Source organism: Eulemur rufifrons, chromosome 17 (assembly GCF_041146395.1).
Source record: "Eulemur rufifrons isolate Redbay chromosome 17, OSU_ERuf_1, whole genome shotgun sequence".
In the NCBI taxonomy this organism is placed as follows: domain Eukaryota; kingdom Metazoa; phylum Chordata; class Mammalia; order Primates; family Lemuridae; genus Eulemur; species Eulemur rufifrons.
In genome coordinates this window covers 55,542,482-55,686,660 of record NC_090999.1, presented here as the reverse complement: position 1 = coordinate 55,686,660, position 144,179 = coordinate 55,542,482, and the positions used below count along the sequence as shown (strand labels likewise).

Below are 144,179 nucleotides of genomic sequence, written 5' to 3'. Positions count from 1 at the left end.
TAATCCATTGTTTTATGTGCAGTAACACTATTCATTTACACTTGTAACCAATATGTTTTCCTCCAGCCATGCCAGCTAAGAGGTACCATTGCTATTCTTTGTTTGTTTGTTTGTTTGTTTTTAGAGATGAGGGTGTTGCTATGTTGCCCAGGCTGGTGTCAAACTCCTAGGCTCAAGTGATCCTCCTGCCTCAACCTCCCAAGTAGCTGGGACTACGGGTGCATGCCACTGTGCCTAGCCCCACTTCTATTCTTGAATACAGTCAGTCAATTATTTTCTCATTCTTGGGAACACCTGGTTTTGCTCCAAGAGGAGAAGGGAACCTTGAATGCTACTCATGAGCTTCTGTGTTTCCATGCATACTGATGCAGGTTGGCTTCTCCAAGAAGCTGACTTTGAGGCTGAGGTGAGTGTGCAGAATGTTTATTAGGGAGCGCCTGTGGAAGAGAGGTAGGATTAGCAGAGGAAGAAGTCAATCTGTGATGTAGGATTTATAAACAACCTGTATTTGTCTATTTGGGCTGTGATAGCAAAATCTTAGGCTGGGTAATTTGTAAACAACAGACATTTATTGCTTAAAATTCTGGAGGCTGGGAAATCTGAGCTCAAGGTGCCAGCAGATTCAGTGTTTGTTTAGTGAGGGCTCTCTGCTTCATTGATGGCACCTTCTTGTTGTGTGCTCACGTGAAAAAGGCCAAACAAGCTGTCTTGGGCATCTTTTATAAAGGGGGAACTAATCCCATTTATGCGGGTGGGTGGAGCCCTTGTGATCTAATCACCTCCCCAAACCCCCAAACCCCTTAATGCTATTACACTGGAAATTAAGTTTCAACATATAAACCTGGAGGAGACCAAAGCTTTCAAATTATAGCACAGCCTCCACTGATCGCTGGGGGAGTTCTGGAGCTCCAGTGGCTGAAATGTGCTGAAATGGCTGAGGCTCTATGTAGCCCTCAGTTATTGGATGTGGCTGTCCCAGGAAGGGTGTATCCTTGGCAAGTTGGCACCACCTGCAGCACAGTCACTCCCTCTTGAGGATGACAGCTAAAGACCATGTTCTGAACACTCCCAGCAAGCCTCCCTTGAAGGGCCATTTTTGCCAGTCATATGTCTTCTGGTCTTGGGGAAACTGCTCTGTTGCTTTGGACACCTGTCTAGGTACACAGTGCTGTACTTGGTGTCCAAAGAATGCAAGCACCACCGCCTTGCCAACTCCGCTTCCTTCAGAATTCTCTAGTCAAGGACAGTACTGCCCTCCGTGCAGTTCTTTCCATGTTTGTAGACACCAAGGGTGATTACCATGAAGTACAGTTTATCCTGGAGTAACAACCACGAACAGCTCAGTTCCTTTCACCTTTTGCCCCGTCACCATTCTAGAGAAAAGAGGCGTTTCCCTCACTTATCCATACACTTGACTTCTTCAGCATTTGTTCCCAGTAAAACAGCAAGTTCTCTGTTTGAGGGCTATTGCTACCTACAGTAATTTGGTCTCATTTAGTTCTAGCATATTCATACATCATTTTATCATTTTGGGGTTCTCATTGACACTAATAAAATGTCCTTTTGCAACAGGTTTTTATATAGGTTTTTAAATGATCGGAGCTAAATGGACAATGATATGGAGGGAGAATCTTGTGTTCACATGGTGTGTTCACTCGGTAGGGTCGGTTATTTTAGGCAGAGAATTCTCCTTTCTGTCCCTCCCCTATCCCCACCATCCCCGCAACAGGACTGCTTACCAGAAGTATATTGGGCAGGTTTAATTCTATTAGTAACCCTATTAAAATAAAAGTATACTTTATAAAGCAATCCCAGGTAATCCAAATTTAATGCTAATTTAATATGTATTAATAATCTCCTGGCAAAACTGGTACTTTAGTAAAATTGTTTCCCTAGGAAAAGATTTAATGCTACTTATTACTTAATTTATGATTCTATTTATTTTCAGCTTCTATTTATCTGGAGGGTGTTTTCCTCTACTTTCTTTGATGACTTCTCCATCAGCAGTGGCTGAGAAGTGGATGTAATGAGGATAATCTGTACCGAGGGGCATCTTTGGGCTCTGAGAGCAGGTATTTAAGGATATTAGACACAGGGGTTCTCAGAATCTGTGACTTTAAAGACTAGGAAAATTTCCAAAAATATATCAGAACACCAAAATAGAGTCACTAACTTTTAATTTTTCCAATAAGAATATTAAAAGAAAAACTTTTACCTACTTATATTACCATTTCTTAAAATAAAGGACATTTTAACATTAACACAAAAGAGAAATAATTTTAAAAGGCCAGTTCTTCAAGGTAAATATCTTTTGTTACAGGAAAACCCACTGCATGTCCTTGTGTTTCGCACTTCACAAAGACCAGGTTTCTTTGTTTTCCTCCACTAATCCCCCTTGGCGGACAAGAACTACTGTTTTTGTTCACCACTACTTTGGTAGGCCCTAATGCAGTACTTCGAATGTAGTAGCTGGGAGTGAATAGTTTTTGAACAATCCCTACAGACACTGTCATAGATTATCACTGCCAGATCCTTGTGGGAACCAGTAATCAAGATTATATAGATAATCCCTGGTAGGGATTCCACGTCCTCTGTTTCAATTACATTATTTTATCTCCCCCTGTCCTGTGTTGCCAGAATTAAAAGTGGAGTTTTCTTGAACAGTTATAAATATGGATAGAGAAGATGTGTAGTCTTTCTGGGCCCTTTCTATAAGGATGGACCACAGATATCGCCAGCCTGTCACTGGTATGACATCATTGGTTATAACTCACTAACCAAAAGGATTAAAGTCATCATCTCTTTTGCAGGAGAAATCGCAGGGGGCTGTGAAGAACACTTCCCCATGTGTGACACCTAGTGGCTCCATATCTGCGTGACAACCTCTTAGTCGAAAGAATGAAAATCCAGCCGTCATGACAGCTCTGTCTGGGTTTCACCAACTCCTGAAAAAACACTGGAGCACACCTAATCCCTTAGAGGAGTTCAGCGATGTCACAGTTTAAGATGCAGGTGCAGATTAAAATATAAGGTGTTCTTCTGTTCGCAGAGTATTCATTTGGATACAGGAAAGCACAAAAGCCAAAGTGCACCAAAACTCAAAAATAATAGGGAAGAATTGAAAACCTAGCTCTCATCACTAGGCTATTGCTTCCTTCACAAAAGGGAAAAAAAATGAAGGATTCAGACACCCTTCAGGAGTATGTTGCACAGTAGTGGGAAACCACATGCCGAGTAGATCTTCAGACTTGATAGCTGGTGTCTATATGGAGGCTATATCCTTAGGAAAACACTTGGAAGTCAATTCAGTCTTTAACTATTTCTGTGATGTGTTGACTTAACTAGTGGGTATTCTCTTTATGCTTTTGCTGAGACATTTTGACTTTGCATCTATTATCTCATTGAATTTAATCTTCATAACTCTAGAAGGTAGATCTTAATTCCCCCACTTTGGTAAGTGAGAGTGCAAAGGCCCAGGGAGAATAAATATAACCTGCTCTAGTATTTACTGCTAGAAAATAGCATCACTGACATCTGATTCCATGTCTCTTTGTCCTCAGGACTTTATTTTTCTTTCCTTTCACATTTATTCGTATACTAGTGTTGATTAAATAACTAAGATTCTTTGTTTTTCTAGCAGTATATTCCACTTTCCTTGCCCTTCTCCTCTGTAGCAAATATCCTGGATTCGTTGCCTCAGAGGAGAGATGTGACAAAATAGAAAATTGAAAAAATAGCTAAACATTGGGGGTTTTGTGATCTAAAAGTCTAAGAAAGTTAGAGGATTCAGGGCATGGATAAAGAGTATAGGAAGAATGCCAAGAAATGGGGTTGAGGGAAATTGGATCTAATTATGTTTTCATGACATAGAGGTAGCCTAAAGGTGAGAGAAAAGACACAGGTGGGTCTTAGGAAGAGAGGCCCTGCGGCAGGGCTGTCGCGACACAGAAATACTCACTGAGAAAATGTTTATAACACCTCAAGTAGGAGTATAAGAATGTAAACTGCCTGTCTGAGAATGATGTGCCTTGTGATAGGCTACAAGCAGCTAGAACCATCCGATCTGTAAAAGTTGTGGGGAGAGAAATAAGGGATGTCTCTAGACAACAGGGTTGGACAAATGTGAACACTTTGTCCACTTAGACACCACCTTGAACCTAAACTGAGTTTAAGTGCCTCCACACCTGGAAGAACTGAAGCATAAATAAACATCATGTTGAATTACAGAAAAATAAAATTATACTTAATAGCCACCTTGTATTAGTTTCCTACGACTGCCAAAACAACCACAAATCGGGTGGCTTGAAATAGCAGGTATTTATTCTCAAGGACCGGAGGCTAGAGGTGGAGGTGGCAGCAGGGCCATGCTCTCTCCGAAGGCTCTGGGGGAGAATCCTTTCTTGCCCCTAACTAGCTTCTCGGGGCTGCCACCAATCCTTAGTGTCCCTTGGCTTACAGCTGCATCACTCCAATCTCTGCCCCTGCCTTCACATGAACTTCTGTGAATCTTTGTATCCTCTCCTCTTCTCACAAAGATTACAGTCATTGGATTTAGGGTCCACTCTAATCCAGTATGACCTTATCTTGATTTGAATACATCTGAAAAGACCCTATTTCCAAATGAAGTCATATTCACTGGTGCCAGGAGTAAAGGCTTAGGCATGTCTTTTTCAGAAACACAATTCAACCCACTACACAACTGAGTCTGCGATCTGGGATTCATACCTGCTGCACACATGAGTTTGGGGAGGAAGAGGGGACACCACACAAGGTTAAGAGCATTGTTGTCAGAATAACTGGTTCCAGTCAAATTCTAAGGGACAGTTAGACCTTGAGCAAGGCAATTAGCCTCTAAGTGCCTGGGTTCTCTCATCTCTATGGTGACTGGAATGCTGTCTATGACCCTTTCTAGCACTGACATTTAATGGTTCTATTGGTCGTGAGCGGAGGAGTAGATGAATCCTCACCCCACCTCCTAAACACAGTGTGATTTAACAGATATGACAAGATTTTGCAGGTCTAAAAACACTCTACTCTGTCACCTTATGATCCTTCTTTCCTTCCTGGCCTGCTCTCTCACCATTAGGATTAAAAAGGCACTAAATGACAAATTGACAAATATATTGTTTCCTGAATACCACTGCAAGAATAATCTGGATTCTGGATAATAAGCAATTATATTGACAAGAGGATTCAGCTATGGAAATAATGAAACTACAGGGAGATCTGCTTTGTGGGAAGTCAAATTGCATGGTTGCCAAGGGAAACTAGGACATGATTCAGAGGAGAAAATGCTAAAGAGGTAACATGGGGCTTAGGGTCTGCATGGTTTCTTTGTTATAATTGCAAATACATCCTAGGAAGAAAGCAATGACAGAGACAAGCCAAAAGCCCAGGAACAAAGGCCAGAGGCAAACAGTGAGCTGCTGAAGTGGGTTGGACCCCAGCCTGCACCAGGAGGCAACAGAGATCTCTCACCACAATAAGGACAATTTCAAGGACACCTACAGCTGAAACTGCAGACGGTTTTCAGAAGCAGAGTTCTGGCTGAAATCTCAGCTGCTTTTCAATGTCTAAAAGCTCTGTTAGTCAGGGTTATCCAGAGTAACAGAACCAACAGAATATATTCAGTGAGAGACAGAGAGAGGGAGAAATTTATAAGAAATTGGCTCATGGAGGCCGGGCGCGGTGGCTCACGCCTGTAATCCTAGCACTCTGGGAGGCCGAGGTGGGCGGATCGTTTGAGCTCAGGAGTTCGAGACCAGCCTGAGCAAGAGCGAGACCCCACCTCTACTAAAAATAGAAAGAAATTATATGGACAGCTAAAAATATATATAGAAAAAATTAGCCGGGCATGGTGGCGCCTGCCTGTAGTCCCAGCTACTCGGGAGGCTGAGACAGGAGGATCGCTTGAGCTCAGGAGTTTGAGGTTGCTGTGAGCTAGGCTGACGCCACGGCACTCACTCTAGCCTGGGCAACAGAGTGAGACTCTGTCTCAAAAAAAAAAAAAAAAAAAGAAATTGGCTCATGGAATTATGGAGGCTGAGAATTCCCACAATCTGCCATCTGTAAACTGGAGGCATTCCAGTCCAGAGGTCTGAGAACCAAGAGCATTGATGGTGTAAGTCCTAGTCCAAGGACTTACAGCCCAATCAATCAGGCAAAGAGAAAGAGCTCAACTTCTCTCTGCCTTTTTGTTCTATTGAGGTCCTCAACGGATTGGATGATATCCACCCACACTGGGGAAGACCAGCTGCTTTATTCAATTCCCCAATTCAGGTAGATGCTAATCTCTTCCAGAAACACCCTCACAAACACATGCAAAAATGGTGTTTAACCAGATATCTGGTACTATGGTTTGAATGTTTTGTCCCTTCCAAAACTCATGTGTTGGAAACGTAATCTCCAATGCAACAGCATTGGGAGGTAGGGCCGAATGGGAAGTGCTTATGTCACAAGGAATCTGCCCTCTTGAATGGATTAATGCCACTATAAAAAGGGCTTGCAGGAGTGGGCTCTCTCTTGCCCTTCTGCTCTTCTGCCATGTAAGGAACAGCGTTCTTTCCCTCCAGAGGATTCAGCATTCAAGGTGCCATCTTGGAAGTGGAGATCAGGCCCTTGCCAGACACCAAATACTGCTGGTACACTGATTTTGGACTTCTCAGTCTCCAGAACTGTGAAAAATAAATTTCTGTTCTTTATAAATTTCCCAGGGGAAGGGGGCAATGGCGGGAGGAAAAAAGAAAAGATTACAAATGTATTTATTACCACTGAACTATACACTTAAAAACGGTAAAGATGGTAAATTTTCTCAATAAAGAAAAATTTAAAAACACAAATTACTCAGTCTCGGGTATTCTGGTATAGCAGCACAAAATGGACTAAGACATCTGGACATCCCATAGCCCAGTCAAGTTGACACACAAAATTAAGCATCACACTCTGCAAGACATAAGCACCCACTGGAGAAAAATGATCAGGATCCCAGAGCAGTGGTTAGAAGCTTTGCAATCTCGAGACAGACAAACTGCCTGGATGACAAATTCACTAGCTATATGTCCTCAGGAAAGTTGTTATCTTCTCTAAGCCTCAGGTAAAATGAAGCTGATTTTTTTTAACTTCCTATCTGCAGGAATAGTTGTAAGAATTAAATGAGATGATGCAGGTGAAATGCTTCATGGAGAGCCTGGTGCAAGGGAAGTCCCTGTTGCTATTTAATATGTTATAGATGCAGAGCCACAGTGCTCACCGTTTCATAAATGAGGAAAATGAAGATAGAGAAGGTAAGTGACTTACCCAAGGTCATCCAGTGTCAGTGGGTACTATCCTGTGTCTAGGAGCAAACTTACAATAAAAAAAGAGTATTTATTTATTTAGACCATTTCTCTAGAAACTCATTAGCTAAAACACACTGGTTTTTTTTAAATAAGTATTTTAAAATTTTAAGACATTTAATAGACTAGATAGCATGATAAATCGAAACTCTCAGTTTTTCATGAGTAAAAACAAGCCTGAAATTTCACCCTGCATACCATAAATAGATAGCCCATCTAGCTAGTAGAGTTTCAGAAATTGCAAATGCAGTTTTACAAGATGCTAGCTATTTTCTACAAGACAAGCCTTACAGAATCTACCTTTAGCATATCTCTCTAGCTCTCAAATTTCTAAATCTCCTAGAAATCATTTAAAAATTAACCCTAAATAGGCAAAGCAACAGTGAAGTCATCAGCCAGCAAACAAGTGGATGCTCGTAAAGTTGAAAGTCTGATGAAAAGCTGAGCTACTGAAATCTGGTGTGTTTAAATGAGAGGAAAGAATCAAGGGTTATTTCTTAGTGTCTGGTGAGAGTTGTGGAGGGAAGAATGATGCCCTTTGCTGAGATGAAGAACTTGGGAAGGGGGTGGGGGAAGATAGCGTAGAGCACAAAAATAGTTCAGTTTTAGACATGTTAAGTTTGGAAATCCTTGTAAGTCATCCAAGTGGAGATCTCAAGTAGGCCATTAGATAGATCTAAGTTGTGAAGCTCAGAAGTGGGCCCTGGGCTGGAAACATAAATAGGAAAGTTTTCAGCATATTGTGGCAGTGGTAGTCATGATAGGAAGAGAGAAGTTTAGGTCATGAATTCAAATAAGGTCACCTACGGAGAGGTTGTAGGCTAAGGAGAAAAGACCACATAAGAGCCTTTAGGAGGCCAGCATTAAAGGTTAGATAAAGGAAAGCTAAGTCAAGAAAGAAGACAGAGAAAGAATGGCCACTGAGGGATAAGGAAAATGAAGGGTGTATGATATGAAAGCCAAATACAGAAAGTGGTCAGTTCTGTCAAATGCACAGTGTAGGATAAGGACTGAAAGAATCTACTGGATTAGCACCATGGAAGTCATTGGTGACTCTATCAAGAGCAGTTTAAATGGAGTAATAGGATGGAAATTATATTACAGTAAGCTTAATAGTAAAAGGGAGTTGGTTCTGGCCATGACAGAGTATCTCATCCTGGATTGATGAGAACTGGGTAAAATAGAAAAAACAAGTGCATGACACCGGAGAGCAAGGAATACAGGTGCTGTCATCCTAAAGAGGAGGAAAGCATAGATGGTGAGCTCCACATTTCCCTAGCTTTTTCCCTAAGGTACTTTTGCACATTCAAGCATGTAGAAATAGGGCCCAAGCAGACAGTCTTGCAGGGATGAGGGGACGGACACTGGAGTTCAGAGTTCAGACTTATAAGGCAGATTTCTAGAGACTGAGTCAAACGTAGAAAAGAAGCCCAAGGACAACGCTTAAGCTGCACATGAGTCGAGTGAGACTCTGCAAAGCTCAGAGCAACTGGAAAGCTAAAAGGTTGATCGCAGATTTCAGCAGCTTACTCTATTGAGAAAACAGAGGTTAGAGTTTAAGCTCTGCCAAAGTAGAGAGATATCAGGGAACATCATAAAATTTCAGTGGAGACCTCAGACGGAGTATGCCCTAGAAGTGGGAGAAGCCCACAAGGACTTAAAGGCTGCACATAGGGTCAAATAAGGTGATATGACAAATTGTATAGTCTATCCCTAACGAAGCCTAAAATCATACCTCAACAAGATCTGTCTACCAGAAGAAAAACTAACTCCTTTGAACAAAATCAATCAGAACCTCTTCTTTTTTTACTCACAATATCCACACTTACAAGACATGCCAATACCTATGATACATTAGGTTTACTAAAACCCAAGAGAGAGAGAGAGGCGGGGAGAGAGAGAGATGTGATTTAGATATTAGACAAAAATTTGGTAGAATAGTAGAAAAGATTGAGAATTAAGATGACAATTGGAATATAATAAAAATCAAATGGACACTTTAGAATGGAAAAATACAGCATTTGATATTAATAGGTCATCGGGTAGATTTTACAGCAGACTAACATAGTATAAGATAGGATTGGTAAACTGGAAGACAGGTGAATAAGAATATATAAAAAGGAAGTATAAAGAGAGGCAAAAATAGAAGAAACAGAGCAGAAAGTAAGAGACATACAAGGTGTAGTCAAAGGGAATAAATCTGTTTAATTAGAGTTCTGGAAGGACAGGAGGGAGAGAATAAGACAGAAGAAATATTTAGGGAAAAAAATGGCCTATTCCACAAACTTTTCACCTTTATTTCCAAAGTCATTATTGTATCCAGCAGTGATGATGTTTGCCTCAAGTCTGATGTCTGGTAAACATTATCTTCTATTGTTGAGTGCCTGCTGTGTGCAGTGGGTACATGGAAGAGCTGAGTTGAAGGACAGGTCTGTCTGATGCCAGAGTTTAATGACTGCTCTTCCTCCTGTACCATGCCGCATCTCCTTACCTACTGGCCCCGGCTCCAGTGCTGTATTCTCTCTGTTCTCTCATCGGAGTCAGCAAACTATGGCCTGGGCCCAAATCTGGCTACCACCTGCTTTTGTAAACAAGTTTTACTGGGACCCAGCCATGCATGTTTGTTTACATGTTACCTATTGCTGCTTTCACACTACCGTGGCAAAGTTGTGTGTTTGCCACAGACACCATAAGGCCAGCAAAGCCAAAATTATTTACTATCATCCCTCTCATAGGAAAAAGGTCTTTTGACCCTTGTTCTAATGCATTACACAAAGGAATTTGACTATGGGAATTATGAAGCCAACATTGCCATTCACTTCTTAATCCACTAGTTAAGTACTATTAACTTATCACCCCTTAATATAAAGGTACGCTCTGGTTGCTGGTGCTTGGAATCAGAGGTAGTGCAGCTTCAGCCATAATGACCAATGTCCGTAATTAGTTTTAGACCTGTAGAACAGAAGAGGTCCCCAGAATAGAAAGAAGCCTTAAGAACAGGGGGATGATTAGTGTAATGCCATGGCTACCCATGTCACTCAGAGTAAAACCCAAAGGTCTAGCTCATCACCGTTGCTCCTCCCACGGCTGCCCTTGCTCGTTCTGCTCTGCACACACCGGCGGGCGGGCATTCCTGCTGCCGTCTACTGCTTTCAAGGATGCTCCCGCCTTACAGCCTTGCACTGGCCGCCCTCTCAGCCTGGAACACTAGTTCTTCAGGGATCATTTTCGCTAACATAAGCACCTCATTTCCCTTCAAGTTTTTGATGAAATCTTACTTTTTCCTTGAGACTTACCATATATCACTGATACTGCATGCATCTTGCCTGTCCCCACCGCCTCCCTATACTTTTTCCAAAGTTGTTATCTCTTTCTTTATAATATACTTGTTTATTATGTGTATTTTTATTGTGTGTCTCCCCCTCCCCACTGGGTCATAAGCTTCATGAGGGCAGAAATTAGGAGATTTTTGGTTTTGGCCACTAATATTTCCAGAATACCTAGAAAAGTAACTGATAAGAATTCCCACTTATTGTGTATTTATATATTTGTTGAATGAATGAGTAAACAGCCACATTTTACCCCAATGTCCCAGAAATATTTTAGGGCAATTTAGGCTTGTCATTTTGGGGTTGGTTCATATAAACTTGACTGGGAAAGTCATTTTTTCTTTCCTCCCTTGTCACAATCCTCCTTTTCTTTCCTATTCAATGAATAACAACGGCCTTCCAGAGATTTCTGGTAAATGAGAATTTCACAAGTCAAGTCTTCTAAGTGACTCAACCAAAATACTTCAACAAAGCTTTTAATCTAAGTTAGCACCAGTAAGCTAAACACTGATGTCAGGCCGTTAGGGTTAGCCTAGTGATGTGGAACAGTAGCTTCCAATATTCAATTTATACTTGAACTCAAATACTGCTAAAAAAATTTACTAGTTGCTATTCCCAATTTGCATTATAACTGGTTACTCAGTCTAAATTAGTTTTTTCTCTCCCTTCCAGGGTATCACTCTGTTCTTCATACCTTATTTCTAAAAGTATAATAAAAATACATTAAGAGTGTCCATATATAATTTCATGGCTGCAGGCTGAATGCAGAAATTGGCATCACATATTAGAATAGTTACCAACAGAAAAGTCTTTTTCAAAGTTCTTTATGTGTTTCTCTTTCATGACACAAAGGATCAAATAACAAAGAATTTTCTATGTTATAATAAAATTATCCATTTTCAGCATTTTATCTGATGGAGAAAATTATTTTGTTCTAAATGAAAATAGAAATTACAAGTGCTAGTATATGAATACGTATCTAATTATCCTCTTCTCAGTTTGTAGAAAGGCAATACTAGAATATTTAAGTTGACATATTCTGCCTAGAAATCATTGTAATAGAAGCCTGATTTTCTATAGAAAATATTTCTTATTGTTGTGAACCATATTCCAAATGTCCAAGTATAGATCTATTGAATAAATTTTTACATCAATTCAATTTTAGTGTTTAAATATATTCCGAGGGGGAAGAGGAGAGATTATTTCTTACAACAAAAACTTTGTGTTGACTTTTAGAACAATTAAATTCTTGCAGATTTTACTTAGTGTGTTCCCTTTTCTAGCATTCAGATTAGAAACAACCTATCTGGTAAAGTGAAAAATAAGCAAGAATTGTTCAAAACACCGTGTAGAGTCAGGTCACATCTTGGACTCTGGGTCTCCCAGAAACATCTACTCTCGGATCTGCCCTGGTTGTACCATTTTCTTAAACCAAACAGATCTGAAATAACAAAGATGAGCCCTAAGGAAAAAACAAAGAAATTCTATATAGACTCTTCTAAATTTGTATTTGTATATCTTCAGTATCATGCACGGCAGCCCAAAATGGTAGGTTATTGACTTAGGTAATTAGTACCTCAAATACAAATGAAGAAAAGACACAGTAGTCTGCATGAATTGAAATATCCCATTTGTAAGAAGTCCTTACAAAGTATAAACAATCATTTCTAGTCATAAAAATCAGTCTAGAGGACTTGTACAGTTCCCACCAAGATAGAATAATAGGGATGAGATTTATCCTTTCATCTTAAGCAACAATTTTAAAAACAAGACAAAATATATAAAACAATGGTTTTCAGATATGGAACAACAGACAACATTGGATAGTGATCCCTGAGAAAAAAGAAAGGAATGAGGCAATGAAAAAGATGCATTTCCATTTGTATAGCTGAAAAGTGGAAATAACTCACAATCTGCAAACAAATACCTTCAACTGGTTCTTCTTTCATTTTTCAGAATACGTAAAAATATCCATTTGTTCAACAAACATGTATGGAGACTCTCATATGTTACAGCTATAGGCACTCAGGGGCAGTAGGGGAAACATAAGAAAACAAGTAAAAAATAAAATAATTTATACAATTTCGGCTGATACAGAGTATAATATAAAAAATAAAACCATAAATAATTTATAGTAAATTATTTACATAGTAATATAGTAAATGACTGAGGACAAGGTATGTGCCTGTTTAGAGGTGATGATCACTAAAGTCATTTCTAAGAGGACATTTGAGCAGAATACTGAAAAATGACAAGTAGAGAGCTAGAGAAAGAACATTTCAGATTACAGCCATAGAAAACATTACGTATAAAGGTCAAGAGGTGGGAATGAGATTTGGATAGAAAAACACAGTGAGTGAAGGAAACCTGGTAGAAAATGAGTTCAGAATGGCAGGGAAGGGACAGGTCATGGAGGGCCTCGAAGGCCATGGGAAAAGCTCAGTATTTATTCTAAGTACATTTGTCTTGAACAGATGAGTGACATTATTAAATTTATTAAAAAAAAAATTCATCCTAACTATTGTACGCAAAATGGATGTATTGGGTTAAGAGTGAATATACAGAGAGCAAATAGAAGGCAATTTAGGAGTAGGATGAGAAATGATGGTGGCCTGGACCTGGGTGGAGGCTCTAGATGTGGTGAGAAGCAATTGGATTCAGGATACATATTCCTGATACAGGATGCATATTCAGGATCCTGATTCAGGATACATATTCAAGTTTGTATTAAAATATATACTACTGCTATACTCTGAACGTTTGTGCAACCATGACCCCCATGTGATGGTTTCAGGAGACGAGACCTTTGGAGATGATTAGGTCATGAGGCGGAGCTCCCATGAATGGGATTAGTGCCCTTACAGAAGAGACCCTTTCCACCACGTGGTAACACAGAGAAGGCACTGTCTACGAACCAGAATAAAGGTCCTCATCAGACACCAAATCTACTGGCACCTGGATCTTGGCCATCCCAGCCTCCAGAACTGTGAAAAATAAATTTATGTTGTTTATAAGCCACCCAGTTAGGGTATTTTATTATAGCAACCCAAGCAGACTAAGACACTACATTGCAGAAACTGTCCCAAGTACTTAACTTGCAACGACTAATTTGATAAAACAACAATCGTATGAGGGAGGGATTGTGATTATTTCCATTTTTCCTCTTCCAAAGATGAGGAAAATAAGGCACAGAGTAGTTAAGTAGCTTGTCAGATACAACAAGCTATTAAGAGGCAAAGCCCAGATTTGACTCTGTGAGTCTGGCTCTAGAGCTCAAAGCTCTTAACCATTACACGATGCTGTAGACCCTACAGGAACCGCCAATCTCACACCTTAGTTGCATTGGCTTTCTTTTGGTTTCTCAAATGCCATATTCTTTTCTTTTCTTTTCTTTTTTTTTTTTTTTTGAGACAGAGTCTCTCTCTGTTGCCCGGGCTAGAGTGAGTGCCGTGGCGTCAGCCTAGCTCACAGCAACCTCAAACTCCTGAGCTCAAGGGATCCTCCTGCCTCAGCCTCCCAAGTAGCTGGGACTACAGGCATGCACCACCATGCCCGGCTAATTTTTTCTATATATATTTTTAGCTGTCCATATAATTTCTTTCTATTTTTAGTAGAGACAGAGTCTCGCTCTTGCTCAGGCTGGTCTCGAACTCCTGAGCTCAAACGATCCGCCCACCTCGGCCTCCCAGAGTGCTAGGATTACAGGCATGAGCCACCGCGCCCGGCCTCAAATGCCATATTCTTTATTCTCTCAGGGCTTTCATATATTGTTTTATTTCCCTGAAATGTGTCCCTCAGCCCAGACTTTACATTTTGCTTCACTGATTCCTTCTTGACGTTCACACCTCACTTTGGCTTAAATGTCATCTCCTCAGGGTGGCCTTCCCACCCCATCTAAAGTAAATACCCTCCCCCTACTGTTACTCTTTCTCACAGCACACTGTTTCTGTCTTTATAACCTTTCACCACAATTTATAATATTACATGTATTGTGTTACTACTCATTGAATGTCCTCTGATAATAGGGACAATGTTTGTTTCATTACTGCATCCTTCAGCACTGAGCACGGGGGCTGGCACATAGCAGTCAGTCAGTAAGTATTTACTGAATGAAAGGAATAGAAAATAGACACCTAGCTTTTGGAACAAACAGGCAATGAGAGGTAGGGAGAAAGAGAATAGTCAGTTCTGTAAAAACAGGTTACCCATCACCAAAACGTTCAGAAGAATTGTGTGTAGAAAGACAGTCATGTGTTCATTCAGCAATTACTCCTGGGTGCCTGTGAAAGGCTAGGTGCTCTTGTGTTCACGGAAGATGGATGATGCAGTAGAGAACAAACCAGGAAACGTCACCTACCCTCATGGGGGCTACAGTCTAATGGCAGTAGGTAGGTAATAAACAAAATCAATAAGCAAATGATATGCTAAAAGTTGAAAAATAAATCAAAGAAGGAAGCCAAGAAGTGTTGAACAAGGAGGTTGGATTTTAAATAGATGTTCAAGGAAGCCCTCACTGAGAAAGTGGCATTTGAGTAAAGATCTGAAGGAGGTGAGCGAATAAGCCAAGCAGATATCTGGAAGATGAGTGATCCAGGCAGACCAAAAAGCAAATGCAAAGCTCTGAGGTGGGACTGGGCCTGGTGTGCTGACAGCAAGGAGACAGGTGGGGCCAGAGCAGAGTGGGTGTGGGGAGAGCAGCAGTGGAAGGAATCAGAGAGGTCCTAAGGAGCCTGGTGGCATAGAGACCTCACACCAATGGGATTCATTGTGGCTTTTACTCTGAGAGAGATGGGCACCCACTAGAGGCTAGTCAATAGTGAGTGACATGCTCTGACTCAGGTGTTTTTTTTTTTGTTTTTTTTTTTTGGTAGCTTTAGTGTTGTTTTTTTTTTTAATTTCAAAATATTAAGGGAGTACAGATGTTTTTGGTTACATGGATCACTTTTGTAATGCTTGAGTCATGGCTACAGGTGTGCCTATCACCCAGATATGTTCATTTGTACACATTAGGTAAGTTTTTGCCCCTCTCTTCCTCCCCTCTCCCCCCTGCTTGATTTTCACTGCGTCTTACTGCCCTCTATGCACATGCTCATGGGTTAGCTCCAATTTAACACTGAGTACATGTGGTGTTTTTTCCATTCTTGAGATATTTCACATAGGAGAATGGTCTCCAGTTCCATCCAAATTGTTGCACAAGGCTGACTTAGGTTTTAATACTTAGGTTTCTATCTAGCTGCTCTGATAAGATTAAACTGAAGTGGGGCAAGGATGGATGCATGAGTCCAGGAAGTAGGCTACTGCTTAATCCAGGCATAAGATAAATTGTGGCTTGGACCAGGATGGCGGCAGTGGAGGTGCTGAGACAGGGAAGACAAGGGATGGAGGGAGCAGGAGGAAAGATTAGGAGTTTGTAGTTGGATGTGTTACGTTGAGATGCCTGTTAACATTCAAGTGGAGCTGTAGGGTAGGCAACTGGCTGTATTTGGAGTTCAATAGAGAGGTCTAGGCTGAATCATAAACACATTTAAGGCATTTACAGCCACAAGACTGGATAATATCAACAAGGAAGAAAGTATAAATAGAAAATATGTGGCAGAACCAGCAAGGGAGATGACTAAGGAGTAGAAGAAAACCCAGGAGAATGTGATTCCTGGAAGCCAAGTGGAGAAAATGTTTACAGGAGGAGTTTAAATGAATGATCAACTGGGTGGAATACGATCGGGTTAAAGTGCAGTCAATGTGTCCTCCTTGGCCAGGAGACCTTTGGAAAACCTTGTCTTTATCAGTTTATCTTTTTTCTTTTTTAAGACTGGACTAAGAAGATAATTTATATTTTTTCAATAGTCAATAAGAAGGACCTGGGGTCAGGAAAATCTGTATTTTCTCTCTATACCACATATAAATCCTTGCACCTACAGAAAGTTTATTTTCATTGCAAAGAAAACTAGCCTTAGAGACTGTTGCTCTTGCAGAAAACTAAGTAGTGGATATTACAGTTCTAAAGCTCCCACAAGGATTTTTAATGGGCAAGGGTTTTAATTTTGCTTCCAATGCCTGAAGTTGCAGATAAGGTGACAGAGGAAGTTAGAACTGCTATTTTCATAGCAGTGTGGCATATTTGTACCGGAGAATGTGTACTACAGAATTCTGGATTTTTTCTACAAATCACAGAGATATGTTTATCAATAGCTACTATTTCAACCATACTTTTAGAAATCTGCACATTTTTTCTGGTCTTGTACAAGACCCAGCATCGTAAGTGATGCTACTGCAGGATCCCAAGCTTCAGATGGCCAATTTCAGAACCAAAAACCAGGAAGGAAATATATATATATATAATCTTTACATTAGATATTTATATACTTATGTAACATATAATGTATTATATTATAATGTAATATTTACATATCATTTATATTGTATATATTTATATAGTGTGTATTTATAAAATATTGGTGACAGGCATCCCATTGTTCTAATGAGAATTTTTTCCATTTAGAAACAATTTAATGATCAAATTTTATATAATAATAACATTCTATTTAGAACTAAAATCTGATTTCACATTCTTTTCAAAGAGTCACCATTTCCACTGTGGTTTGTGTTGGCAACCTCAGAATATTAATTCAGTAAAGAAGATTAAATATTAATACAAATGTGGGATACATCATTTTCTTCCTTTCTTAGATTTAGAACTTCCATTCTGCTTTTCATCCTGAGTACATGAAGCAAATGTACCTGGACCAAATAAAATTAGGCATGTTAGCTTCTCATATTTAATACCAAATTACAATAATTTTTGCAGGCTAGCTTGAAATGAGCTTTTTTGAATCCATGTTAATTATCTGTGGTTTCAATTTTAATATTAACCACCAACTCCTAGAGCTGACTTCAATCAGCTCCATTTGTGTTTTAAATAATTAGTGTTTAATAATGTATTATGCATTACAGATATTCATAGAGAACCCAAGTTTCAATTACCTGTCACTTCACATTACAGGCTCCCAGTAATTAGCTTCTGCCACATAATCCATAACGGAACAGACCCAAGTTAATAGAAAGTAGGAGAAAAACTATATAGCCAGTTTGGCATGAGTTAGATTTCAAAATTTGTGTACCTTTTAATATATTTCTCTACAGGAATTAAATAATTGTCTAGTTAACCTTTCTGTGTCTCCCTAGTTTGTAATAAGAGAGATAATGGAGATAGTATCTACCTCACAGGGATTATTCATTTATCTGTCAAGATAAAGGCATATAGTTTGGGTGTCAGGATTTTATCAGTGATCTGCTTTAAAATACCTTTAATACAGTCAAGAATTATCTCTAAAAGCAGGGACAACTACTATATAGCATTATATTTAGAATAAAATATGAAGCCTTCATGTGATCTATAAGGTCTTATATCAATGGTTCTCAAACCTGACTGCACCTTAGAATCACCATCTGTGAGAGACAGGGATGGAGGGGGTAAAGGGGAATGGGGAGGGGTGGAGGTACTGAGTATCGGTATGCTGGATAAGTTTGCTAGGTGTGGCCAGGTTTGAGAATCAGTGCCCTGCATGGTCATGCCCAGATCTACATCAGCTGCGACTATACTAGAAATTATCAAACCCAACCCTAGACCTACTGAATCAGAAATTCTGGGAGCCAGGTACGATCATCTGGGTTTTAATAAGCATCCCGGGAGATGTCGCTGCTCACTACAGTGGGAGAAACAGTGCTCCAAGGCTTTGCTAGCATCGCCTGGGAGCTTGCTACACATGTGGTGCCTCAGGACTCCACCCCAGACCTCCTGAATCAGAATCTGTGTTTGAACAAGATCCCCAGGTGATTAGCAAAAGTACATTAGTGTTTGAGAAGCATTTCTCTAAGACAGTGGTTCTCGACTTAGGCTGCAAATTGGAAGCACTTAGGGAGCTGTAAATAATCGAGATGCCTGGTGAGCTGAGCAGGTGGCTCCTGGATCTCCCCATTTCAATACAGAGAGCTCTACTTTCATCAGTTACATAGTGTGCTCAGAACAAACTTTCACGCCAGCTCCCACAGTGGCCTCTGGTTCTTCCTACTGATGCCCTGGCATGTTCCCTAAGCCCTCGCTGTGCCAGCGCCACTCAATTTCCTGTGACCCTCGCCTTCCAACCGTGGATCACATTTTGAGCCTTTCATTCTAAAGCATAGGGCTTGGTTTCAGTCTCTGATAAAACAGTTCCTTCAACTTCTGCCCTAAGTGGTAGATGCACATGGGATATATCGCTGTTCTCTCACCTCTTCACCAAGTGGGGAAAAAAAGGAAAAAGGGAAATCCTTTTCCTTTAGCTTTCAGCTAAACCAAAAAGCCCCGTAGAAATGTATTCATAAAAAAATGACTCCTAAGAATCATCTCTTCACAGGTTCTCACATGGCACCAAATCCTTACCACCATCTGAAGTCCAGTTAGGAGCCAGCTACACTATGTAAGAAAACCGAGTCTGAGAGGGGCTGAGTGTCAAGAATCACCTTAGCTAGTAGATGGAGGCGCGGGGGCCTGATCCTACACTTTCTGGTTGCAGGCGGATCTGCTTGCTGTCACACCTGCCCTGTCTTCGTTGCCGGTGGTCTGACAGTCGTGCCTCTGCACAATGCTCTCTCCACAAGGGCAACTCAGAATCTTTCACGGGTGTTCAGGACATGGACAGGGGCTTTCCTGTCTACGTTGAGCATAACTACACAGTTCCTGACTCCCACACGAGAAACTGAGAGGCACAAGAACAGAAAGTTCAACTAAAATGTTGTTTGGTACCATGTCAGTACACTGTAAGTCTACTTATAAGATGGCAGAAGACATAACTTTGAAAGACATATTTGAGGCAGTATTTTTAAGAAGAGGACCTTTGTTTGGCACAGAATTATTACAAACCACTTGCTGCTTGAATTCAAATCTTTCTTCCTACCCCCATTTATTTACAAACTGAACTCACAGGCTATTTCTAGTTTCCAGCAAAGCTTGCTTTACTTTGAAGTCTCTTAAATCCTTAGACAGATGATAAATTTTCAGTGTGTCAGGATAGGTATTAGATGTTGTCAGATCATTTCTGGACAGTTGAAAACTTTCATGTTTCAGAAGCAATTGCTAAAAATCAAGAGTGTCTTGTATTGCATCAGTATAGTAAAGTCCAAAATAAATCTCAGAAATAAAATAGAATAATTCCTGAACTGTATGTAGTTCATGCTTAAAAAACATTTGTTGAATGAGTGAAAACCTGAATGCAAAAAGGAATGACTTTAAGCTCTTATATTTATAGCCTGATTATAAACAGATTTCTAAGGGTTATGAAAGCTTAGAGCACATTGCCATACTTTTTTCTGCTACATTTTCTTTGAAAGCAAAAATTGAATTGTTTTATTTAATCTCTATCACTTCAAAAATTTACATATCAGCTTGAGCAACATAGTGAGACCCTGTCTCTGCAAAAAATAAAAAAAAATTAACCAGAAGTGGCAGTGCGTGCCTGCAGTCCTAGCTATTCAGGAGGCTGAGGTTGGAGGATGGCTTGAGCCCAGGAGTTCAAGGCTGCAGTGAGCTATGATGGTGCCACTGCATTTCAGCCTGAGTGACAGAGCAAGATCCTATCTCTAAGAAAAAAATTCACATATGCACATATTTACATAAGTATATTCACATACTGTATTTGCAAATTTACACAATCATTTCTTGATCTCCAGGATCACATTAAATGGCTGCATGGAGAGTTGTCCACATCTTGCTAAAAACCAACTTCCAATTCTGTTCTAATGGCAAATATTTACTTTGGCAAAATAGGCAACAGTCAAAGTCACAACATAGTGACATCCAGCATGAAATAATTCTAATATTCACTCTGACTCTGCAGGCTTAAATAGACATAAATTATACCTGTAATTTTCTAAACATTTACATGAGATTCTAGAAATCCCAATAACTTCTATAAATCTCATTTGCTAAAACCATTCAATCACTATTTAGGTGGCAGACAACTGTGGATGGCATATTTCTGGAGCAGAGTGGTGAGAACAAATGGCCTAACATTTTCCTTTTTTTTTCTCCTCAGCTTCTGATGCTGCTGGTTAATAGAATAGCTCAACAAATAATGTAACAGGTCCTGGATGGCACCTGTCTTAAGGAGGCAGGGATTTCTGACTTAGTTCCAGTATAACGTTATTAACATCATCCCATTGACCTCAGTTTCCACAGGCTCCTCCTCTACCTTAGGAGTAATAATCAAATGTGTTAATGAGCTCCAGAGTCAGACTTTCTAGGTGTACATCCTAGATTTACCTCCTATGCACTAAGTGGCTTTGGGCAGTCAGCAGAATCGCTCTGTGCCTCTGTTTCCTCGTCAGTCAATAAGAATGACAATGAAATTGATGTGAATAGCAAGTGAGGTGATTTAGTCTTTCATTTCACAAATATTTATTGAGTGCCTGCCGCATGCCAGGCACTCTTGCAGGTGTTAGGAACATGGTGATGAACAAGACAGAGGAGGCCCTGTGCTCACAGAGCTTATGTTCTCATGAAAAGAAACAGATGGCAATATGCTTAGGGGAGTGACTGGCACCTAATAAATAGTACCTTCCACACATAGTTATTGAGCACTTTGGAGCCATGTGGGTTAAAAATAGTGATCTGAAGCAAATATTCTCTTGAACATTTACTTCTGTACTTGTTCTTTTCTGTATTTTCCAACAAGTTTACAATGAACAGGTATTGGGTAATAAATTAACAATAACAACAACAAAAGAGCAATGGCATAATTTAACACATATCTAAAGTGCATTCACGGTGTCTAATGGAGAGAGTTATGATTTAGGTAATGATTTAATAAATATTAGTTGCCATGCTGTTTTCAGCCTAGATGCGTATTTTCCAGCTTTAGCACAGTGGCCCATTCTTTCTCAGTTATTTCAGCATCTCTCGTCTTTTGAATCTCCTCCTTTATGGATAAACAAGACTATTATTTTTGTGTTCTCAAATCTTCATTTAATTAAAAATAATGCCAAATTTCTTTCATCCTTATACAATCAGAAAGTCCCAAGCCCCTTACTGCCATTTGCCCTATGAGAGAGAGCTTCCAATATTTCTTGGTTTTCCATGTAAACCATCTTGGGTTTTGGCATGAATGCTTTGTAGCATTTCTATTTTCCTCAATTCTGTGTGCTAAATGTTATAGTTAATATTATTCTTTTCTTTTCCCTTTCATAATCAGAGCATTATTATATCCCAATGCCTGCTTTTTAATGACATGTTTTGGCTCAAGCTAGATTAGTATGGCCTCTAAATTCCCTGCAAAGTCTTCTTTCTTTTTTAAATCTTTTTCCAAAATGATGATATTGTTGTATTACTCTCAATTCTTCTGGAATTACTTTGCTAATTTTCTTCTATTTATTTTGCTGGGTTATTTTTTTTTCTTTGCTTATTATGTTCATTTTAAAATCCCAAAATTACTCTTTTTGAACTACATATCATTATACAAAAATGAAAGCATCTGTTAACTTCACATTTTAAGGAGAAGAAGCTCAAAGTCAAAAGTCAAAGTATTGCCACGTAGTGAGCAATGAAGACACTACTTATGTAATACAGATGTTCCCAAATTTAGTTTTAAGAAGTTACATTTCCCATTAGTACTAAAACTACATCCCCAAGACCACATGATAATTGCCAAAAATTTTATCAAACTCCTTTTACTGAATATTCCTGGCATATTTCCTTAAAGAACATAGCCATGTTCCATAAATCCACCTTGCATGTCACTCTGCCTGACGGCCTTCCCAGGGGTAGGACTCCATTTTTCCTTGTCTTAGTAACACTGCTGTTGATCTCTCTACCTCCCTACTCCAGCCAAATGACGGCACGGCCCATCTCTTAATTCTGAAAAGCATAGTTAATGCTTAAAACTATCCTGAAGACTTGAGGAAACATAAAAAATTTTTAACACAGCTAAAAGAAACTCTTAAACTTGTGCACTTCATTGGACTACTTTCAGAATTTATAAGCCCCTGCACAGAACTCTAGCACAGGTTTCTCTTGATTTCAGCACATCTGCCATCATATTGCTGGAATCAGCTTCCATCTTCAACACAGACAGCCTCTGCCAAGAATTTTTCACTCCCTGGAATCAAGATGCCAGAGAAAATAAACAGAATAGGTGTTAAAGTAAAAGTTTAATCTAAAAGATACAACATTTTGAATGAGAAGAAAACAACATCTACTATGTAATGCAGCAGGTCAGTTCTTCCTTTTACCGATTCATTAGAAAGCATAAGCTTGATCTTAAAACTTGTGTAACTTTAAGCACCTTCCCCTGCAACCCCCCAAATGGTTTCTATAAAAACAAGAGAAAAAATCTCTTCTCCAAAAGATAAAGGCATACCTCTATCAAGAGAAACAAAATCTGTCAGCTGGTTTAAAATAGCAATCTCCTTGCCCCTCTTGTTCTACTCTCCCCATAGATAGCCACAAAGTTTCAAAAATATTAGGGTTTAGTCTCAGAGAAACTTGTTATGCACATAAATAACTTGACTTCTACTCTTTTCTTTGCTCCTAATTACAAAACAAGTATTGAAAACTGAACTTGATTGTGATCTCAAGCTGAGGAGTATCACATTTTACTTTGGAAATTAAAGCCAGAGAACACAGCCTTAGGATGAACCAGTCTGCAGTGTGGCCATGTTTATGTGTAGCTGAGGCAGAAAAATGGCTGGCAGTTGCAACAATCACATGTTCAATGTTTAATGGTTATAAAAAAGAGACTAAATATATAACCTCATACACACATACAATAAGACGCTATGGAAGAAACCCAAGGGAACCAGAGTGGAGGCTTCCAGACTACAATGTAGCATGCCTATCTTATGATTGATATGAACGGGGTTACTTCCATAATTTCCCTGAAGAAATGCCATGAAGAACACATTGTCAGCCAGGAATCCAACAGGAAACCAATGACACAATCATATTGGATAAGTCAAAGAAAGTTTAGTAAAGGGACTGTTTACAAAGGTGAGCAGTATTAGGAAATCACAGTTCATAATGCAGTATCCCTGGGGCAGTAACAGTGGAAAGCTTTTGCTAGCCCAGTCCTGAAAGGTCAAGGTGAGAGAGAAGCAGTGGAACCAGGAGGCCAAGAGGGCTATGTGGAGAATGCTACCTGGGAGAGCCAGTGACTTTATCATAGGCTACCAGCCGCCCATCCATTGCAACCCCGCAGGATTGGGAGAAGACAAGAGGACACACACACACACAATAATGTCACTGTCGTCTCTTGCTCTGATTTCCTACAATGTTCTCCAGGGCTGAACCTGATAGGAGCAGTGTATACTGTCAGTCTCTCGGAGCACAGAGCAAGGGAAGGGTGGAAAGTGTATCTGGAAGAGCAAATTTATGTCCCACTGAGTCAAATAGGGTTTCTGGTCTTTCATCTCTGCCTTCTGCACAACTGCTACAGGCAGAGTCTGACTTTTAATCAGAGACTGAACAGGAAACCAAACTGATCTAATTAAAAGAAAACACTAAAACTTAAATGTGACGATTGTTCTAGTTAAGATTTCTCAATCAATACCTGGAATAGAATAGTTTGAGTTTTTATTTTCCAAAGCATTTTGCAGAATATTAGATCACACAGGTAAGTAAGGTCTATGCATATGAAATCAGATTCTATTTTGTAGACATTAGGCTCTGAAGAATTTTATGCTGGGAAATGCCAAGCTCTGATTTGCACATTTTAAAGAATACTCCGCAATAGTCTGAAAGATAATTTGGAAAGTGGTACATCTAGAGATAGTAAGGCCGTGTGAGATATTGAGGACATTTGGGATAGAGAGAAGAGAATGGATGTGAGAAACTTTTGGAGGTAAAATTAATAGAATTTGGTGATTAATTAAATATAGGCATTAAATTAGGAGCTGGAACAACTCTTAGGTTATTAGTTTAAAAAAAATGTAGACAGTTGGTGAGAGGGGTGGATCTGAAGGGGTTCAATCTGAAGGTTAGAGTTTGATGTGCCTATGGAATCCAACCATCTGGATATGGACTAACCATAATGTAGGGAGTAGCTAAAGCCATGGTTATGAATGAAACCAGGCAGAGATGGAGAGCAGAACAAGAAGATGGTCAAGAATGAAGGCTTTAACAATAATGTTTTGAGAAATCAGATTTCTTTCTACTTTAATGCCATTGATAACCTTTTCCATCAGTCTGTAAGCTTGCTAGGGACAGGGACTTGGCTAGGCTTGTATATAACAATACCCCCTATTTCTAGCATAGTGCCATAATATGATACCTGCTCAATATGTATTATTGAATGAATAGAATTTAATCTGGCTAATGAACATGGGAGACAGTGATCTGATCTAGGAACTGAAGTAATTCAGAGATCAATTCACCCCAAAGGATTCTTCCTCCTAGACCTCTTTTATGTTTCACCACCGAATTTATGGTTTCTTTTCCTGGCTGGCTCTTGCTGGGAAGTTACAATGTATCTTCTTTGCTTTTATTTCTTGGGTTTTAAATGCGGGAATTAAATGCATCTTAATTTCTGCATTTAAAACTTTGTTTTAGATCTTTAAGAAATGAGTATTTTAATCATGCCGCTTTATTCAGTTTTCACTGTAGAGAAAACCTTTCTGATTTTTTTCTTGTAAAACAAGAGGCCCATTCAAAGGTTGGAAAGTAACCACCACCATACTGATGGAACACATGCTCACAAAATACAGACAGATGATGTACTAAAAATTGGAAAGTACTTTAAGGACTCTGTATCTTAAAGCAGTGTTCTTCAAACCAGGGCTGCCTACCCCAGGAGTGCCCCCAGACTCTCTAAGGGGTACATGGGCATGCAAAGGGAAGCAATTTCCAGAACTTTAACTTCCATCTGGACATTTTCCTAAAACTCATCTCCCTAAGAAGGTGTCTATGATGGAGGCTGCTGATTCTACTTTTGCATCTCCTTTATCCCTTTATACCAGTTCTCATAAACTTTAGAATGCATCAGAATCATCTGGAGTGCTTGCAAAAGCCCAGATTGCTGTCCCCACTCCCACAATCTCTCATTCAGCAGGGTTGTGTCTGAGAATTTGAATTTCTTACAAGTTCTTAGGTCCTATCATGCTGTTGTCCCAGGGAACAGATTTTGAGAACCAAAACTTTAGAAAATTGCCCTTTTTTGACTGCATTATTTAAAAAAAAACCATCACATGAAACACACCTTTTATCCATCCTGAGTCTTAGGATATAGCACTGTGGAATGCAAAAACTCTGAACAAACAAATGACAATTCAAAATGAATGATTCTGATGACATTGTGACAAATTCTTTTTCAAATCAAGTGTTTATTAAAAAAATTAAGGAAGATTTCATTGAAATGTCAGCTGAGAGGCAACTGGAAATAACTTTTGGTAGACCGCTGTGATTTTTGGCATATAACTCAGAAAGAGCTTAAAAAGTTAGGCAACATTGCATGATAAAACTGTAATTTCCATCTACTTATTTATGTAAGCAAATTTTCTCAGTGTTTAAATTTATAAAAACAAAATAGGACTAGGATGTGCTAAACCATGCCACATTCTAGTTTTAAGTAATATTTCCCCACTGGAAACGTGAATTGGAAAAAACAGCCTGAATCATCTCATTGAGATATATTTATAATAAAATTTCACAATTTGCATAATTATCTTTCAGAGTTTTTAAAAGCTTTATATTGTTTTGATCAATTGTATATCAATAAATTATAATGATAACTCAATCCAGGAAATTTTTAACTTTTATACCATTATGTTCACAAGAAAAAATTAATTTTCACATTTTAAGTACAAATTTCAATGCATTGAAATTTCAGTGTCTGAAGGCTTAATTAATAGAAGACTTTCAAGTATATAAATTTATATTACTTTAATAAAATTCCGTGGTGGGAATTGAAATGAAAAAGAGTCCAAAGAAAAGAAAAATATAAAATTTCTGATTCTTAAAAATGACTTTTTTCCAAGTATTTTTTAAAACGATAATGGTAGGTATCAAACCCCTATGATATTTAGATTCCACTGAATATATTTGTAAGAGTGATGTTATATGTTTATTTTAGAATGACACTATTTAAAATATGTCCAAAATAATATCCTCTATAATTGTCTAACTTTGTGACGAAAAAGTTTCTTGTTGACACCTTAAAGTGTGAAAGGTACATAGTTTTAAAATTTTATTTTAGAGTAAATACTATCAAAAATCATTTAAGACTTACTGCTTAAGGCAATAAACTCTTAATCTTCAGCAGGGACCATTTGATGAGCTCAGACTAAACTGAATTAAATTCTAATTAAAACCCAGACTTTGCTTATTCTGTAAACACCTCAACAAAACCATTCTTGTTCTATTTTGGCATTTGCTCTTTCTTGTCCAGCTGGGATCTAAACATACAAAATGAGTAATAATGGGAAATGATTATATTAATACAATCTTGAATGACTCATGCAAAGACCTCTATAAACTTTCTGTTTAGATTTGTTTTAGAAAAGGATCCTTTGGGTGAATTCTGATTTGTTTAGCAAATGCGAATTACAGCACAATAAAAAGAAAGATGAACAAAGTGCTAACACATCACTGCAGGCCTTTTTCTTCAAAAACCATTCCACTGCCCTTCTAACATTAGGGAACACAAAAATAAACACATTAAAAATGTAGTAGTCATCACTGAGTCTTTAGCCACTTGATAATAACATCTTTTGCCTTCATCTAGAATATATTTTCTCTCATAGGATTTTTTCTTGGAGAATAGTCATGCACAAAATCAACTCTGAACTTTTTAATAACCTATTTCATATTTTTCTATTTATTTCCAAACTCTGTAAGTTTATTGTATATGATATGATTCTTAGGCAAATAGCTCATGGTTGACCCAGTTTACTATCACAATAAAATGATGCATCCCTCCCTCTACAATCTCTCTTACCTCTTTTGCATTGTAGCTACCCTGGAAGACTATCTCTTCTTAAATAGCCCCCAATGGCAGGGGCACATTCTTCTCCCTGATATGCCATTTAACCTTCAAAAATGGATAGAGAACCACCTCTGGTGACTTTGAATGGTGCAAGTCTCCTTAAACTTCTCACTCTGTCCCAGTATTCTGTATGCCTCACCGATTCCATTATTTGTACCTAGATCAATCAATAAATGTTTATAAATCTAATAAGGGAATATATGCACAATTAATCCAAATTCTTATATATTTCCTTGGATCATTTCTATTTAAAGTCCTATGTAAAAGGTAGACAGAGTACACACTAAAAGGACAAGCTCAGAAAGGAAAAGAATCTCTTCTTTCCTACATCTATTAATGTCCCACTCCCTGCATATTTTTGACATTCCAAGAAAGAACTTCAAAACAATTTTCAACTCACTTTTGACTTTTATGATATATTCTATGCAGTTGTAAGCATATAATGGATTTATTCTTCCAGATTATCAATAAAGATATTAAATAGAATGAGCTCTAAGTTAATTCTCATGGGACGCAGACAGTGTAAAAACATTTTGTGGGCAGAGACCTATGTAGCTCATTCACTGCTGAATCTTCAGGGCCTATTACAGTGCCTGGAACATAGTAGATATTTAATACATAGTGAATGAATGAAAAATAAAGGAATGGGTGGATATCTGAATGGATGAGAACCTTATGCTTTTGACATTTTCTGGTAATTATTTAGATCTGACCATCTAGCCAGTTAATTAACCTCCTAAATGTATAATAATCAGGAACATGATATTTTGTATTTTTCCTTGAGAATATCATGCAGGCCATAGCGATTACCTGCTTCTACACTACCTATGTGACTTTGGACAAATAACTTGAGCTCTCTATGCCTGATTCCTCGTCAGTCATGTAACTCATTAGGTACCTCTTTCATCTGCTTTTCGTGAGATAAGCATGCAAAACCGTTGGCCTGGTTCATAAGACGCATTCTGTAATGTGAGCTATCACTTTTCCTATTGCAGCTTTCTTTCATATCTGAGCTTAATGTACACTATTTAGATTAAATCATTACTATATCAATATTTGCAGGTAGGTGTATAATCATTTCTTTGCTAGCCCCAAAGTCACTTCATCCAAGCCAGCAGCTTGCTCTCCATAATGGAACCAGAAGGTAAAAATGTTGATGCACATCAGGGTTTAAAGTTGTAAATAACCAGACCAGTCACAGTATAGTAAAAGAAGGATTTTAGGTTTCTTTGGTGAAACAAAAGCAGATATAAAAAGTTACAAAGATTTTAGATTTTCATTCACAAAAAAAAAGTCATTCACATTTTACACTATACACGTTATAATATAAATACAGGAAAGTATTATGTGCATTGTAATGAGAAAAGAAAAATAAAAACCTAATAGGTCAACACAGTGTTACTCTGTGCTCTAGAACACCTAAAGGTGGATTACATTTAATGCAACAACCAAGGGAACTTGCTTAAAGACGCTGTGAAGATTATAGCTACAGTTGCTCCTTCTAAGCTAAAGGAGGTTTCATGAAAAAGAATCAATGTTGGGGCAACCCCTGTCTGTTCTTTCCTATTTTTCTATTTGCACTTTATTTGTCATCTAGTCTTCTCAAAGTTGATCTAACTGAAATTTGGGAAAGAGTTTTTCTTTCCATTACAGGTTTTTCTTTAAACATTAAATTAAGTGGATAATGATTCAAAGTCATCTTCAGCAGTCACTTTATTCAAATAAAGGGGAGAAAATGGAGTGGGAAGAGATGGGGAGAAATGCCAACACATACATTCCACCTAACAGGAAGAAATGCCCACACTATTTCTATATATATGCTCCTTGCTTAGAATGGGCAAACGCCATTAGCTGAAAGCTATACACTTTTCCACTCTTTTCATAATAAACACTTGATGCATTCTATCCATCACATTATTTAATCAGGGACAAAGTACCTATATTAAATGGTTCCAAACTGTGTGAGGAAAGTATAAAGGCTAACACTGAAAAATAACTACCATACTATGTCAATTTTCAGGTCTTGGGGAAAATAACATCCAATAAATTAAATCAGTATGGCTTACTTCATTTATTTATGTATGCTTCACAGCTGCAGCATTCATACATGAACATTCAAAACTTTATAAAAGATTAAAATGGTTATATATACAAAATTTCTTTTTTTTTTTTTTGCATGTGTGTTGTTTTAACAATCCCCCACCCTCCAGAACCCTAGGTCTGTATCCATTTGAAATGCGTTGATCTGTAACCTTAGGAGTTAGTGTTATGAAAGCCATTAAAAAGTAGACCTGGTTGAGTTAATAATTAGCACTTTGACCCCTAAAAAATGCTCCTGGTCATAGAAAAGTCCTCCATTCAGGCCTTTCTTGTAAGTGAAGAAAAAGAAATGCAGCAAAGAAGAGTTCCACATTGGAGTCCTAGTTCCATCGGGATCCCATTAGGCAGGCTTCGGCATCACGTGGAAGCAAACTGCACCTATGGCTGAGACCGGTGCAATGACCTACAAGATTTTGTGTTTGCTAGCTGTCCAGGAAAAGCCATCCTCAGTCTTGCTGGCAGTCAAAGGGCAAGTGGAACCATTTCCAGCCTAAACAAACTACAGAAAAGCAGCCAAACCAATGATTAAAGACCTCTGAGGCTCCATAATCATTATTAAATATGCCCGAACTCATTGTGACTTTTTATTTTATATACAGGATTAAAATCAACATTAAATCATCTTATTTACATGGCCATGGGTGCTGAAATTGAGCGTTTTAAATAGTACAGTAGGCTGGTATACATTATGAAATGGTCTGCACCAGTGGCAAATAGAAAACTAAAAAAATTAGATAGGCTGGAAATGGTTGCTTTCTGCCCTCATTTTCTTTCATTTTTCTTGCTTTCTTTTTGAATGCCAATACTTTCATTTAAAATGTTTTGGGAGCACAGCAACCCAAAATGACTGGACGGTGATCCAAAACTCCAAACCAATTGATAATACTTCTCGAGGTGGTAGGAAAGGCACAGGGAGTTAGGACTTTGGCTGAAATGATGAACACACACGTTCGCCATTTTAGGGATCAGCGCCTCGACTCCTGCCATCTCCGGATCCAACGATGTTCATGTTTTGATGTATTTGATGAATTGTCCTTTTCTGATGAGGAATTTTTAAAGTATTTCTTAGAATAAGTCCTTTGGTATGCAGATGCTACATGAAAGGAAAGAAAGAAGGAAAGAAAGAAAGAAAACACAACAATATTACTTGCTCCATACCCTAAACTACTGATACCACAGCCGTAAAATGAGGGTGTCTAGTAGTTGTTATGGCATGGTTGTCCATTCTTTCTAAAGGACCACTTACGGTTCATGCAGGTAATTTTAGGCATAGCCCATCTTCCATTTCCTAGGCACCGGATAGTTGGAAGGTGGCGTTGAATGAAACCATCTTTGCAGTGATATCTAATCAAGGAGTTGATTTCATAACGAGGTTTCATCTTTCCAAAGGTCTTGGCATTTTCTACAACAGGGGGCTGGCCACAAGCAACTAAAGAAAAGCACATTGGGTTATTTTCAAATAATCTAAGTATTTCAACCAGTATGAATCTCTTATTTTTCTCTTTCTCTCTTAATAATACTAACCACGCACCTTCATTAAAAACAATCACTTAGAATTAAAAAGTTGAAATCTTTCAAGCAAAAATTAAATGTTGAACCTCTTGGGCCTCATTTGAATCTCAGATTATGTCATCTTGAATTTTGTTTTATTAAAAGTCCATGGGGCTAAATAGTTATATATTCACCTATCCATCTGGAAGGGCCATTTTTCTAAAAAAAATTCCAAATTAAAAAGCATCTATCTCATGCCAGCAAATGGCCTGTTGGTAGTGCCTTCATCACCATCCCTAAGTTTTTATCACCCACCTTCACTTGGGACAATAATAGATTTGTAACAAATCACTATTGCCTCCCTGAAAAAATTTACAATCTATACTAGCGTCATAATTTTGAAATATGGACATATATTCCTAAATATAAATAAAATATCTTCTGGTTCCATTTATGTTTATATGCTATTTTCTGTCTTCTGTATTGAGATGGGGGAAAGAGGGTATAATATTCATGCCTCGGTTCTCTAATTACCATAAAAAATATAAATTTAAAGTCTTGAGAAGGGTAAATGAGGGTAAACCTTGGAATTCTTAACCATCATTTTAAATTTACAATGAAAAATTCTAAATATCAATAAACTTAGCAATGGTAGAAATAATAAAAAAGAAGTAAAAGTAAAAGAAACCTCTTGATTTGAAATTCGAGAAGTGAAAATTGATTCAATTGAATTTGAGTAACTTATAGTTTTAGTAAATATTAATATACTTATTTTAAATTAGATACCTTTACAAATCAATTTTATTAAATTATTTTTTTCTATATATCACTAATAAAAATTTAACTTAAATATAATTTTCCCTAAATGGAATTTCCTATCCATAGTTTTCTTTAAGAATTCTGACACCATAAGCTCACAAAAACGTCATATTCTCTCATGAAATAATGTAAATCTTCAGTGAGAGAATGATTACCAGAAACCTTGGTACTAAGATATTTGAATGTCAACATCCTAATATTAAAAGTTTACAACTGTTAAATTTATTTACATATTCACAAGGCTGTTTACAACTATATTTTTGTGCAATAACAAATTTGGGTTTAACTTAAATATTTCATTCCTCTAATTTACTTCTGCATCACCCCAAATTGGATACCTGTATACTTCTCTTATTGTAATATGGAATGCCTACATTAGGGTCCAGATACTAGCAAGTATCAAAAAGAATGAGACCAACTTTTTAACAGAAGGTTAAAAATGATTAATTAGATAATTTATTATACTTGATTTTGTGCTATGCTGACCAATTAGAAGTTGTTTTTATAATTGTGAAGAGAGCATTATACAAATTTCTTCTAAAATTATTCATATATGAAGACTTATTAAAAAGCTGAAATAATTCAGTGAATGTGATATTAGCAAGGTTAGGAAAATAGAGCAGAAAGAGATTCACACATATATGCTCGATATTTGACAGAAGCAACATGGCAGAGCAGGGGGAAAATGTTGTCTTTTCACTTGGATGATTGGATATTCATACCAAAAATGTATTTGGTTCTATACCTCAGAGAATACATCAAAAATAAATTCTAGATGGTTGAAATATATAAATGCAAAGGGCAAAACTATAAAACCTTTAGAAAACAATATAGAATATCTTTATGACTTTAGGGTAGGTAAAAATTTCTTAAGACACAAAAAGGTTTAGACTATGAAGGAAAATTCAATACAATTAAGAATTCTGTTCATCAAAACCTGGGAGCAGATATTTGCACTTTATAAAATTATTAAGGTATTAGTAACCAGAATGTAAAAAGAACTCTTACAAATCAATATGTAAAAGATAAACAACTAATTTTCAAAAATAACCAAAAGATATGAACAGAAACTTTACAAAAGAAGAACAGTACAAATGACCTATAAGTACATGAAAAGATATTCAGGGAGAAGTATCAAAAATGCAAATTAAATCACAAAAGATAACATTTTATACCCACCAGATTGGCAAAAATTTCAAAGTCCGATAATATCAAATGTTGGAGAAGATGTGGAGTAACAGGATCTATCACAAATTGCTGGTGGGAGTGCAAATTGGTACAACCACTTTGGAAAATAATTTGGCATTTTTTTTAGTAAATTTGATGGTACATATATTCTATGACTCAGCAACTTTACTCGTGGAAAATACACCTTAGAGAAACTCAACAAAAGTCCACCAAGAACAAGTTCAATAATGTTCATAGAAACATTGTTTGTAATAGCAAAAACACTGAATATAACTCAAATGTCCACTGACAGGAAAATTGATAAATAAAATGTATGATCATAAATGGAATGCTGTATACAATAACAAAAACAAAGAACATGCAGCTACATGCATCAACATGAAGACATCTCACAAACACAATGCTGAACAAAAAAAAGCAAGATGCAGAATATATACAGTATGATTCCACTTACATAAAGTTCAAAAATGTACAAAACTAAACAATCTGTTATTTAGGAATACAAGCATATGTAATAATATTAAAGAGAAAAGCAAGGGAATAAGTCATTATATCTGGTGGAGTTGGGAAGTAAATGGATGGGATTGGGAGGAACCCACAGGATACTCCGAAGATGTATAAATAGTATATCCATGTATGCTTTTTAAAAAAAATAACACTTTTGTTTATAATACTCTACAAGTACTTAATTGTTAATTAAAAGTAGAACTATTTAGATCTGTTGGTTTTAAATATCTGAAAGGAGAAAAGAATATCTTTTACAAAAGTCTATAAACATTTATAAAATTCTCCAGAGAACTGATTAGCAAAGAACTGATTGCTCACAAATAAAAATCAGCCAATAGGGAGATAAAATATAAAAATAGATTTTTTTCTTCTTCTTTAATGAGGTAGAGCCAACGTTTTGTAAAACTTGTTTCCCGCTGGGAAATGTAAACAATAATGCTGTTTTTGTGAATCTTTTTTTGCTGAAAGGGCAGTGGTTCTCAACCTGAGACAATTTTCTTCTTCCCCCAACCTCCCACCACCTTCCTGGAAACATTTGGCAATGTCTAGGGACATTTTTGCTTGTCACAATGCAGCAGGGATGTGAAGTGGGAATGGTGTCACTGGCATTCAGTACATAGAGGGCAGGCATGATGTCAAACATGCTACAATGCACAGGACAGCCTCCCACAATAAAGAATTATCCAACCCAAAATGTCAACAGTGCTGCTGTTGAGAAACTCTGCTACAAGAAAAAATAACATAGGGAATATACAAATGTTTAGATCACAAAATGAAAAGCATGAATCCAGGGATCATTTGGAGGTCTAAGAAAGCAAACATGACATTTGGATAAAGACAAACAGCTTATTAAAGACTTTTTACACTGGTAAAAGAAAAATAGCAAATACTTGATTTGCTATTTTTATGAGTCCCATCACAGAAGTGCTGAAGTAAGGCACACAGTCAGGAAAGCTGCTCATGTAGAAAGGATATTGAGAATAAATTCTACCTTGGATGAGAAAATAGCAGAGTGATGTAGTCATTTGCTAACAGCTGAGTTTCGTGTGAGACTATGGCTTTGTGTATCTTAGTATTCTCTTTCTTCTAAGAAAATTTCTCATTATTGGTATTTAAGTCTTCCTAAAATATTTATAGAGTATATACTTTTAGTTTGTTATTTTTTTATTCAAACACAAATAACTCCAATAGGTTATATTTAACACTTGTACTTTGTACTTTTACTTGAGGTAGGTAAAAGTCTGAGTCTAGGGACTGAAAATTCATGCTTTAACACCATTATCAATTGCAAACAGGTTAAAAAAGTTTTACAGAATTTCTATATCTTTAGAGAATAAGTCTATATACAGCATGTATCAGAAATTCAAACATATTGGCCAATGATAAACACAACATATTTTTAAAAATTAGCTTTTTATATGTTTTCTGCTGAATATTAACTAAACAATTCACATTACAAATGTTTTTATTTTATCATATTTTGTAGATATTCAACTACAGATGTAGAGATGGCATTTATGTTCTATGGGTTTTAAGCATAAAATAAGCTTCTAAAGGAATGATTAAAAACCTCCAATGCCTACAGAGACCTGGCAGTTAACAAAAACCAGTGCTGATCATAATCCCAAAAGACACAATCTTGAATACCATAATCTCAAATGTTGAAATTCCAAAAGATCAAAATCCCTAATGTCTAAAACCCTAAAATCTTCATCTCAAAAGACTAAAATCTCAGATGTTGAAATCCTGGAAATGAAATTCTAGGGAAGGGATTAGTGAGTTTTCGGTTGCATAGGATAGTCACGTCATGTTAGTTGTATCATGTTAGGTGGAATTATTACCTATCTCAGTTTTTGAGTGACATTGTCAAAAGACTTCTGTTGTCAGTCACAGTATTTCAGTTGACCGGTTATAAAGCTGGGTGCACACAATTACCAACCATAGTGATATGCATTTATACATTTCACTTTTTGACCTATTTCTTTATGAATACAGTTTGCCTACTCCTAACTGTTATAACCATGCAACTCTCATTAGTATCCTTGAATGTTTATGCTTACAAAAATATGAATGTTACTGTTGCCTATTTTGTTGTGTAAATGGCCTATGAAGCGTTCTGTCATGTTTTTATATGTTTTTCTAATAAATTCCCTTTTTAAAAGATAAATAAATCTCTTTTGAAGAATTTTTAAAAATTATTTTTTTCCAGAATTACATCTTGAGGATTTTGATCTTTTGGGATCTCAACATTCGTGATTACGCATTCAAATAGTGTCTTTCGGGATTATGGTCCAAACTCACAAAAACAGGGCAAGGAATGAATGAGGATGGCACACAGTGGGGATGGCAGGGGAAGGCAGTGGCTCTCCACTGACAAACTTGAACATGGGCTAAATGGAACCAGCTCTTCTTATTTTCTTTTTTTAAATCCAGACTATTTTTTTATATATCCCAATTTTTAACTGTGGACAACTAATTTTTTTAAAAATGTTCTCCTCATCAAAATAAAAAAAGTCTATAGGCTCTTGGTCTGGCAGTTGTTTTTCTTAAAGATATTACCAGTCAGTATTCCTACATTAATGCCACATTGTTATCTTAAGCACCTGAAATGTAAGGTGAGAATATTACTGAAAATAAACTTTTCAATTGCATCGAAAGAGTGAAATATTCCAGAGTCACAAGAGATGGCATATTTGACATATTTAGTTTGTATCTCAAAGAATGAAGCTTATTCCTCCTGAATTCTCTTGATAATTGAAATGCAAGTTAAGTATAAAATATTAATGGGATAATCATTACCTGTTCCTTTCTTGCAGGTATAGGTGAGATGGTAATTGCAGGGAACATCATTCCACTGGCCATTCTCATGCCAGATGATTACAACACAATCTTCTCCAGCAGAAAAGAAGCTGTCTGGCTGGTTGGGCCTCCAGTTCTCATATTGCTGTAAAAATGGAGGGAGAAGGTAACTACTCGCTAGTCAAGGAGTAACATAAGAGCAACGGTGGCATTATATCACAATATAATTGGAATGGACTCAACAATTTCTATTGGATCACATAGCTGAAATTATTTTGGTGGTCAAGAAAAAAACTTAAACTGTGAGTGGAAAATATATGTGTCTCTAAGTCTTTATTCAATAAATGTCTATTGTTTGGCAATGAGATATCACTGAGAAATTTTGGTCTAGTTATTCTAGATTTCTCAATGTATAATCAACTCTCAGTTTAAGAAATTTCATCATGTTATTGCTAACAATTTAATATAAAATTAATGGAAGTGCAACTAGAAAAAAATTCGTAATCTCATCACTATAATCTATCACTATGATCTATTACCTAGCCCTTATACACACATATAATTTTATATAGTTGTGATTATAGTGCAACAGAATTTTCAGCTTTTCTTATCTTTACCACTATAAAGTACTTTTCTTTGTCTTATTTAATGGTATTGTTTTTAATCCAAATTTACTTATTTGGTTAAAAAATTGAGATATATTTTTTTATTTATCTGGTAAACCTATGTCATCATTTTATACACAATCTTTCAGAACTATTTTGTTTTAGACGTGACTCTTATATGCCCATACAGTTGAATTTTGCTTTATGATCTAATATGAAAGTTGTTTTCTTTTAATGGGAACACTTATCACATTTATGCATATTGATATAAAAGATATGCTTTCAAAATATATCTACTATAAATATATGGGATTTGGGGGGTAATGTGTTTTAAGATAATTGAAAAGCATTTTATGAATTGGATGTTTTTCTGCCGGTTATCTCTTTCTATATATTCCCCACTCCAAGCAATGATATATAACTGGAAACATCTTTTGCCTTCCATCATAGCAGTACGTGTCATTTATTTAGCATCTATAATGGATGAATCCTTCCTCTGGATACATGATATACATCATCTCGTACAACAAGCCAGCATGAGTGGGAATAATTTGGACTTTACAGATGTTAAGCACCCAGGACTCTCTGGTTTAAGTTCATTTCTTTGTTACTTCCAATATTGCCTCCATGGCAACCAATAATTATAAGAAAACACATCCCCTGTGCCTCGGCAAGAGTAACAAACTTTAATGAGATGAAAATAATATTGGACTATAAGTAAGAAACCAGTTTCCTAGTTTGGGTCCTCCTAACTAGAGTGTGATATAAGTTTTTTCAGTGTCTTTCTGGCTCAACTTGAGTATCACTCCCCCACTAGACTTTGCTACTCTCATACTCCATCACATCGAGCACTGACAAGACTAGTGACAGAAAATGTCCTAAAAATGGTGGAAATGCAGATTAAGATTCATGGGACAATGGCTAATATGATTATCTTTTCTGGGCCTACAGATCTAATAGTCTTTCCTTGAATTAAACTTAAAGTCTACGGTTTAAAACAATGAGTTAAGAGATTTATTTGGTAAAGATAAAGTCAGAGAAGAAAGAATTCTATATAATAGTTAAGGCAATTGTTTTCATTTCAGAACATGCAAAAAAATGGTCCTACTATGTGCTTACTTCCAACAGTGCAATGGCTATTTTTATGTCTTTTAAAATATATACTATTTCTGACCCATTTTGTTAATTACCAAATTACTAGACTTAGCTATTTGCCGTGTTCTCAATACCAAATGTTTATTTTTATGTTTTTAATCTTTAATACTTGGTACAATAAAAGCTTCTGAGAGGTAACCCATTTATTTATGAAATGGAATTTTGTATACCAATAAACTCTAGCTTAAAAACCAAAAAAAAAAAAAAAAGTGTAATTAATACACTAGAGAATGTTTGTAAGGTCTTCTCAGAAAAAAAAGTGGTTTTAAAAACTTTTAAATTCATAAAAACCCAGATCTTTGATAATCTGTGAAAAGACCCAAAGTTTGAAAACTTTCTACTTTCCCTTCAGTCTCTTTGCTTTAAAGTCCACATCAATCAAGCCAAAATTAAGATAGGTGACAAGAGATCCCTGCAATGCAAAGTCTTTGAAGAGTGGTGAAACTGCAAAGAACCAAGGGAAGCTTAAGGAAGTTTTTTTGCCAAAATACAAAATGAAGGATGTTTTTATTTCTCTGGCAAAAACTTAATCCAGAAATGAAACAGATTTAAATCTAACTCTAGTAGCCTGAATGGCAGGACTGAGTTGCCCCCAGATGGTCCTGGAAAGGGTGCTCAGGGGACCATATTCACTAGAGCGTTCTGTCTGATAGGTCTCCCTGCAGCCAGAAACTAACTAACACTTGCTCTGAACTGGCTTTCTAATTATTTCACTATCTTCCCTTTTTTTGTTTACTTCCCTTCCCTTATCATCCCTCACCCTCCACCCAACAAGCCTTTTTTATTTTATTTGCTCCTCTCCTTTAACAGATAAAGTAAAGCAGGAATATTAAAGTCATGTTCTGCCCATTGTTTTTAACAGATGAATTAAAGTAGGATAAAAATAAAAACCGAATAGGAATTCATTAAAACTAACTAAAACCTACATTTAATAGTCAAATATTCCAGAGTTCCTCAAATATTAAATTTCAATTTTGGAGCTCCATACTTTCTAATTTACTTTCTAACTAGCCCCTTAGAGGAAACCAAAAATGTTTTCAAAGGTGGAAAAATTTCCAGCATCCCAATTGTATGTGTAAACTGTGCAACACTCTTTCATTCTTTGTCCCTACTCATGCTGTCCATCTCCCTTCCTTGATTGACTTTTCTTTATAACACTTAGTACATTCTAACATCCTATATGATTTACTTATGTATTGTATTTTTTCTCCCTAGTAGAATGTAAGCTCATAGAGGACAGGATTTTGGAGTTGTTTTGTTCATTACTGTATCCTCAGTGCCAGGAACCATGTCTGGCACATACTGATGTCATTTAATAAATAATTTGATATTTAGAAATAACATAGTGTGTTTCATTCTTCCCAACCCACACCTATCCCTAATGAAAAATGTTGCTTGCTGCTAGCAAATATGTCAGACAAGCAATTATAGAGCCAGTGGAAGTAAATAACCTTTCTGGAAAATGGTTGGCAACGCATATCAAGAGGCTCAAAAACTTCCTACCCATGGACCTCAATAATCCACTTCTAAAACTCTATCCTAAAAAATAATCAGAGATGTGAACATTTTATGTAAAATACTACTTACACTAGCAGTAAATAGAAACAATCTGTAGAATGAACATATGTTCAATAAATTATGATAAAGCCAGACAAATGAAATCAAACATTCTGTCTTTGAAGAATATATAAGGAAATGGGAAATAGTAAAAGAAGTGTTAAATTAAAATATACAATGATCCAAATTTTACACATACTCTTAGATACAGCTATGTGTATGGGTATGTGAGCGTTTGTATAAAAGACCAAAAGCAATTGTAGTATATCTTACCGCGTTTATATCTGAGTGATGAGACTGAGCTATAATATTTTATTTACATATTCTCACATATTTTCCAAGTTCTCTAGAGTGAATGTACATTATTTTCCTAATCACTAAAAATGAACATTATAAAATGATCTATGCATTTATCAGGAAGGACTCACAGATTTCTTAGCTAACCTTTTGTTAAACTAACCTTAACAAAACATCATTTCAAGTTACCAAAGTCACTTGACTGCCATGTATTTTGGAACTGACATTTCCTCCTGACCTGAACAATAACCATCTCATTTTCACACTGAAATGAGATTTGGATCCCATGCCACTAAAGTAGTTCTCAGCGCTTAAACTGCCCAGACTAGGACCTCTGGTAAAAGATTTAATTGTCTTTGGTGAGAATTACATTTGGCTTGTGGCAATGATTTAAAACGTGTGCTCTTGTTGCTTGGCAGAGGTGTGGCTTAATGGTGCAGGACCAAAGTTTAGCTCTGTGGTTTTTACAAGAATGTCTGATACCCACAGGCATGTCACACTATGACCTCATATCTGATAGCTCCATTGTGCAGATTTATCTTGGCTAGGACGCTTTCTTTCGCTCCATGTTATTGCCAAACTGACTTAGCAAAGAAAACTCCAGAGTTTTCTGAACAACTTTCTTTGTTTCCTCCTGAAATCTTTACAGCCTTATTTAATCTTATAGGGAGAAGGAGTATAAAAAATAAATCTTTGACTTTAGGTTCAGTAATGTCCTTTTTTTCCCACTAACGTTAAATGCTAAGAAGAAATCTCTCCTCAGGGAATCAATTCTGTGTTATAAGAATATAATAGATCCTCTTTCACAATGCAGTGTCTCAAACATACAGAAATATAAATTCTTGGACTGAACAAAGAAAAGCTCACCACTTCCCATGTGGATTTTTTTTTCTCCTCACTTGAAATTATAAGCAAACATCCTGGGTGATCTATCTTGGATGAACCCTCTTCTAGGGCTGGATGGGCAAACTAAGAATTATTCCAAAAAGCCCTCAAGGCTTAGGGAATTCATTTTAACCCCTTAGACACAAATAAATGCTGGTCATGCCTCTGCATGTTTGTGCGTCAGAGATTCAAATTCCCCGTTCCAAACCAAGAACTCTTATTGCCTCCCCAGGGACAAGAATTAAATCACTACAACACTTGAAAGAGAACCCAAAAAATCACTTTGCATTTTCACTCTCTCCTGATGGCAGAAAAAATGATGACATAAAACTCAAATAGTTGATGGAGAGGAATCCAGATGTAAAATTTTCTTGCATTTCATTAAGAGATAATCATTTTATACCTAGTAGGAAACTGCTTAATGCTGTATATTGTATGATAAAAATTATTTTTAGAGTGCCAATTCAATGACTAGCTCTTGTATCTATAAAAACGTTCCAAAAAAGACAACCGTTTCAGTTAAATTGGATTCAGTCACTTTTCAGTTATTGTTTTCTCTTTCTTTTTCCCCCAATTGAGTTTAAGCAAATCAGCTGCCAACATAATAAAATGATTCAAAAAAAAAAAAAAAAAAAAACCCCTGGATAAAACCCAACAGCTAGTAAATACAGTTCTCTTGCATGAAAATTGTCTCCACAATCCAGAGAACTCAATGTGAACCAATCCTAACATTGTGGGGGGAAAAGAGCAGACTAAAGTTATTCCTCAAAGTCTTTCAAACTATAAATACTTAGATTATTTTGTTCCAAATAATCTCTACTTTTGTGTCAAAAATTTATTTCTGTCTCACATTAACACAAAAGAGAAGGAAGCGCGCATGACTTCCTTGCCTGCCAACATCCTTTACTCTCAGAAAGCGACCTCAATTCCACAAATCTGAGAGTGATTTGACTAATTTTTCTCGCTCAGACTGGCTGGAGAGCTATCTATTTCTCTCCTTCCCAGCTCTTCGCAAGTCTCCAACTTCATTCAATCAACATAACCAGGGGGAAAAAAATTTCGTAAAAAACCCACAAAACTCTCTATGTTCACCTCCCAAGGAAAACTCTCTGCTGGGTTCTTCTACTATGTAGAAAAGGAAGATACAAAATAGATCGGTCCTAATATTTGCCTCAGTTGCTAGGATTTTACTAACCACGTGACTACATGCGTTAGCTTTACATTGCATTTGAAAAATCATCTCCATTCACATTTAGCTTTCAGGTTCACAATATCATACAATTCATACTAGAATTTCTAAACTAGTCAAGGCTGCAGAAACTTAATTCACAGAGAATACTATTCCTGCTTAGATTTGGGTGGAGTTCTGGGATTGTGAGGTTTTGAAACACAAAATACAATATGACCACTAGGTGGTGATATATCTCCATCCTTATATTACGAAAACTACATCACTTAACAAAACGGAACTTTGAATACTACCCCCAAATTATGATTATTTACTTCATGTGGCAAAAAAGATTAAAGGATTGTCTGTGACATGTCCTCCCAATTTTTTGAGGGAAAATATGAAGACCGGCCTCAGCTAAACAGTATTTTCCAATCTGATTGCATTTAATTTTGCATAGGCAAATGTAGCTATAATTTAAATTTTCTGTCTGACTAAAATGTTCATCTACAATAGTTTATTATTTTCCACTTTCCTTTTAAAATTATCAGATGATTTACATCAATGGTAAAATTGTATCAGAAACAAAGGCAAATCCGTAACATCCACCTAAATTCCTTAGAACAGGTCAGATCATAGATAAATACCTATGCACACAAATGAAATGCCTGCAGTGTGAATCACAGTTAGTTTGTTTTTAGGCAAAAACCTATCTAGTTTAGCTATGAAAACATGACCCTGCTCTAAAGCTGACTTCTTTGTGTGCAAACTCCTTTCATCACCTGGGGCCCATATTGCTACCTCCTAGAGCTACAAAATTAAATCCAAATGCGGTTGATGCCAAGGGCAAACAGATAATCACCAAAGTATAAAAGCAAATTCCAGATAGAAAACACTTTCTCTGGGTGCCTGTTTGAAACATGCAAGAAGAAACCATCTTTCACTAAATAACAAACTCAGAATAACCCCACTGTGGGTTAGCCCCAGCCTTTCAGAACACAGGTCAAACGGTTATCTGAAAAGAGGCTATGAGGACTACTTATTACAGAAATCAAAACATTTGGTAACTTTAAAATGACTTTTTTATCCCTAGATGGCTGTATTATACAATAGGCATTTGTTTGCAGTTTGCGGTGGGGGGTACATTTGGCTTTGTTTTACTTAACTTGTTCAGGGCAAATGACTTCCCTGCAAGGTAGAGATACACCCTTTTCTGATTCTTGTACTCGCCTAAGATTACTCTGGTCTGGGTCCTTATTTATTTATGTTTTAAGGTATGTTATGGTTTTGCTGTTGTCTTTTAGTTGAACAGGGTAATTCACTGACCGACAACTGAAAAGAAAAGAGCAGCTTTGTTTTAAAGGAGAAAGAGACGTTTGTTTTGGTGTGACTACCCTATGCTGGCAGCCTGGAGTTGGATCCTACCAACATGAATATGCTGAAGGGAAGAAAAACTAACTTGGGGTCTCCTGATAGTTGTTAAAGTGGCAATATGCCCATTATTTTCCGAGCTGGCAAACCTCTGTGCAGGAGAGACAATCTGGCCGGTTCTTGAGAACAGCACTAATCTTGTGTAATAGCGTGAGCTCACTGCCCTACAAAGCAGTAATTATCAACAGCATTTTCAGAAGGATGTGAGTTACTCCCACAGAGACCACTGTGAGACACGGGGCCTCAAGCAGAGCGCCACAAAGCAACTTGCGTTTAATCCATACAATGAATGGTGCCAGTGGGCTCCTTCACCCTAAGCTTGTTTGCACAGGTCTTTAGTCATGAGGTGCTAACGATCCAAATGCAAGCAGAAATTGCCAAAACCCATTCAATTTTTTTTGTTTGTTTGGTGGGGGGCACTTTTCCACTGTTATGCATTGCCTTAAACTAATTAGTATCTGCATGTGATTTTCAAGTTTCACAGAACAACGTTGGAAAAGCATTTGTGAGAAGGAACACTGCATCAATCAGTTTTCTTCTTCTTCTTCTTTTTTTTTTTTTAGGATAATCTTGTCACTTAGGAAATGATTTTTCAGAGGTGGGTAAATATTGTTCTTCCAGCTGTTCCACCCTTCACTAGCTATCTGAACTCAAATAAAGGCAAGGCAGAGAGGAGGGCTTTATGTTCTAGAACTACTCTATGGTTCATAATATTTTGCAGGTCAAATCAGAAGAACCAGTTTCAATTCCAACTCAAATTAAACTGCAACACAAGTAAAAATTTTCAATATGAACTCAGTGGTCTTTTGCAGAAAGGAATCTGAGAATTCTTCCATTCATGAGTAATGCGTTAAAGGGTTAGGAAAGAGCATATGTTTTCCTTGGCTTTTAGGTTAATATAATAAAACCTGTGAAGTTTAGCATAATTAAATTAATGTTGCTATGCAGTGTGACTTGTTCACAGAGAACTGGCATTTGACTTAGAGCTAATGTTACACCACAGCTGACACGTATCCATCAGCAAATATTTTACAGAAATTCTAAGATTTTCAGGTAGAAAAAGGCAAACTTAAGTTTTTAATATGGGGAGTTTTTGTTTTGCATTGTTATCTGCAATCCTTTCAAATGAGCAGAAACCTACAAAAAAAAAGCTTAGAAAGCAATGAATTAGTTAATACTCTTGAGTCTCTTGTCAATGTCCAAGACATCTGGGAGAGGAAGGAGGATAGGAACCTTTGTGTTTATAAAATGGTAATAACAATACATTCCTGCAGAAAAAGAATAATGGTTTATGGCCTGCAATTTGCTGCTCCTTTTCTCTGTCCCTTTTAAGTGTCTCTTCCTGGATTAAGGGCTATTTCTTTATAGTTTCTACCTTTTTCAAAGCTGGTTTTTCTCACAATACTTTGCTTGACAGACTCATGTGTTTATTTATGAAAAAAAGGGGCGTCTCTCTGGATTTAAAGGCAAATCCACACCCATCTGGCCATTCTCTAGCATCAACTCTAATCAACTGGCAAAGGAGACTGAGTGGGTGTCGGAAGTTCTAGGTGTGCCAAGTTGCCAATGCTGGACTGTGCTTATCAAAATGAAAAAAAGAAAAGCAAAATGTAGTTATCTTCCAGATAATATTTTAAGTAGCATTTTTTAAGTAAAAAGGTTCATTTACAAGTAATTTTACTAATTATACTATCAATTTTTTTGCAGCCTCTATCATAACTATGAAGGGGCAAGATGAGCAATTAGAGCTAGAAAATAAGACATTTATGGATCTGTGATTTAGTAACTTGTCCTAGAACCTCCTGACTAGATCAGGCAAATGCAAAAGAAGAAGTCTGCTTTCTCCCAACAGTAAACAGCAGAGTGAAAAGGAGAAAGCTGTGGCTACTTCCCAGGAAGTAGAGACACCAGCAGCCTTGTGGGGAGTCAACATGAATACTGACAAAGTAGAGAGGATAGAAGTAAATAATATGAAGGAGATGTAGAAAATGTGTTCTTTTATGTTTAGGCATAAAGTCAGGGCTTTTTTGCAGAAGAGATCAAACCTTCCAAAAGCTCCTATTTAAAAAGGGGAACTGGATCGTCAGTTCTATTCAGTCCTCAACCTCTAGACGTCGCCATCTAAGGTGCTATTTCCTTTGAAGAAACTGTGTCTGGTCCACTGAAGACTCCAGTGCCCAGTGCTAAGGACTCAGCTTTGATGGTGCTGGGGGTAACTGAAGGTAGGAGAGAAAGGAGCAACACAGACCCTAGAGAATCCCCTCATGAGAATCTTATTTCAGGGGGTCAAAGAGATGGAAGGAGCAAGGTGGGAACAGATTTAAAACTCCGAAACCCAGCCAGGCGCAGTGGCTCACGCCTGTAATCCTAACACTCTGGGAGGCCGAGGCGGGAGGATCTCTTGAGGTCAGGAGTTAGAGACCAGCCTGAACAAGAGTGAGACACCCCCGCCCTCCCACCCCGTCTCTACTAAAAATAGAAAGAAATTATCTGGACAACCAAAAATATATATAGAAAAAATTAGCTGGGCATGGTGGCGCATGCCTGTAGTCCCAGCTACTTGGGAGGCTGAGGCAGAAGGATCACTTGAGCCCAGGAGTTTGGGGTTGCTGTGAGCTAGGCTGACGCCATGGCACTCTAGCCTGGGCAACAAAGTGAGAATCTGTCTCAAAAAAAAAAAAAAAAAAAGCTCTGAAACCCACAGTTTGATTTTAACCACTTGTTGGGGAGGTGGATTATACAAAGAAAGTAGTATGATTAAGGCCCCTAGGAGTTTCTGATATTTCCTTAATTGTGCTGTCCCAGGGACATAACAATAGTCTTTAGTTGAAAGGAAAGTTGTGAATATTATTTTGCCAGAAAGTATATAGATAGAGAAATACAAATGATTCCATGATGTTCCCTGGCGTCTGGCTTCCTCTGTGCTTGCATGAACAGCCTCAGGTAGTGGGTGAGTAAATGAAGCTCTACCCAGCCTCAGGCAACCAAGTCATCTTTGGCCAAGCGATCTATGAAAAACGCAATGAGCTGGAACATTCAGGAGTGATACTTCCTTTTGCTTGTTTCACTACATTTTAGATATAAATAATAAGGTTTTTAAAAGTCATTTTGCTTCAGAAAGTATATTGGCTGAATATGTACCTATCTTGAAAAAAAAATCCTCCTTCAAAGTTCTGAGTAATTGTTGGTTTCCTAAAGCTTCATGGAAAACCTGCCCTGGTATAACTCACACATGCAGGCGTGGCAGTTTGCTTTCCATTTTCTATTTTTAATTTCCAAAGTCTATTACAAAGGTGTTCCTAGAACAACCATGGACAAAATTATCATCATTTCCAGTAGAAACACTTGTTTTCCTTTGGGTTAATACCTTTTGTAAGATGCATTACATTCAACTACATACTTCTATTTTTGAGGAACTTTTTTTCACGATATCTAAAAACCCACCTATTATGTTTTGATGGTTTTCATAATGGTACAACTTTAAATATAGTCCTTAATTTAGAAAAACAAGAAATGTAACAAAGAGATAAGCCACTTTAGGATTCAAAAGATAGAATTGGCTGAGCAATGTACACATATTGATTATCACTTGTTAGTTAAAAAAACATTAAATATCTATTTTATGTCATCTACTCTGCTAGGTGCTGAAACAATAGGGATGAAAGTTAATCCCTGTCTCAGAAGGCTCAGTGTCAGGACGTCAACCCCACAGGGGTCTGTGCTGGGATAGTAAGAGGACAAAAGAGCTGTGGCAGCACACCTAAGAGGAGTCACACACAGCAAGGAAGGCTTCCTGGAGGAAGGAGACTTACTTGAATGTTTATGAAATGAAATTAGGACAAGAGGTTGTCACCTCATGCTAAGCACTAAGGCAAGTATAAGCAAAGCCCCTGGGAGTGAGGTGTCATGGCTATTCCGGGAACTGTATTTGGAGATGTTATATAGCTCAGGAAGTGGCAGGTTGAGTTGGTGGGCTTTTTAACTCACCATGCCAATAATGAGAATTTTATACTGAAGGCAATGGGCAGACACTGAAGAATTTTAAGAAGGGAGTAACCAGAGTTCATAGCCAGGGGAGGAAAAGGTCATTAGCACTGGAAAACAGATCTGAGGGAAAACACTTCTGACTAGTCATTCATTGAACAATTGGTTAAAGAAAGAACTTAAAAGTCAGCTAATAGTATAGAAGCTAGATAAGAAAAGTTTGTTTAAGTTCGCCAGCTTTAATGTGTATTTAACTTGGATGGTTTAACTTAGTGTCTTTGAAGACATTACTTGGGTGACAAGTGAAGCAATTCATTACTGAAGTTATTTGCCAGGGTTTCTAATAGAGCACTAGGTGCATTTTGCTGTTAGAGAACAATAGTCTAGTTAAAGAATAACTGGTTAGAAGAAAGCAAATGACAAAGTGAAAACCGAAATATGTTAAGAGAAAATAAGTTTAATATAAACCACAAGGGTAAGGCTAGAACCAATTTTATTCATGAATGTAATTTTGTGAAATTTACTGGGCCAATACCCCAAATAAAGAATGAAAAAAGTTTTTTAAATATAACAGAAACAAGAATTTGGAATTTTATCAATGCTAGCAACATCCTGTTATAGAGGCCAATAATGTGGAATGAATCAATCAGAATTAAAAGAATAACGGCAATTTAGATGACTTGGCCAAACATCATTCATTCAGTATAAGTATATAATTGAATTACTCTAGGTATAAAGCATAATCATATTAAATATAATTATACTGTAAGTTTATTGGATGCTAAGTTTAATCGTTTCAATAAAAGAAATCATTGAAATTGAGACCTAATATAAACTTATTTGTTTTTACTGGATTTAAAGATTGAATATCAAAAGACAGTATAAGGTAAATATCAAAGGATTTTTTTTGTTTTGTTTTAATACTGCTCTACCTCCCAAGATGGATAAGCTCTAATAAACCTTTCAAACAAAACATGTGGGGAGAGAGCATGCAGAAGAGGAGAGAAATCACTCTAAAACATAAACAAAGTCCTTAAAATTGCACACAGTCAAGTTAACACCATTTCCAAGTATAAGCAGATACTGCTCTCCCGGATGAAGACTTTACTATTAGGGATATTTTCAAAAGCAAAAACCTTGGAGTAAACAGTGAAACAAAGGAGAGCTATTTGATTCAAAGGCCTGCACACATATGGAACCCGTTAAGGGGATGGTGGCTGCAGAAACAACTACAAACGAGTTTAAGAGACACCTAGGCTGTCTCGGAAAGGAAGGGGATGGAGGGAAGGGTGGTTACACCAGCAGGAAAGTGGGCCAGAGATCAGTCGAATGGGAGGGAAACAGGCTGTAGGGCAGATGGTCTGTTCTGTTCCAAAATGTTCAAAGTTAAGGGACACTCCTTCGCACACTTTTATTTGACACAAAGAGTGAATTAACAAGAAACCAAAGGTCCGTCAGAGTTTTTTTCCCCGGATGTATTTGTGTCATTTCTTTGAGAGATTTTGCTTATTGACACATTTCATTTGCTGCCTTCTTCAAACTGAGGCCCTCAGATAGGTTTCACTCCATAATTCTTAGGTTTCAATGAAAAGTGTGAATTAAGAGTAAAGTTCTTGTTTAAGTTGCACGGTTATCTATGTTAGGTTATGTTATCTTCCTCTGAAAATTTCACAGGAAAATTTCAGAGGAAGATCAATATTTCTCTTTTGACCAAGTGCAATGCTCACTAATTTGCCAATTTAGGACCAGTCTAGACTATGGAAATGGTAATTAAGTTATTTTTTCACAGTATTTATCTGTCTATATTAAAAATTAATTGACACATGCAAAAACAATGGTTGAGTTGCCTTGCTTTGGCATAGATGAATAATTACATCTGATGAGTCAAGTTCACCTGTATGGCACCTGGCAGGGAAGATAAATTTCCAGAGATATTTTACAGACCCCACATAGCTGCCAGATATAAGCCAATGTTAAGTATTCTTTAACCAGGCTCACAGGACTAAGGGATAAGGCTTTATCCTAGACATCATGAGAACTAAAAAGCCTGGAAAAGAACCACCTCTTTGAAGAGGTGGACAGCTAATGGAGAGACCAGAATAAACATCCATTAACACATACACATGCTAGGAATAAAAACATACACATTAATTCTATATACCAAGGACAGATTGGAACTTGGCTCAGTCAGGAAGGTGTGTAGGAAAAACAGATTTTTCACATGTTGCACCTGGCCAAATGCAGCTATTCTAGGCTCGGGGCTGGAACATACAAGAACACAGCCAGAGGTACACTTTGAGATAAATCGTGGCCTGGCTGTACAAGGCATAGTACCAGCCAGAATTGGCCACCTGAGTCCTGGGCATTATAGCTTCTGTACTACAGATGGGAGCTCATAAAGACCTGCACTTTTCACAGGGTTATGTAGAAGGGAAATCTGTGGGAGGTAGACTTAATAGTGGGTATTCTAGAAACCCAATTTATTACACAACAATGAAATATGCACTCAACAAGCGAAAACTCACTGAATGCCTATACTACATAACATACATTAACAAAATTGTAAAAATGGTTTTAACTATCTGTAATATATAGAAAGAATCCTTTTCATTATATGTTTACTTACAAATTAAACTAATAGAAACAAAATTGTCTATCTTCAATTAATATTAATATATAAAGACTCACGCCGCACCTACCACTATTAATCTAATTGACCACTATTATCCCCCTTAGGTACAGCAAAATAAAACACAGATGCAACAACTGCAGACTCACATCCAGATAAGATAATTAGAAGAAAATAACACAATCGATTCTGAGGTTGTGTTTCCTATATCTTAGTGAAAACAATCTACTTTCCCTATTTTTTGTGGATCTTGCCAAAGAACCTACTTATGAACTCGAATAATGAATATTGCTGATTAAATATAAATAGTGATGACAGACAGAGAGAAACCCAGGCTTTATTTTGGGTTGCTCAAAGCAAAAATATAAGGGATACTTTTTTTAAAAGTCAAGGAGGTATCAGCCAGAAGAGACAGGCTTTGGAGACAGGCCTGAGTTTAAACACTGGCTCCACCACTTTGTGACTCTGAGCAAATAGCTCAACTGACTGACCTTCCCTTTCTTTACCAGAAACATAATAACTCTCTTAAAAGTTCTTATAGGGAATAAACATATGCAAGTGCTTAATACAGTGATTGACACAGAGAGGAACTGAGTGGTGTGTCCATAGGAGCACAGAGAAGCTTCCCTGGACAGAGTAGAATTTCCAAAAGCAGGGATTACACTTTGGCCTCGATTCTAGAATGACCCTTATATTTTGCCCAACTCATTAAATCCAGACGAGTGGCAGGTAATGAATGAAATTTAAGTTACCCAAGTAATTCACACACGAAAAGAGCTTTAAAATTATTTTCAATTTTTACTCTTTGATCTAATTTAGGATTTAATTTACACTCACCGTCTAGCCCTGTGGGTCCTAACTTTGTCTGCATTTCAGAATCACCTTGGAACGCTTAGAAAATACAGGTGCTGGAGATTTAGCTGTAATGAACCTGGGCTGAGGCCTGGGCGCCATTTTTTCAATTATGTTCTCCAGGTGATTCTAACGCACAGCCGGCACTGAGTACCACTAGAATAGCCAATTACACTTGACCTATTTTTAAAGAATTAGATTCATTTGTGTTTACTAGCAGTGACTCCAAACAGCTTTACCCATTCTGATAAAGAATCTATTGCAGCTTACTCAAAATTGTGGCCAGCACTTCCAAGTCACTTCTTTAAGTAGAAAAATAATCAAATGTATAATTAGCTGGCAGAGAGTCACAAGATCATAAATCAACAATCTCCTTTAAGATAAAAAAAGGAGCACTTTTGCTTGGATAAAAATGAGCCATGCCTTATAGCAGATTTCCAGTGTAATCATGTAAGAGGGAACGGTATTTTTAAAAAATTTTTTTCTCCTGACTTTTATTCCTTTTTGTTCTGAAGCTATAAACAGCAAATATAACCATCTGAAAGACAGACCTGAGGCAATTCTGCTGATTGTCTGGTTTTCTCATTCAGTGGAAATGTGGTGTACTCCTCTTTTAAAGAGAGCCACAGCTATTGAAGAGAGTGCTGGATGTTGGATCAGTTAGCTTGGAATTCTTTTTTAACTTTTCCTTGTTCCACTGAGTGACCCTGAGCAAGTCACTTGTCTCCAGCCCCGTGCACCCTCTGTAACATGCAATCAGCACACAGCACCAGGTTCCTGGAATTGACAACATGTTCAGAGGCCTCTTACCAGCGTGCTGCCGTCAGTCCAACGGAAGTCATGCTCAAACATCTTGTCATTGAGGCCTATCCACTGATAATCATGACCCACGCCTAAAGATGGGAAAAAAACACACATATTTGTACTACTTTTCCCATATATGGATGAAAATATATCAAAGAAAATTATTTTCAGAGTGAATCATGCATCCTCTTTTCTGGCTGGATTTTTTTTTTTTTTAGATGCTCAAAAAATCTCTCCTAATTTATCTTTTGTTATTCTGCCCAATGTGCTTGAAACTAAAAAGCTAATTTGCAGACATTGTGAAACATTAAAATATCAGACATAGACAACAATTTCCCTAGCAGTTTCCTATAATTAAATACTTTTTCATCCTTATGAGAGAGATTTTCCATTCTCCATTTACTTTTTTGTTAAGAGATGACATTGGCAAAAATTCAGTGACCCAATAAAATGTGCCAGATCTTCCCCGTGCTACCCTCATTTTGGAAGCCACATGTTTCTTCTCAAAACATTTTAAAAAGTGAACACCTAGTCCAGACAGACAGTTCTGCAAAATTATCTTCAAACATTTTTTATTTTACTATGAGATGAGTCACTGGCAAGGATATCATGCAATAAAGTTAAATGAACCTCAACCCAGATTATAAATTAACAATCAAACTTCTAAAAGATAGTACATATTTAATAGGACATCAAATGATGCTTCAGGAGCAACACATTTCTACATATTACTACATAAATACTAGTTCCTCTCCTTTTTGCTGTAGTTTAAGGAATTATTAAACAGCTCTGGTATTAAGTTTCATTAGCTTTCAGTCTCCACCTAGTCATGTTCTCAGTATTTAGCTCACTTTCTATGGTCTAAAATAATTAGAAACTTAAATGAGAACCGATATGCCCAGAGGGTAAGATTAGGATGCTATTCATTCAATTTTAATTTCCAGGATAAAAATAACTGAAAGCAACTTTCTCTTTAACTTTAGACAACACATGCAAATATCAAAATTTTACCATAGCTATGGTAAAAATTATATTGAATCATAAGAAATGGCTGTTTTTGAAAGCCAAAAACGCTCAAATAGCAATTTCTTACGATTCAAGCACGCTGTTTCACCAATTACTGCTGGCAGACTAAGCAATGCTTTCCTATATTATAGCTGAATGTTTTGCAAAGTGGGGGATTCACATCGGTAAGATAATTTTAAGTAGATCATAGATGAGGGATTTAATAAATTGAATCAGCACTGAGAAAGTGATGAAAATGAGTGACGTTTCAGGAAACCCATGTCTATGTGGTACATACGGTTCACAAACATTTGTTCTTCATGAGACAGGATGCTTGTGAGATGGGCGCCCTGCAGACGACATTCCCGTTCAGCTGCATCCCATGTGCGTCGATGGGCGAAGTATTTGTAGCACTGCCCTTGGAATTTGTGCCAGCCGTAGTCACACGTCTCAGTGTCTGGGAAGAAACAAGTCAGGAGCTTATTACAGTCACCTACGTCATTCAAACTTGGCTTCCCAGTCCGAGTGCTAATAGGATACCCAAGCCAATATCTATGCAATGTCCCTGAAGTAACTGATTCATAAAACTTGGTCACAATGACAAAGAAATGATTTTCAAGCCAGCCCAACTGATTCGTGTGAAATGGGTGGCTGTACATCTTGGGACTGAAAAAGGCAGTATCTAACAGCAACTTCCTTGATTAAAGCCAGAGAAAACTGGAAGAGGGGCCTGCCAAAATTTCTTAAGCTGCAGTGTCTGTTGACTTACTTGTGAAGCAACTGGGGCTAATTCCTTACCAACACAGCTTTCCTGAGAGAATCATTCAAGTGATAAGATAAGAATTCGGCCAACAGGATTATGAATGCTCTATTTGCATAACAACTTTGAAGGTTCTAGAGGTAGTCCTTTCCCACTTCCCAAAGGGAGATCTGGGAGGTCACCAGCTCTTGTCAAGTAAGATTTACAAAGAAAAAAAAAAAAACCCTTCATGAATAGATACCTTCTGGGATATAGCTAGAACTGTATGCCTGCTTCCCAAAAAGAGAGGGAAAATAGGTAACTCCCAGTGCAAATGAAATAACCTAAGTTATTTAACTTACCACCCCTCCATTCTATCCAGCCATATATGTATATGTTTATGTACACGTGTGTGCGTGTTTCTCTTTTTCTCTTTTGCCATAAGCACACCATAACTGGTATTCCAGTGGGTTGAAAACATTGTTCAAATATATCTGAATTTTAGATTGGAAGTAAGCTTCAGATCCCCTTCCTAGATTGCCAGTTTTGGTGTATTTTCAAAAGAAAGCAGCCTTGCTCATAGCACTGTATGGTGCTCATTGGCAATCCTCCGTCAGACTCACTCATCCATAGGTGGGGTTACACCGTATGTTAAATAATGATCAGTAAAAATAATTCTATCACAAGATATATCTCACAAATATATTGAAGTAGTTACATGAAAAAACTATCAAAACTTCAAAGTCTATAGAATTTCAGGCACCAAGAAAATCTTCCAGATTACCTAATAAGTACCCCTCTTTCCTAATTTTACTGATTGATGAAAAAAACACAACCCTATTAGATTAAAAAAAGAATGCATGTTTTATAGGTTAGATTTGGTGGCCAAATTAAAACTCAAATCGTCTCCTTTCACTCCTTTTACTTCTTTTCCTGTAATTGTGGGAAAGTACACATTCTGAGAGATTTAATTTTTTCCTGGCTGCAGTGATTTAGACCATAATCATGCAACAGATGCAGTTTATCTCTGAGAGCAGTCTTTATTTCAGTTTAGTCTATCAGGCCTGTTGTTTAGTTTCAGCCAGCTGACTAATTGTTACGAATGATGTGCACTGGAAGTTTCAAGTTTTATTAAAGCATTCGAGACCACCAAATCTCACAGGAAAGGACTCAAGACACAGCTAGACAGTTTGGTACAAAAGTAGCACTTTAGTGCCCCCCAAATGAAGCAAATTTTGGCTACTTGAATATAGGATTTTTCCTTTTGGGAAGCTCACCTGGAAAAATTTAGAAATCGGGTTGGAAGGGTGGGGAGGACACAGATCTTCATATATGAGGGGGTTAGTTTATAGGGGAGGAGAATTGGAAAAATTTTTAGAACACTCTTATTGCCAAAGTCAATAATGTAATATTGTGATAGCATAGCTTTCTTTAACTTTGGAAATTATCATTTAAGACACACAGCATAAACTTCTAGAGGTTCCCAACTTCTTGAATAATAAATCAGAAAAAAATTTTTCTATATACTGTTTCTTAACTGCTTTTAACCCAAATGGTTTTCGTTTTAGTCTTTAGTCTTTAAAATAGGTTATTATTAAGTATTTAAACAAGAAAACCCAGATAATCATAAAATTTAGATGCATGACCACATCATTGCTACAATGCCTTTCTCAGTTAGCAGGTGCATATACTCATATTAGAGCACAGGTCTAAAAATAGGGGCAGTTAAAACCAAGCTGGAAGAATTTATTTATCTGTACTATCTAAATCATAGCTTTCCAATGATTATAAATATATGTGCAAATACCATGTAAAGTGGCTTTTTATGTTTAAAAAAGCCAAATATCCACATATAACACTTAATTTTTATTATTCATGAATTCAACAAATATGTAATGAAGAATCACATGTCAAACAGCATCTTCCAGGATGCGATTCTGATAGAAGATATCAGAAATAGTCTATTTTTCCAAACCTTCCTAAATATAATGTGAAACTCATTTCATTTATTAAAAGGCAACTCTTTTGGACGACATTTTCTTAAAAATCATTCAACATATGGAAAGATATCTTATGCTTTAAAACTACTGTAGTGAGTAGGTTCCAATACAAAAAGTCCTGGATTTGCAGTGTGCACAATTCCTGTTCATGACCATAGAAGATGAAACTACCACTCTTAAACAATTTCACTAAAATCCTATTCTCTTTATGCTGTACAGGTAATGTAAACACCTCTGATATGAAACTGGTATGTCTTAAGAAATTGTCCACCCTTCCACACTTTTCACTGGCAATGTGTAGCATTGATTTGGGGGCAGTTTGTACATACAGAACTGTCTCTCTCCTGTTTCAATAGCCCTTTCTAGATTTTATATCTGTTAACATTCCCTGAAATGTTCCCCCTATTTCAGAGTTACTGAGATTTGGGAAGTTGCTAGTGCAGAGAACAGAAAAGGTCAGCTGAAGAAACAATGATACAACCATCACCTAACTTTGGATAGAAAACTGGTTAGACAACAATGCTACTGTTAATGAAGAAAACATTTGTTCTTAAGCAACCTGAAAAGAAGAGAAAAAAGTCTTTTAGTATCCTAGCAATAAATCACAGGAACACAGCTGCATTGGGTAAACAGACCGGGATAGATGTTTCTCAGCAAATAATGTGGATGAAAGTTAAACTTGCTTGAAAATAAAATAGAATGTACCTAAAAGTTAGGTGGTACCAGAAATGAAAGAAACAAGTTAAAAATTTTGCTTTTCAATATGCTGCTTTTTAAAAGAGAAGAAAAAGTAATTGGTCCCAAAGTCCCTTCTAAAAATATGTTTTCAATCAATCCTCCAGATATACATATAAATAAAATATTTATCTTTGAGGGTTACTTTAGAAGCATGAAGACATTGAGATAAACTTGGGCTTTAGAGTTAAGCCACTTAGGTTCACTTTTCCCACTCTCTGATGCAGCTGTGTTACCTCGAATACATCACTCTTCATCTCTGAGCCTTAATTTCTAGCCTATTTAATGCACAGGAATACTGTGCCAACCAAATGAAATAATGTACCTGGACACATTTGTTAAACTATAAAGTATTAAACAAATAGTATTTTTTAGTCTCTTTTTAATCTCTGCCAAGAGTTATGCTAAGTCACCAAGATCAGGAACTTTGTTTCGTTCACAGCTCTATCTCCAGTGCCCAGAAAAGTGTCTGGAAGAAAGTAGGTGCTCAATAAGTACATGTTGAACAAATGATTTTTTTGAATCACCTCTTGTACTTGGAACTAAGGGAAGGCAGAAACATTTTAAGATATTGGCATGTTTCAAGTGTCTCATCCTTTTGTTTTCTTCAACAAATGACGTCTTTCTTACTATATTACTTTAAGAAGAGGATCTTGCTTGGTCTATTTTCATATTTAAAATCTAAAACAGACTCACCCTATGCAATTAAAAGGAAAAAGAAAAATACAACACCTAAAAATGTAGCCATCACCCATCCACTTGCAATGGCAATTCAATACATGCCCCTTCTAACTTTCTTTTCATGGTAGTGACGTTCAGATTAACTCCACAAAGCAGAATGTGGGGTCCAGACCAATGTATCTGAGTGTCTAATGCATTTTCATTTTGTCTGGTGGGATAGAAGTTTGGCACTGAGCACTTTTATCAAAGCCAAACCACTGTATGACTTTAAGTAGAGGAAATCGACATTCCGAAGCTGAGTGTGCTGAGCATGCAATCTGTTTCTGATTGATGGACTAAGAAATGTTACCATTAACCACCTAAAATACACTCTCAGGTTGGCCATAAAATGCAAATTACAGGGATCATGAGATTCAAGCCATCATGAACATAGGCTTTTCTTTCATTCAGAAAAAGTAGATACTTCTTTAGTAGGAAAATTTTCTGGTGAGTAGATTCATAACATCTTTTACATAGTATGTGCCACACCACGGCTAATGTATTCTAACAACTATATCAACTCATTCTCCAGATATGATTGACTGTGAAAAAAAGCCCATTGAGTCTCAAGTGCTTAGGATGAGAAAGTAAAGACAACTAACATTGAATTCAATACCCCTTGGTACACAAGCCACACTGAGGTCAATTCCTAGTTTGTCCCTAGGAAGAATACATACAACAATATTCCTTTTGTTGACTAGATGTCTTTAAATTCAGCTCAGTGTGCCAGTCTGCAATTCCAATCTATTAGCAACATAACCACAGTTAAGTCAATACTATTTTTCAAATGTTTTGAGCTATCCATGAATAAGGAAACCTAATATAGTTAGGTAACCTGTGAATTTCCTGTATAGGAAAGAACATGTGGGAAGTCCAAAATTGCTAAAAACATCAGTAATATCCATCATACAAACGTTGCAATAGCTCTTACCTTGTTCACAAAGTGCACCAACATAGCTTGGAAGGCAGAGGCATCTGAACGTGTTAAAACCATCAATGCATGTGGCTCCATTCCGACAGGGATTAGAGTGACATTCATCAAAATCTGAAACAAAATTGTAAAAGCCCACAAAAATACTTTCAAAAATAGATCAAAAAATTCTATTTAGTGTGAGGTTACCAGATATGATATGGGATGGCCAGTTAAATTTGAATTTTAGATTTTAAAATGTCTAATTTTTTAACATAAGTATGTCCCATGCTATATTTAGGGCAAACTTATACTAAAATCTTGTTTATCTGAAATTCAAATATAACTAGCTGTCCTGTATTTTTATTTGCTAAAGCTGGTAACTCTAAGAAAAATTCAAAGATATTCAGAGTAGGGTCATTGTCGCCATTGCTACTAGATAAATCACATGAGCCTTAAAACTGATGAAGAATCCCCCAAGCCTCCCACCTCCAATCCTGGCTCATGCTCTGATTACCCGTATGTGAAATACTCAAAATACCTAACTGGCCTCACTGTTGCTGGGCCTTTTCATCTCCAATATATCCTTCACTCTGCTGTCACCTTTTTTAGACACAATCATGACAATTTTACTCTTTTGCTTCCAAACATTCCATGGATCCCAATACCCAAGGCAGTGGTCTTCAAAGTGTGGTCCCTGGACCAGCAGCATCAGCATTGCCTAAGAATGTTAAAAATCCACACTTCCAGTCCCACCCTAGGCCTACTGAATGAGATACTTGGGGGTGGGGACAACAATCTGTGTTTTACCAAGCCCTCTAGACAATTCTGATGCATGCTACAATCTCAGAAGCACTTTACGAGAGTATGAAGTGAATTTATTCAGTACCTTGACTTCAGGACCTCCCCATACTGTCAGGACCTTTTAGACCCAACCTGCTTTCTGGAATTCTCTCCCAATAAGTCTCCCTTCTCCAAACTCATAAGTAGGCGTACTTGGATACTTGCAGTCACTCAACCACATTCTGTACTTTGTGGTTTCTGTGCTTTTGTTTGTTGTGTCCATGTCTCCCTCCAGCACCTCTCAAATCCTCCTCAACTTTAAGATACACATCAAACGTATCTTTCTACACAGACCTCCATGGTCTCCTCTGATGAAATTAATGACTTTATTCCCACAGCATCTTGCAATTGCACTAAAAATTTAATGTTTATATTAAATGAAAAGAATATTTTAAAAAATGAATATACAAAGCTAGTTAAATTTCCAAGAGTCATATAACGTATGCTTACCTAAAGAAATGGTCTTAGCAATGGTACAATACAAAAATAGTACCAAACATTTTTATGGTGCTTGCTAAGTGCCGGACACTATTCTAAGAGCTTCACATATATTAACCCATTAAATCATTTTAATTGATTTTAATATAAAATAGAATGGGGGCCCAATAGATGCTTTTATACATATAAATTTGATATTTAAGATGTAATTATTCCCTAAATGTTATCGATTGCTATCTTTATACTCCCAATAATTAGCATACAAGTAGAGCTTGCTAACTCTGTTGATTTTTTTTAAAGACAAGTATTCTTTTAATTTGAATGTTGGGATTTTATCCCAATATTTCTGTGTAATTTAAAGTGTTATTGGTGGGCTCTCTTTGCTTAATCACTGTAAGCAAACCTTCAGGGTACCTCTAAAGGGAACACCTGAACAATATATTCCATCATTCTTTTCTCAGAGGTGAAGTCTATATTTAGCCAAATCAAAACTAGGGCTTTTTTTTTTTCTTTATAGTAAAGGATGCCTACATGAGAATATAGGAGTAAAAGGAACTGATTTAGTAAAGAATCAATTATATTCTTTGGAACCAAAAGAGAGGAGGGGCACAGCAATCACACAACTCCTTGAGATGGAGGCAGGTTGGGTTGGCTGCTGAGAGAGTCAGAGAAGGATCTTTCTCATTCCACATCAGAGAAAGTTAGCTGCAAGCGTTAAGAACTAAACTCTCTAATTTTTATCTTTTTCCTAATTTTTAAATATACTTTTCTAAAATATTTTGTGTACTTAAATTGATTATTATTGATATGCAAATTCTGGGGGTAGATTAACACCTTTTGTTAATATTTATGCATCTTTACATTTGTAAAGTCTATTTATAAAAACCACAAAAAGACAAAGCTGACCTCAGTAAGCCTCACTGAGTCTTGGATATATTAACAAAATTCAGTGAACATCTGTCCCCATTTTTCAGACCCTAATGAATTACTCTCAGATTTTAATTTCATTTAACATATAATTTATCTACGCATGGGTTTCTCTGAAATCTCTGATTGATTCAACAACATAATTTCTCCCCCAATATATCTTCTATAAACAAAGTGCATTCTTTCAGTCAAGAGCATCTTACCAAGTTCACAGCGGTCTCCACTGTATCCTGGGACACAGGTACATACATACGAAGTTTCAGTAGGGTAACAGGTGCCTCCATGAAGGCACGGGTTCGTTTTGCAACGATCAAGTCCTACCAGTTCAGGGAAAGTAAGAAAGTAATTAGCCTCTAAGGTTTCAGTGTATTTTAGCATAAAATGCCACGTATTACTATCACAATATAAGCTTTACCATAGCAATTTACTACATATAAAAATTAATATTAACTTTACTCTCTGGAGTGTTTCTTGGCATTATAACTAATTGTTACAAATTGCATCTATTCATTTCTGGGATTCAATTAAGATTATTCTTTAATGACATTTTTTGTACTGTATCTGGCAACTATTATATTCTACTGCAGATTTAGTTGGCATGATAATGGCAATTGATTTTAGTCAAAAATGATTACACATATGTGCACAGTGAATGGAAAATGTATTCTTTTAAACGGGGTTAGTTCATGTGAAATGGCTGGATACACAGAACATGCATTCTTTTTAGCAGGTTGGCTTGTTATCATCATTGGAATTATTATTGCCTTTTACCACTTAATGCTCAGAAACTGTTTTTCTTCGAAAGTGTGCACTGAAGTCTCTTCTGCTACATTAATATGCTTTTTCCAAAAACACGTTCCAAATGTACTCCTTTAAACTATACTTGAAGAAAAGCAACACATGGATTAAACTCTACTGTATAAAAACAAACCCCAATACAAAAACCTCACCTAAAATGAAGCCCCAAGTTTTTATTACAATTTTCTTCTTAAAACACAAATAAAAGCAACATTCCTAGGAGATAAATGTAAAGGCCAAAGACAAATTTATGAGGACAAACAGTTTAAAATATATTTTCTAAATGCAAGTACTTTTATACCATTTGAAACATATATTTTATATGGCAGTATTGCTTGGATGACTATTTTCATTCATAGTTTATATTTATTCTTTGCATATTATTTCAGAATTGCTTAAGTTTCAAAATGTTCAAGGATCCAAATAAGAGTTGAAATTTTTACAAAATAATTGAAATAGAATAGATTACATGTGGGATACAACCATATTATTAAGATCTTGAACTCTGAAACCCTGAAATAATTGCAGATGACAGTAAGATGTCTAACATTAACTTAAGGAATATCAGGACAAACAAGGTGCTGCTCTAGATGATAAATGAGCCTTTCTCACAAGGGAAAATCAAACTCAAACTTTCTGAGTGTTAAGTAAATTCTGGACAACTAGAAAACTTGATAGATACACGTCCTCATGTTTGAGGTTCGTATTAAAGTGAGGTTAATTCTGATGCAAACACCAACTTCTCCAAAAACTACCCCAATTTATCTAGGACACTTTCTCCTGCAGTTCCAGAAATATTTGACGTCTCCCTAGCAATGTTAGCTTTCTGAATTTGAAAGTACACTGCCCAATGACAAGGCTGCAGTCAACAACCAACATATCTACATGTTGCCCTCTGTGCAGAATCAAAATGAGACTTATATGAAAGTGCTTTGCAAGACTATGATGCGCCACACAAAGGTGAAGTACTGTTATCGTTCCCACCAGACACTAGACACCATGCTGAGACCTTGAGACAAGGACTTAGTGAGTGGATCTTTCTGTGAACTTGAAGTCATTCCAATTAGGGGAAAAGTTTTGTTTTTATGAATTTTATTCTTCTCTAAAAAGTTAGTACTAAGCTCTGAAAGTTGAATCTGCAACACATAGACCAGGTAATCCCATATGAGCTGCTGTTTACTGAATTAAGCTAAAGTGACAATTTGTTTTGTAATGAAGACGCAAACTCCAATTCGTGGTAAATATTGTGGACTGGACAACTGGTACACATTTCTCACTCATTTGTCAAACTTAATTTTCTCTATATGTACATAGTTATTACCAATTATTTCTGTATCATATTTTCAAAAGCCGAAAGTATATTTCAACTGAATTACAAAACAATAAACATTGGCCAGATTACTAGGTTATTGTTTACAGATTAAATATAGAGTGACAACAAAAAAATCCAATGTCAACCACCTTTGATCAATTTTATTCACAAAATATTTCAAGCCGTTTATAAAACGTTGCACTTTCTGACTATTTTACTCTTTCTGAAGCACATCAAAACAAAGCATTCGTGGCACAAGAGATAGTATTGATATGATCAGAAGAATAGTTTTAACAATAGCCATGATATAAAACATACTAATTAAAATAAAACATTTTTAATCAAGACGGCCGTTAGAGGACTGATTTTTTTCCGCATCTAGCAGCTAGGTGGTAATGTCTTTCACTGATATTGTTATATAAATAATAACATCACAAGAAAACACGATTAAAGCCAACTTCTCAACATTCTCAGGCTAGACTAAGAGTAAAATAAATTCTGTTTTATCAGAATGTGAGCTGATCTGGGTTCAAATCCCACTTTTGCCAGGATGTGGCTATGCAACCTTGGGCCAGTTATTGAACCTCTCTGAATCTCCATGTCTTACCCTTTCATATAGGGCCAATAATATATGCTTTTTTTTAGCCTTTTTGTGAAGATCAGATGAGATGGTCTACATGAAGCAGTATCAAATTCATGCTTTCTGTACATTCAATAAATAAATAAATAACTTCTCTCAACAAGTAGTATGCAAATATAATAAGTGAATACCCACTATGGCTAGGCACTGTATTAGAAGCATTATGTAGACTGTCTTAAGCAAGGAAATTACATAAAAGTATGAATGGATAATTGATATTGTATAAACTGTGAAATATTTACTAGAGCTATTTATTATTCTTAAATGTTAAAGGCCTGACAGATTTTGATATTGCCACAATAGCACCCATCAATGGGAGAGTTTTTAAAAAATAGGACATTTTTTTTCCTGTTTTTAAAATAAAGACATATAACTATGAGACTTATGACAAAGCAATACTCTAGTTGTAAGTAAAAATAAATCAAATTTGTATACCAGTAACAATTGCAATTTTTCTGTGTTCCAATTGTATGTTATTACCCAGAAAAATATAAAGTATTTTTGTATATACCCTAAAGCTCAGAAGTAATCTATACCTACTTTCATTTCATTTCATGATGGACTCAATGCTGTGGCCTGGCCTGCTGGTATGTGACCAATATAAAAATCTCCATTGATTTAACATCACAATAAAAATTATATACATATATATGTTAGGACCAAAGGACTGTTTCCAGATTTGGAAACAGATTTATCAATGTGGTGGACTTACCTGGTAAATAGATTGCTGTGCCTTCCACTGACTCTTCATTAATGCCAATCAGGAAATCAGTTTCATTAGAAGTTTCCAGATGGGAAAATGGTGGTGTTGCAAGCTCAGTATTTAATTCCACGGTGCTTACTGTTGCCTGATTATTGGAATCAAGAATTCTCGCTGATACTTGCTGATCTGCTGATGCTGCTGTGGAATCTTCCACTCTGATAAAAGCTGTTTGTGTTTCAGGGTAGATTTCCAGAAAAGAAGAAGGAATGGCGGGCTCTTCAGAAGTCTCTGGGCTGGGCTGAGGCACCACACCTGCCTCAACCCCATAAGGAGCAGAAGCAGAAGTAGCATGTGGCCACTGTGTAGCACCTTCTACGTTAATTTCATTGGCAGCTGTAATAACAGTTCCAGCCTCAGGTGTTGGTATTTTAACACTGGGAACCACCATGATTGTTTCTCCAGAAAGTTGACCATTGGTTTTGTTTTGGAAATCTTGTAGAATCTCAGTTCCTTCCTCAGCAATTAATTCTGTGGGAGAAGCTTCTGTTTCTTTTAATAATTTAGGTTTACTTTCATCTTCTGAAAGTGCTAATTTTGTGTCAGGAGATAAGGATGGAGGCTCAGTTATGTGAAAGTATTCTTCACTTGATGGTTTGAAAGTTGCTTCAATATTTGCATGAATTTCCTTAAAAGAATACTCTGGGGACATCTGAGATGAGCCAGCATCTATATGTGGCAGAGTACTTGGCTGGGGTACCTCTGTGTGTTCAGAGGCTCCACTGCCTATGTAGGTAGTGAGTGGAGATGATGATGTCTGAGAAGACAACTTTGCAAATGCTGACACTGCTGAGGTTGTATCAGTGTAATATGGGGAACTGGATCCTTCCATCACATTAGGTGCTTCTGTTAGACTCTGAGTCACAAGGTGGATAGTACTGATACTTACATAGGGAGTATGATCTATCAATGTCTCCTCAGCTCCTGAAGAGAATTCTGGCTGAAAAGAAGGACCTGCATATTTCTTTTCTTCATACTCCTCCTTCGTCCTCTCCAAATGGCCTAATGTTGATATTATTTCACTTTGGTCTGCAATAGCTTGACCATCAGACAAAGTGCTTGATTCAAAGATGTCATCCAAGGCTTTTGCTTCAATTTTTGGTTCTTCAATCTCTGGATTCTCTGTGGCAGACTTACTAGGAATGGGCAGGGATGTTGCTGTGGGAAGTAAAATATCTATTTCTGCTTCCTTGTCAGGAACAGGGATCCCAGTTGTGAAGTTAAAGCCCGTGTGATCTAATTGGCTTCTATCTTCAGAAGTCATTGATTCATTATGTGTTGCCTGAGTGTAGCTGGCCAGAAGAGGATCACCAGAACCCTCAAATGTTTCCTCAGTTAAAGAAAGGTTAACAGATGCCCCATACTTCTCTTGAACTTGAGTGCTTTCATCATTACCGCCATGTGATCCTGATGATATCTCTGGATCTATGTCTGTGTGCATCCCAAGGATGTCTTCATATACAGGTTTAGTGTGATCAATATCTATGATGGTATTTTTATCTGATGTCAACACAGGTAGAGTTTCAAGGACAGTTCTCTCTGTAATTGTCAATATTAAATCCTTGTCCTCTTTGTCCAGATCTATAATAATATTTTCGGTGGGTTTTCTTCTGCTGGGTTTTAAGGTAGAATCCTCAAGTCCCCTGAAATGGTCTTGAACACTACCTGTGGTAGCATCTGTGGACTTCTCATATGACATTGTATTTGACAGTGTGCTAGTTGGATCAGGGGAGCTTTCATTCTGCTCTGAATGAAGACGCAGAACCACTGGAACTGTTGGGAATTCATCAGCAGTAACAGCTTTAGCACTTGGCACCTCAGGATGTTTTTCCAGGGATCTGTCAGAAACAAATGTGGTGCTTCCTTGTCTGGTTGCCTGAGTAGTTCCAGAAGTGTGAACTGAATCAACAATAGCCAATTCTCCAGATCCTTCTCCAGAATGTTCATAAAATAAGTCAGTTGGCTTTGGAGCTGAGGTAACAAATTCTTTGGCCATGTCAAGACCATAAGTTCTACCCAGAAAAATAGTGGAAGAGGTTGCTGTTTCTTTAATTTCTGCTGTGGAAGAATTCTTGTTAGAGTCTCGTTCAGTTATAGTTTGTGGTCTACTAGTCCGGTTTTCTTCTGCCCACCCGAGAGTCTGATTTTGAGGATGTCTGGTGTCTATAGAGAAAGGGAGAGGTGTCACAGTGGGTCTTTCTGCTCCAATGTCACTTGAAATCTCTATTAAGGTTGTGCTGGATACTGCCTCACTACTTTCAGAGCTGTTATCTGTTTTGAAAATGAGTGGTTTAACTTCGTTTGCCACATTTTCCATTCTCTCATAATCTCCAGTTTTATCACTTAAACTGCTTGTTTCTAAATTTTCCCCTTGAGAAGTCTGGGGATATAATGTGTTAATGATTTGTTCCATTTCAGTAAAATTCACTGACACTGTAGGTAGAGTAGGCAAAACGTCTTCTCCTGATCCCAGTCCAGAGAATAAGAGGTCAGTATAGGACTCTTTAATTGTTGGTCTCGTAACTTTTGGAAAGAGTTTTATACTTTCTTCCTCTTTGATTGATGAATCAGTGACTATACTTTCAGCTGATAGAGACTCAGTCACTAAGGCAGTAGCTAAGAAAAAACGTGGTGTTCCCGTAGCTTCGGGGAGAGAAGTATATGATTCCAAGCCTTTTGCATCTGGATCTGGAGTAGACATGTTAACTAAGGAAATGCCTTCCTCCTTCATTTCCTTATCAGTACTGTAAGTTTCCTTTGTTGTTAGTATAGAATAATCTGTGGTTTGGCGTTCAGTTTCAGTAAACGTTTCTGAATCAAAAATTGTTTGCTCTGGTGCAAGAGAGCTTTGGGGGGATTCAAAAGACTTTTCTTCTTGAATCGTTCCCTCTGATGCTGTTTCACTTTCAATTTCTTGTCTTACAGTGTTGACTTCTTGCCTTGACCATAATTTGAGTGGCTCCATAGTTTGAGGAAAGTTCATTGAAATTGTGTCATTGACCTTTACTTCCCCCTTTTCTATTGGAAAGACAGTACTTTCAGCTTCTACTGTTGGCAAAATGGTGGATCTTTTATCAGCTTCACTGATAGCATCCACTTCTCCCAATCCTTGGTCAATAAATGGGGAATCTCTACCAGAAAACTCCACAGCATTGGGGAGCACTGGGCCAACAGAGCTGCCTACTGTGACCAGTTGCTCTCCTGAGCCCTCAGCTGAGGCTATGAACTCTTCCCAAGGGAAGGCTGAAGTGCTTATCAAGGTGCTACTGGGTCCCTCCGAGTCAGAGGTGCCACTGACATGAACTGAAGTAGGTATCACAGATGGTGAAATCTGGGCATCCTTAAATACTGCATCCCCGGAGCCTTCCATTATCACTATTTCTTCTTTTGTGATGGGATAAGACACTGTTGAATATTCTCTAAAGTCACCGCTGAAATCTTCCCCCAGAGGAAAACCTGTAGAAAAGCCCCTTATTTCTGCCCCATGATTTGGTTTTCCTGATACCTCTGAAACCAATTTTTCCTTGGATGTTTGACTTATAATTTCATCAACTTCTCTGTCTATTACAGTACTCAAAACTAGTCGTGTTGGCTCAGAGGAGAATGTTTTTTCCACATGGGGAGACAAAGTGCCAGCTGTTTCCTTTTTGGTTGGAATTTCAGACTCTGTATTTAATGAAAATGAAGACAGAGTGGTGGTTTCTGGGACAGCAGCAGCTTCTCCAGAGCCCTGCTCCATAAAGAGAGAGACAGGGCTAGCTGGGAGAGTGGTCAGCCCCTCCTGCACCCCAGGTTGGCTGCTACTGCTGTGCTCCGTGGTCTGTGCCCCCAAATCTTCTAAAACATTTCCTTCTGTAAAGACAGGGGTAGAACTTGTCATTTCTCTTTCAGACTGCGTGGGTGTTGTCAAGGACATAAAAGTCTTCCCGGTAGCTGAATCACTAGATGTAGCTACATCAAAACTTTCTAATTCAGAGGATAAAATGAATTGATCTGATCCCTGTGTAGGTGAATGTACCTCAACTGCAGAAGCTGTACCTGTAGGTCCTTCTTCCTCCTCTTTTCTTTCCTTTCCCTCAAAAGATGTACTGAAAACCCACTTGGAAGTGTCTGATTCACTTACGAGATTGGTAGGCACCACTTCTGCAGAAGGTTGTTCAGAAACTGAATAAATGGTAGTCGCAGGAATCTCAAAAGGGTTTTCTGTGATAATGACCTTGCTGGTATCTAAAGTAATGACTGTATCTGTAGTATTTCTCTGTGATAAATCTGTTACCATGGTGAACATTTTATCTTTATATTCTTCTACTTCTCCAGAGCCTTCTGGAACTGGAACTGAAGAACTTCCTGAGACCTCTACGATTTGTCTAGGGGTTATTTCTATCCAGCTTTCATGGGTAGATAATGGGTCATTAGGCTGTGGCTTTCCTAGTAGGGTAACTGATCCTTCCTCTGAAACGTGTGCTGACATAGAACTTGGAACTATAGTGGAAGTATCCATGATAGAAGTACTTTTTTCTGCCACTTCACCAAATGTTACATCTGTGGCCCCTGAAAATACTATTTTCTGAGATTCTTGGTCAATGGTATCCTCTCCTGAAGACTCTTCAGGAAACAAAGGGACAGCTTCAGTATGCTCATGCACCTGATTGCCAAGTTCAGGACCTCTTTCTGTGACTAATTCTACCCCCTCTGTTGCTTCTGCCTCATGGAATGGGGCTGTGGGGGAAACATCAGGCTCACCACCTGAAAAACGTTCTGATGTTTCAGGGTAAGTCTCAGGCTTCCACGTAATTTCAAGAGATTCAGTTGTTTCTTTAGAATCACTAGGTTGCACAGCAGTAGATAATTCTGTTTTGACAATTATAAATTGATTGGTGTCACTTTCAGAGCTGTCTGAGAAATTTTGAGAAGGTGCAACACTTTCAAACTGGCCACGCCTAGCTTCTGCAGCTTCTGGGTCCTTGGGCACAGTGGTAATGAGATGCTTCCCATTGATGTACTGCACGGAGGGGGTGGTCGTGACGTCAGTAGCATTTGCACACTCTTCATCATCTTCTTCATCTTCTTCACTGTGGTATATATTTATTTCAATAATATCAGGTAAGCCAGGTAAAATTTCATCAATTAGATCGTGCACTGGGTCTGTTTCTTCACTACAAGGTTCATCTTCTTTAGATTCTGAATCTATTGGATGACCAATTACACTCAAATCACTCATTCGACCTGAAAAAAACAGAGTTTTCACAATACTTAAATGGAAGATTTAACAGTGTATGACAGAAGAAATCGATAGCAAGGCTGGTCACACTCACACACACAAAGAAGGATGCAAATCTTTTCACAGTAAGTGCAATCACCCTTCTACACATAGTTCTCAGTCTTCAAGTTTGTGGCTTTTACATTAACAATAAGAAAAACAAATCTGATTTAAGATTATAGAAACAGGTTATGAAAACTCTTCAACATGTTTAAGAAAACCACAAGGCCTTTAAAGTGAAGCAAAGAATCACATAGACATTGTAATCTTCAAACGCAGAAATTCATCTTTGTGTGAACTGCAAAAAAATAAAAAATTAGGACCATTTCATATAGAACCGATTTAAAAATGAAAACTCAACACCATTTCATATAGAATCAATTACGTCTTCTATATGTTCTATATGAATGCTTTTTTCTGTATGTTCTATATGAATATAGAAAAAGTAATTGATTACTGTCCTTTATGTGAGGGAATAGACATCTTCTATTCAAAAAGAAAATGAGAAGAGATTCCTTCTGCTGTCTTTATAATCTGTCCTAGAGAAGACTGGTTTATAGAAAAGTAAAAGAGAGGTTTATTTACAGCCTTTCACAACACAATGACAACCTCTACCTACTGTACGTCCCATACACAAGAGCAGGAAGCCCTGAATGGGAGAGTTCTGGTGGGGACAGCTCACCGAAAGGACCAGGGAGAGGCTTCCACACCTTTGTACCTTTATCCTTCCTGAGATGTAGCCTGGATTAGGTCAATTTTAGTTCCTGTTATTAAGATTTTCTCCAAAGGAAGTGCAAAAGTCACATACAAATATTCTTTCTAGCACATTTCAAATAGTATATATCATCACAACATTCCCTAGGTTGTAAATTGCCATACGGCACCAAACACTAAGCCCAGTTGACTTTTCTGCTAACAGAAACACATCAGCAAAACTTTGTCTCAGGCGGTAGGAAAGAGGAAGTTGTGAGGCTTCACCTCCATCTTGGTGGCATTCAATTGTCCCAGGAAAGGGTCGTGCCACTACGGCTGCTCTGCTTCCAGTGACAGGCAATGCCAAAAGGTGCCTGTGGATGCGCTGACCCATACAGAAGGCAAAGGATTACATAACGCCTCACCATCTTGCCCAAAGACATAATATTGCAGAATTAATTTTCAGACTAGCCACAATTCATGCCACACATTCATAGGCGGACCCTGAGAAGTGTATAGGAGAAACAATTATGACGGAGCCAACCCTGCCCCACAAGCTCCCCCATCATCTATAGGGGGAGAAATCAGCTTTCTCCTAGATTGTTCATGTTGCAAGAAGCCACTCCCTTCCTCATATGGAGATATCAACATCTAGCATTTACTGTTGAATCAGAAAAGAAAAAATCCCATTGAGGAAGAATCAGTATCATTTGTATTCTAGTTTATTATGCGTCAACATAAATATAGAAGTATATAAACTATCAATACAAAGTCTACAGAAGTTCCTTAATTGTTTTTAGATTTAAAAAACCAGACCACAAGATTTTATGTAATCAGAAGACATATACTATACATTTATATCATTGGTTCTAACAAAAACAAGAAAGAAAACTCTTCTTTGTATCCCACCATATCCTCACTAAATTATCTCACTAAAATACTTTTGTGTAGGGCTGAGTTATTCTTACCTTATGTCCTTCCTACTGAATCCTTACACATTACAGTTCACTTCTTATATCTCCATTCCATTCAACCCTATACATTCAGCTTTTCAACTATATAAGCTAAGGTATATGAGTATTCAAATGAATGAGAAAATATTTCTATTATACAGAGAAGTGAGATCAATACTATATAACTTTATGTAACTCTAGTGTATCATATAAACATAAAATAATTACACATTATTTCTGGCACAGCTTTGACAGCTATTACCAATTGCCAAGTTCAAGGAAATGATTAAATGCCTTGCCTTTTAAAAAATATAATTAAAAAAAAATTTTGTTCAATATTAGGTCACTAAAGTTGTTACTCTGACCTTATAGTGCCCATGATGTATGTTTTAAAAGGGGACACAATAAAATCTTCAGATAATAACATCCTCTTAATATACAGTTTTCACTGAAGGTAGGTTTTGTGCTATGAAAAAAGAATGTGAAAAGAATATTTAAAGCTATATCAGAGAATACATCAAATGCCTTTATACAAATGAATCTCTTGAAATATCATATCAATAATATTACCTAACCACCAATTCAAGTAGCCTCTCAGTGCTAATACTATTTGAGTAATTCAAAATTAGTTAAATTAATCCAGACTCAAATTACTCTGTACAACTTCATGAAATTTAACTGGAGTTTCAAAAATGTACCCATCTTAAACTGCTCATACTATCATTTTATATGCAATCCTTTTATTTAATTAGCCTTAAATAAAACTAGAATTCAATATTAAGAAATATTACAAACAAGTTCACTAAATTCCTATATTTAGTGAATAGTATCTTTCATTAAAATATATAAAAATATTTAAATAAGAAACATGTGTCAGTATCAAGCATATAAAGAATCCCTACCAGATTTTGTAACTTTTTATAAATAATAGAGTAAAACCTAGCCATTCAGCCAGAATTCTCCAGATAAACAAAAGGGTAAATAAGAAAATAAATGCTCAGTATTGTATATTTATGAACTCCTGGCCAAGAATAGGGTAAAAACACCCATTGTTATTATATATTTGTCTGGGCTTCTAGATAAATTCCTTACTTTCAAAAAATAAGACTGATATAAATATATTCCATGATCTTCTTAATGAGTAATTACACACAGAGGTTCTGTCAAGTATAATGTTGGTAGCTCTAAAAAAGTGGGGTAGAGAAAAGCAGAGAGAGAAGAGGCTAATGTATGTCGATGCCTCACATGTCAACACGGCAAGAAACTCATAGGTAGTCATGAATACACATTGAAATATTTTTTCTGGGGAAAAAAAAACAGAAGAACTCTAATTGTAAATTAGCAATTAATATAATTTAGTTAACAATCAACTCATATTAAGTCTACTTAATTCTATTTAATTAAAGACCATAAGACCGTATCATTCACTTAATAGTCTCTGATTTTAGCTCCAATGAACCAAGTATAATATTCTTTTAGTCTGTATTCCACTTGGATGACAAACTCTAACACTTCCTATTGCTCATAAATCTTTAAGGACTTCCTTAGCATTTTAGATCATCATATCAGAATATTTCACCAAAATAGGCAACTGTTAGATGCAGTATATTCCATTTTCTAACCTAAATAAATATTAAGAAATTTCAATCACAACAACAAAAAACATAGCAGAGACAGAAACTTTGCATATATTTCCCAAACACAGCACTGCTTCATACTGGCTTGTGCACACAAAATTAAATTTACTTCCACAACCATGCAAGCCACCCTAACTATACTAACTCTCCAGGAGCCAAATGATTAGGCAAAATTTACTGAGTACCTATTATGTATCATATCCTAGGGCAGATACTCACAAACCAACTTTATAGAGACCTAAGTATACCTTCCAGTCTCTCCCTGCACCTCTCCCTCTCTCTCTGAAACAAATGCTCTTGCTAATGAATTAGAAAACTGGCTTTGCTAAACTCTTTTCTCCCTATTTTAAAGGAAGTGTACGTATTTCAAATGTACCAAGCATAGAATTTAGACTAGGAGTCCTTCCTCCACCCAGCTCCCAAGTATCTGATCTAGCCTGCCTTCAAAATGGTAGAAAACAAAGACATATTAAGCAGTTTCACCCTATGTTTCTCATTGTATCACGAAGCTGGCAATGACCAAATAACTACCAGCACATCATAATAAATTGATAGAGAAGAAAATTTATATATATGTAAATAAGATAACATACTCATTTGAGAAGTATTATAAAAATTTTCTTTTTTTAAAACAAATTTTATTGTGTATATTTGAGGTTCACAACATGATGTTATAGAACCATATAGATGGTAAAATGGTTACTATAGTGAAGCAAATTAACATATTATGTCTTTTTTGTTATAAGAGCAGCTGAAATGTACTTATTTAACAAAAATCCCTAATATAATGCCATTTTATTAACTATAGTCCTCATGTTATACATAAGATCTCTCAAAAAAATTTCTACTAAGTGGGAATTCTCAAATAAAACAAAGATGCAAAACGAGAGTTGAAATCATTTTGTTTTCTTTTTATGAAAGAAATAGTCTCACAATTAAGCAACTAACATTACTGTTTAAATAAGTTGTGTCACCTTCCAAATGGTTTCATTGGATTTCTTAATATGGGTTTGAAGGAGGGAGAAATGCTAATTACCTAGGGCTTTGAAGTTAAATTTTTCTGCCAACAGATTCTCTGCATATCAATCTACATTTTATTCTGTTAGTATAGCTTGCTTGTTCCCATACTTTTAACATTTTATGGGTGGAGAACAGATGGGGGTATGAAACTTATCTACTATGTATAGATAGGTAAATTCTTTCCTGCCAGGTCACCCTAATTCCTGTCACTAACCCCTTACATCTCACCAAATTTTACTTGCTCCTTTTTGTTTATTCACCCTCTGAAATTACCTCTTAATCTTCCTTTCCTGTCTCCACCCCCACCCACCACATACGTTATTAGAGAATTACAACAGCTATAATTATTGCAACAAAAAAGTTCCTTTGTAACGTGGGGGGACACCTGTGCAATTGTGAAAGAAAGTATCTCATTCCGAAATGATGATCTGCTGTAGTGGGAACAGAACAACCAAATAGACTCACTGACATTCCAAGATCTTAGATGAACAAGTCCTTATAAAAGACTTCTCTATTCTAGAATTTTACGCTAAGGGTAATATAACTTTTATTTGGATTTCAAGAGTCAAACCACAGAACTATACCGAGTGTATGTATAATCTTTTCTATGTTTATATGAATGTATTTTAACAGCTTGACGTGAATATACCAGTACCCTGGTTAATAGGTTTTTTTAATGGCATTTCACACAAAGCTGTATTGCTAGCTGACCTCAAATTATTCACCAAGTATTTTTAAGTACTTCGTGGCAAAGTTTTGTAGACACAGCACAAGTCTTCCAGTCATACTGTTACCAGACACAAAACATAGTTGCTAAGATGCATAGGCAGCTGCTTAAAGTTCATGTTCTCTTTAGGGAATTTTACAATTTAAGCTTAAGAGCTTTTAATTAAATGTAAGTGTATACCAATCTATTCAGCAGAGATATATTAGGATCACACTTCTTTATTAAAATAGATTTTATTTTAATGTGTGACAAAAAGGATTTTGTTTCCTTATTTTAAAAACACAATAGACAGCCATACTGAAGTACTTGAGAAATACTTGTAGAATTGAAAGCTTGAAATTTTTTAAGATGTTTAAGTTTTCTGACATATACCTATAGATCCAATTATCAGAATGAAACAAATGTTTCAATTTCATTCACCTTCAGTATGTTATTAATTAAAATAAAATGCTAACCGGCGCCTTAAGAAGTGAAGAAAACCACCTAACATGAATTTGGACCAGATTGTCTTAGACATCCCAACATTTTCAAAATTTGATACACTAAAAATGGTGCCAACTCAGTATGTTTTAAGAAATTGACATTAGTAATCAAGGTACAAACACCCTCCCCAAATCTTGTCAGGTGTTTTTGCATCCTTAATTACTTCAATGATTGAATATTAGAAGATATTTATATCAATACTCAATCTTCCTGGAGATCAGAGAGATTACACTAAAGATTGGAAGATCAATATTAGGTTCTGTGACCCACGTCTCCCTATGAGCTCTGCTAGTTAAGGTTCATTTGGTGCACTACTCAGGCATGTTAGTGTACCCTGACAGCCTTCCCATGCTGAGCAAGGAGCCCAATTGTGTCTCAATTCATGAATTTTACATCCAGAAAGGGTAATATACGTATATTAACAATATAAATGTTTCTGATAGCCTCACTTTTAAGAGGAAGACATATTATGGAAATGACAAATGGGAATCATCTCTTTGCCCAACTTCAGATAATCCTCCAATAATGCTATTCCTTCAAGTGGAAAGAATTTGTTTAGAGACAGTCATCTGCTAAGTGTGCTTAAGGAGATATCATAGAGTGTGGGCTCTTCTTGCCTATGGAAAAGGCCCAAGGGACTTCATAACTTCCAGTTTTTAAAGAGTAAGAGCTTTCCTGGAGAGCATAATCAAGTAATTTGGGGACCTTTGAGCATTTCTGAACAATGAGATAAAAGCTATATGAAAGAGAAGTAAGCCAGTAGATTTCTAAATGTTTCCTTAAAAGATGAAAAATAGAGCAAATCAACAAAAAGCAACCAAAAGGCAGTATTTTTATTGTCTTTTTCACTTTAGTTCTCTGACATTGTCAAATTCTTTGCTAGATAGATGATCGAGGATAGATAGATGGATGGATAGATAGATATTAACCAGATATTCTAACACCAGAAAAAGGCTTGGGACAGAATCAAGGATTTAAAAATAAGTAAAAGCTTTGACTAAAGTAAAAACAAAGGCCTCTCATAAATAAGTATATTTTGTTCTTGTTTATCCTCTAAAATTTTGGCTGCTAAGCTAAATTTTAGCAAGCATCATTTAATTTTTAATTATGCCACTCCTTCGTTGAAAAGTTAGGAGTCATTTCCTGTCATCTCTTGCACCTGGACTCTTCAACAGGGTGTTCAAATTATCGGGTCCCACATCCCTCCCCTTCCTTCAGTTCTGTGATGTCATTCTCTGCATCTCTGCTTTGGAGCCCAGCAGCTCCCTGTCCGTATCTCAAGGTCTTCCCCATTCCCACCTCAGAATTGTTCAAGACGATTCCCCCAGGCCCCGTCTTGAATGCTTCCTAAATTCTCCTTTGAACTGTACCCATCTAGTTGTGAATGATCCAGCTGAAGTCCTCAGTCCTCCAATACGGCTTTTCTAAAACTCCTCCACCCAAACTGGCCATGGCTTTGATTTGTATGTCCTGGGACTTAGGTCATATGATTTCTTCTTTACAAATTTCCTGTTTTTCAGTTTTTTCAAATCTCACCTCCCTCCCTAAATTCTCTTTTCCAAAATTAAAATGAAGGGATCCTTTAAACACATAACTCAATATTTATGCACTGGTCGATATCCTGGTGTCCTGAGACCACTGCACACAGTGGCAGCAGGGGTGGTCAGCCAACTGGTGCCTGGTTTGGGCAGCTCTAGGTCCTCTCAGGCAAACAGAGTGGATGCTTGATGAGGTGATGTATGCCCAGAGATTCTTCTGAGATCAGTTCTGACACTTTGCATGCTAAAGATGTTTCCTAATGCATTTCATATATGCCTCTAAATTCTCTTTTAATAAAACAACTAGCCTTTATTGTGCACTCTCTGTGTGCTAATTATTTCAAGTTACCTTCCCAACTAAGCTATAAATTCCCAGATAAGCTATAAATTGTATTTCTTTCTTTTGTAAATTGTATCATAAACCATAATTATAAAAATTATAAATGGTATTATTTTCTTTTCTCCAGCCAGACAGTAGCTTGATTGAATGACTTTATTTCAGCAAACCTCCAAACCATGTTCTGGGCATGAACATGAGAAGATGAGCAGAAAATGTTTTATCTACAGAAAGTAAAGATGGGCTGCCCAATAAAGCAGAGACAGGTAAGCTTTCAACATGGTGAAAATGATTATTATACTATATTCCAATATCCTCTCCAGAAATATACATTAGCATATTTATTTCCTTTCCTTTTCTCATCTTAGTAAAACCAAACCCTTCAGAAGCCTACTCTATGCAGCATATGGCCAAAGTGACTCCACTGCCCCGTGAGACACTAGGAAGACTGAGCTATAAAGTGAAAACATGAAGTCGCAAAAAGCTACTCAAGGCACTCACTGTGTGCCGATTATCCACATGTGCAAGCAAGTTTGGGTGTAATGCAGGGACGCCATATATCAAATTTTCATAGACATAGATGCTGAAATACAATTAAACTTTTCCTCTCACTCCAGACATTCTTTCTAATTTAATATCCCCTATCCAGACTTTAAATTATTTATGGAGAAACACTCTATACATCACCCCATCATTCTAACAGGTATTTATTTAGATGGTTCACATAATTTATTTTCCTCTGAAAGAACAAATCACCCTTTTTGAGAATAATTATATCTTTCTTCTTTCAATAGATGTGTGTTTCCCTCCTGATTCATACTCAAAAAGTCTAAACACTGGCACTCTCTCTCTAAGAAACACCACTTTTTAATGCAATAAAATAAGTTCTCATATGTCCACATGATGCCCTAGGATGAAAGAATATTTTATATTTTATATCACTTCAATTATGTTGTAAAAAATGCAAAATACTTCAATACAAATAAAAAAATATATGACAGATTTTACTAAAACCTATCACCATTCCCCCACCTCTCCCACCCACACTGACCAGAGCCCCATTCTTGGAATTGTTCTATTAATAAAGCCACTTAATAACCAACTATTTTTGTATGTGAAAAACTGGCCTCACCGAAAAGTAATGTTATAAATTTTCTAAACTGACAAAAATAGGCAATGTCTTCTTAAAAGCATAAAATTTTCAGCTTTACCTCATTAAAATGGAACTCAGAGAGCATTTCTTTTTCCTTTTCTTTTATCCCTATTTCTCCTCTCACCATGCACGTCTCTCCCGTTAGCTACACCCCTCCCCCCAGAAAAAAAAGTTCTGAACACTGTCTGGACCTGTGAATACATTTTTTATTCATTGCACAAATGAATGATCTAAGAGCTATTAAGAAAGAAGAATGTAATCCCTGTGTAGAGAACTGGGGGTTTCCTTGACAACGACAAAAAGACAGCAGGGAATGTCCGTGTGTTCTATGAATATGCAAGAGGCTGAACCCAATACCTGGGGAAATTTATGAAGACGGTGTAAAATGGTTTTTTCAGAGAAAATTAAATTGGTAGTTATCAAAATCAGGAGGCTAATTTTCATACATGAGAAAGAGCAGAAAGCTAATAAACTTTACTCTTAGGTCCTATAGAATCAATACTATATTTAAATTTTACGTAACGGCTGCAGCTGCTTCTGATTAGCAGCCAAAATGGCATCACCTTAAAAACACAACCAATATAGGATTAAAATTTTAACATGTTCTTTCAGTCAAGCAGATACTAAAGGGCAATTGTATTTGGCTCCTTGAAGAATAAATCATCTCCAATTTTAAGATAATTTGACTTCCACCTATTTACTACAAAACGATCTATATTTTTCTAAATTTAGAAGTTTGAAATGAAATAATTCCTAAAGCTGAAATGGAATTAATCTATACTAAGTAGTTCCCATGTGCCAGGCACTGTGATCGGTCACTCAAAGAGTATTAAATGTGTGACAATGACTGGCACATGGTAAGCACTCAAAGAGATCCCCTTCCTCTTTAAGCAATCTGGTGAGGTAGTAGTATTATTATATATTTTTAATGTTATACAACTTAGGCCTATAGAGGTTAAATAATTTATTTAAGACCAAACAGTCATCCAAACAGACCAAAATACAGTCATCCCTCAGTAGCCACACAGGGGATTGGTTCTAGGATCCCCCAGGATATCAAAATTCACTGATGCTCAAGTTCCTCATAGAATAGCATAGTATTACATACAAACCCACATATACATATACTTTAAATCATCTTTAAGTTACCTATAAAACCAAATACAATGCAAATGCTATATAAATAGTTACACTGTATTGGTTTTTTTATTTGTATTATTTTTTATTGTTGTATTGTTAATTTTTAATGTGTTTTTTTCCCAAAATATTTGCCATCCACATTTGGTTGAATCGGAGGATACAGAACCCATGGATTGAGAGAGCCAACCATAACAATGTTGACAAAGAACCCAGGTCTCTTTCCAAAACTCTTTGTACCATATCAATTGCCTCCTCCAGGTATCCTATATGAAGCAAACTAACTACTTCTCTAAGTTCATTCAGAATATCACAGACAGAGTGTACTTCAAACAATCCAATTCCAGTGTAGTTGGTACATTGTAATTATTTCACTGTTGAATAAATGAGAAAATCATATATGTATATTATGTGTATATATACACACATGTATGTATATAGACATGTGAGAATGAATATATACATACATATTCTTTGTTTCATAACCCCTGAGGTTTGAAAAAAGAGTATAGGTCACAGTTTAGGAAATTTCCTTCTATGTGATAATAGCCTCATATCCATTTTACTAGCAAAAAAATTCTGACAGGGAAATTAAGAAATTGATGGGTCCACATGGCAGATAAGCAAAGAGACTGACTCCAGATTCCCCAACTTAAAGCACCTTCCCTGTAATCATACTGATTCAATATTCATTTGACTTAAAATGTCAGCCTTTAAAATACATTTTAGAATGTCTAGCCACTCTTTAAAAGTTTTATGCCTTCTAACTTTATATGTATGTAATTCTGAACTATGATATTTCATTGAAATATATTATGAAAAGTTAAACATACTTAACCTAGATAACATGCTATCTTTATCAAAATGTATGAATCACTGAAGCACAGAAAAGTGTGAGAACACTCCTTCCTGAGGAAGCTGACTGAACTATCTCTAGTTTCCATGAACCTGTGCAGGTTTCTGGGCACATCCTAAGAGGCATTCAGCTTCTGAAGCAGGCCATGCCCTCTCTGTGATCTCAGCCCTATTTTTAAAAATTGCTGTGCCTGGGGCTCCTTAGCCCCACTGGTGAGCCTAGGTTGGAAAGCAATTGGCTAGTAATCGGCTTCTAGTAATTTTCTTTTACTCTATCCCTCAAACAGAGACTGTCTTAAGTCTCTTCCTTCTCATGAAATATTCGTTAACATCCTGCCTTTATTGATGTCTTCCTTTGCTGACCTCATCTGTCATTCACAGTCTGCCATACCACATTACCTAATGTGTAATTATATGTTTTAGTACCACAATTGCATTTGATTGTGTTAATATTGGCTCCCCAATATGCATTTAAAAGCTTCGGGAGCAGGGTCTATGGTTTATGTATCTTTCGTGCCTCTCTTTAATATCTGTCAAAGGACTAGGCATGTTGTAGATTTACTTGAAGGTAATTCTTGATTGACTGTGCTCTGCTTACAAGGGTGTGGGCATCTCTCTCAAGGTAATTGCCAATAATAGATAAGTGGTATTTGTCTTTGGATAATGCCCCTACTTCAGTAGTAGTTTTGATAATGACAAACTGTAACTGTAAGTTACATTTGCCATTTTCTGAAAGAATGGGCATTGGTTCATTTTAGGAAGAAGATAAAGTTCCTTTTGGCTATCTATGGAACATCTTTTATTATTAAACCTCAACCTTTGAAGAAAATATTTTCAATTTCTTAAATTTTTCCTCAAGGTTAGTGGGTTAGTAACACTATTCAAAGAATATTTTTAAAAGGTGAGACTCTGAATCTGCATGTCTGTATGTCCATATGTGCATCTTTCACTTAGGACTTTTTAAAAAGGTAATCTTTGGTCTGTAGTACACAGTTAAGCTCACTAATAATTTAGAAATATTAAGGTCAATTTTTTTCTTCATACTACAGAAGGGAAGGAAAGATAACCATTCTCTTCCCTTTCCACTATTTGACTAATAGAAGAGGAACTCAATCCTTTTCTAGACTTTAGGAAGCCAATGAGGAATGAGGGAAGCCACCCTAAATCCCTGCAGAAAAAATATGCTTCTCTGGTAGTGAGCCACAGCTGGAGATCATGAAAAGGAGCCACCCATGTGTGTAGGCACAAGCCCTATCCACTTTTAGGGGTGTGCTCCAAAACTTGGCAGGAAAGAAGCAGCCCAGAACCCCAGAAGAGCATGCTACCAATTTCAGAATGCTATTCTCTTGCCAGGGAAGCTATATGAGCTGTATAAATAACATTTCATGTCCCCCATATTAGCAGCAACCACATTTAAATCATATACTCTTAAGAAGCCAATAGAATGCCAGTGAAAAACCAGTTTTTCCAGAGTTGATGCTCTTTCAGGAATTGATGAACAGGGTGGCACCTGAGCCAACAGGGAGGGGTTACGGTTCCTCAGAGTTCATCAGGGGACAGAATCACTTCACTGCAAAAATGCTCCAAAGAGAGCCAAAGCTGTTAGACCATTAGACCCAAGGCCATGAATATCAGACTTGATGTGACTTCATTTGCCCATCTCCTTTCCCTAGTTGTCTTACAAATTATTTTTGAGGTTTAGATGTGATAATATACAGAAAAAGGGGTCTGACAGTGTAAGCTGCACGATAATTTAGTTTTGCACATACACCTTGACACTTTGAAATGCCACTATATGTTATCTTGATGACACCTAGGCACTGAGATTGAAATTACATTTATTTAATTTGTTTTATTCAGCACCATGCACAGAGCTATTCAAAGGTAAATATTAATAAATGTGCATCATTATAGTGCGATAAAGGTACTGATAATCGGACCAATTTTAAAACCATTTCTACTTTAAAAAATTAATTCATTCAGGAACAAGTAATTGTTTTTGCTTTATCTCAAACTATCTAGATGATATCATTCTCCTCCTAGCTGTGTTCTGAGGTCCATGTTATTGTAGAAACCACCACAGGAGATGGGGAGGACGTCCCAAGAGAGCAAGGCTCCCCATTGCCCTCAGACATTAACCAACAGAGCCACCCTTTTGTCTGTTCAAGATATGGAGGCCCTCAATAAGATTTTGTCTGAGGAAGGGAATCAGATCCTATAATAAAAAAATCTGAAAGTAATTTTTCTATGTAATCACAAAATTCTATAAAAATGAAAAGCATGTGATTTTAAAAAATTGACACTATCTTGTATAAACATTATCTTTTACAAGTGATGACTGTGTAATCAATGATATCAATATTAGTATTTGCCCAGATATCTCCTGCTCTCAGAGCCAATGTCCCTTGTTCTTACCCGCTCCATAACACCATAATATTCAGAAAGTCAATCTTTATCTTTATGTGTGTTTCTTTTATGTACAAACAAAAGTGCAGAAGAGATTAATTTGATGGCAGTTATTTCTGAATGATGTAACCAATAATGATACAATGATTCTAATGATTGGTTACAACATAACCAATGATTCTTAATAAGGATACTGAGCAAAATGAATTCTAATTTAGAGACCAAAAAATTATCTTTCTCAAAATCTAAATAATCTTTAATAGCATTACATTAATAATTTTATCAATAAATTAATATTTATATCCTCCTAGTTTAATATTGGCCTTACTCTTAGATTGGATATAAATTGGGTGAATATAACTTATAAAATCAGTAAAAAAAAACACCTAACAAGACAATATCAAGCAGTCTGACCCCTAGTAAGTAGAATATATGAACTTGTTTATAGAAAACTAATAAGCTATCTATTTTAAGGTAATAGCTATGAGTATTTGTATCATAACACTGGTATTTAATATCTATACATTTCTAAATTACTCTTTGATTTAAAGATACTGGCATGTAAGTTTCTAAAAACATTTGCAGTTTTGTTCCACTAAGTTGTAACATTTCAGATGATTTAGAGGAGTGCTCTTTTAAAAAAAAATCTAGAATTGAAGAAACCCTTCCTATACCTTCAAACCCTATCGCCTTCACATATGTTCACAAAGAAAACCTTTCAATAATTTTTCAAACTGCAGGTGTGCAAATTACTCCTGAAATAGACAGGAGTCAAGTTTTCAGTATCCCCTGAACCACTGTTAAGCACACCCCATAGCATTTTTCAGCTCATAAAATTTTTATGAGCTGAAAAGTTCCTTCAGATTTTTTTAACTGCTAACTACAGTTGCCCTCTAGCAACAGCACCCTAAGTTGCTATTAAGATCCATTTGAGCAAATATAACATAAGTGTGCCCTGAGTAGCATGTTTTGTTTTATAGTAATAAAAAAAAAATCAAGATTTATATGACTTGCTGAGTGCAGCAAAAAATTATGAATGCCTTGGTTTAGGGTAGCATGGGTGGTATTTTTGCTGGATACATGGTATATGTAAAGGTTGATTCTATTCTTGTGAATAAATTTATACAAGTTCACACATGCACCAAAGATTTTCCAGTCTGGAAAATGTGCCTTGATACATAAAAAGTTTGGTTCTCCTGGCACATATGTACTTTTCCTTATTAAGGTATACACCTGCCTTAGAACTCATTAATTGAACATCTGCTTTAGGATTTTCCCTTGCCAAAGTTCAAAATGTTGGAAAATTAAATTTCTCACAGAAAACAAAACTAGTATAAGTAAGCATTTGGATCTGAGTAAACTTCATTGTCTTATGAAGACAATAAACAATGCTTTTAGGTTTAAGGAGAATGGCATATATAGAACACATGAAAATAAAGATAATAGGTAGGTAGGTAGATAGAGGTAGGTAGATGGATAATTACTCCATAGATACACCCCCCCCCCATAAACACACATATACAACCACACACTGGAATTCTGCCTGATGGAGGTAACCAAGTATTCCGCAGAATTTTCTAACCTATTATTATTTCACAAAACAAATTTAGTTTGAAGGTGGCACATGGTCCCATGTTTTAGAAGTGGAAGAAAGAAGAGAAAACACCTATTTAGGTCTCCCAGGTCTAGGTGAATTAAGTCCACAACTCACATATAAATATACATCTTCGTACGAATTGTTTCAGGGTTAGGTTATTCCGACCCTCCATTTCAAATATAAAGTAGTTCTTTTTTTGGTGATGACTGCCAGTTCTCCCAGAGAGATCAAGTTTCACTTTTTCCATTTTGTAATTTGATCATCCTAACTTTAACTCACAGTTTCCCACTTAGAAGAATTTTTAAATGCAGAACCAAATTTTCATTGTGTCTTATATTGTTCAGCTCAACTCAGTATTTATACTAACAACAGAGTAATATAAATTGGAAAAAATTTCTGCATAGTCATTCAAGTATTTTTAAAAATTATTAAATTAAGCATTGATATTAATTGACTTTATATCAATATTTTTTTTTCCCCTCACAGTTATACCTTCCTGTATCTTTTCCAACCCTACTAACAGCAATCCTCATTTCTACTTCTTGGCAACTCACCTCATCTTTTCTACTCCAGTTCCAAGGAGGTAGAAAAGGAATGTAGAATTGAGGAAATATGTTATGGTTTCCAAGAAACAGCATCATTAGCAAGAAAATCACACTCAAATCTGGCCTCTTTCAACTGTACTGGGAAGTAGAGATTAACTTTAATACTCTGCGGGTGTGTTTTCTTCTCTGCTATTCACTGCCAAGCAAAAGCTTTCACACTGAGAAAATTCTGGATAGTAGAAACATATAGAAACCATGAAGTTACCACCTACAGCATTGGTTACAAACTAACTTGACAATAAAGCTACCTGTTTGTTTCCAACAGGTGCACTCCTGGGCACTTTAATACGGGTCGTATCACTCTTCAGAAAAATGATGACCTCGGGGGAATACTCCAGCAATAAGAGAGAAACCCTGAGAAAATGACATTCTTCTAGTCTGGCTTCCTAGAGCCAGGTCAAGGAATAATGAACATTTATTCATTTAAATTCTTTTATTAAAACTAGAATACAGGACCTTACTAAAATCAATTATCTTAACTTCTAAATTAAGAGACAAACAAATCTGAATTGATCTATTGAACTGTATGTGCTATGTATTCTCAATTCAATTGACCAAACTCAAAAGATGGTGTGGTCTCACCTTTAAGTAGGAATAAGGCATGTTTGATAATGATAACTGCAAGCATTAATCAATGTAAAGAAACAGCTTCTACGAATTCTGCCAAAGAGCTAAATAAAATATTTGAGGGGAATAGAACTCATCACAAATACTCCTAGTGGTGAAACAATTAAATCATAAAATAAACAACGCCACAGCCTAGTTTTTTAGGAAACAAAGGTAACACATATCCACCTTCTGAAATATTTGATACAATGAATTATAGCATTACTTGGAACTGAGGTAGACTGAATTTGCTCTAAATAGTTAAAGCCGCACTAGAATATCCAAAAACAACAATTTAAAAATATGTTGAATTTACATTAAAGTAACATTTAAACTATGGACCTATTACCCACCCCACAAATAGTATTCATATAATAAACCTATAAAATCCTGGAAGAAAAAAAACCAAAGCAAACCTTTAGATGCCTTTCTGTCAACCCTAGGGATATTCAAAACGGTTTTAGCTGTCCACGTTGTAAGTACTCAAGGTTAATAGTTAAAGACCAATGGAATGTTAACACAGTCTAGTGCTACACTTGAGTAGTAATGTATGGAAAGACACTGAAATTAAAACACTTTGTTCTGCATGTTCTGAAGTGATGTAACAGCGATGAATTGGTTATATTAGATGACAAAGCAGGGCTTCTTACCACTTTTAAAATAAAATCGTTATCTAACATTCTTCCAAATTGTTTAACATATTCTTCCAATTCTTGTACAAATATATGAAGCTACAACATGTATTTTTCACACTCCAGTTATCTTTTAATGGCAGTATTTGGTATGTTGATTTTTTTATTCCCCAAGAGCACTTTTCAAGATAAAATGCTGATTGCTTTCTATGGCATGTCTAGAAAGCAAAGACTTACCTGTCTTGTTTTCTCTGACCTCAATAATATAAACATTTATGTCAGGGTGGAATTTTGTCCCCGCCGAGGGTTGTGGAGTGGAGAGTGCTTGAGGTCCCACAGCCTCTTTGCCTTCCACAGTGGGTAGTCTTGTTGGCTGAGTAGCAGAAGGAGTACTTGAAGTCGTGAAATACTCTCTATCAATATCCGTTTCCGTTTCCTTAGGTACAATATCATCCGGGGTAGTGGGAGGGACACGAGATGTTGATTCACCAATGATTACCATGTCACTGGTTGTTTCTTCACCAGGTTCCCTGTCAATGAGAGGTGGTTTCCTGGTGGATGCTGAAGACGGCTTGAATGCTGAAGTTGTGTGAAGTTTGTCTACTGCACCCAACACACCAGTGATATCACTTGGACCTGTGGCTTTAATTGTTGAAAATTTGGGGAGTTCCGTGGCTTTGGGCTTTTCAAATAATTCTGAGCCTAAATCAACATACGCTAGGGATGTTTTCTCTCTTTTCTCAGTAGTGGTTTCCTCCATAAGCTGAGTAGGACTCAAAGGTGTTATAAATTCTGTTGGACTACTGCCTTCTGTTTCATATCTTTGTTCGGGCTCTGGACTTAAAGATATTTTTGGCCCAAAGCTTGGTGTTAGTGTTACCATTTCATCCGTTTTCACTTTGTGCTCAGTTATAGCACCAGGTGGATATGACATACTGTGGCCAATTTTTCCAAGTGGAGTTGTTTCTAAAACTGGGACTCTCTCAGAACCTGTCATCAATCTATCTTCAGAGACTGTATATGCTGATCCATCACTCTCTTGTTCATCCAATGGTGTTGTTGCCTCCCTGGGCATGCCAGCTGTAGAACTGAGAGCAGGAGCTGGTTTCTCTGCAGTCTCTTCCTTCCAAGGGAATTCTTCCTGAGTTGTTGCCTGTGTGGTTTCTGTTGTTGTTATAGTTTCATGAGAAACAGTTGCTTCAAGGCGAGTCTGATCAATGACACGTACATCTTGAGAAGGTTCACCTAGAACTTCCCCTTCTGATGGAACAGACGGTACTAACACTCCCCATTCTGTCTTGGGAATTACAGAAAGAGGAAAGGTATGAGAAGAGTCTACATAAGTAGTAGGCTCCTGGGTACTAGTATAATTAACAAATGCCAATCCTTCTACCTCTGAAGTGTGTGCAAATTTGGGAACAGTAGATACTGGCTTAGAGATGTCCACATCTTCTCCTTCACCCAAAGCACTTCCTTCCATGGTTGCATAAACAACTTGGCCTTCTGTGCTTGTGATAGGTGGAAGACTTTCTTCAGTTGCAGGATATCTCAAAGTTGACTTTTCTGCAATCCCAATTGATGTAGTTGGCTGAAATCTGATTGTGAATTTCCCATGATCTATTAAGTCTTCCTCAGTAATCTCCTCTAATTGCTTTCGAGCAATATCTGGAATGAGAGTAAATTCATCTCCTCCAGCTTCAGTGAAACTTGGGATTTCTTTATCCTTTCCATTCACTCCGGTAGTGATGAGAAAAGCAGGGGGCAGTTCTGGAGAGCCTGAATGTTCTATAGACTCTAAAGGCTTTGATGTTATATTATCTTCATCCAATGACCATTTTGATACAGTGACCACCTCAACATCTAAAGTACTGGGGGTCAAATGCACTGTTGTAATATCTTCACTATACTTGGTAGTATCTTCATAGCCATCTGCTTCTAACCCACCTGGAGTTGTCATTTCCACAGAAGACTCTGTAAAATGAATTTGCTCTGAGGAAGATGTAGAGAGCTTCATTCCAGAGAAGGGTTCTTCTTCTGTTTTTCCCATAAATGGATCTTTAGTGATTTTTTCTTGTATTTCATCCTCTGTATAAGTATCTGTTCTCATCTCTGGTATTAGAGTTTTTGTTCTTTCTCTTCCTTGTGTCATTTCTGTTTGTGGAGAGGGATAAATAACTGTGGATATTCCCTCTACTAATATTTTATCACCAGAATAAGGAAACAATTCTACTTCTGTATGACGCTGTGATGGAAAAGGTGTACTAGACAGATACTGGCCAAAAAAATCTTCAGTTATTCTACCATTAGTTTGTCTCCCTTCCCAGCTGTCCAGGGATGATCCATTGTCAGGCATAGTTAAAGGTGAAACAGTTGTGGATGCCAGGACTGACTCTGAGTCCTCTAGTTGAGCATGAGTTGTGTCTTCAGCAGTCTTTGACACTGTAATGACTTCAGGTATTTTGCTAAAGACCAAGGTGGTCTGACCAGATCTAACTGTAAGTGTTCTGTCTTCATCATCATCTTCTGCCAAGGTGAATCCATAGGGACTTGTAGTCACCAATTCAGAAATAGTGCTTACTGTTTTCTTTTCAGTTTTTGATTCCAGGGTCATTCTCGTGGATACAAATGGTGTTTCAGTTACAGAGAATTCCTTAGAAGGAATATACTTTGAGATTTCCATAGATGTTACCAAGGGACCCACTTCTATTTGTTCAATCTGTGTAACTGATTCTTGGGTTTGTGTATCTTCCATGACACCATCCCATGAATCAGTAGCATGATGGGAGATGACAGTTGTACTTTGGAGCACTTCTTCCTTAATTTCTGATATATCTGGCTTTCCAAGTGGTCCTGAAGCAGAAGGTGAGTAGTAGTCCATATCCCAAAGCTCCTTGGTACTCCCAGCTGGTGTGGGTGATTCAGTGGCTAAGCTGTCTGTGACAGCCTGAGGTTGGACTGCAGCTTTCTGTTCAAAATTGACTATACTTCCCACAGGAGGGAACTTTGTTGTAATGACAGGTAATTCGTTGACTAAAGGAATGATTGGTGTAGTTCTATTGGGTACCATTTGTGGTTCTTTGGACAATCTGTGTGATGCAGTTTCTGCGAGGATATTCAATTCGATCGTTGTAGCCTCTGATATATTCTGTTTAGCTAGAAAAATAATTTCAAACAGTTGATTAGACAAGTCACTAGTAAAAAGTTGTATGCCCAGTGTTTGTTAAGTGTTGCTATGTATTTTGCGGTGACCCAAGAGTGTTTTCTGCTGGAGAGGAGTCTAAAAACTACACTTCAATTAACCCAAAGACAGAAAATTGAACACTTAATAGTCACAGATTGATCAGTTGTTTTATATTGCAAAGGTTATCACTGCTTTTACCTATAGGTATTAATGCCTGTTCTTAGTTAAGGAAAATGAATATTATGCAGTTTTAAGGTAAGGAGAAGCCCCAAACAATATAGATGCAGAGTTTGGATATAATAGATAGTTTATTTATCAGAAACTACAACAGCAACTTAAAACCTAGTAGGAGAACTTAACACTATTGTTCTGGAGGTTTCCGTACCCTTCCTTGAGCTATCTCCACACAATGCCTCCTTCTCAAGCTGTTGCATAGTATCTCAGGGGAGTGGGTGTGTTTCAGATTGCAAAACAACAAAAAAACCACATCAAATGTAACTGAGTTATGTATAAACCATTACATTGTCCATAATGTGAAGACTTTCATAAAAACAGGATATTAAAACTTTTTAATACCACCCTTCACTTGATTGCAGGTGTTGGACATTTGTCTTCATATTCCTTTCAACTCTGTAGAGTAGATGTGATTCTAATAAATTATAAAATGTGTCTGGCAGAAGCTGGTAGGCATTTACTGTAGTTGTACATTTTGTTCTATGTCCTACATGCTGTGTTTGTACTTCCTAAGGGTCTTGGTTCCAGGCTTACTTTAGCATGAAACACAACCATAGAACAGGAAGTAAAGTACCCACATAATGTATTTTAGGTCTATAATTACAAATCACTGGAAACAACCCTGAGCATCAGAAAGAATAGGCTCAGGCAATATAAAGTAACCTGTCATCATAAAATACTACATTTTAATGTCTCCAGATTTGCAGAGAATGGCCTGGACTGTTTAAAGAAATTTAAATTGTGTATAAATTTGACAGTGTTGTAAACAAGATTCCTTCTCAACAGGGAAAATTCAGTAGCCTAGTACATAAAAATTGTGTTTAAAAAACAATAGTATTTTTGAACATGAAAAACTAGCTGCTACTGAACTCAGAAGGAACTGTCCTGAGGAAACTTGTAGTTGTTGTTTTGCTACATCCCATATGACTTAAAGCTAACTGTATGGGCAATGCCTGTTCTTCCTGATAAGAACTGTAACATCTATAGTATATATAGTATCTTGCTTCTGACTTTTAATAACCCAAAACAGGAGCCCTTAAAAAACAAAACTGGGCACTTTTTAGCTCCATCTGCTCTGTCAAAACTTAATCATAAAATGATGTGATTTTGTTTTAAATCAGACTAGGGCTGTAATAGGTTCCTTATTTTTTGTCTGGCATGAGCTGTTATTAGCTGTGGTCGTTCCCCAGACCATTTTAAAGCCCAGCTTCATTGATTTTATAATTTACATTATGGTACATTTAAATATCCTTTAAAGCCTGTCACTATTTACCCTTTTATATTAAAACTAAACTAAAAAAGAGTTAAAGTCTCTAAAAACATGTTAAATAACCTTGCCCTCCCTTTTTGTAAGAAAAGCTGTTTCTGCATTCATTTCCTGAAAGAAGCATTGGTCTATTTTGATTGACATGAACAACTTAAAGACCCAAAATATGGTTGACCAGTTTTCTTTTAATTCAATTCTCTATCCTCTGAAATTCCATAACCATTACCTCATTTAACTGCCAAATTTCATGTTTGTCTTATAACTGCATTCTTTGGGGAAACAGTAAAAACTACGTACAGAAAAAGTTCCCATGGAAACATAATATAAACACTTAGCAAACTGCATATTAGAGAAAATTTAATCATATTATTATTAATAACAACAAAAAGGTTAATTTTACTTTTTCCCTCTGAGTATTGCCATGGCTGATGAAATTAACTTAAAAAGAGGTGCCATTGCATTAGGGCCAAACAAAGGGCCTGGGAATCAAGTCTTTCCATGCTCCACCTCAAGCTCTTTGCTAGCAACTCTCTACAATGCTATGAAAACATTTCTATGTTTTAAAAATGGACTCAGGTTTTACAAACTAAATAATTGTATTTCATTGTCAGTTATTACAGTTTGCTGTTGCCTTCCACAGCAAAGTGATAGCAATATGTCTCAGAGAATCTGCCCTACAAAGCTGGAATTTATGCGACTTTGTTTTCAACAACAAGGGTTTTCAATACTTTAAGAGCCCTGTTAAAAAAGTCTGCTTATAATTAAGTTAATTAATTCGACTACTTGGAATGGAAAACCTCATACTTCCTTTTGCATTTGAGTGGCTTTTTCCTCAACTGAACAGCTGATTTCGATCACAACTCAGTGTATCTGATTATCTGTGCCATTTGTTCCAGCCATTCCAAAAAAGGAAGTAATTTTGAAAAGCACAAATATCTACAAAAAGATATCTCTTAAGAATAAATGCTACTGTGTTAATGATGACTATTGTTAAGATAGAGGTAAAAACACAACTCCAGATTATTTTAAAAGTGTCCTTCTAGAAGGTGCATTCACATGGAGAAATTATGGTCTTGGAAAACTACCAGTGTTCCTTCAACTTCATTACTGAGGAAGCCAACAAAAATCAGCATGCATCTTTTCCCACAAAGGTTCCTTTCCACCCTTTGCAGCTGTCTGCCCCACAGATGTTTTACATCACTGTACTTATGGCATTTTTGTCCTATGGACTATCTTCTCTGTGCTTCTGTGACGAGACATGAGGCAGATTTTCCTAATAAAATATAAAACCCCTATTAGCAGTATGATAGTCAATTTAACTCATACCCATACTGTCTACATTATAGAGAAGTAACTAATTTTAACTCAGCTCTTCTACATTAAATTTATTATACATAAATACGTGTAAACATGGGAAGAAGTCACACATAGAGTGAATATTCAATAGGTTGAATCTGGGTCATGGTTGGAGAAAGTGTGATGATTGGAAAGGAAGGATGGAATTAGACTTCAAACTACCTTTTAAGAGTTTTATGAGTGATTGAATGCTAACAGATTCAAATTCAATAAACAGGAAACATTTTTAAAATACCAATTAGAGAAGAATTTGTTTTGGCACCCATGGTCAGATTAGGAACTAGGGCACAAAAAAAAGATAAAGAACTGACCAGGGTTTAGAAAGGCAGGCCAATTTTTAAAATGAACAAATGCATAAGATAGCATAGGAAGTGGTGAGAACTAATTTAGCCGTCTCTAGACCACTATTTCGAGTTCCAAACATAATCAGAGGGACGTGAAAAATAATGAAGGATCAAAACAAGATCACATCAATGATTAAAGATTCAGAGATTGAAATTTCAAAACAAGAAAATGTTATTTCTGTTGGAGAGAGACTGAGGGATAACTAAACAATTGTGTTCAACAACAGAAATGGCCATTATTTAGATCTTGGTCTCCAACTTAAAAAGGAAACAAAGGTTCAAACTCTAATGCAATGGACTTAATTAGAAAAATTATTTGACAGTGATAGTCATAGAATATTAGAATGGGTTTTCTAGGAAACATGCTCTCTCTCTCTCCTAGAAATCATTAATAACATTAAATGAGAGATTATCATACATCTTGAATGGTTTTGATTCACTTAAACTTGGGGATATAATATGGGGTGATCTTTCAAAGCCCTGTATAACTCTCTAACTTTCACAGAACTTTCTTAATTCTTAGGTCAAAGAAAAATAAAAAGTTCACAAATAGTTTAATAATCAGGGGAAAATACACAAGAAAACTGTATTTGACAAAGACATTAATTTACCCTGGTTTTCAAATCTATTTAATAAGAATGTAGTCTAATTATATTATTAGTCATTGTTAATATTTTATTCAGTGACTTTATAAGAAAAAGGGAATTATAGCAAAGTAAAATTTGGCACTGTTAATTCACCAAGTAGCTTAAAAAACACTTTCTACATTTGATAAAAGCAAATAAGAAAAATATATTTCTAAATTCCTCTACTCAGCCAGCCACCTGTACATCTCTGAAATCATCTTTGGAATTGTAGCTGAGGCCACAATTTTTATAAACTTTAACTACAGAATTTCATCATTACTTGACTATGTGGGAAAAGTGGACACCAGTCATCTTGAAAATATTTCAAATTCTTTCAAAATATATATTTAAGAATTCTTGAAGAATGAATTCGAAATTTGGGAAAGCTGTAGGCATTGTGTAGGGTTTAAGGACGGGTTTTATGTGACGGCTAAACTTTCTTAACCTTGTGTGTGCTGAATGAATTCTGAATACATTAAGTTCTTAGGTAGGAAAGAAAGAAACAAGAATCTCGCTAGCTTAAGTGGGGGAAAAAAACCAAAATATGGCTCCATTATATTTCCAAGTTATATACATTTAAATGAATTAGAGAGAAAATATGGACCTAAACCTTCAACCATTTTGGGGATTTTATGTATGTTTTTAGTAGGTGGTTGTTCTATTTGAATCTATGTACCTCATTATTTCATACATTCATGTGAATTCTTCAATTAAATAAATAATTTAAAATACATCAGAATGAGTCTTTTTAATAATAGTCTTTGTAGCTATAGACAGGATTTGATTTATAATAAATTTTACCCACAGAGAGAAAAAAATTGTTACTTGAAAGTTTTCTACTGCCAGTTTTATAAAGCACAAGAAAATATAATCAAGTAAGGTAGTCAGGCTGGAAAATTCTACTCCTTCCCTAATGTAACCTCTCCAGCCCCTTCCCCACTACATACCAATCTGATTTTGCTCCTTAATCACATCAGTCACTTAATGTAAAACTGATTTTAGAGCCTGAACTACTTGAAAGTCACTGTTGTGAGAATGAGGCTTAAAGGAGTGCACATCTGTCTACTTTTAGAGATAAAGTTTTTGTTATTGTTGTTTGTTTTCCTGAAAATGATTACGGAAGGCTTTTTCTGTTGTTTCAGGGCTTGAGAACAAAAGCTGGTATTTTCTAGGGTTTTTTTTATGGATCGGCCAGCTTGTATGAAGCTAATACACAACACGTGGCTTTAACACTCAGAAAGTTGAGTCTCGGGGAGGAGAGCCAAGCAGAGGCATCTTAGCTGGGACACAGAAATATGTGAAATGAAGCCCGTCAGCTGCACTGGCATCTATTGTGCTGACTACTTAGATATCACAGCTCTGTGTCTTTTTTGTTAATGAAAAATACCTGTGTATTTCAATTTAGAAATCAATTATGTAATCAACTAGGATATTTTCTACTCGTTTTAGTTACATATTGCTATAATAAGATACAAAGGAATTCAAAATATTCACTATATTGCAATGCAACATGACTCTATCTTCGACATACTCAAGGTCACCCAAAATTCTGGGAGATCTTTGTTTAGCTAGCACAATACATGCTCTACAGTAAATATTACAATGAGACTCTAGATTACTTGCTTGTTTAAGCATTCTGTAATTATGATAGTATAGCATGTGACTATTATTGCTAACACAATTTAAGGACATCTGAAAAATTAAAAGAATTATATCACAAATGTTGAGAAATGTTAGTTAAAACCAATTTTAAGTAGTAAGCTTAACTGAAGATAGTCTATTTATGTTACACATTGCAAACAGCATATTGTACTTTGATATGATACTATAGAATTAATCACTGGCAGGCACATATTTCCATTTATTGAAAAAAATGAGATGAATGGAGATTTTTATTGATAGCATGGTTCATTTTTAAGTATGAATTGAATATTATGACTATCCATGTCAGCTCCAAGTACTCACCTGCAATTAGTCAAATTAAAATTCTCCACCATTTCAAGGAAAGAGTGATACCAAAGATAAAAGAAGCAGAAATTAAGGATTTAACTCAGCCACAATTGGCCTCAGCATTATAGCACCAACAATCGAATTGCATTTAAGGACTGCAATGAATATAAAATAACTAGTCAGAAATATATTCTGTGGCTCTGGGCACAACAGGGCACAGTTAAGACCTTAACCCCATATTTCCTCATCCCCTCTAAAAATCCATTTGTCAAACTTCATCTTGTTTCAACCATATCGCTGCTGTTCATTGTGCTTGCTTTTGAAAATCACTGAACTGTTGCCATTCCATGTACACACTGCAAGACATGGAATCCATTCCAACGGCTAGTTGAACATCAGTGCATGCCTTCGAAGTATTTTTTTTTAATCTGTAATTTTTAAAAAGGTATCAAACACTTACGTTTAAAGCAGTAGGCATCAAATCTGCTATCAGGGGGAGGGAAGCCTGTCTGGTTCTCAAAACGGTACAGGGTTCTCACCCCAAGTAGACCACCTCCACACTGGGCCCTGGCCACAGTCACAGGGTGGCGCACGCTGGCGTCCGACAGCCACCCGTAATCACACTGGTCAAAGCCATTCCTCCACGCCGCCTGGAGTTCCCCCACCGTCGCCAGCCTGGCATTCTGGTTTTCACACTCTTCTTCAGCTTCCTCAAAGGTGAATTTATTGGGAGCAGTGATATGGAACACCTCACCTAGAAAAAGAAGTGGGGGGAAAGCTCTAAGTTTTACTATTCATTCTTTTCTTGTTTTGATACATATGGGCAGGTTGAGGGGGAATGTGTAAGACTTTTTTCATTGCAAGGTAGCAGCTTCTGATATTTTAAAGCAGAAAACATAATAGTTATTTAACTTTGTTATAATTATTAATATATAATAATAAACACACACCAGAAAAAAGTTTCATTCTATGTGCGCATAAGTGTGTGTGTGTGTGTGTGTGTGTGTATTCCCACAGGCCATAGAAGTAGTCATTTGATAATAAAGCTTTACAATAAATTCTTTAAAATGAACACATCTAATCCAAAGTGATTCTTTGGATTACTATCCAGGCAATGGGTTTCTCCTATGAAAAAGTCTGAGATGTACTTACTACCATTGTACACTGGAAGAGAGAAGCTGTATTGAACTGCCACCAAGGTTATTCACTTTGTTTATCCTAAAATCAAATAGTGATTCTTTGATTCCCCTTTTCATATATCACTACCAACAAAATGGATTAAAACTCCCATTCAATCAAACAAATAAATGAGAAAACCTCCAGAAGTCTGAAGACAGGAAGAGGTAGGAGCGATATGGAATGAGATTTCCTGCCTTCCTGTTCCAGGCACAGGGCTGCCATGATGGCTGTGCAGGTTGTGGTCCGAACAGGAGCACAGGGCCCAGGTGTACGGGGCCCACATCAGTTCCCAGTCAGTCAGCCAAAGGGACCCTTTGGAGTAAGCCTTGTTTTCCTAGTTGCTTTGCCCAGAGAGGATACCTTCTAGAATCAGTCTGCCCAGAGGGGGTACTTTTTTTCTTCGCAAGGACACCATAAATGCTACCAGGGGCTCTAACTAGATTCAGGAAACTTTTATATTTGCAGACTGATTAGCAAGGAAAGGCTGGACATTTACTTAGTTCATCACCAGGTCCAATTAGCACAGGGTGTATTCCTTATCACTTAACATGTTACAATAAAATACTCTGGAAACGTCAGAATTGGTGAAATTGGAATTTTACTTCGATAACTAACAACAATTTGGCAAAATAAATTCAATTTAAATTAAATGATGCTTCTCACATCAAGTGGCTAAAAGACAGAGGCAGAATTAGAGAATACATAAGCAATACAGCAGGCAGGAGGAGGAATGAAAAATGAGCTAGAGAAGAAGCTAAAACACTGACAGCCCCTTACCGTAGCAGCTGCAGACCCTGTTTCCTTCTCACTGAGGCTGATCTCTGAATCTATGATATATTAGACAAGCAGACGCAGAGAGTTCTCATGATTTCGACCTTCACCTGACTAAATCCAAATGTAACAAGCAATTGTTTAAAATGAATAGTACTATTTGCTCTCTCTGAGTGTGTGATAGCTTTATAAAACAAGAAAAATTTGGGAGAAATGGCCAATGCACATACTTTTCTCGCTCTCTGTCTAAAATTGCTGCTGAGGAAACTAGGCCAAATTTCAATAAGAGCTATTTGAAGAACACAAAGAAAAATTCCTTTTACCTGATTGAAAGAAGCGGTATAGGTGAGAACAGATTTTTATCCTTAATTATCTAGTCTGGCAAATGACAGTAATCTCAAATCTAAAAACACACTATAAGAACAAGTTCCCCCTTCCTACACCCATAATGTCTCCCTTTCTAATAAATTTTAAAAGCATAAGGGTCACAATACCAGTTATATAGTACGTATTTAATAATATTTGTTAAATGAATGGCATTTCAAGTTCTTGTTAAGAAACGAGGTACTCTTTTTTTCCATCCTTCCCAAGCCGCATATTAAATAGAGCTAGCTCTACTACAAAGCTCTGGATAGCCGCTGCCTTCAACAAGCATTTCATCTCACCTATAGACTTGGCTCAAAGCAATGCTGGGAAAGGCAGATGGAGAAACCACATCCCCTGAGCAGCCGCACTCACCTCAGGATCACACTGGCCTCAGGCCTGAAAGGGATGCAGGCGTAAAGAGGGCAACCTCCCTCAAAGGTAGAACACTTGAGTTGTTATTACAGCTGGACTCTCAGTTTCGTTGCCTTAGTTTCCTGCATTTCCTGAGATACTTCTACTTGGGGCAAAACTACTATTGTTCCTCCTCAGTAACAAGTGTGATCAGCCAACCACAGCAGGACAAAGAAATATAACTGATTGGGTAAAACTCCACTTCTCCAAGCAGCACTGTTAGTTTTTATTTTGGGGGACATCAACTTCCCCAAGTAAGATCTCATAGCCAAAGGGCTAATGAGGAAAACTGACGGCATGATTTCATGAGTACTGGCTTCCCAGTTATAAACAGCAAACACGTTTGCCGTGTTAAAAGAAAGAAAGGTTTCTGTAGGTGCTGGCAGGTTAAAAAGAGAATCCCCTCATTATTATTAAATCAATTCAGACCTACTCATAGAACTTTTCATGTAGAAACTCTTGTTAAATTTGACTTTATATCAACTATTTAATTCATTTATCTGGAGTATAAATTTTCATTTATAAGTCTGATACCCAGAGAATAACGATTTTACTGCTTTGAGTAAATTCTGTCACTCCCAAGCCCACTTATTTTCCATTTCATTTATATGTAGGAACTTTTCAAACACTGCAAATAAAAATCTTAAAAAACATATTGAAAGACACATTACTATTGTCTTATAGTATCCATCTTATAACTCAGATGGAAAAAAGGAAAATTTAATAGGAATCAATTGAGTTTACTTTAAGGTGAAGATTGAAAGAATTCATCTATTAAGGTAATATGTGGTCAGTCACCATATGTGGCATAATTATTGTTTTACTTCAGAATAACAAGAAAAAGAAAAGAAAAACATTTACTTTAATTTTATTCCAGAAAATAATGACCTAAGCCTTCCTAAATCATAATTGTTTAGTAGGAACATCATCTTGCTCACCTCAAAAACCTAATGATATAGTGAAGCATCTGCACTCTAGAGCTATCTTAGTATGTCTTTAATCTCTTATAAGTAACATTCAATGTATACCACATGTGATAAGTTAAATGTCTAAACTTCTGTCCTTTCTTTGTGTCAACCCCCTATTATTAAGGCCAGGACATCTGTATGTGGATTTGTTTCATAGAATAATTTGGAAAACACTGCTCTAAAGACATGTGTGTTTCAATCAAGGAGATGAATCTCAATTGATTTCCAACAAACATAACTTATTATTAAGTTTCTGGTATGTGTCAACCTGCTCAAGATATAAGCAGAGTGAGTGGGCCAGGTCACCAGACAGAATCAAAGTGGGAGAGTCCAAAGCAAAGTACATATGAAGCCAACTGCCTCCCATTGTTGTGTCAAAGACTGCAAGCGGGCAAAAAGGGGATAGGCCAGACCAGGGAACTCCGATGAAGTGTCTAAGGCAGAAATTTTAAGTTGAACATGGAAAGAGTTCATTTCTTATTAATAAAAAGAAGTTCATTTTGCAAAAAGTAAGCCAAGGTACAGCAGATTAAAGCAGCAGGCTTTCTCATCAATAATAATTTCCAGGAGTAAGTCTTTCAAATCCATATCCCACAGAAAAATGTGCATTTTAGGCTAAACACTGACCACTCTTACACTGAGAAAAGCAGTCAAGATGTTAACATTTTCAATGTTTCTATTGATCTACTTTCAATTTTAAAATCTGTAGTCAGAAATTTTTTTTGCAACTCAAACAATATGTTTTAAACCATAGCAGAGTGGCATGAAATTGGACAGAAATTAAGTCTGGGCCAGTAACAGTAATGTAAATCCAGGCTTGGTCCAAAAGTGAACGGTTATATAGACAAAGATAAAATCTGGAGTATACAGGCAAAACTAAATTATAACCCAAAAGATCAGACAAATGGGAAAGCCATTGATCACAGCAAACATGGGAAATCAAACAAAGCACCTGAGTACATTCGTTTAGTTGCTTCTCTCAATATGATTGAATTGGCCCAGCTGTGTAAGATCCTAGCCTGAGGGAATCTTTTAGGCACCTTTTTGTCTCTGATGGGAATAATAAAAGTCCCTTCTGAGTTAGTACTGTCTTTAGAGTTGGGGGTGCGGGGATGCACAGCCTTCTGTGAGAGAAAAATGCCTACTTTAGTAGCATAAGACAAGGTTGTGTTCTGTCACTACTCCTGGATACTTGGACCTGAACAATTTCATGTATTTTTAGATTTACTGGATAGTTGCCCTCCTGGAAAACAAGCATCTTTTTTATAATTTGACAAGAAGTCTACTATCGAATTCCAGGAGTAGCCTCATCAAAGACTACATTGATAGGACACTTATCAAAGTTGTAACTAGAACAGAGATTTGGAACATGTTTCAAAATGTTATCTACCTATGAAAGAATATTTCATTGTTCTCTAATTAAAGACAGCAAATAAAACATCAGGAAATATACAAAATATCTTTTATATGTGCAAAATGATGCATTGCTTAAGATGTCAAGTTGTTACAAGAATTCATCATGGTGTATACATACACATTCAGATTTGTGTACACATAAAATATAATGCAGAAAAGAGAATTTCATACACAGGATAATTGGCACATTCATATGAAAAACAGATATGTAGTATCTTAAGCTATATTTTTCCAAAATTTCAAGCTAAATGCTTGTGGCTTTGAATTATTCCTGTTGTTTTAACTTTCCAGGGATGCCCTAGAAGAAACTGGGAGACATTGCTGGTAAGACTTTAATATCTGGTGACATTCTACAAACTAAATTTGTCTTAATCATGCAAATTAACATCAGAAATATTGTGGGGAAAAATACTTTAATTTGACCACCAGCTGCTACAAGACTCCCTGGAAAGTGGACCATGCCTATTCCTTTTTCCATACTTCTCATTGCTAAATGGAAAAGCTGCTTCTTGGCAGACTCAAACATGACACAAACTGAAATGGCAAGCAATGATGAAAACAATTCAAAACATTAAAAATGACCTACAGTGTTCATAAGCTAGAGTTTATACCCAGGAGTCACTAAGCAAAATTATTAAAGAAGTTGAGTCTGGAGCAAAGCTAGGATAGGATGTTTCTCTCCCACTGACAATTCTTTTCAATCACCGAGGTAAAAGGAGCAATTGATCATAGATAATTATACAGTTCTATTCTAGACTGCAGCTGATGGGATGCTCTCCTGGTAGTCAAAGCTGAGATTCTCATCACAATTTTCTGGCTGAGTATGTTTTCTGGGTGGTGTGATAAATGTTTATGTTTCTTCTGTTCATTTGTGCTCACAATCCTACTATACTGAACTGTTTGGTCTGAAATCAGTTCTTATAAACTAATTATAATTTACTTTGTCCATTTGGGAACAGAACTTCCTGTTGCTTTTTATATTCACTATGAAAGTTCAAGATTTGTAAATATTTTCACAATTCCTTGCTATTTGGGTCAAATGGTATGTAAGTAATAAATGTATGCAAAAGTAGATGGGATGTGTGAGTTGGAAGCGGTTACGTGAAATGAGCTTCTAAATACTCACAGGATAAAACCACTTCCAGAACATATCAAATATCAAGGTGATAACAATTCAACATAATTATTAGCTTTGAAGTGTGGACTTTTAAGTTTTTTCAAAGAAGGTTTCTTCTCTCTCTCTCTCTCTCTCTCTCTCTCTCATTTTCTCCTGTATCTGTATACACAAGATCAAAGCAACAAAGACTAATGCTTATTATCCACTGGATCATAAAATTCATCAGCTATACATGTTTGGTTAACAGCTGACATATACTGCTATATAACCTTTTGAAGGCCAATATTTGCAGATAATTTAAAAACATGTCAATTTCATCTAAGATTTTTATCCTTTAACCTGCACGAAGACCAATCTTCTATTAACAGTGAAAGGAAAACTCTAGGGCTGCCAAAATAACTTCATTTTAGAACCCAGAGTTAGCATTAGGCTGGCAATGTTTTGATTTTGGTAGTAATGAGACTAGAAAGAGAGGTAGGCACCTTCCAAATTTCTCACTTGTATTATGCTGAAGTAAAGCATAATGTGGCTTAAAGCACAAACTTCAGGTTATGAAATTTTTAACCTCTAATTAACTGTTAGAGTATTATCATCAGTCTACTGTGATAGTTAACATTCTCTAAATCAGATTACATTCATTTGAAAATGAATCTGCATACGTGTGAATGTGTTATTACACACAGGATCTCACATATGTCAATTTAAAGAGTTTAAAGATTCAAGAAGCCACCACTAAAATTTAAACATCTTTCGATAGTTTTCAGGATGTCTGAACTCATTGCTTCCCATTGACAGAGCAGATCTTAATTAGAGTGAGAAAGAGGCTCTGCAAAATTTCTGGGTTTCTAAGTCTTCAAAATATACAAGAGATTGAACATGTTATTTGGTTTGACAGGCATAGTCTGACCTCAGGTCAACACAGGAGGATCAGCCTGGTTTGGGTTTTTCTGGCTTTTCACAGCTGGGAGGTAAATGGTGACTATATTTCCAAAGAAACTCTTTTGATTCGGAACTCCAGGAGATCTTGACATCAAAACCTTAAAGCAAATGACTGTCACATGCTTCAAAGGGTTTATGTCAAGACAGTTCTACTTATATAAAATGAAAGAGACTATATATAAAAAAATCCTACGGAATCCACTAAAAAATGATTAGAACTAAAAAACAAGTTCAACAAGGTTGCAGGGTATGAGACCAATGTCTAAGAAATCAACTGTATTTCTGCACACTTGCAATAAATGACCAGAAAAAGAAATAAAGAAAATTCCATTTAAGTTTGCATCAAAAAGAATAAAATACTTAGGAGAAAATTTAGCAGAAGAACGGCAAAACTACAAAACATTGTTGAATGAAATGAAAGAATATTAAAAATAAAAACCCAGAAAGACATTCCAGGTTCATAGATCGGAAAACTTAGTATTAAGATGGCAATATACCCCAAATTGATCTCAACATTCAGTGCAATCTTTGTAAAAACCTAGCTGGCTTCTTCATACAAAATGACAAGCTGATTCTAATATTTATATAGGAACTCAAAAAACCCAGAATAGCTATAATAATTTTGAAAAGGAGGACACATTTGGAGGTCTCACACTTTCCAATTTCAAAATTTACTACAAACAATCGTAATAAAGACAGTGTAGTTCTGGAATAAAGACAGATATATAGATTAATGGAATAGAATTGAGAGTCCAGAAATAAACTCATCGATCTAGGGTCAATTGATTTTCAACAGGGTGCCAAGTCCATTAAACGGAGAAAGAATTATCTTTTCAATAAATGGTGCTCAGATGAATAGATATCCACATGCAAAAGAATTAATTTGTATCCCTACCTCACACTATATAAAAAAGTAACTCAAATGGGTAAAAGTAAAAGAGCTAAAACTTATAAGCTCTCATAATAAAACATGGAGATAAATCTTCATGACTGAGGATTTGGCAATATTTTCTTAGATATGACACCAAAAGCACAAACAAAACAAAGACAAACAGGACTTAATCAAAATTAAAAACTTTGAATTATGTGCTTCAAATGGCTCTATCAAGAAGGTAAAAATATAATTCACAGAATGGGAGAAAAATATTTGCAAATCATACATCTGAAAAGGCACTTGAATCTAGAATATATACAAAGCTCTCAGAACTCAATAATAAAAAGACAACCCAATTAAAAATGAACAAATTATCTGAATAGACATTTCTCCAAAGAAAATATATAAATGATCAGAAAGCACATAAAAAGATGCTGAACATCATTAGCCATCAGAGAAATACAAATTAAAACCACAGAGATATGACTTCACTCTCATGAGGATGGTTATACAAAAGGTGAGATAACAGCAAGTGTTGGCAAAGAAGGTTGAGGAATCAGGACTCTAATATACTGCTGATGAGAGTGCAAAATGGTACAGCCACATTGAAAAACAGCTTAGAATGTCTTGCAAAGTTAAAAATAAAGTTAGAATTTGAGCCAGAAATTTCAATCATTGTAATTCAATCAGTAATGCAATCATTACTCAAGAATTATATTTCTATGTGAGAAATCAGATTTGGGAGAGTTTTGAGGGCACTTCACATCTTCTTGGCTTGGAAGACTGCCTGCTGCTCTGCTGGGGAATCTTTGGTGGCCCTGGGAGTGTACTAAAGTGGAAGGAAGAAAGACATATACAATCACTTAACCTCTGTGTGCCTCAGTTTTCTTACACGCAGAAGTAAGGGTTTTTTAAAAAGTACCTGACAAGCTTTTTATAAGACTTAAATAATAATGCAACCATACAATAAATAGTCTCCTCCCTTATTCTACTAATGAGGCTACGTCACAGTCCATCTACTACTCCTGTACCAAATGAGGACATCTTCTTCCAGAGGTGCTGCCAGCATGTCGTGCTGACCATTCACCCTGTAAACAGAAGCAACTCCAAGCAAGGTGTGTTAATTTCCAAAGCCTGTACAAGAAACCACAGCTACAGCCATGATATATGATTCTATGAGTTCTACAGAGAATAACTAAAAAGTTTTCAGCATCTTCTAGCACCAACCTTAAGTAATGTGAAGAGATTCTGATACAGAATCAATATTTCAATCATCTGCTGAACCACAGAGTGCAAAAAGCAATTCCAGATGATATGCGGCTTTCTAAGCGAATAAGCCCAATAAGGACACAAATCACCAATTCTTAAATAACCCTCATCAGTGAAGTATTCTATAGATTACATATTGTAAATTCTATTAAAATGAAGAGGGAAGAAAATACACACTTTCCAGATTCATTATCTGATTTTGATCTAATCAAAGCTGCCAAATAGGTAGAACTAAGCCCTGTTCTAAGATCCATTTAATGACATTCAGGCCTTTACCTAAATTTTTAGCTTTTCATAGCTAAAGAATCTCCTAAGATAAGAAAAAGGAAGTGTTATTTTTGGTTCTAGGTGAGGCACAAGGGTGACATGGAGGTATTAGATAAATTGTAGAGGTGACCGAGCTATCCCGGATTTTGATACCAGGAAGCAGTAGAAGAAAATACCTTATAATTGGTGAATAGGTACAAGGGAACCAATCCCAGAGAAGGCAATTTGCTGGGAAGATGGGGTCAGAAGGCAAGAAAGGGAAATTACTGTGAGAGACCAGAAAGGAGTATCTCTGGGAAGGAATTATTTTTAAGAGACATGAAAGGAAATAGAAAAGAAATTCAAAGAGAAAAATTAGCCTCATGGTGATTCAATAATGACAAAAAAAAAAAAAAATCCTTAGTGAACTTTAACAAAGCCAAGCATTTTTTTAAATGTTACAGAAATGGAGAGCTGGTGGTGGAAGGCAGTTTCCAAAAGAGACAAAGGTTGGAGAAATACTGTAATTACCACCAAGTATTTCTTGGGTAACTATTATGCTTCCGTGACAGGAACAGGCCCTTATTTGCGGTTGGGTGAGAGGTAGGTGTTTACGGTCTTATCTCTCCTAGTAGCTTACAATAACTTTGCAGAAATAAAACTAATAGATAGCATTTTATATTTGATGAACACAAGGCAACCAGAAAACAATTAAACACCAAAATACACAGAACTAACTCTAGGTAAAGTAGGAGTTCAGAGTCAAGAAATCTCAGTGTAAGCTGGAATAGCCAAAGAAGGAATCCTGAAAGCAGTTAAGTTTTTGAGCACAGGAAAAATCAGAATGCTGGAAAGAGGAAGGTCATATGTTCCCTGAGAGGCACGGAGCAGAGCGCAGGCGGGAGTGAGCGCAGGGTCCGTGGAGGGCTGGGCACATGTGCGTGTGGTCATGTCGGAGAGTGAGGGAAACGAGGTGGAACAGGTTACAGTAGACCAGGTTTTAGGGGCTTTGAAGACCAGGCAGAGTATGCGCTTGTGGATGAAGCCAGCAAAACAATCCAACGCACAATGCTGAATAGGGGAGTTACATGGCAATGCGTTTAAATGCTTTGATGGTCGTAAAACAGGTCCCTTGAAAAACTGTTAAAGGGATGGGGGCTATTCATGAGAATTAAAACAAGAGATGAAATACAAAAATGTTCACAAACTAGAAATATGAGTATGGAATTCAGAAGAGCGTTCTGGGGCCAAACAGGCAAAAGTAGAAATTAACACTTTTGTTTTCCATGTATTTGTTCTTTCCAATGTTCTTTTGTGCCCCATTCATCCCATAAGACATTTGGCTTACAATTTACATGCACGTGGACAAAAATTAAATTGAATAGAATTATAAGAAAATCAAAGCATTGAAAAATTGGGAAGCAGGTAGAATACTGATAAGGGCTGGAGACTTGTGAAGCTAATACCAAGAAGCAAGTGTAAGGCACAATGAGTAGGGTGGACACTTGGAGTTTGGACAGTAATTCATTCATTCATTCATTTATTCAACTCCGCCTGTGGGAGCACCTACGTCATACAAGGTCATACTGGGGATACAAAAATGAATTTGTATAGTTCCTTCTCTCCCAGAATCCAAAGTCTAGTAGAAGAGAGGGAAGTGTAAGCAGATATTTGCAGGAAGGTAATTACTGTCATATAGTCAAAGGTTCAGAGATGGTTAAGGTGTGAAAGATCGAGGACTGAGGGAGGGGATATGAGATGAGAGAGTCTACAGTATAGGCCTGTCAGAGTGCTGGGGGGCTTGTGTAAAAGCCGGGGAATTGGAATGGTCGGGTGGTGGTTACCCCAGGTGAAGTCAAAGCCAAAAGGCAAGGCCACGTGGAAAATATAGGCCTTAGGATGATAGGATGTAGGTACCCAAAGTTGCCCAAGTCAGAGGGGTAAGGAACTCCTGGCCCAATCATTTGTCAGGTCTGAGGACAAGACTGGAAGTACTGACTCATTGCAAGGGAACTAAATGGGTCAACCATGAAAGAAGGCAGTCTGACTTCATCTGCTACCCTCTCATTTATCTGCAGGGAGAATTAAATGCATATAAGACAGAAAGTTTTCATACATGTAACTGCAACCATAATGAAACCAAATAGTCAATCTATTCATTTCATTGAAAAAGAATTGAAGATTCCTAGAAAGTTTGAGTGGTTTTTTGGCTGAAATATTTACATTGTACTCAATTTTTTTTCTAACACACTCTTATCTACCTTATTTAGCAATTATTTCTTGCTATAGATATAGCTGGACACACATACTCCCTAATAAACTGCCATTTTTCAGCATAGAAATGCAGTAGCTCACAAAGCATTTTCGAAAGTGGCAAAATGGACACATTTGATTTAGGAAGATAATGTTCTAATCAGAGAATAAACTTATTTCAAACAATTGAGGAGGGACAGTATAGGAATTCTATTTTGCCACAGTGTTATTTTTAATTATTCAATAATGTTCAAGCATGTTGCTATTTATCACATTCAAAATGACCCTTCTTCATAAATTGGCCTATTTCCAGATCTTCTCTATATCCTTCAAACTACTGTGACTTAAACAGACTTTTGATACAGCATTGTACTTGTAGTATTTCAGATCAATTCTACTTTAAAGAAATCTCTAGAGAAGAAATTTTACAGCCTCTCAGGATCCTTTCTACATTTAACAATATTCATCATCAGAAAAGTTTTTCTTATATTGAACTTCATTTAGACTTGCAATTTTAACTCCTTTCTTCTTGTTATGAATTCATTGGAAATAAAACACCTCTCATAAGCTATATAACAAGAGCCTTTATTTATTAAGCACTTACTTTGTGCCACACACTGTGATAAAAGCTTTACATATTATTTCATGCAATCTTTATACCATAATGAAAAGGTAAGTATTTTTATTGTTCCCATTTCATAGAAGAAATTGAAGCTTAGAGAAGTAAACCCTTGCCTAGGATCTCACAACTAGCAAAAGGCAGAACTGGGACTCAGTGAAGGTCCTTCTTACTCTTAATTATGAGGAAATTTACTGCCTCCCAAGGCCTCTCTCAGCCTTGTCTTTACCCTTCCTAAATAATTCCAATGTTTTACCTAATTTTCTAAATCATTTAATCATCTCAACCCTACTTTCAAACCCCCTCAACATTTTCCAAATCTACTTTACCAGGAAACAAAGATGAAATTTCCTAATAAGCATTATTTTATGGGTCTAATTTCTAGATTCCTATTTTAAAATCTTCATTCCATTAATTTCTTAATAACAGTGCTCTATTACTGAATCATGTCTAATAAGCTTTCATACCTTCTAGACCATTTCTAAGAACACAAGGTGATACTGAAATGCTTACCAGTGGAAAGCTAAGGTAATTGCTCTTTTATACCTACTAAGTTATTTTTTTAAATAGAATTGAATATTCTATTGAATATTCATTGAATATGCATAATTGTTACAATTGCCACCACAGAAAAAGAACCAGTTTCATTTTGTCCCCCCAAATCCAGCAGGATGTAACTTAGTATAATTATTTAAATTTTATAGAAAAATACATATGTCAAAATAAATATGACATCATAAAACAAGAAAGGAGAAAAAAACAGAAGGTGGACATTGTCAACTAAATATCTTTCACAATCAATAATTAAATTAAAACAGAAAATTAACTGCCTTTTTGAACAAGGTTTCTTTATATACTTAATAGATTTTTTTCATTAGATCATCTGGAATGTATGACTTCTGACCTAAATAATTTCACCCTCATAACTCCTGTGTATATATTCCATCATGTGCATTCTGAGTACCTCAATATCTCTAATTTTCACTGCTCCCATCATTTCTCATACACACACACTTGGCTCCCCAAAAATACAATAAAATACGGGTAGGAATTATTACACTCATGAATATGGCAAAGTCTCTTAGGAAGAATTTTGGCTCATCTTCAAATAATCTTTTGTCAATGTGGCAATTGAAATACCAGATGTATTAATAATTTTATGTAGTCAGCTTTCCAAAAGAATTTTTATCAATTCACAGATTAGCCAGTGGTCTTTACTTCAAAGAGAAGACATATACTTCAGTAAAGAAATGAGAGAAACTTTACAAGAACAATCTTATGATCATCCTCTCACGTCATCAGCCATGAAAGTTCTCTTTAACCCCCATCCCACTTCAATTTCAAGTCAAGAGAGAAAAGAGCAGTGTCCACAGATTTGCTAATTATTCCAAGGGCCAACAAACAAGGAGTAAAAAGTTTCAAGAACAATGTCATTGTAAATGTGCTGCATATTCTCCAAATTATCAAGTTTCCTCTATAAAACAAATAAAAGCTTTGTCACTTTGTGGACACACAAATTTCAGCCAGTGCTTGAATTAGTATTTGTACTGATTCCTTTATCTTTCTCTTCCAACTTTTACATTCTAAAACTAAAAAGCTCAAATTCCATTGTCTTGGTATAAATGCCTGAACTAAAGTTATGCTGTATTCCACATTACAAGTTTTCAGTCATCAAATATGTGGAACATTTATCCCAAGGAATTTTATAAAATCCAGTTGAGTTACAATGGGACAAAAACATATAACATTTGCCTTGGAAATGACTATGCTTATGGAAGTGGGAAAGGACTTCTACAAGACTAATAAATCCTTCCTCATTGTGGACCATGCACATACCATCAAATGACAGAGCCCAATCCCCAAACACTGATTAGGACACTGAGCAGACTGACGGGCCAGCTCTCAATGGCGGTTATTTATTCAATTCGTGGAATCATGGAATCACAAAATTTTAATGTTGAAAGGAACCATAAAAATCATCTGTTCTAATCTCCTCATTTTACACAAGAAAATTGTCATTCTTTTTATGTGTATCCAGCCAAAGTTAAAAGTATAATTCAACTTAACACTACTATTTGTACATTTAGGCTTCTAAGATTCCTGTTAATACAAATGAAAACCCATTTCAAAAATCATAGAAACTTCTATTCTATGTGTCTTTATAATAAAACTGCATTGCACCCTTTAGATAATGTTGGCATTATTGAACTCAAACTTGTTTTTAAGAATCTCTAAATCAGGCAGAAGAGAAATGACAGTGACAAAAAAAAACCAATCAGACTCTAAGCAAGTTAAAAGCAAGGGCTACATCTTGACTGGCTTCAGATCTCTTAAGATAGCAGAGTACCTATCACACAGTAGGTGCCTTTTGTGTTGATTGGTTTCAGGAATTTAATGTGCTGATTGGTTGAATGAATGAATGATTGCTCTGAACTCGGGTGTAACAAAGTAAACAAGGAGAGAAAGTTAAAAATCCCTGCTGGGCTAGTTTACAGAGCTATTTCGTTGAGCTTTGGGATGTTTATCAGTACTTGGATTCACAGTGGTTTATCATCACAGGATTTTTACCTGAAGTTCTCACCAGAATAGGTACCACCCTTACAGCTTTCTATTCTTAATGCTCTAAAAGTGTATTGGAAACAGTCCAAGAGCAGCATGACTATAAGAAAACCTGCCATTAACTAAAGACATTTCTAACCTGCATAACCATTTACACACTCCTCCTTCTCTTTCCACTTTAATTTAAGCTTATTTTACCACAAAATCATACGGTCGTTTAAACAAAGTGCTGTTGTTTGGAGTCCAAACAAGCATGAAGACGTGCTCTATTCCAATGCACTTCTAGTCTTTCCTCAATTTTTTTACTTCAAATGAAGCTAAAGAAGCTTAAACATCTTACCATCCAGATGGTCCACATAACAATACACATCATAAGTTTCCCGAGGAGAACGGAATCCATAGGTCCTGACTCCTTCCTTCCCCATCATATCTCCATAACAGCCTTCTCGGGGAGCCCGAATGGGATATCTAAGGAAATAAATGGCTAATAAGTGGCACTTTCTTCTCACTCCCAAATGAATGAGTTAAAGCCTATGGCCCCCAGACCTCTCACCTAACAGTCTGATCAGACAGCCAGCCTGCATCACACTGCTCAAACCCATCTTCATAGGCGGCAAAGAGCTGTTCCGGAGTTGCTATGACTGCCCCAACGTCCAAACAAGCCTTCTGAGCCATCTCAAAATTCAGGGTGTACCTGCTGGTTGCTGCCCTATAGTGAAACACAACTCCTGCAAAGACAACAGCAAACAATTATGAGCACATTCAAATCTCCCACTGTGCAGTGCAAAATTTCTCATTGGAGTAATGTGTCAAATTAATTAGTAACATGGTAATGACATCAGGATAATTCTTTATTTTTACTTTATGTAGCATTATGCAAAATCATGTTGATTTGAAGATATTCAAAAATGCCATTCATCTAGGTGTCCCCTTCTGCTCCATTAGAAAGTTTCCTAGCCAGGGATTTTCTGTTAACATGGAAACAATCCAAGAAAGAGATTTAAATCGCTAAATCCCAAGTGATGGACAGTTGTCCTAATTACAGGCAGTATTCAGGCTATCATGGAAACACCAGGCACCTAAAGGGAGTAGGCTCTGCTGAAGATATTAATACAAAGAATTAAGGGGGCCCAAAGATCAACTTCTGCTTCATAACTTTACTCAGGACCAACCCAATAGACCAGTCTCATGAAAATATTCACTAACATCATATCTCAATATAAAACATTGAGATATTTACTTTCAGAGACAATATACCAGGGTGGAAAAGAGACTGGACTAAATATGAGTAAGAAGCCTTTTTCCAATCCCAAATTTGTTTTTACTTATATACAAGTCAAGCTCTCTGAGCCTTAATTTCCTCCTCGGTGAAGTAAAACTAATATTGCTTATGTTATTTGATTGATGTGAAGGTCAATTTAGGTAAAGGATTTTAAAATGCTAGGTAGGCTACCATGTATTGCCTATATGTTTATCATATTCACTACCTGACCAGAGTAACTTAGGGTCTCTACTATGACAGATAAAATGTACAATTTTTACACAAAGAAAGCCTGAAATAAAATTCTCCAGACTCCCCTGGTTCTAGAAGCTCCTAACACTTTCCTCAAATTCCATTCTGTTGTATTTTAGGGGTTGTATAAACTAGTGGTTTTGAACTGTGCTCTAGGGCTCAAGGAATTGTCAGAGGGATGAGAAAAGAGCAACTGAGGGGGTAGAGCTTTGGGTTCTCTTTTCATTTCAACAAGAATGTCTCCATTTTTAGCTGGAGTAAATAGGGTGACTCATTTCTACAAGACACCAAAGTGGGTCAAACTAATGTGCCAGGGAAGTCACTGAAAAATAGAAATTGAGGCAGCTGTGTCTTATGAATGAGATTTCATTAAGAGTTATATCATTTAAGAACACTTTTTTTTTCTGTTATTTGGAATAAATTGTGGTTTCCAAGGTATGTGCCACTCTCCTTTTACGCTAAATAATTTCCTGGGATTGACAGTAGTCTATCTTCCACAGCCTGACTTCTAGCTGTGAGACTCTCTCCCAAGTGTCCATCCTTAGATTGTCTCTGTCTTCTAAGGCAAGCGTGTGCCAGTAAAGTAACCTTAGGAGAACAGACCAGCCATCTCATAGATAAGTACCTCTGATCAGTGCCAACACAAAAAACCTGCATAGGCACTGAGTAGATGCAATGACAACCAACATTTATTTTCCCGTTTCTGCTCTTCCATGACTCCAACATAAGTCTTTGCAAAAATAAAATAAAATAAAATGTCAATTTGTACCTTCTATAGAACCTCTCTAAAATTGCCAGGAAGTGTATATTGTGCTGTCCGGTAAGTATGAGAGATAGCTTAAAATGATCATTAAGGCTTAAGCAAGAATTTCAGTGGTTTTAGATTAGTTTTATGTTGATCAAAGCTTCAAATAGTCTTCTTGGTAATTAAAAATCTTCCATGTGCACGGAAGATTGGCAGTAAGGAGGCACAAAGGGGCCTCCTCGACCAAGGCAGGGAACTTCAATCTGTGTAAGTATCTGCGATTGCTGGAATAATTTGAAGACCCCATGGAGCTAAGGAGATTAAGTGGAGGATTTTCATTGTTTCAGAGGGGCAAGGGGCAAATCCATTGCTAATTCTTTAATGATGAAAAATTGTAAGAAGTTTTTAAACTCCTTTGGGGATTTAAAAAAAGTGATATATAAACAAAAGAGAGGGAGAAAGAGAAATCACAGTAGTACCATCTGAGGCTAACTAAAATAAATGATAAGGTTAGAAGAGCCCAGGATATTTAGTGGATGAATGGACAACATAAAAATAGATTTATAGAAGGGAGCAATAGCACATGAATGTAAAAGTGTGTTCAGAAAGTGAATTTGTTGCATCTGAAATTCAAAGTATTTCCTTTTGGCTACACAAGAAAGAGTTTTAATAAAACCCTTTATATAGTCTTCTGAAAGGTAAATATTTTATAGGGAAATGGAGAGTTGGAAGAAAATCTGTTCCATCATGTCTGAGTATTAGCATTTTGCTTAATAACTTGCCAAAATATTATGCTTCCAAGAGCTATGGCATTATGTGTGTACCCAATTAAAGCAATTTTTCTTTGCTTTGTCTCCTAACTTAAATTCAAATGACATATAAACCACCACTGAAAGGAGGGTAAAACTAAAATGTCTCATTGCAAGACTTAATGGATAACAACTAGTGTATTACCCTTAAAAAACTTTATGAAGTTCTTGTTTTAATCCAATTCAAATATTTATTGAGTATTAGCCTTTTTAATACACTGCGATCTGTACCATGGTTTTTATTAAATACAGTATTTCTTCAATGTAAGTTAAGATAGAATTTATATTTCTTAAAAGCAAACTCAAAGATTTTAATAATCATACTGAGTGAGAAAAAAGGGAAAAAGTTTTTTCATGTATATATGTATATGTGTGTATGTATGTGTAAATGCATATATTTCTATATGTGCATATACACATGAAAAAATTAAAAACAAACTCTATATCAGCCTTTACAGTCTTGAAAAATAATCATTGATAGGTCTCAACACTAAGTAATGGTCATTGAACTATGTACTATGTCTTGAGGTATTCATTATTTTCAGTGTACTCTACATTACTACCTGGAATAAATGAAGTTGGCAAAAAGTCACCTGTCTTGACCTCTGAAGAAATAACAGTTCATCTTCGGTGAGAGGCATAGACTATTGGATTGATGAGTATTTTTTTCCACTTGTCCAAACCACAAACAACAGTTACTTTTGAGTACCAATTCACAACACTTCTGAACCCGTTATATCATACCAGCTTCTTGTGGATTCTAAAAGCCTTACCATCCACGGCCAGTGACACCGAGTCTTGCGTGTCTTCAATCCCGTACATGACGTCGCAGCGGTACAGGCCCGCGTCACTTGCACGCAGCTTGACCATGGTGAGGGAGGCATCACCCACATCCTCGGGGTGCGTGGGGACGGACACTCTCCCTTTGTAGCCCTGACCAACCTTGATATTCCCATTTTGGGCCACAAGGACAGTCGTCTCCTTTAAATCCTTTCCATTTTTGTCCACTTCAATCTTAGACCACTTGATTCGGAGAAATTCGCTGGTGTTGTAACTGGGTGGCAAAGTAGGCATGGTTGAAAAATGACAAGGTAGGCTGACTTTCCCGGAGAGGGCGCCCTTAACAGGCGGGCTTTTTTCCACTTTGACTGGAGGAAAGAGAAAATAGCAGATTAACAGTCCTAAAAAACCCAAACTGAGTCTATTAAATATGTATATGAGTGAGAAATCCTTATAATGGTTTGGTCACATCTTCAATATGTGAAATCATTAGAACGATTCTATGTAAAGAGACTAGCATACAATTTCAGTGACGTTTTATAACAAAGACAAGGATTAATAAGGCTCATTTTTATGTACTGAAACATGGCATTCATTTTAAAATATTTGTAACTTAGTCTTTAACATGAACAAAATAAGCAACAAAAGACAAGTACAAGAAGAAAAGCAACCAAGGGCAAAAGACGAAGGTGGGCTAGAATCAGCAGCAAAGGTTTAAAAGACTGGGCCAATGTTAGGAAGAGCATTTGAAAGGTGAAAATTACGTCTACAGGTCAGAAGACAAAAATTTTTTTAAAGATAACTGCCATATTACCTTAGAGGAAATGAAAATAAAATGCAAAGGGGAAGTGAGAATTTTAATAAGGTACTTTACAGGACTGGCACAAGGGAAAGTCTAACATCTGAAGGACCTCTCAGGTCCCGTGTTTGAACCAAAGGCTTTCATCATAATGACAAACCCAGCTGCAATCACTTTGCAGTGAAACATTACCTCTCAATTATATGCTGGGGGGAAAGTTGGCTTCTGTTCATCTAACCCTCCTAAAATATTTACCTGCAGAATGTCTTTCTGTTTAAGCTTTTAACCTTTTAATGATAAAGAATACATTGACTACAATTTAACACCACTACATGTGAAAGAAAATGTTCTTTTCACTCTTACAGGAATCCATCTGCTTCCCCAACCCCACCTCCCTACTTTCCAGACTCTGTTATTAGGCTAGACAATGTGTTAGTAATAAAAGAAATTGTCGTTAATGCACAAGCAACACCCACTTCATGAGAATATGGTTAACAAGTTAATAGTAGCCTCTAAGTGAAGTGAAATAATGATTTTTCATTAACAAAATGGTATCTAACACTTATTGTGTTAGTGGTCAAAGGTATTGGTAACATATATCTCAGTATGGACATGCATCAGAAATGACATAGATATCAATGTAATATTGAAATAGATATCTTTATCAATGATATAGATATAGGTAACATTGGAATAAGTCATTTTGCAAACTGTAGGAAAATATTATGGAGACAGTATACCCTTTAAGAAAAAAAAATCTCTATTGCTAAAGATTGAAATTTTAACTTAAAAAGGATGGGCCTATAAAATCTTTTATATGATATAAACAATCTAAAATAATTAATACAGTATTCTATTTAGTGTACTTACTATAGAAATCACTAATATATTTCAAATTTATGGTTATTGCTGTCATGTATTTGTGTATCATTTTATTAATCTACTTATAGCTTGTCCAAAACAGATTTAAGGGACTTAATAAAATTAAATAAAAATAAATTGAAGTCTGTATTAGCTGCACTAAATTCATCTTTAAAATGTTACTAAGACTATTAGAATTTTGGAATATAATAGCAAGGGAATAATTCCATTTTTTAATGGCCTCCTTGGCTTATAAAGTCAATTCTCTAACTTAATGCTCACCCTTTGAGTAAAACTGGTCCAATTCCTTACTCAGGATGCTCCACTGAAAGGAAACAACAAGCTCCCAGCTGGCTGGTGACAGACCTGAACCAGAACACATGTCTCCTGACACCTAATCAAGGAATTATTTAGCTTTGGTGTTCTTCCTCTGCCCCTAAATTAAATTGCAAAAGTCTTCATTTTAGTTCCCATTCAGAGTCTACTCTAGACCCATCCTATTTCTATAATTGTTTAATCACATCTGAGCTGAAACCTTTTAGTAATTTTATGATCTTTTTAATAAATACATAAAGTTTGCAGGGGACTCTCTGAAAGTAACCCGTACCTGTTTCATATTCTTTTATTTTGGACTCAATTAGGGAGATGATGACAATACAAAGATATCTGGATTTTTTTTTTTTTTTTTTTTTTTTTGCCAAGGGTACGGGTTTAATCACATAAAGCATGAGAATTTTGTAATCCAAAAATCTCCAAATTTACATTCATCATATGTTCTAGAAAATTTCATCTTCCTTACTGAAGAATTATTTAGACGATTAACTTTGCCACAAATAAAACGTTGCTCTTTAATGGAAAAATAAACATTTTTATCAACTTCAATTATGTTTTAAGTTATGAAACTCATTATAATCTCCTTAAATAAACATTTTTATCAACTTCAATTATGTTTTAAGTTATGAAACTCATTATAATCTCCTTAAAATTAGTTTAGGATAAATTACTTTAAATTTTTTAATATATGTTAAGAAATTACAGTTCTTTTCACAATTTTAAAATTGTGCCCACTTAAGTGTATAGGGGCAGACATGAAATTCAGCCTAATCTATCCAATAGATAGAAACTAAGTTTCTGAAACTTAGAGCATTGCTAAATAACTGTGCTATAATGAAGTGATACATTGGAACAAAATAATGTCAAATGGCAATTTCCCAAGGGCTATTTATTGTTCTGGGTGTTTATAGGTATGAGAAAATTAAAAGCTTTGATTGGATATAAATATATATTCATGTAGAACCCAGTCTTAATAACAGGATTAACAAAGAGCTGTGTGGTCACATCTTTTGTGTATCAAATCTTGGGTCTTAATGTACTCGGTCACAAAAACTAAGTTCACTAAATCTAAATATTTTAACAAAGAAATTTAGTAGTTCAGAGTACAGTGTTTATAGACTACACATGCTTTAAAAAAAAAAATCTGCTACCTACAGGAACTTGTTTGAATCTCTGACAATGTAAGTAATAAAAATGAATCCTAACAAAAAGTTTACTCTTCCCACCAGATGGTTTACAGTCTAAATGAGTATAGTACAGGAGAAAGCTCTAAATAATTAATAACCAATTACTCCTCATTCTCTGTCAGTAGATTCTGCAGAATAAGGATGATGTAAATCCCATCTGCACAATTTGACCAAACACACACACATAGACCTCAGCCACATAAATGTGAGATTGAAAATATGGGAATTTATTACTCAAATGATAAATATCACCATCTAGTTCATTCATTTACTCATGGCTGTACATGACTCCATTTTCTACTAGTGGAGGACTATCAAAATAACTAGGTCAATTCTAGATAATCAATGATTAGGATAGTTTATAACCTAATACAATGGGTATCATTAAAGCCAAGAACTCTTTGTGTGTTCAAATAAAGCCAGTAACAGTAGTTCAAATAAAGCCAGTAACAAATGCCTGGGAATAAACAGAGAAAAAACCTTAAGATAAAAGTACTTGTGTTGACTCAATATGTTACTGTTGTATACCTTTCTATGAACCTTGAAGATCTGTTTTATGTAGATCTTATGTTTTCTACTTTTGCCTCTCATATGAAAAAATAAAATTCTCCTAAAATTAGCCCCAAATTAATTACCTTTCAATAGTGATGATGGATTTAAAAAGAATGGGTACAGACGTGTAGAAATTACTCAATATTGTTGGCTCTTATAATTATTTTTAAAAATACTGTAAAGGAGCTACACCATACGTTGTTTTATTTTGTTTAGTTTTTCATTGTGTGAATTCTTTCTTTTTCCTAAGTGGAAAATCTATACTTGAGTGGAAGGATGGTTGCCTACTGCTTTCTCTGTAACTCGCTTCCTATGGTGACTACCCAAGCCAACTCCTCTTTCCGTGTTCTTTTCTCCACACTCCCTCTTCCCTGGGCACTGTTGTCCTTGCCTCTCTGGGACCTTCACCTTCACTTTCTGAAAACTTTGAGGAAGATAGCTTTTGGGTTATTATCTGATTGGTGGACAGCCTAGACTCTGATAGCCATTGAGTTGTTCACTGTGGTGTTCATTCATGTATTTATTCATTCATTCAGTCAACATATAAAATGATTAAGTGCTGGCGGCATGCCAGGCACTGTGCTAGAAGATGAAAGGCCCTTTTGCAGTGTGCAGTCTACTTGGGAAGAAAAACAAAGAATAACGTATCATAAGAACATAGTAGTATGTGCTGTAATAGCTGTACCAGCACAGGTGACAAAGGGAACAAGGAAGAGGGGCTTTTAAAGTAGCTAGAAAGGGGAATGAGGAGGCCGAGAAGGAAAGGACAGCTATCCCGGGAGTCAACTAACCCTTGATTCCCCTCAGGCCCTCAGGTATACAATCCATTAGTGGGTTGAATCCTCCATCGGCACTGCCAGTGCCTGATAGAAGCTGCCCCATTTCAAGCACAGGCTACTGCAATAAGCTTCTAATTGATATCTCTGCTGCTACTCTTGCTCTCCTACAATCAAATCTCCATAGAGCAGCTTAAATAGAATTTTTAAAAATTCATCAACTTATATCTTTCACTTGTTGAAACCCATCAGTGCTTCCTCCTGCACTTGAAATAAAATCTAGTCTTTTCCAGCGCCTCCTGTGCCCTGTGTAGATAAGACATGCAACATGGTGGTGAAGAGCACACACTCCTGGGACTGCCTTGTTCATCCCCTAGCTCTGCTACTTACTGGATGTGGGACTTTGAGCAAACTACTCAGCCTTTTGGTGCCTCAGTTTCCTCTGTATAATACCTGGGTAACAGATGTTTCAATGAGTTAGTGTTAAGCACTTAATACAGTTCCTGGCTTGCAGAGAGTCCTATCCAAGTGATAGGTGTTGTTATTATTCGGATGAACTGATTTCTGCTTCTCTCTCTGTTCATATCTCCTACTTTCCTTTATTGCTACTCTTCAACTACAGTGACCTTTCTGCTGCTCAGACACACTATGGCTAGATCTTGGCTAGCTGGCTCCTCCTCATCATTCACATCTCAGTTTAGATGTTACTTTCTCAAAGATGCCTTACCAACTTCCCCCAACCCAGGCCACTCTCTAGGATGTTACTCAGCTTTATGTCCATCAATCTGAAAGTCCCTCTATTGTCTGTTTACTTGTTTATTTCCTGTTTCTTATAATCAGGGGATTGAGTTTAATGAAAACTAGGACAATGTATGACTCATCCACTGGTATACCCCTGGATACCCAGAATAATATTTAATGCAAAGAATAAATAATAATTTGAATGGTGAATGGGTGGATGGGAAAATGGATGGAGGGATAAATGAATAGATGGATGATACATGAAGTGATACTTAAACTTTGAGTCTCAAAGAGTGAGTTGAAGTAGAATTTTAGAAAATAATAGGAGTGCCTAGCTAGAGGAATCCATATGGAAAACCATTATTTCAGAGAGTCTGAAGCACAATGACAGTGTGAGGAAGAGATGGAATCTGAGTCTGAGAGGTGCAATGGACAGAAGCAAATCAGTGAAACTCCAGGAGAGTATCTTTCTTCAAATTCTTTAGTATCTCCTTAATATATTAAATAATGAACTTGGAATTCTAGAAACCTCATGAGGTGGGTGTAAAATTTAAGCTAGGAAAAACAGGGCACGTGCCTGCCCCGTTACTTTTTATAAGAAGCAAAGAAAAGAAAGGGAGGTGGGGGCAAAAACTTGGCTGTCAACTTTACCTTCTTGACTCTTTTCAAATTCTAGTTTCCTGGGTTTTTAGCAATCTTTCTTTCTTGTATAAGAAAATATTTGAGAAATACTATTAAAGAAGTTGAAATTTTAAAATGTGCCCAATGCCATGTGTGAGCCTTTTTGCACAGCCAAAAGTAACCTGGGAAGTAACTGAAAGCCCACTTGCATCTTTAGCAACCTGCTCATTATTTTGTTTTGATGTATCTATTTAAAACCACTGTTTTCAGACCAATAATATTTTATCTAATAGTTTTCAACACTGAATGGATAAAAAAAATCAATCTTTTATCCTAGTAATTCCATGTTGTCATTCCATCCTCTGGTACTTAAATTTTTTATTTCAATTAACACCAAAGAAGTGGTTACCACACTCACCTTTATGTAGTGCATGGGTTGCTATTAAGGTTGAGCACATCCATAAGATGCTCTTTATATTTATCAACATCTTGTCCTAGAAATGAAGAGAAACACAAAATAATAAATCATAAGCATTCAGGTTTGTGGCAGGCCATACATCACATCCTATGTTTGTATTGTATATACTAAGAGTACAAGAAGCAGCTAGCTCCTCTTGGATCGTAAACACAGGAGGGAACTTGTAATAGGAGAAGTTGTCTCAACACTGTAATTATTAGCTTGAATCTCGCCCAATGCAGAAGTTACCAAAATAATTCCAGAACCCAATTTGGGGATGTATAAGAACGTGGATGTGTGTGACAACCACAACTCAGTAGGCCATCAGAAGAACAATGGAGACCACAGCCTAAGTAACCAGTGTCTAGGAACTGGCACAAAGAGGAAGGGATGACCACAAAGTCTATTTAGAAACAGAAAGCTGACTGCAGATGGAGCAAAAGAAGATGGGGAGCAATAAAGAGGGATGTTGAAGGAAAGAAATCTGCATCAACTCAGGGGAGAAGGAACCCGTTGGTGGTTCACGCACATGGTATCAAAACAGAAAATAAGGACCTCAGCAGGCTTTTTAAAGCACAGACTACGTTTGGTTTCTAGCTGGCTGAACAAACAAATGTATTACAAGGAGCTGTTAATTACAAAAGTGACCGGTGCTTGCCATGAGTTTTAAAGCAGTTCCAACAGTTCTAAAGTCTCAAGAGGAAAGAATGAAAGAAAATAGCCTGTACTGAGAGCCAAGAAACTCTGCTCTGGCTTGCCATTAACCTGTTGCATGACTTTGGGGAAGACATTGAACAATCTGGTTCTCAGAATGGTCCCTTCCAGCTCCAATTTCTGTGAAGCTATAAATATGAGGAAGATAAGTACCAGTGTTGAGGATCATCTAGAAATCAAAGAGCCAACACTTAGAAGAATGACAGACGAGCATTTGGTACCCACAGTCGTGCCTTCCCAGTGACATTTAGTACTATTCTATAATAGCCATTCTTGGTTAGCTTCCCAGAAGCTGTTCCTCTTTCTCCTTTCTAACAAAACTCTGGCTCCATCCTCATAACTACCGTCCTTCACACAGCCTTATAGTTTAGAGGTCAAACTCCAGCCCAAGGGGAATATCCTGATGACCGAGGTCAATTATAGTGGTCCCATTCCCTTTGCCAATGATTGGTTTTGGAATGGCATATGAAACAATCTTGGCCAATGATATGTGAGGGGATTTCTGCTCCTAGGAAGTACTCCTGTATAAACCTTATTTTCTGTAGCTGTTTAGTGCTGAAAATTAGTACTTAATTATTGAAGTGATTGTGAGAAGTTACAAAATAATGCATATAAAATATAGCTCAATGATACAATATTTATTATGGAAATCACTAATTCAAGCTTTCTACAGATGTTATAATCCTGGATTCATTTCACTAATCGTAAATCGAAAAGTAATTGAAGCTCTTGGATTTGAGAATTACAACCTGGGCTGCCGCTATAGTAGCTATGTACTACTTCATGCTTATAATAAATTGCCCTATAACTTATTGCTATGTACGTTGAATCATGATTTGTAAATATGTTTTATCACCTTTCTAGAATAGTAGGCTATGCAAGTCAGCATTAGTATCTTATTCAACTTATTCACAATATTTCTACAGTGCCAGGCTCAGAGTAGACCCTTGAAGAATGTTCATAGACCAAATGCATGACCAATGCTTCCATTTCCTATTCAGAAACACACTTTGAAGTGATGTGCCAACAATCCCTTATGAATATGGGCAAGTATGTTTAATTAGCACCTGAAATACTTTTGAATTGATCCAGTTGAATATTTGCCATGACCCAAGAATATCTGATGTTTGTCAATAACTAGAATGTCAAATCTTGCAACAAACCCAAAGAAGAAGGTATGATCCTGACCCAGGAATGGGTCTTCTGCATCCAAATTTCCTACCCAAGACAGATTCTCAAAAACCTAACTCTTTGTGCCACACCTACTCCTTAATGTCTTTTGGGTCAGGGAGAGGAATGATCCTTCATCTATATAGGTATAATAAGTACATTCATATGCCCTAAGACTACCCCTAAGACTAGGCTAGAGAAGAAAGCCAGTGCATTAAAAATACAAAGGAGAGATCAAACAAGTTTTAAACACATTTGAATAAGTTGCATAAATATGTTTGAATAAGTTATTCCAAGTTAAAAATTAGTGTTTACATTAAATCCCAGATCTCTAACTTCTTTTGAAAAATCAGAAGATCTAGCAATGCTAACTCCATATTCCAGGTGGTCAATCATAAGCACTAACCCAGCAGCAGCCTCTCCCTTTGAGTCTATATGTCCGAGGTCATTACTGTCCCCACTTAGCCTCTTATCCATTTCCACTGATGCCTGGCCCCTGTAGGCACCTCAGTTTCCAATCTTTGAATTAACGGATAATCATTTATCTCCGTAGTGAATATCTCAGAGGGCTTGTACTGACTTTAGCTACCTCAGAACTACATTTCCATTGCCTCTTCCTCAGAGTCCATGGCATTCATTCCACTTCTGCAATTTTCTTGAAGCTATGTTCATATCCTTGGTCATTAAGGCACACTGTTTACCTTCTGTGCTTGATCTTAAGTGGGAAATTTTCTTTGTTTGTTTTTAGTACCACTCCAACCCCCATTTCCATTCTTCTGCTTTTCTGTGTCTGTCTTGTAAGCACAGTCTGTTAGTGATAACAAGTCTGTCTACATGGAAAGGCCGGAAGATAGGAGAGCCAGTGTCTAGATTTAGCTTTCCACTACGGTGAAGTCAATGAGAAGAGGACAAAGTCATCGAACAATCAAGGTACAACTGACTGAGAATGTTTAATTGCCTGGGAGGCACAACTGACAAGGTCAACAGAACTAGCCATGAGAAATGTCTGCAGAGAGGATAAGGTCCACACCAGGGACAGACTGCCTCAGAGAGGGCGCCAAGGTTCTATTAAATAGATATTTAGTATTCTCCCTTGATCTTGGGGAAGCCCGGCTGAGTGAGGTATGACTTAAGGATGAAGACACAGTGGTTTTGTCTACCATTCTGCTAATCAGTTACTCCAGACAATGAATTGTCTGGGGTACCTCAGTCATAAAGTGTACAGAATGAGCATCTCCTATCACATTGCTCCTTGGTTCTTTGTCACAGGAAGAACTGATGTAATGCAGAGAGAAATCATGTGGTTTAGACATGAAAGTTCATGAATTTACTGCACAGGAGCAATGGAATCATCTGAATTTATCACTAACCTGCAACTAGATTCCTGAACCTGGACTTGGCTAAGCTTTTTCACATTGCTGCCCCTTAGCACTCCCTGTTCTCTGCCTGGTGAACTCCTTCCTTGTTACTCTATCTAAAACCTACAGTACTCTATTTCCTTCATCCTGCTCTACTTATATCATAGCACACATCACCATTTTACACATGTGTTTGGTAATTGCCTTTCTTGATCCACCATAATAGAAGCTCCAGGAGAGCAATCTTTGATGTTTTGTTCACTCCCTTATCCTTAACGCCTAGGACACTCAGTAAATATTTACTAAAAGAATGAATATATACCCATTTTTACATAATTAGATACATACTATGTACACAATTTTGTACATTACTTTCTTCACTTAAAATACAATATATTTTGGAGAATGTTCCAAATCAGCAAGCGATATTTCTATGTTATTTTTAAAAGCTGCATAGCTTTCCGTTAGATGAGTGTAGCAGCTTTTATTTATCCAGTGTTTCTAAATTTTTGCTATTAGAAACAGTGTTGCAAAGGACATCCTTATCCATTTGTCTTGGGTGACATTTATACCAATATCCATATGATGATGTCTAGAAGTGGAATTGCTGGGTCAAAGTATATGTGCATTTTCTAAAAAGTTTTCATAGTGAATTAAAAAAAATGTGATTGCCAAATTATTTTCCAAAGAAGAGGAACCTATTTACATTCCCATAATAGTTTATGACACACCTGGTTTCTCCACAACCTGACCAACACAAATGCTCATCCAATTTTTTACTGCTCTGACTGATGAAAAAATAGTGTAGTATATCACTGGTGTTTTAATTACTATTTCTTTAATTATGAATGAATCTGAGCAATTTTTCATGTAGTTAAAAAAATTATGTCTCTTTCTGACACTCCCTGTACTTAACTTTTGCCCATTTTTTGATAGATGTGGTCTTTCTTCTAGGTACTTATAAAAGTTCATAATATATCAAGAGTTATTAGCTCTTTGTCTTTCATATGTTGCAATATTTTCCAATTGTGTTGTTTTTGTGTAATTTAATTGTTATTTAGTCAGATTTATCAATAGTTTCCAGTGTGGCTTCTGGGTTTTATGTTTTAGTTAGAACAGGTTTCTCTACACCTAGCTCATTTTTTAAAATCCCACAATTTCCTCTTCTCATTTTTTAAAAAATGCCATTCCCTACATTTCATGTTTGATTCATCTTAAATTTCTTTTAAGATGAGAATGAGGTAGAGATTGATTCTTAATCTCAGTGGACCCATCAATTTTTGTTTTCAACTGAATGTCCACGTTCCTTTGAGTTAATTTCTGCAATCTGTCTTCTGATCAATGAAAATAGACAATTTTTAAGACCACATGCCCCTCTCTGACCCATTTTATAGATTTAGGAGAAAATAAATGGTTTGGGTAATGCATTATTAAGATTATAGAATTAAATCAATATGAATCCCATAGGCTTAGTATATTAACATCGTTTTTTTGTATAGTTTTCTAATTTTTTGAAGCCTTTTTATAGGTATTTACTCTTTTGATCTTTATAACTGTAGATCCATTTAATAGATTATGACACTGAAGGTCCAGAAATTGTATCCTAACTTGGTTTTCCCAGCTGGTGAGTCAAACTCAAACTTTCTAATTTCAAGTCTAATGCTCATTTCACTATACCTCAGGTAATATCAAATCAGCAATTTAATAACAAAAAGATAATTTATAAAATATATGTTTATTTTAAAATATGTAATCTTATTTTAGAGACATAAACCCCTTTCAAAATTCTTAGAAGAATGAGGTAGGATGTCTGTAGATGCAGAAACAAATATAAATTAAATGTCGATCAACATATGTACCCTTTTATAGATGATAGATCTATCCAGAGAAGTTTCAGGAAACATAACTGACAACAGCAAATTAAACAAAGATTTCTACTAACCACTGAAATACAGCCACCTCTGGTACATTCAGGGATAAGAACTTAGCAGGGTCTAAAAACCCTGGGGATACACACACACACACACACACACACACATAGATAGATACTATGTATATACACAATATACATACTCATATATATACATATGTATAAATTACCAAGTCTGGGCTACAAGAGGAAACTGGCAAAAATTCACTAATTGAAATGGAACTTGGCCCAGACATTTATCTCTACTATTCCTTGTTCTGATTCCAAATCAGAGAGAGTACATGCTTTGTGTTTTCTGGTAAAATACAGACCTATGCAACAATCAGTGTATTTTCTCAGACCAGAGCAAGTAACATCTAACAATGAGTATTTGTCAGTCCTAACTGGTTTCTATAGGTGGGTGGTGCAAAATAGCCTACTACAGTCATTCATTCTTTCCCTCAAAAGAATCACGTGTCTTAAGAAGTTCTGCTCCATCACAGGGCAATATCCCATTTTAAATGCAGTGTCTGTAGATGCTTGTTCAGGAGTAAAATCAACAAAAATGTTTAAATCCCACCAGGAAAGGAGAGCTTAGTTATATGACTTTGGGAGACACAGTTAGTTGATCTTTGAGCTTTCAAAAGCTCTGTTACTCAATTAAGTGACCAATCATTAACCACAAAGTATTTAGACATAATAATGTAAGAAAAGAGAGAACAATGGATGTGTCTTTAACAGTAATCATATTCAGCTTTGAGTTAACTTTTTAGATCCTCTCCAAACAATTTACGAGTGTACAGATACAGGTATTTTTCAAACGTAATTTTTAAAAGCAGGAAATACAATTTTAAAAGAACTGTAATTTTTTTTTTATCTACGAAGAAAAACAAAACTTTGAAGGCTTACATAAATCCTAAGGGATTGTCTTGAATCTCATCCTCTTTACACCACCCACAAGAAGATTAAGGACTGTGGACTTCCTGCTGGAGGAAGTAATTGCTCAATCACTTTGGAATCCATTGGAACTCTTTGCAGTATTAATGGGAACAGGCATATACAATTATAAAATATTCCTTTCTTTACTTAGAGCTCAGAACTAGAAGTCAGGCTCTACTGCTCTTACACTTTCAAGGTACCTATTCCCCAAACTGAGAACCACTTCTATCTCAGAAAACTAATTGCTGCTTCCATTGGTTTCTTCCTATTATTATATTACACTCACAATATCCTGTTTTGGGACTTTATATGAATATTTTCACAATGGGTTTGGCACAATTACCAAGAAGTACTTAAAACAATTTAGGTCACAGCTTTTAGAAGAAAACAAAAAGAAAAGTGGATCAATTAGCTACAGAATCTGAGGTCACAGGAGAGATCATCAAAACCCAGTTCTTCCAAGATAAAGCAAAGCAGGAGAATTTAAAATGCAGTTCTAAGTAGCAGCGTCTGGTCAGCTCCATGTTTCCCCATCCCTCTCACTCAGTCATTTCATAAATAAGAGGTGAGTTCCCACTACAGGGCTGGACTCCAGCTAGGACTCCTGATTGACGCACAGGGACCTCAGGGTTACACCCTCAGCTCTTTCATGTTTGTTCTCATGGAATTGTATTAGTCCTGTCGAATGGCAATCTTTTGCCATTCTAGACGAGCTCTTTATGAAGTCTGGAACGTGATTAATCTTGTAATTGACTAAAAATGGTCTGTAGACCGACCTGAACGTATTTTAAAGTCAATATATGGAGCACAGTTTAAACTCGTCTCATTTTTCTGCCAAAAAAAAAAAAAAAGTTTGCTTAGAGTAAAAATTTACCTTCCCCCTGCCTTGAGGCAAAAACCCTCTACCCCTCCTACCACTCCAAAGAAGCAAGAAAGAATCAAATAGCCTTTTAATAAGCGTGTTTAGCGCCGTCTGGCTAGAAGTCGGGTCTGCTCCAGCTGCAGCCAAGCCCTGGCGCAGGGTGCACGGCGCGGGGCGAGCTCAGCCAAGCCCGGGCCCCGCCTCCCCGCCCCGCCCCCACCGGCGTGGGCGGGTGGGGACCCCCGGCTGCGCCGACCGCCAGTGCGGCCGTGTAGCTGTCTCCCAGCCTAGGAAGTCACACCCGTCTCGGGCGGGGAGCTGAAGCTCCAACCCACGTGGCGGCTGGTGAGCCCCGGCGCTTGCGGGGAGCGGCGGCGCGTTTGGCCCCCCGGCGCGGGCTGCCCCCAGCCCCATCCCCAGTAGGCGGGGCTGGACCACCTCCGCTCGTCTAGCTCCTTCCCCTCTTCCGTCCCGGCTCGTCGCTCCAATCGCGTTTGTTATGGCTTGTGGAAGTAAAAAGAATGTCTTAAAACGATTCGCGAAATTCAGACCAAAACCCCGAAATGAACCCTTCGGGTTTGCTCGCGGCTGTTCGCGTGCATCTGCTCCACCTCCGTTTCTTCTTTCCCTTCCCTCCACTGTCCGCTTTCCTTCCACTTCCCTTCCTTTCTTTTTCCTCTCAGCGCCCGCCTTCTCCCCTCTTTCCACTTTCGACGGGCGTCCTGAAGTTGAGGAAGTTTCAGCTTTGGATTCGGAGCCCTTCTTTTGCAATGTCCTGGGGCGGGGCCCTAGCATTGGCTTCATGCGGTCCTAGCCCTTGAACCCAAGCCATTTTGGGGGCCGCCCAAGATTGCGTGTCCAGACCTCCAAAACCTGCAGCTGCCCCTGGCAATGCGTGTTCGTCCACTGAGCTGGAGACTCGACCCAGAACACTGCGTGCATTCCAGCGGACTCGCGAGGAGGCGCCTCTGCACTTTGCACAGACAAGGTTCCTTTCTTTCCAGGTCCTCCAAACCCTTAGATCTACGTCGCAGATTCTGAAGTGGAAAACTAACGACAAAAGGGGAAGCTAGGGCCTTTCATTCTTGAACGTAAGGTTGTGAAAGCGGCTCGTTTTTCTCCACCTGTGCTGAATTTCTCCATTAGGGGGCGCCCACATCCGCCACAAAACTCCGTATTCCTAGACATCTAGGTTCTGCAAGCCCGAAGCGCCCAGCTGGGGGGCAGATCCGAAGGAGCGCACCGCCTCCTCGCTCCTCCCTCCGCGCCTGCCTCAGAGGACCCAGTAGGCAGGGATTTCACACTAGCCATTCATTTGTCAGCCGTGGGGGAGGGGACGCAAGAGCGAGAGAGAGCAGAGGCCGGGAGAGGGGAAGGGAGGCAGAGAAGATGGAGAGAGAGGGAGACACAAAGATGAGAAACGGGACACAGATAGAGACACTGTCTTTCTGCCGCGGGGTGCGCGTGCGGCGGGACAGCTCTCCAGGCACCGCGTAGATTTCTTTCCCTTCTTGCGGCATCTCTCGGGGACATGTGGGACTTGCCGGGGCGCGGCTGAATCCGAAAGCAAATAGTTTAGGTTTTGACACTATTTTTCTGCCCTGCTCTCCGCTGCCTAACACCCTGACCGCTCCACGCCCAGTGACACGGAGAGCGAGGCAGGACAACCCGGATGCCTTGGTCCGCACGCACCAGGGATGTCGCTCTGCAGCGCCCACGCCTCCGCAGGGCGGTGGGACGCTCCAGCCGAGGGCGTCCCCCGGGGCTCCCGGCACACGCTCTCCGCAGCCGCTAGACCCGCCAGTGAAGTTGCTCAACTAGAGGCCAGGACTGGGAGGGAGTGGGGATGTGGAACGAAACGGAGGACTGCTGTAGTCCGGCAGAGAGGGCTGCACCCAGAGGCCCCGGATTCGGGTCCCCGTGCCACCTTTGTCTGCAGTGCGCTCTGAGTGCTGGTTTGCTTGTTGAGACAGGAGCTACAGCCCCCATTTCGCTCTTCATGGTGAGAAAAAATTCTTGTACATCCCTGCTGGTTCAGGACAAGCTTTTCCCGCCCAGGCGCCTCCCAGACCTCCGCGGGGCTCCAAGAACCCCACCCCCATCCCCTACTCCTTCCCTGCTGGCCCCTGCGCACCGCGCACAGGACAAAAGAACCCAGGGGCACCGGGAGAGCGCCGTGACAGTCCCCAGGTCGTCAAACACACTGCCTGGGGACTCTGCACCTCCCCCAGCCCAACCTCCCCTCCCAGACTGCCTGTAGTCTGAGGGGGTCCTGTCGGTGCAGGTCCCAGGCTGCTGGGGGCCGGGTCGCACTGTCAGGAGCTGCCCGGGAGCGGCTTTCCAGGAACACCAGGCACTGACCACACACCAGGGACTGGAAAACCAGGTGGCCTGCACCCAGGCGGCTTCGGGGACTTGTTTGTGAGCAAGTCTTACTAGTCCCCATTCAAACTTTTGCCTCGAGCAGGTTAACAACAACAACAAAAAATCAAGGTGCTGGAGGTCCCTTCCTCCTCTCCAGCTCAAGACCCCACGACTTTTCTAGCATTTCTCTACAATTCCCTTCCTTCCCTTCTCCCAGTTCCGTTAGTCCTTCTACCCCCACCCCACCCCGAGCTTCTTTTGTCTGGATCTTTTTCAGCACTAAGATCCCTCTATAGTCATCTCCCCAAAAGCCCTTTTGAAAGTTACCTGCATTTTTAAAGTGCATACATTTTCTTAACTTCGCCTTACATCTAGTTCTATTTGCCGTAATTAAAGCCTGCTACCAATTGCAATGTACTTCTTTTTTCTAAGCTCGCGTTTTTTCTGTAAGTTTTTTTTTTTTTTTTTTAAAGGGGGGAACAAAAGAAACGTGATTACCTTGGAAGGCGGCTTATTGCAGTTTGGGGAAAAAAATTCACCGCAGCGCTGCGCGAATGGGCTCGGCGTTGCCCAGGCGGGTCACATAGGAAGCGCGGTGGCCTGGGGAAGCGTGCGGAGGGTGCGGGACGGTGCTGGAGGATGCGGGAGGATGCGGGGCTGGCCGCAGATCCCGGTCCCAGCTCTGTCCACAACACCTGATGTTCGCGGCTGTTGCACCCGCGCGCCTGGAGTTCTTCCCCAGAAAGGCTCGGGGCAGCTCGCCTGCAAGTTCAAATGCGGGTTGTGACACCCATCATCATTATATCACTGTACCGTCAGCGCCGAGGAGGAGACTCAGCGAGGAGAAGGAGGAGGGAGAGGAGGAGGGTTCATTCACAGGCTCCAGAAGCGCTCCGCAGCTTCAGCCACTCCTAAGAGCCCAGGCTTGGAAAGCAGGCGGAGGGGCGGAAAGGCAGCTCCCCTCGCCTGCGGTAGGGACCGCCTGCCTCCCTCCCCAGGCACTCCCACCTCTCGGCGTTTCTTCCTGACAAGAAGTACCAATCGGCTTGGGGACAGCAGCGCTCCCCATTCAACAACTCACTCAGTAACATCGCGCTGTGCTCACGGAAACCACTGCCCTCCCACTCCTTCCCCACCCCCACTTCCCCGCCCCCCGCGCAGCCAGTTCTGGGTTAGGGGAAAGGAGCCCCCAGGCTCTTGCGGGGAAGGCCAGCGGATAGACAATTGAAAGCGGTCAGTCCTTCTTGGGAGCATAGAAAACTCTGTAAAATCAGCAAAGAACTTGGATACTGCGTGTTTACGCCCCCACAGAGCTTGCTTGTCCCATCTGAGGGAAGTGTCAGGCTCAAAGCTCCTGCCAACCTGAAAGAGAAACTGAGAAAACCAGATCCTTCTGAGACCTAGAGGGAAAGTGTAAGAATGCCCCACTGCCCTCCCAGGGAACTGCCCAATGGGGAGCCCGGCGGCATGGCACAACTCACAAAGACCCTGGTAAGAAAGGGCTGGACAGGAAATTCCCCCAGGCAAATCCCTTGTTGGATTCAAATTGAACCCTCTTCCTCTGCCACAAATCTCTCTCCACAGAAGTCTAGATTCTTCCTTCTTCCCTTTCCTCAGTCTTTCAATGTGTCCGTCATAGTAGAATATTTAATAATTTTTCTAAGCAATAGAGACTCCTTGAATGCATCGATCACCTTCCATGTTGTCAGGAAATGAGGCCACAATCTTTCATGCCTTTATGCAATTTTTTTGGTCAGGCCCACCCCACAATGTAAACAGCATCAACACATGGAAGAGTCCCCCTGCATTGTGTGACAAAAGATTTCCAATAGGACCTTACAGAGCAAAGGGTCAACTAGTTGACACAAAGGATTTCTGCCCCTTAGAAAAGAAGGACTTTGGATTTTTCTGTTCTTTGAAGTCAAGTATGACTTTATACACTGGAAACAAAATAAATCCAAGGTGCAGGTCAGTATAACACTGGAGATACTAGAATGGATGGCAAACTTTTCTTTCTACACAAATACAGAAGTATCTCCATAATTCTCTCTGAAGGCTCTACTTAGAAAATTATATCAAACACTGGTCCTCAGAACAATAGTGATTAAAGAAGAAAGTCAATTTTCACCCTGAATTTCTTTGATTAGTTTGGCTTAAACTCACACTTTAAAACTTTTAGTAACCTAAACTTCTGTGCATGCATGTTGAAAAGGTTTCTTTTTTATAAGTTTCTTTTGTAAGTTGCATGCATTTGGCCATGATCATAGATTTTTAAATGATAAGCTGGTAGAAGGGTTGTCAGGACAATTTCAATTCTCAAAGTGTGCATCTTTGATTTCTTTTGTTATTTATCAGCGTGCTACAATGAGTGACATAACTATTAATTATATCATTTGGAAATATTTTTGCTCATTTTTGCAGTGAATTGTTTATTCTTAGTACACTTATTTGTTATACTGCCATTTGTAACATTGAAATTCTATTCCATTAAATGTTTACAATAATAGAGTCATAGAACAAAATCAGATTTCAACCTTCACATTTAACATAAAAGCAAACTAAGACCTAGAAAGTGACTTCCCAAAGTCACACAATTAATAGCACACCTATTACCTAAACACAACTCTTGACTCCTGGCCCAGTGGTCTTTTCAGTATTTCTCATAGCAACTTTATATTCAAGATGACTTCATTCAGAAAGGGAGAAAAATAAAATCAAATGAGTCTTTGTTGAAATTTATACTCCAGGCCTTAGGGTAGACTTTCCTCTGAAACACTTCAATATATGTATTATTGTTGTCATTCTTAAATTTGAGAGATCCCAGTTGAGTTTCAAACAGTTTAAGTGACTTGCCCAAGGCCATTTTGTAAGTGACAGATCTGCCAGTCTGAAAAGCTTATTCCTCTATCACCCTACTATCCCTTCATGATATGGCGAAGTATAACATTTCCACAAAGGAGAACTAGAACAGAAACAAAAACTAATAGCAAATTAATATCCATTTTCAGGAAAATGCTAACAGTTAACATTCACCATAAATAATGCCATCTGTGTGCTTAATGGCACATAATTGAAAGTTACAGGTTAGATACTCTTTATATCCTGAAATGTTTTCATTTAGCTTGCTAAATTTGTTTCTCTAGTCCTCCAGTGTTTTTAGTTCCTTGTAACGTTCGTAGACATTACAGCCCTTGACCAAGTAGTTCTACAGGGCAAACGCACTTTCTCAGGCAGACTTAAGGAATCAGAATGTGAACAACCTTGAAAAGCTTTATACTGCATGCCTTTTCTCTTCTTTGACTTGTAACATTATTATTCAGAAAATTAAACACTTCTCTAGGCTGTCAAATAGCTAAAATGAAATGATACCCCCTGAATATCTGCTTTCTATCTCTAGGGCAGATTTTCCCCTCTAGCTGTCTATAATAGAGAAGGAATAAAAAGAAAAAGAAAAACATACCAGGTATATTCAGGATAGAGTCTATAGCTGTATTATTTCTATTAACTCTCCTTGAGGTCTTACTTTCCCTCCCCCCTTCCTTCCTTCCTTCTTTCCTTCTTTCTTCTTTCTTTCTTCAAGAGAATAAGAGAGCATTTATTTCTAATTCCCCAATATCTGACAAAACTATCAGAAGTTTTTGAATGTGAAAATATATTTTCATAGCCTTTATAACTAAAACTATAGTTGTCCATCATATTCAGTCTGAATCAAAGCGTAATTAAAATCTTATTCTGTGAGGCCCCCTTTAATCATGCCCTTGTATTGGGCATATACTTTATGTAAACTCTAAGATCCTAGGTTAGCTAAGGCAAGATCTTCATTCATAGTCCTGGTTACTAAACACACCATAAGCCAGAAGCTATGCATGCGCCTTGCCTCCTTGCTTTGATCTTGTCTTTAGGAAGTTGGCTGAGCTGAGGGGCAGCAAGCCAATGACTTGGAGTAGAAAGGTATAGATGGCAGATGAGTCTCCAGGGAATTTTATTATCTTCATTTAACCCTCCTTCTGAGGTTCTTTAGGATCACATTTCAGTCTTCTCTTTTTTTAATTGACCAGGTGAAGTGTTCTTAGACATGGCATTATCTGTTGCTGCTGTAAGGATGACAAGATTCTAGTCCCATTCAAATTCAAAAAACAAAGAGTTCATGTTTCAATTCCTGATCTGACTGATCCTAGGCACAATGAAGCAAAGTATTCTCTTTGGATGGTAAACAAATGCTACAGATTAAAAATGCACCTTTATTGACTTTCACAGACCCTAGAAAAGGAAGCTAACCCTATAAGATTGTGTCATAAATTAAAAAAAAAAAAAAAAACACTACAGATTAGAGACAGACATTCTATCCAATACTTTAACTCTCTTTGGTTTTCTAGGAAATGCAGAAATAACACAAGGTCTTCTTTAAAAAATAAAAAGGAATCCTGGAAAAGGCAAAGTGATGGTGACAATTTCATTGTGCTTTAATCTGAAGTATATAAATTACTCAGATAAATTAAATACAGACACATATCCTTAGAAAACCATGAGAAATTAGATTTTCCCCAGAAATCAGATACTGAGCCTTTCCTCCCCAACTCCCAAGTCAAAATGTTACAGTAAATGTTTCTTTCAATAAAATAGTTTTCTCCTTTGCTGTAAATGTCCTGTTCATGGTTAGGCAGATTTCTCCAGAACATAACTGGAAGACCATCTACATCACGACAGAACTATGTAAGCCAAAGCCAAGTTCCAACATGGAGTGATGGGAGAGGCTGGGCTGCTGAGAGGAGATGACTTCATTAGGGAGAAGAGAGGCTTTCTGAGTCTGTCCACAGGGCAGCCAAGTGGCTCAGCACATCTGCACTCATCCTGGGAGAATGCCTGAAGCAGAGCATCAAAAACATTACCATTTTTATAAAGAAAAGGATCAGGCACACAAAGAAGTAGTCCAACTAAATTGAATCAAGATAGTATCAGTCTTACTCCCCTCCTTAGTCACTTTCTCAAGGTCTTTTCCTTCCTTCCTCAAAGCCTAAAAAAATATATAGGTCATTTTTAATAAAGCATTTGTCTGACTGGAGCAAGACAAACTGAAGGGTCTGGTTTCTGAACACAAGGAAGCGGTAGAGATCTTAGAATCCATGAGGCAGGGCAGAACACAACGCAGAGGTTTTCTTAAGAGGCGAAACTTTTGTGGTTGCTGTTTATTTTCAGAGGCTACTAGTCTCCACTTATTTAATTAGACTACAGTGGGACCCAGAGACAAGGAGCTTAATGAAAGTTGCTGCCCCAATGGTGCAAAGAGACACCATGACATCACTGATGTCTTTGTGGTGAGCAAAGTAAAAGGTAAGGCAGAAAATAAAGCAACTTCTGGTGGGAAGAATAGAGAACTCTAGAGTGGGTATCAGATCAGCGTATAGAACTAACAAGCAGCAATTCCATTTTTATTCTGTCAGTAAAAAGAATTGCAGGACTAGTTCTTGTTCCAAAATACAAGAAACCATATTTTAACCCTATGCATCAAAGGAGGTCAAATATTTGTTGTAATTATTCAAGAAAAAAAGAAGAGGAAAATATCTATAAGATTTGGCAAATACTTATCACAGACAGAATGCTTTCAATTTCTATTTTTATATTCTCTGTTCAATTCAACAAAATTTATTTAGCACTTTTTATGTGCATTGTTTCAGACATTAGGCATTTAGGCATTATTCAAAAAGGTAAGAATTGCTTCCCATCTTTAAGGAATTTATAATTTCTGTAGAAAAAAAATGGATTCATTAGAGTAGCCAAGGTTATAATTTAACTACATAATAACTAATGAACTTAGAGGAAAAAATAAATATATTTTTTGTTTCCATTGGCTGGTTCAGTCAGCTATGTTTTAAAAAACATGAGATTGACTACAAGTGGATCAAAGGAGAAAGAAAACTCAGTAAGTCTATCTGCTTTACTGGAAAATCTTTTCCACGCATATATACTATTAACATTGAATCCCACGCATTAACTTTATCGCATGTGATGAAATCGTGTTTCTTATTTTCAAGTTTCTGAAAGTTTTCCAGAGTTGATAAATCAAACATTTGTACTATGTGTGTGTTGGTGAGGGGGAAGGTGAATGGTGAAGAAAAGCATTAAATGCCATCCTAACAAGAAAAGGTCAGGGAAATTAATCACTCTCAGAGTACTAGGATCTGTGACTACTGAGCACAGATATCAAGTGTAGGCACTAGAAAACAGGAGGAAAGAATAATGTTCTAAAAATGCCCCTTCATCTAAGTTATCATACAGTTAAAATATTGTGATTTTAGATACAATATCCAATTTGCAGACTTCCCTCAAAAATGTAGGTGAGAATGTGTAATGGCCCTTCGTGTCCCCCATTTCTGCAACTCCTTTGGGAGCTTTTGTGTCCTTTTCTCTTGGGTGGCAGCTCCCTGTGATTGCCTCCTCCTTCCTGTATCATCTCACAAGATAACTATCTGAGTTTGAATTGCCACAGCAGCAAACCCTAGACAAGGATCCAAATGCAAGTAATTTATTTGGGAAGTGAGCTCAACAAACATCTATAGGCAAGTGGGCAATGAGGCAGGGAAGAGACGGAGGCTAGTGGAGGGTGCATTTCAAGCAGGTTGCTCTGTAGGCAGCTAGAGCTTATCCCCACTGGGGATGCTTAGGAGGAGTGTGGAACAAACACGCACATCAGAGCTATCCCATCTGAGGGGCGAGGGAGCTCAAGTATGTATACACTTGGTGGTGGAGAGCTTCTCCAAGGAGTGTTAATCCTTTGCCTTTTCTGCCATGAGTGCAGGCAGACTGTCCACAAGCTTTTTGGGGGAAAGCTCTAGGCTAAAAGATGTAGGGGTCATGATTAGAAGCTGGGCTAGCATGCACAGAAATGATAAGACTGAGGGGCTGTGGGGGGCTACCAATTACAGCTGCTGTAATTTCCAATATTCTCATCACTGCCAATACTGGATAGGGTTGCAGGACTGGCAATAACATGTTTTCTGCCTTGGTTGGGACAGGATAAGGGAGCAAATCTTAGGACATTGGGAAGAAGGATGAATCTTATCTTTCCATAAGCTGCTTCCTCTCAGCTCACCTTCCCCCCAGGTCAGGATCATCCCTACCGCTACCTTTCACACACCCAGTGCTGCCTCACTAGCAAAGTCCCCAGCCTGAGTCTCAGTGCTGTTTCTTCCTCCCAGAGACCTGGTTTGATTCCCTCACATCTCAACTCCTGGGAAGAACCAGCCAGATGAGGTCTGAAAGCTGTTGTCCTGAGAATCATAAATAAATCTTAAACAAATCTTAAACTCCTGGGAGTTAAGGTCCAGAAGGGCTGTAAATTTACCTACTGTAAAGTCGTCCTACTTTAAACATGTAGTCATTGAACTAGAAGCTCCCCTGAAAGCAGGGTCTTTATATGTTATTTTCACACTATGCATATAGTTCCTTAGCACAGTTCCCTGGCCCATAGTAGGTTCTCTCTCTCTCTCTTTCTCTCCTTCCCTCTATCTCTCTTTCTCCACATCATAGATGTGGAATGACTACATCAGTTGAGGGTGATCTATGTCCCGAGAACTTCGTTAGAGGGTAGAGATGAAAATAAGAATGAAACATACTCTCTGCCCTGAGAAACACTGCAAACTCGATTGCCTTACTGAGGCCATGAGGCTAACATAAAAGAGTGATGTAGTCAGAGAAATAAATAAAAAAGAAGAATGAGGAGTGTGTTAAACCAGAGGGTTCATTAGAGAGCTCGTTGCTACTTATTTCCAGAAAATTGTTATGTGGGGCTCTTGACCCAGCTCTTAAAAAGTTAAACAGGCCAAACAAAACTGGTCTGTGGGATAATCCCCATATGAGGGATGCCAGACTGTAATCCTAAATGTAAATGATCAAAGGGAAGGAAGACGGGAAGGGGCAGATAGATATGGGACACATTTTACTCCCTTGGTCTACTCTGTTCTCTTTTTCTTCTTTTTTTTTTCCCCCTTATCAGTAAACATCCTTATGAATCCCCAAGAGGCTGATGTGTTCTGCAGAGCCTTAGGAAGGGGAAGAAGCAAGGACAGGGAAAGTTCAAGAAAGAAAGGGGACCAATACATGAGGATTTCTGAAGAAACAAAGAAGGCTGAGACCAAAATGCAGACGGCAGACAAGATGCCCAGCTCAACCCGGCTTCTTCTCTTTGGGCTACCTGTCTCCACCATGTACCACCAGCAGCCCTGGTGGGGCCCCTGTTTTAGGGATCAAAAAATTCCCTTTTCCCCTTGCAGTTGAGGGAGCCAAATCCCTAGAAACCCAAGTGGTGACTGAGGTTATATTTTCCTAATTGTGTCTTTAGCATAGTACTGTTAATTTTGTATTCCTCACATACATTCTTAACCAGTAGGCTTCACATGATTTTATATCTTGAGACAATGTATTCTGAGATCTAAAAGAACAGTTTTCCACAGTTCCTAAAGATAGAGTGGCACATTAAGCTGTAAACAAAATAGGAAAGAATATCTACACACTGTGGCAGAGACAATTGCCTTTTTGGAGGGGGGATGGGAGAAGTGGGGAAGCTGGTTTCAAGAATGCACGAACCCAAGGAATAAGCCAGAAACTTGATTATCATTGGGAAATGTTTGCTAAGATGACCCAGAGATGCCTAATCAAGACTGAAGGTATATATGGCAATTGGAAGAACTGGGGAGAAGACAGTGTTAACTTGGGAACAGATGGATCCATGATATTTGGAAAACAGGAAGAGAAAGTAGGAAAGAACAAAGATGGGTAAAAAATTAGATTGCTTGAAACCAGACCTACTAAATTGGAATTTCTGTGTGTAAAGTCCAGAATGTGCAACATAAATGAGTACACTGGTACATTCTCATGTGCATTAAGTTTGTCAACCAAATGACTAGCTTCTCCTGGAAGTGAATTGCCTCGTATTTTTGTTGCAGCTTTTGCTGGGAGATTTTTGCTGTAACAAGTATGGCATCTGAATGAAGTATAGCACTTGATAAATGGTTTGAATTACAAAAAAAAAAAAAAAAAAGAAACCCAATTCTCTTCTCAATGTTAATAAAGACAGCTCAGTAGAAGATGTTATTTTTCTGCTTTTTTTCATTAGTGTGCTCAATGATAAAAAAAAAAATAAATTTAAACGTAGTAACAGGAAAATCAAGTAAAATTTCAGCCATTGATGGTAGAAATTTTCATCGTCTTCTTTACCATCAACAAAAATAAAGACAGTGCGGCTCCCTGAAAAGTGTTTAGAACTTGTGGAATCTATATTCTACCTGCTTCTGTGCCACTAACCAGTGGGATGGGGTTTCATCTTCCACATCTCAACTCCAGCTCTTCCTTCCACAGTGTTTTATACTTGAACAAAAAGGTTTAGGAGTGGAGAATGTCAATTTCAACTGCACAACAATGAATATTAAGATTTGAGGCTTTCGTGTTGAAGATCTTTTACTCTTGGATTGCATAATGTCTTTATATTTGTGTAGGATGTTACTATTTTACAAAAAAAAAAAATCACTTAATCCTTGAACTATCTCTGTGTAGTCTATGTGGAAGATACTACTTCCCCTCTGGCAGAGGATTCTAGTTGCTTCTACAACTAGTTGTTCCCCAATAGGTCACCCTTTTTTAACATAATGCTAGGATCATAGCTTCTAGAAAAAAAAATATATATATATTTTATATATAAATAAATATATACATATATATATATATATATATATATTTTTTTTTTTTTTTCCCAAATTCCCTCTCAATCGGCCGGGATTACATGACTAAATTCTGGCTAATGTGACAGGAGGGGAGGTGATGTGAGCCACTTATAGAGCAGCGTTCCCCAGTGCTGGATTCTCATGGGGAGACCACAACGTGGATCCCTCACATGCACAGTTTGCAGTGGGTTCAGGCTCCCACGAGGGTCTGATGCCGTATCTGATCTAATGGGGGCGGGACTCGGGCGGTGATGCCAGCGATGGGGAGCGGCTGTGGGTGCAGGGCTGCAGGTGGGGCTTCACTCGCCAGTCCGCTGCTCACCTCCGGCTCTGCGGCCCGGTTCCCTGCGGATACCAAGCAGTGTCGGGGCTTGGGGACCACAGTTCTAGAGGATGTCCTTAAAGGATGGCAACATGGTCCCCTGTCCTCCTTTATCCACACTATTGCCTGAAATGCAGATGTGGAAGTTAGTCGTCCTGGATCCTCTGTGTGAAAACAATACGGTAGGATTGGCAGAGAAGCAAATGAGAAGGAGCCCGGGTCCCTGACATTGTGATCTGCCATCCAGCCTCATCTGTTTATATTCAGTTACTCAATCATTCCATGAGAGAGAAATAAACTTACAGCTTGTTAAGTCACTCTAATTTTGAACTCTGTTTACAAAGGCTAAAACCATACCCTAACCAAAAGAGTTGAGCTGCCATGTACAGTTGTGTATGCAGTTCTCATATTGCACGGTGTACAACCTCTGTGCTATACGTGGCAGCCCTGACTACAGTCCCATTTCTCACATGAGGACAGGAAGTCTCAGGGAGATTAGGCCACACGCCTAGTAAACCCTGGATTCAAGGCTCTGCAAGGATTATGGAACCTAAAGAGAAAAAATACGTGTTACATTATAAAATGAAATACAATAATATCTCAACCTTCTTAGGAAAAAGATAAAAATGCCTTCAGTAATACAATCAATATTTATTAGAAATGAAAGTAAAAAATTTAGACCCAAATAGAACTGGGTCAGCACTTCTCATGCTGAATGTTGTTCAACATGCTCAGGGCAATAGGATATCGCCTTAAATCTGATAGCTAAAGCAAAGGCTGCGCACGGGGGCGGTTATAAGGCCTTATGTGTGGGTCTATCATTTGCATGCATTAAGATGGAAATTGAGCATCCATATTTTACTTGCATGTACCAGTAAAGTGATTGCACTTCCCAAGATCCCTTTGTACTCATAATTACTTGATTTGTGAACCAAATGTGTGGTTTGAGGGTGGAAATAGGTATACAGTAACTCCATTTGGGAGGTCCAATTTTGACATAAATGACTGGAGACTTTTTTATAAAGATAGACTAAATATCAGATTCAAATTAAATTTATTTAAAGCATTTGATATTTGGGGATCCATTTATTTGAAGGGTCCAATTTTATTTTCTGTACTTAAAATTGCACTTTAATTGGGAGATATAGTTAAGTAGTAATTTGTAGTTTAAGAAAACAAGTACAAAGTACAGTTTTTATCAGTAAGGTATATCATATGAACCCTGCAGCCTTAAGAAAAATAGTGTCAGATTTTTATATTTAAAGAAATTATAACAAAATCCTGCATTTATCTTCTAGTTGCTCTAAAACACATGCATATAATACTAGCAATTGTGAAATTGGATTTTGACTCCACAGACCTAAGAAATACTTTTCTAAAAACACCCTGTGATTCACAGTTTAATTCATGAACGTTTTCCCCTACCTTGAAAAGTCTGTATCGTTTCTCTTTGTGCAAGTATGTCCTATAGGAAATGAAATAGTCTTAAAAATAAACATTCTTCATTGATTCAGTTTTTCTACCCATAGCTAGTGCTGTATCATTAAAAACAAAAGACTACTATAGTACTATATCACGTGCTGTGATTAGTAGAGGTGCCTCCAACTATTTTCATATTGTTTGGATATTAGCTTTGCATATGCAAGGCTGAGATGGTCTCTAGTTCTTCCCGGAGCTAGAAAGGAAGCAGGAAAACTTATGTCCTAAGGTAAAGGCCCCTCTGGATGCTGGGCTCCCTTTGGAGCAGTACTGTCAGCTCTCTTCAAATAATGGCTTTAGAATAATTTTAACCCGAAATGCTGGGTAAGTTCACACATAAAAGCTTGTAGCCAGTAGTAGTTTCAAATTAAATAGGTCAACTACCGTTAGGCTTCTAAAAGGATGCTCTAGTTGTGCTAAGTAAATACACAGGCTGGCATTAATTTCTACCTCCTGTTTTGGTGGCACATTTAATCATCACATTATCTCCCTGGTATCAAAACTGAAATATTTTCTTTCCAGGGTAGTGTTTATACAAAAGATACAAAACAGGTTACAATCTCAGATGAGCTCTTAATCTGTCTCACTCATTCTCCAAATATGGTTATGATAGTAATTGAAAATAATAATGACAATAATGTTGTTGAGCATCCAATACAGACCAAATGTAATGTTCATGATAATATAGAAAAATAGATATCATTATCCTACCTTTATAGAAGAGAAACTGAAGTTCAGAGAGAAAGGAAACTACTTCAAGCAGCTAAGACTGATTCCCGCTGCTATTTCCATGTACCATATACTGTACATGTCTATATATAGTCATAGATTTCCATGATTTTTGTAGGAGATAAGAGAAAAGGGGTGAGGAGGCCAGGGAGAGCTGGAGTGAGAATACAGCAAGCAAGCTCGTATTTATCTTATGAAAGTATGATACTGTGGATTTATTGTGATATATTTTGTTCTTCTCAGACCTGAGATGCCCTCTGGTTCAAGTATAACTTATCTAGGAAAAGGTTGCAACTGAATTTCCAAAGAGTAAGTATATTGTAACTTTCCCAGGGAGTTGTTACTATTTCTATAGGGTCCCACTTATATATTTTTTTCATCACTAAGCTGAAGCTGAACAGAACACAAATTGCTCTGCTCCTACTCCTCTTAAAATAGGGGAGGGGGAGTGTGTTGCAAAATTACTTATCACATTTAAGTGGCCTCAGACTGAGTTAAGTGCTCTGTAAATCCTTACCATCCTGGACATTCTGATAAACTCAGTTCTGGGGACTTAGTATTTTGATTTTGATAATTTGGCTTCTATGTCATTCAGGTTTACGTAAGAAGATGGAAAAATCAACTGGTGTTTTGTTCCATTGCTCTTACTCAATTAAATGGTTCTTTTTACCTTTTTTTCCCTCTTTTTTCTCTCTACCATGCTTTAAAGTAATACAACATGATAGCTTCAGCCTTGATATTAGTCTTCACAGATAGAAATGTTCTTGAAATAAGCTCAGTAGGACTTTTTGTAATAACTCTATCTGTGTTTTCAGACTCCTATCAGTCCCTGAGGTAGTCATAATAAACATGAACTGAAGCTTCAAATCTTCAGGAAATTCTAGCCTTTAAAACAAACAAACAAACAAACAAAAAAGACTATCTTTGGAGGTTTCTCCAAAGTTAATGCAATGTTTACAAATTGGGTCAATAATCTATAAAAGTCAAACCACAGATTGTTTAAGAAGATAACTAAGAAGTCTCTGTTTATATGGTACTAAAAATTATAGACTTAAAATTTCCCAACGAAAGTAAGACAGTGATTTCATAACCATAGGACTCTTTAAGGGGAAAATGAACAAAGTTTTGGTATTCTAGTGCTCCAGTTTCATAAAGAGAAAGGGGATATAGAAAAATAGTTTTATGACATTTTCATACATGTGTAAAGTTTGTATAGCATATTTCATAGCATCTGTTTATTTATTACAATAGCTCGTTACCCTGTAAAATTTTGCTTACCACTGAAAGTTTAGTCCAGAACCAAATTATTTTCATTTTACTGATACACCACTTAGAGATACCAAGCACTTAGAATCCTAGGTCACACGTTGTGACCTGAAGTGTATGTTGCAGCTAACCTCACCAAGTTCATCTATTTTTGTTACTTCATGGCCACAAAACACAATGGATTTTATGTTTAAATATTTCTGGAAATTAGAATAGCCTAATGAACTCCTACTGAACACTTTTCACTTTCCAGAAATTTCCAACTCAAATATCGGTGATTCTTCTTATAACACATTAACTTAAAAGTTCTTTCCCGGTGGTTTCTACGTTTGAAAACATTTTGCTTCTTTAGAGCATCTTGCTTGCCTTTGTATATGTTGTTTCTATAACCTATAAAGTTTTTTCTCTGCTGCTCACCTTTGTCTACCTGGGAAAAAAGAATTCTGGGCCTGAATTAAGCTTATACTACTCCGTGAAGTTTTTCTGAAGCTTCCCGGGAGAAGAAGTAGATACTGTAATTTGTATGTCTTTCCATTATCACATTACTCCATTTATCCCAGTATACTATGATATAGATTAAATGAGACTTTAACAGTAAAAGCAAGGGTCATGGTTTTTTTTTTTTTTTTTCATACTTGCATCACAAGCTTCTGGAACAGTGCTTGGCGCACAGATATCCTCAAAAAGTGGTAAAAATGAATTATGAGAAAAAAATATATTTTTTTTTTTATTTCAGAAATACTTTTGATTCCTTCTCAGCCCTCAAAATGAAGTCAAAATGATTAGCACAGCCATTTTCTCCTCATTGAAAAATTATTCCTGGATATATAAAGGTGGAAGTAGCAGCAAACTGCCTGGGTTCAAAATGTGGCTTCACCATTTTCCTAGCTGACTACATTTGGAACATTACTTAATTCTATTCTCTCCCCCAAAAGAAGGCTTCAGTGTACTCAGTTGTCAAATAGGGATTGCAATACTACCTACCTCATACGGTTGTGAAGATTGAAAGAAATAATGTACACAGAGGACTTTGCCCAAGGCCCAGCACATAGTAACAGCTTTCATAAATGACCAATTATGAGCCTTCTCATCTATGTTTATTTTTAAAAGCTGAGAAAAAAAAGTCCCCAAATTGTGGCTTCTTTAAAAAAAAAATAGCTTTATGAATATATACATATTAGCATCTAATTAATTATAAGATTAATATATTATAATTACTAACAAAATAAGTACATACAATGTCAATGTGTCCAGAGTTTTCTGGAGAGGGATGGTGGTGATGGTTGCACAAAAATGTGAATGTACTTAATGCCACTGAACTGTACACTTAAAAAGGGTTAAAATGGTAAATTTTATGATATGCATATTTTATCACAATATTAAAAATATTTTAAATGACATATACTAAGCTTCACATATTAAAAGTGTACATTTTTGACAACTCTTGACATATGTATATACTCGTGACACCATGACCACAGTAAAAATAACGAACATGTCTATCACTCCCAAAAGATGTATTGTGTCCCTTTGTAATCACTCCCACCCAACAGCCCTGGCCCACCCCCAGGCACCCACTGATCTTTCTGTCACTATAGATTAGTATACGTTTTCTATAATTTTATAGAAATGGAATCAGTATGTGCTCTTTTTCTTCCTCCTTTCTTTAAGATTTTTCCATGCTATTGTATCAACAGATCATTTTCTTTTGTTGCTGAATAGTATTCCATTGTATGGATTATATCAATGTGTTTATCTATTCACTTATTAATGAACATTTAGGTTGTTTCCAGTTTTTTGGCCATTGAAAATAAGGATGCTGTGAA

General features: G+C 37.2%; 1 protein-coding gene across 4 annotated transcripts; it reads right to left on the bottom strand.

Moving 5' to 3' along the window:
* Nucleotides 1-28,872: 28,872 nt before the first annotated feature.
* On the bottom strand, nucleotides 28,873-129,619 carry VCAN (versican). Of its 4 annotated transcripts, XM_069491892.1 has the most exons (15): nucleotides 129,340-129,619; nucleotides 119,487-119,562; nucleotides 113,192-113,566; nucleotides 109,905-110,079; nucleotides 109,692-109,819; nucleotides 94,825-95,118; nucleotides 85,644-88,559; nucleotides 63,720-68,993; nucleotides 60,461-60,574; nucleotides 58,071-58,184; nucleotides 53,244-53,402; nucleotides 51,947-52,029; nucleotides 36,574-36,718; nucleotides 31,016-31,198; nucleotides 28,873-30,862 (listed from the first exon to the last, which is right to left on the bottom strand). In XM_069491892.1, the coding sequence occupies exons 2-15, from the start codon at nucleotides 119,554-119,556 to the stop codon at nucleotides 30,735-30,737; spliced, it is 10,158 nt and encodes a 3,385-aa protein (XP_069347993.1). In that variant the 5' UTR covers nucleotides 119,557-119,562; nucleotides 129,340-129,619; the 3' UTR covers nucleotides 28,873-30,734. The 4 variants fall into 4 exon arrangements, with proteins under 4 accessions (XP_069347993.1, XP_069347995.1, XP_069347994.1 ...); XM_069491894.1 differs by lacking the exon at nucleotides 63,720-68,993; XM_069491893.1 differs by lacking the exon at nucleotides 85,644-88,559.
* Nucleotides 129,620-144,179: the final 14,560 nt, after the last annotated feature.

Excerpts from the sequence above, each read along its gene's own strand:
- VCAN (XM_069491892.1), bottom strand. The coding sequence starts at position 119,556 with ATGTTGATAAATATAAAGAGCATCTTATGGATGTGCTCAACCTTAATA. Across the intron at positions 58,185-60,460 it reads TGGAGACCGCTGTGAACTTG|ATTTTGATGAATGTCACTCT; the intron begins GTAAGATGCTCT and ends ATTTTGTTTCAG. Across the intron at positions 53,403-58,070 it reads TGGTGCACTTTGTGAACAAG|ACACTGAGACGTGTGACTAC; the intron begins GTAAGAGCTATT and ends GTTTCTTCCCAG.